Raw genomic sequence first — 122,558 nt, 5'->3', positions numbered from 1 at the left:
TGTATGATTCTTCAAATCAATGAATTATTAAGGCTATTACTGATATAATTACTATAAGATGCATAACTTGTATTAAAATATTTGTCAACAGCGGGATTTCCGATTTGACTGTAATCAGTGCATTCCATAGGCATAATCAAGACACATCACTCATTTGAATAGTTTCTATGTGGCCCCCTATGAGCCACAAATGGGGGTCTGTAGTTGATCATCAACGCATTTATATTTTATAAATATTCGAAATGAATTCAAATATACATTTTAAAATGTTTTTTTTGTTTCTTTTTATACCACATATGTGCTGAATGTGAATAAAAACACAATTATAAATATTTATAATTCATTTTCAAAGATTATGAATTATAATTTTTTTTTTTTTCAAGAAGCTGCTTGATGAGATTCTGGGATCAATAAGCTACTAACAACCAAACGCGCAAGATGGGCGGAATGGCCTCCTCTCGTTTGTAAACTTTCTTATGTTCTTATTACTTATGATAGCTGATTTACTAATATTACTAATATTCAAATATTCCAAAACCGGTCAAATTAGACATATTAATAAACAAATGATATGAAATACTTATTTGGGTGCCTTTTTGGCACCCAGTATAGTCTATATGCTCAGTGCGCAGGCTAGGCAATGTTAAAAAAAATGTATGAAAGCAGACTGGGTTAGTTTCGCAGTAAATGTACTTCTCTTTCAACTCGAAGACGACCAACAATAATACTTTTGGGATATACCTGCCACAGGGACGTCCTCGGTCCCGCATACCGAGGGAATTAGTCATTCCGCGGAGACCACGTTCCCTTTTGCTTCTCACATCAGATGAGTAAGGTAGGTATAACTAACCTTCCCCAGTGGCTGTGATTGGGTCTGTGTAAAAGAGCTCTCACTCGAGTTTTGTGCAGTTCCCCTGCAATTTTATTGCCTGCAATTAATTGCTGTAAGTTGACTTTGCCACTTCCCTGGAATCAGAAACTCAGCTTCTGTGAACTGAGCTAAAAACACTGCGCAACTCCGGTGCTCCACTCCTTTGCAAGCTACGCGCCCGGTTGTGTGACTGCGCACAGTCCAGGCGAGACACCCTTGACCAGTACCCTCGGTGCTCAGTGCCTCGGCGCCCGCGCTGCTTAGACACTCCGTGCTTTGGTGCTTCAGCGCCCACCCACGTTAACGCTAGACACCTGTCCCCAGTACCCTTGGTGTTTACACCCTCGCACAGCCTCAGTGCCTCGGTGCTTCGGCCCAGCACGTTAATACTCATAAAAGCAGTATACTTTTTCCTTCCTGCCTAGCATGCCTACCTTGAGCCTGTGCTCCACTCCGGTGTACGCTACACGCTGTCCCATTGTGTGACTGCACGCGGTTCAGGCCAGGCTACCGCCCGTACTGTACCCTGGTGCAGCACCGTGCGCTTCACTGTACTGCTCTCCTGCTTGCCTACCGATATATTTTCACATCGGATGAGTAGTTATGTTATAATTTCATACCCATTTTAAAGCAATTTCTGTCAATTTCCTACCACAAGATCAACTCCGCATTTAAATCTTTAAAAATAATACAGTAATTATTTAAATTATATATATATATATATATATATATATATATATATATATATATATATATATATATATATATATATATAACTTATAAAGCTTTTTGCTCCAGTGCAAAATTTGCTTCACTTTTCTAAATGCCAATAAACTCCAGCTAATTTTCCTAAACTGTATTAATTGTATTTCTCTTTTCCATACCTATGTTGTCTATTGCTAGATTTGCACCTTTAAACCTTTACAATTACTTTCAGAAAATCTGGAGCAAAATGCTTTGAAAACGTTCCTGTCCGGTTTGTCTTCCCTTAATATTAAGCTCAATATTTTTTGCATTTAAATGTGTCGCATGTGTTTTAACATATTTAACAATCATAGCTAAATATTAAATTAGACGTATTAAATAACTCTTTTTTAGTAACACAGTGCTGTGTTTATGGTGCAGTTCCAAACATGTACATTACACGGCCATATGTTCAATTACACATACAGCATACATTAGATAGAAAATGGGGTGCTTGGTCACCAATGATTACGCAAATGTGATTTCCAAGACCATTCAAAATACATCCCTTTTGTTCCGTGGTTCGTGTATTTTTTCAGACATGGGGTACAATTTGCTAGCCTACCTGTTGTATTGAAACACCACACCAACTATATTCGACTCGAATCTAGAAACAGGTGATAACTGGTCGAAATAGCAGGTGACATGGTCGAAAGATCTATTTGAACTTAGCTCACAATATAGTACCCGTCGTTTTTTTTTGTTTTTTTTTTCATATTAATAATCACTGATATCCCGACGGGCACAGCCTATTAATCAAATTGAACCCCTAGTGCTGAAATAGTAAAAAGAACGAACGAAAATCCATTAACTGTGTAACAACTATTCTGTAACCCACAAAGAAAACTAGCAAAAGAAAACGAGATTTTATCCAACGTCTGAACAAAGGTCCTTACCTGAAACCACCAAACACCAAATGTTTTCTGTGGGGAGCTCGCGCACAAAAACAACACGTATTTCAATAGAGGCTATACGGAAACAACAAGACCAATAAGCTACCGGTACAGCCTGTCCCGAAGGTGCAAAGGTGAAAATGATACACATAATACAACTAAGTGGGAACAATATAAATAACACTGTTGAAAAAAAACCACCGAACCGACCTTTCATTTCCCATTCCGTGCAATAAACAGATTGATTAATAAAGCTGCCTAGAAGCTCCACAGGGGACGAAAAAGATATAGCTGACACATAATACAGTGAGTAACATACTTACAAAACTGTACGAAGGGTTAACTGACTTTTAATTGTCCATTTCCTGCATGAAATGGGTTAATATGAATTGAACTACTGGAAATTCAAGAATGGGTATTCATCAGAGGGGATGTTGGTTAATTTTTACTGTCTAGCAGACTTTACACATTACACTTTTCAGCCTTGATAGAAACACCTGCAAAGAGGCACTGATCACTACCTTAATACTGTACTGGATCGGAACACTACATTTGCCTACAAATTCAGTGACAACAGAGAATATCATGCTATTGACCAGACCTTGTTTTTACTGATTAGCACTTGAAACAAATTTCAACTATGTGTTGTACTCTTAGGTAAACAAAATTGAGCAAAAAAGGTTCTATGCTATTTGTGGAATATATTATCTGCTGCTGTTTGCAACCACGTGTAAGATTCTGTATTTTTACTTTCTAATAATCAGTTTAATAGTTAATGTGGTATGCTGAGAACTCTGTACTCATTTCTCCAAAATGTCATGACTTCCAAAACTGCTGAATGTGCTTGGCGTTGACAACCATTCAAGCTTGTGTTGGTAAGTTTGTGGTACACTGGATGTTGTTGTAGACTGAATTATGAGAATATCGGGGTTAGAGAACATCAGCTTGCTCCTGGGTTACCATGCGCTTCTTCTTGGCCCATGCATCACAAATAGATATATAAGAATGCTGAGGTACTGGCTAATGACGTGAGCGAGCAAGAGTTGAAAGTGAATTAGCTTGGTATTCGATTAACCTTGGGTAACAGGAGGTTTGGTGGTCCAGCGCTTAAAGAAGCGGGCTTCATACCAAGTGGTTCCTGGTTCAAACCCCGACACAATATGTGACTTGGAGCAATTCACCAATATAAAGTGTTGTCAGTGATATCCCGCGCAGGAATTACACTGGAATAACCCAGTTCCAAGCATGCTACTTTTTCTGCAAAAAACGTTAACTTTTTATTTGTGCATTTATTTAATTAATTATTTAACTGATCGCTTTACACTACCTGTAAGGAAGGTGTAGTCACTACACTACACACTGCTTGTTTTATAAAATACATACATTCTGCCTAGAGAAGCACATAACAAATGCAGAAATAGCAAGAAACAATAGGGGGATTCATTAGGTGTTTGAATTAAAAAGGGCTCAATATAAATCTGGTGATATAGAGCAGATATGAACCTGCTAGCAGGGGTCTCCAATCCTGGTCATGGAAGGCTGGTGTCCATCCTGGTTTTTGTTCCAACTGTACCTTAAATTACTTAATTGGACCAATTAAGTGCTTATTGGAAGCGATCAGATCTCTCTCTCTCCGTCTCCAATCACAGTGCATCCAAGCTTTCTCACTCATGTTGACATCATATTCCTGTGACAGACAAGGCCCAATCAAAACGCGATGCGGTTCCATCCCAAAATCCGGTCCTGTGTCATACCTCAAAACAAATGTCTATTTTGTTTTTGTCCACCTTTACTACCTTTCAATCCCACCGGTCCATTGATTGAAATCCTGAAATTACATAAAAACTGTAATTTGTGTCATTAACATATAGGTTTCTCATTTAAATACTGAATAGTTATTCCGCCACCCTTATGTAAATTGCGTCCATTCCACCTGTCGTAAAACAGCAGAAAAGTGTTTCATTTTATGGTGGAAAACAAGCATTTGGGATAAGAGTCGGATTAAAACAGACAGAGACAGCGAGTTTCGGACTGTCGGAAGACACATTTGAGATTCAGGGCCAGTATTTCCAAAGGTAATTACTGCCCCCTTGTGATAAACTTGAGCATCAGTCTGTATGCTGATCTTTCTGGTAACTGGGCCCCCTATTCACAAAGCTTTAACCTACTAATGCATTAATATCTCCTGCAGGGGAAGAAGTCCCTGACAACATAGATATAGTGAGGGTATGTCATACTTCACATTGTTCCATGTATCTGGAAAGCCGATTATCCAATAGCAATGACATTGGTAATACAATGATTTAGCACAAGTTATTGAGTATTCGATTCTGGGGATCTATGAGTTATAGCATGTATCTTGAGAACACAAGGAATTGTTTCACATACTGTAAATCAGTCATTTTATTATACTTTACCATGATACTGAGAACTCATTTCCTTACTTAATGATGTCTAGGTCTTAAATATCAACCATGTATCGATTGTCTATCTAACTGTTCATTGCCATTAGTATTACATCCGGGGTCTCCAACCCAGGCCCTGGAGACCTACAGGCTCTGCTGGTTTTTCATTTCAACCAAGTTTTCAGTTACTTAATTGCACTAATTATTGGCTTAATTAGTCAAGATTAACAGGTGTTCCAGATCTTTAGCCACTGATAACAGGTGTTCCAGATCTTTAGCCACTGAACAATAACAAAGCAAAGGTAAGGCAGTCCTTTTATTTCCATATTCAGATTAATCCTGCTCCCATAAAGCTTTCACAATTTCAAAAACAGACAAGGGAGGTACACCCTCTTACAACAGGCTTTATGTGATCTTAGTTCTTCAGTATAATCATGTCTGACATGGTTCATAGTTTTGTTTTTCCTTTTTTACAACCAGCCATAATTTTATAAAATATCCATGCCTTGAATTCTAGATTCACACATAGAAGAAAAGAAGAATGGTTAATCCTATTACTGGAACAGAATTTCAGTACCTGATTTCAGTTAAATTCAGTATTCTATATAATTTAAATGTGACGGAAATGTATGGTTTAATATATTAACTCTAACAATATGTTAAATGAGTCCTTAATTTGTAAGAGAAGAACAGAGAAGTATTAATACAAATAAAAATAAATTGCCACTATAACTAGAAACCTAGGAATCCAGTTCTGTTTTGATTGAAACACATCTGCTGCCTTATTTTTTGTTTGCTTGCTAATAACTGCTTTGCCAAAAGGTGCACTGGTTATTGTAAAGCTTAGTGAATTTTTTTCTCACGCACACATAAAGTAAATCTAGATTGTCTTTTTACATTGGTCTCAGAGATAATATGAACAAATAACAGTGAACTACCAACATACGTTATATACGTCAGCCTAGTAATCTAATAGGAAATGAATGTTAATGTCACTCTGGATGAAAAAACAAACCTGTAATGATGCAATAGAGGTAGTAGTTTTGGTTATATATTCTCCCAGAATGCGGTATGTATTACCAAATGTGATGTTTGTATTGCTGAATTTCAGAAAATGTGAGGGGGAAAAAAAAACATATGGATTTAAGGAAAACATAATAAAACACATTCAAAGCTTTACTACTTGCCATTACTGTATTGTTTAGTATTTCATTTTCAGCCTTTTGTGACATGACAATGCAATCGGTTCGCATTGTTAAATCAGAACAAATGAAAGATTTTAATTGCACTTAATAAACTACCAGTGTGTTATAGTTGTGTTAAGTACTTATCAAATGTTATAGCTAACTTGAAATATGCAACTGTTCAAGAGCTGAAAACAAGTAAAAATGTAAAAAATAATTATTGGGAAATAACCCAATAGTATCTCTTAACAATGCAATAATTACTGAGAAATAACGCAATATCTGGTAATATCATTTATTATCTGCTGTGAGCTTTTGTACTTCCTTACAAAGGACTAAATACTTTTTTTACTTTTTTTTTTAAGTATAAAAAGATAAGTGCCCAGGAAGAAAGATCAGAATAATCCAAGCAACTGTAACAAAAATGGGGTATCGGTACGGTTAGAAACACAAACTGTGTGCACACGCAGTCCCCAGAAATAAAAGTGAGCTTTCGTCACTTTCCTCTTCAGTTGTGCATTGGTATATTGACATCATTGTCAACTTTAATCGTATAATTAACATAATATTTAGTGGTTTGCAATAAAATCCTCCTATGTCTTCTGGAGTGTCTCCCAATGACGTTTCATGGCTACAGGATCCACCCAATGGGCTGCAATCAAATGTTGAATTTTATCTTCAAGTTCAATTCTTTGGATGAAGAAGAGGTTGTCATCAGGCATATGTACCTGACCTCCCAATAATCTTAAACAAACTCCTACATAGGCATCTTCATTCGTGAATGGCATGACATGGCACATCATCATGTAAATCCGCAGGGCTAGATTCCCTGAAATAACATAACCCAGCCCACTGCAATAGGGGGGAAATACATCAAGAGGGTACTCTTCAGAGGAGACATAGTATTTAAGTCTTTTGTTTCTGATGGGAGCACCTTGCAACCAATAGCCTGTGAACAATGTCTGTGAAGATTCTTCCTTCAAGTTGAGCAGATAATTGACCAAATTGCCAGGATTAACAAATACATCCGAATCAGTTTTCATAATGTACTGAGCCTTTGGGCAGAAATCATGCAGCCACTGAAAAGCCATTCTCGTTTTATGTGTTAGATTTTTATGGGTATCTAGAAAGTCTTGCATTATCATATCTCTGTATTTTTCATGTTCTAAATATAATTTTCCTGTTTGCTCTCTGCTTTCGTTGCCTATTAAAAACAAGGTGAGAACAGATTTTCCATACCATTGCTTCTTACTAGCCCAAGAAGCTCTAATTGCCAGTCTCGCTTGGACTTCACTTGGATGAGATGCAATGAAAATGACCACAAAAGGCATAACATCCCTGCATTTGGAATGTTCCGAGATCAAGTAGGTGAAGTTGGGTCTGTGCTTTGGTTCACGCTCATATAACTGCAGCCATTTAGGGTCGTCCTTCGAAATCTTCTGCAGGGCATCCTCGTTGAAACCAGGAGTAGGCACAGCCGTGTCAGTCAAGTTTGGGGTTGACCGAATCTGTTCTATCAACCCCTTCTCGTTTTGCTTCACAATATAACCACACCAGAAACATAGTGTGAATACGAAAATTGAAAGTAAAACAAACTGGTAAGTATTCATGGTAGTCTGCCTTTCTTCAATTCAACATAAATCCTTGTACTACAGGTGCTGCAAGAGACATGAAACGTATTATTATTATTATTATTATTATTATTATTATTATTATTATTATTATTATTATTATTATTATTATTATTATTATTGCTTTTGAAATAATGTCATTAGTTAATATCTTACCACCTTGACTTGCGTTATAAAAACACCTTATAACCCTAAATTCAATATCTTGGCATTTCCCCCCACGGTGCTTGATTGGGTGGTTTAATACGGGTTTGATTTGACTGGGGGAATGGGGGGGTTTCCCTGGCTCTACACTTTCCATTTTCATCTGAGGTTTATTTATGTATTTGTACTGCGTAAGTTAATTTGATTTTTGGTTACTCACCATTGTGACCATCAGAATCGCTACACTGTAATATGAATCAAACTTCATATAAAATGTGTCTGGCAAAAGATGTATGATTCTTCAAATCAATGAATTATTAAGGCTATTACTGATATAATTACTATAAGATGCATAACTTGTATTAAAATATTTGTCAACAGCGGGATTTCCGATTTGACTGTAATCAGTGCATTCCATAGGCATAATCAAGACACATCACTCATTTGAATAGTTTCTATGTGGCCCCCTATGAGCCACAAATGGGGGTCTGTAGTTGATCATCAACGCATTTATATTTTATAAATATTCGAAATGAATTCAAATATACATTTTAAAATGTTTTTTTTGTTTCTTTTTATACCACATATGTGCTGAATGTGAATAAAAACACAATTATAAATATTTATAATTCATTTTCAAAGATTATGAATTATAATTTTTTTTTTTTTCAAGAAGCTGCTTGATGAGATTCTGGGATCAATAAGCTACTAACAACCAAACGCGCAAGATGGGCGGAATGGCCTCCTCTCGTTTGTAAACTTTCTTATGTTCTTATTACTTATGATAGCTGATTTACTAATATTACTAATATTCAAATATTCCAAAACCGGTCAAATTAGACATATTAATAAACAAATGATATGAAATACTTATTTGGGTGCCTTTTTGGCACCCAGTATAGTCTATATGCTCAGTGCGCAGGCTAGGCAATGTTAAAAAAAATGTATGAAAGCAGACTGGGTTAGTTTCGCAGTAAATGTACTTCTCTTTCAACTCGAAGACGACCAACAATAATACTTTTGGGATATACCTGCCACAGGGACGTCCTCGGTCCCGCATACCGAGGGAATTAGTCATTCCGCGGAGACCACGTTCCCTTTTGCTTCTCACATCAGATGAGTAAGGTAGGTATAACTAACCTTCCCCAGTGGCTGTGATTGGGTCTGTGTAAAAGAGCTCTCACTCGAGTTTTGTGCAGTTCCCCTGCAATTTTATTGCCTGCAATTAATTGCTGTAAGTTGACTTTGCCACTTCCCTGGAATCAGAAACTCAGCTTCTGTGAACTGAGCTAAAAACACTGCGCAACTCCGGTGCTCCACTCCTTTGCAAGCTACGCGCCCGGTTGTGTGACTGCGCACAGTCCAGGCGAGACACCCTTGACCAGTACCCTCGGTGCTCAGTGCCTCGGCGCCCGCGGTGCTTAGACACTCCGTGCTTTGGTGCTTCAGCGCCCACCCACGTTAACGCTAGACACCTGTCCCCAGTACCCTTGGTGTTTACACCCTCGCACAGCCTCAGTGCCTCGGTGCTTCGGCCCAGCACGTTAATACTCATAAAAGCAGTATACTTTTTCCTTCCTGCCTAGCATGCCTACCTTGAGCCTGTGCTCCACTCCGGTGTACGCTACACGCTGTCCCATTGTGTGACTGCACGCGGTTCAGGCCAGGCTACCGCCCGTACTGTACCCTGGTGCAGCACCGTGCGCTTCACTGTACTGCTCTCCTGCTTGCCTACCGATATATTTTCACATCGGATGAGTAGTTATGTTATAATTTCATACCCATTTTAAAGCAATTTCTGTCAATTTCCTACCACAAGATCAACTCCGCATTTAAATCTTTAAAAATAATACAGTAATTATTTAAATTATATATATATATATATATATATATATATATATATATATATATATATATATATATATATAACTTATAAAGCTTTTTGCTCCAGTGCAAAATTTGCTTCACTTTTCTAAATGCCAATAAACTCCAGCTAATTTTCCTAAACTGTATTAATTGTATTTCTCTTTTCCATACCTATGTTGTCTATTGCTAGATTTGCACCTTTAAACCTTTACAATTACTTTCAGAAAATCTGGAGCAAAATGCTTTGAAAACGTTCCTGTCCGGTTTGTCTTCCCTTAATATTAAGCTCAATATTTTTTGCATTTAAATGTGTCGCATGTGTTTTAACATATTTAACAATCATAGCTAAATATTAAATTAGACGTATTAAATAACTCTTTTTTAGTAACACAGTGCTGTGTTTATGGTGCAGTTCCAAACATGTACATTACACGGCCATGTGTTCAATTACACAAACAGCATACATATTAGATAGAAAATGGGGTGCTTGGTCACCAATGATTACGCAAATGTGATTTCCAAGACCATTCAAAATACATCCCTTTTGTTGCGTGGTTCGTGTATTTTTTCAGACATGGGGTACAATTTGCTAGCCTACCTGTTGTATTGAAACACCACACCAACTATATTCGACTCGAATCTAGAAACAGGTGATAACTGGTCGAAATAGCAGGTGACATGGTCGAAAGACCTATTTGAACTTACGAGCTCACAATATAGTACCCGTCGTTTTTTTTTTCTTCATATTAATAATCACTGATATCCCGACGGGCAGAGCCTATTAATCAAATTGAACCCCTAGTGCTGAAATAGTAAAAAGAAAGAACGAAAATCCATTAACTGTGTAACAACTATTCTGTAACCCACAAAGAAAACTAGCAAAACAAAACGAGATTTTATCCAACGTCTGAACAAAGGTTCTTACCTGAAACCACCAAACACCAAATGTTTTCTGTGGGGAGCTCGCGCACAAAAAACAACACGTATTTCAATAGAGGCTATACGGAAACAACAAGACCAATAAGCTACCGGTACAGCCTGTCCCGAAGGTGCAAAGGTGAAAATTATACACATAATACAACTAAGTGGGAACAATATAAATAACACTGTTGAAAAAAACCCACCGAACCGACCTTTCATTTCCCATTCCGTGCAATAAACAGATTGATTAATAAAGCTGCCTAGAAGCTCCACAGGGGACGAAAAAGATATAGCTGACACATAATACAGTGAGTAACATACTTACAAAACTGTACGAAGGGTTAACTGACTTTTAATTGCCCATTTCCTGCATGAAATGGGTTAATATGAATTGAACTACTGGAAATTCAAGAATGGGTATTCATCAGAGGGGATGTTGGTTAATTTTTACTGTCTAGCAGACTTTACACATTACACTTTTCAGCCTTGATAGAAACACCTGCAAAGAGGCACTGATCACTACCTTAATACTGTACTGGATCGGAACACTACATTTGCCTACAAATTCAGTGACAACAGAGAATATCATGCTATTGACCAGACCTTGTTTTTACTGATTAGCACTTGAAACAAATTTCAACTATGTGTTGTACTCTTAGGTAAACAAAATTGAGCAAAAAAGGTTCTATGCTATTTGTGGAATATATTATCTGCTGCTGTTTGCAACCACGTGTAAGATTCTGTATTTTTACTTTCTAATAATCAGTTTAATAGTTAATGTGGTATGCTGAGAACTCTGTACTCATTTCTCCAAAATGTCATGACTTCCAAAACTGCTGAATGTGCTTGGCGTTGACAACCATTCAAGCTTGTGTTGGTAAGTTTGTGGTACACTGGATGTTGTTGTAGACTGAATTATGAGAATATCGGGGTTAGAGAACATCAGCTTGCTCCTGGGTTACCATGCGCTTCTTCTTGGCCCATGCATCACAAATAGATATATAAGAATGCTGAGGTACTGGCTAATGACGTGAGCGAGCAAGAGTTGAAAGTGAATTAGCTTGGTATTCGATTAACCTTGGGTAACAGGAGGTTTGGTGGTCCAGCGCTTAAAGAAGCGGGCTTCATACCAAGTGGTTCCTGGTTCAAACCCCGACACAATATGTGACTTGGAGCAATTCACCAATATAAAGTGTTGTCAGTGATATCCCGCGCAGGAATTACACTGGAATAACCCAGTTCCAAGCATGCTACTTTTTCTGCAAAAAACGTTAACTTTTTATTTGTGCATTTATTTAATTAATTATTTAACTGATCGCTTTACACTACCTGTAAGGAAGGTGTAGTCACTACACTACACACTGCTTGTTTTATAAAATACATACATTCTGCCTAGAGAAGCACATAACAAATGCAGAAATAGCAAGAAACAATAGGGGGATTCATTAGGTGTTTGAATTAAAAAGGGCTCAATATAAATCTGGTGATATAGAGCAGATATGAACCTGCTAGCAGGGGTCTCCAATCCTGGTCATGGAAGGCTGGTGTCCATCCTGGTTTTTGTTCCAACTGTACCTTAAATTACTTAATTGGACCAATTAAGTGCTTATTGGAAGCGATCAGATCTCTCTCTCTCCGTCTCCAATCACAGTGCATCCAAGCTTTCTCACTCATGTTGACATCATATTCCTGTGACAGACAAGGCCCAATCAAAACGCGATGCGGTTCCATCCCAAAATCCGGTCCTGTGTCATACCTCAAAACAAATGTCTATTTTGTTTTTGTCCACCTTTACTACCTTTCAATCCCACCTGTCCATTGATTGAAATCCTGAAATTACATAAAAACTCATTAACATATAGGTTTCTCATTTAAATACTGAATAGTTATTCCGCCACCCTTATGTAAATTGCGTCCATTCCACCTGTCGTAAAACAGCAGAAAAGTGTTTCATTTTATGGTGGAAAACAAGCAGTTGGGATAAGAGTCGGATTAAAACAGACAGAGACAGCGAGTTTCGGACTGTCGGAAGACACATTTGAGATTCAGGGCCAGTATTTCCAAAGGTAATTACTGCCCCCTTGTGATAAACTTGAGCATCAGTCTGTATGCTGATCTTTCTGGTAAATGGGCCCCCTATTCACAGGAAGAAGTCCCTGACAACATAGATATAGTGAGGGTATGTCATACTTCACATTGTTCCATGTATCTGGAAAGCCGATTATCCAATAGCAATGACATTGGTAATACAATGATTTAGCACAAGTTATTGAGTATTCGATTCTGGGGATCTATGAGTTTTAGCATGTATCTTGAGAACACAAGGAATTGTTTCACATACTGTAAATCAGTCATTTTATTATACTTTACCATGATACTGAGAACTCATTTCCTTACTTAATGATGTCTAGGTCTTAAATATCAACCATGTATCGATTGTCTATCTAACTGTTCATTGCCATTAGTATTACATCCGGGGTCTCCAACCCAGGCCCTGGAGACCTACAGGGTCTGCTGGTTTTTCATTTCAACCAAGTTTTCAGTTACTTATTTGCACTAATTATTGGCTTAATTAGTCAAGATTAACAGGTGTTCCAGATCTTTAGCCACTGATGATGTAAAGACACCTATAAACCCTGCAGGATCGGGGGCTCTCCAGGACCAGGGTTAGAGATCCCTGGTGTACATACTGCTGTTGATATACGGCATAGTCATCAACTTCTTTGTCATGTGACCATACAAAAGGAGCTGCGAGCAGCCCACTCCTTTTCTAGTTAGTTTATGCAAAGGACTGGGAGCAGCAGGTTGCGCTCCGTGCAGCTGCACTGTGACAGCACTGCTTGGGTGTCAGTTTTTTATTTACATTTTGTATTTGTTATTTAATAAAAGAGTGCAGCCATCCTGACCTGCAGTTTTACGCCTCTGCTGTCCTGCCGCTGGCCAGCATTGGCCTCAATGCTACCACATGCATAGCCAGACTACTTTCATACACTACTTTCTGTCACAACCTGTGTATCTATAAAACAGGTATTACTTTGCAGTAGGTTTATCTGTGCTGTTGTAAAAATAGCATACACCTCCCATTATTAATTGGATTGCCTCCTAAAACAGCGTGACTGGGTTTGGCATGAAAACATGTTGTTTTAGAAAAGTGTTCAAGTTACTGTTTCGCTCCATAAATTAATTTGCCAATACATGCATTGTTTCAAGGCCTTTTGACCAAAATAATCAATCAATTAATTAATCAATCAATCAATCAATCAATCTATATATATTTTATATAACGCCTTTCATAGTGGACCACCATCACAAAGTGCTTTACAAGATAGTGAGGAACAATGCATAATACATTACATACACGGCATAACATTAAATACAGCAGTAAAAAAAAACCTATGCAAATACATTAAATATAGGCATAATACATTAAATACAAGGCTAGGATGTGAATTCTAAACATTGTAGATGCATGTGTCAGGCAGAATTAAACGAATAAGATGGAGTGTAAAACCTGGAATAGCAATTTAGACAACAGCTAAGAGATATCAGGCTTGAAGAGCACTGAAAGCAAGAGAGAACAAGTGGGTCTTGAGAGTTGATTTGAAGCGATCGACTGTGGGAGCTGCACTCACTAAAGCTGGGAGAGAGTTCCAGAGAGTCGGGGCCATGAAGCTAAAAGAGCGCTCTCTGAGTGTGGCGTGCTTTTGCTTGGGTATAACAAGCAGGCCTGAGTCAGAGGACCTCAGCTTGCGGGCAGGGACATAGCGGGTCAGCAGGTTGGAGAGATACTGGACCTGTGTGATGAAGGGTCTTGTAGGCAAGCAGAAGAATTTTGAAAGTAATCTTGAACTTAACAGGTAGCCAGTGCAGCTGGGCAAGACAGGGGGTAATGTGATCATGTTTGTTACATCTGGTAAGGATCCTAGCAGCGGCATTTTGAACCAGCTGCAGTCGGTTTAAGGTGCGTGACGGAAGACCACCGTAGAGAGAGTTGCAGTAGTCGAGTCAAGAGGAGATGAATACATGACAGAGTATCTCTGCATCCGGGAGGGAAAGGTAGGGACGGACCATTGAGGTGTTTTGGAGGTGGTAGAAGGAGGATTTGGCTATAGAGGAGATTTGGGCATTAAAGGAGAGGTTACTATCCAGAAGTACACCAAGGCTTCGTACAGTGGGGTAATGACAAGGCTTACTAAACAACAGAGAATATTGAAGTTTCACACATTCATTATTGACACTCAGAAATCAGAATAATCATGATGAAGTAGAACCAATAGTACTTCGTAGAACATTTTTATCTATTATTTTTTTTAAAATTATTTTTAGGAGTGCATTCCATTTATACATTTAGATAATTAGCACCCTCTGTCTGTAGTCATTAGTCTCTTTTTTCCATATCGTCTTAATTTATCATCTATAAAATTCCTGTTTTTCCTGTTTCCCTAATATATTCAGTAATTATCTTTTCTTTTTTTGTCCCCCTTCCTCTTTCCCTTTTCCCAACAAGCTATTAATTCTTAGGTCATATATCCCCATGTTTATCAACTTACACTTCAAGTTCTTTCGTTGTTCTTCAGATTTCTCACACTCTATTACATAATGCTCAACCATGCCTGGAATTGTACACTTCTCACATAAACCATTGATATGTTTATCTAATCTAAATAAATGACAATTAAAAGTAGTATGTCCAATCCTTAATCTATCCAAAGATCTTTCCTCTTTCCTGCCCAGTTCCTTTTTTAACCAACTATTATTAACCTCTTTCTGAATATTATAATAAAACCTCCCTTGTACACTTGTATCCCATCTCTCCTGCCATTCTTTTACTATTGCTTTTTTTTACAAAGACTCCCATTTCCTGAGATCCCAGAGGAATCACCACATCAGTCTTCTCCCGTTTCAACCCCTTGTTTGCTGCTAGATCTACCATTTCATTGCCCATTATACCAGAATACCCAGCAACCCATATTAACAAAACTTCAATCCCCTTTACTGTACAATCATTGCATCTTTGAATTATCTCAAAAAGGTAAATATGACTGCTTTCTTAGGATTTACTTCCGCTATTTTAATTATTGCAAATAAAATAGCTGCCATTTCTGTTATATAAAGTGAGAAATGGTCAGATAGCCTAGCTCTTTTACAGATATCCAGTTCTGGTATACTTTGCCACTCTTCATATTTTTGGATCATTGGACCCGTCTTGGACAAAAGCTGACTCTTCTTTTCAAGTCCATTTTTCCCCTCCTTTTTTCACTTGCTCATTCAAGTCTATACAGCAAATTGGTTTGTCCACCAACCATTCTGGTAACACATTCAAATTTACATTCTTTACTAAATTTATTTTCTCAGTTCTTATCTCCGTTATCCATTTCTGCATCCAAAAACCCAACATTCCCCCATTTGTCTAGCAAATCTCCTTTCTATAGTGATTTATCCATCTATCTTCCATGATTTTCCTAGGAGGAAATGTTATATGAAGAGTTAACCTTAATCCAATATTTATCTTAATAATTTCCTCCTTAATTCCAGTAGCATCTCATTGACCAAAACCTGCAGAGCATTAATCGGAGCGGATTTCATATATCCTACACACACCCTTCTTGCTTTAGGTTGAATATTATCCATTTTTTAAAATCTTGCTTTTACATGTTCCAACTAATATCTGACTGCCATAATCTACTACACTCCTAATTAATCCTCTGTATATAGTCATCATACTAGATTTATTCGCTCCCCAACTCGTCCCTGAAATATTTCTTAGAATATTAAGCCTTCCTTTACATTTATCTATTATGGTACTTATGTTTTTCCCAACTCAACTTTTTATCAAACCTCACTCCCAAGTATCTGACTTCGTCCACTTCTTTAAGTATCTTATCTCTCTCCTCCTATGTGAAAACTTTGTTATTGATATTTTAAAACCCCATTGATTAGACCACTTTTCCAAAATATTCAGCACCACCTGCAATTCTCTCCTATCTATTTCAATATGTTTATAAATAACCCCATCATCAGCAAACAAACCAGGTATTACATAAACAATTGACTAGAAAATCAAGATTAATGTTGAAATCACTATCATTTAAAATGGGATTACTAATTAAGTTTAGGTTTTATTTTTCTGGGGTAAATTAATAAATAAACATTTGATTTGTTTTATTTCAAAGGAGTTTAATCTTATAACACTTTGTTGTGTGGAAATATAGGACACTTTTACGTGTAAATATATTCTAAATGTGGTTACCATTTTTGAAGGTGTAAATAAACCCATTGTTTCTTTTTGAATTTTATATTTGCGACTTTTTCTAAAATATTTTAACTACATATCAATGCATCACACCATATTGCTCTGTTTGTGTTATTCCATTGTGCACAAAAGTAGATGAAAGTAGGCTGTCCCAAAATCTAAAATCTTATTGAGATGCAATTTCTGAAACTAGGAACTAGAAAAATCCACCCTGCGTTAATTCATACAAGTTTTTTGCTGGCAGCCCTTCATTTTTGTTGATCACAAATGTTTTGACTTGATTGGCTTTTTTTTTTTTTTTTTTTTTTTTTTAATTATACTTTTTATAAAGGACATTTTTTTGTTAAAGCTATTTGATGTTGCATTTCTATTGAGTTCTCTTTAACTGGAAAAGTGAGGGCTTTACATTAATTATAACCTTATTCTAAATTAAGGTGATTACATTAAAATGTAATTAACGGGGTGCAAGTCTGTAGAGGCAAATTTTAAGTTGTCCTTAATTTAATGGATTTTTGTTTCATAGTGTAGCCCTCCCCTTTATTCCCAATGTTGCTATTTTATATATTAAACCTCCTTTCCAAACCATATCATAAGCCTTCTCTATGTCGATAAATGAATACTGACCCACCACCTCATTCACACTTAATGTTTGGTACTCCTTTGTCTTCAGGGTGTCTTCTGAATAAAGCGCTATGAAGTGTATACAGCACTCCCTAGTGCCAGGATGACCAAATTTGCCGTATTTGAATTCCCTCCCATTAACGACCAATCAGAGAAAAGAACTGCCTCCCTCCCTTCCCCACCAGAACGAGGCTGGGCCTCTACCGGCATTCCCAGGGTTCTCTGCGAGCGAACCAGTAAAAAAGAGTCTGCTAACAGAAGGGGCTAAGATTAGAAAGAAAAAAACAAAAAACAAAGAGATTCTTTACCAAAAATAAATACATCTTATATATATAAATATTGAAATATGGCCGACAACGAGAAACTGGACAACCAGCGGCTGAAGAATTTCAAGAATAAGGGCCGCGATCTGGAGGTAATATTTGGGCTTTCTCGTTGTTTTGTTGTTTCAGGTTCCGCTGTGACGTCTTTAGTAATTTCCAGGATCTAGAAGTTTGCACCCATCCCAGGCCAGGCCCTGGCTCCTTGTGAGTGAACAGGCCTAACTCGACACCGAATTAAGTCATCTTAAAAGATACAATATGCAGTTGTTTTATGTAATAAATTCTGAACAGGACTGCGATCTTTCATTTTGTGTTCAGTTTTAAACTTCGTTGTCTTGTTCGATTTTGTAGCCAGATAAGAACTAAGATGAAGTACTTCGACGAGTGCTGGCAGATTGTTTACCAGTAAAGTATTTAAAATTCCCCCTAAGTACGGAACAAAACTCGACCCTAAGAAGAGCATATTCAAAATCATAACACCTTTATTTGAAAGAGTATTAAATATTATGACTGTATATCAAAGTGGATGCCAATCGTGAATACACAGTTTTATAATATTTAAGCAAACAAATAGCGGTAAGCTATAAACAACGCACTACCGAGAAGACGCTGCACGTTTTTTTTGTGTGTGTGTATTGGGGATGGGAGTGAATATTTAATGAATTGATGCTACTGGGCCCATGTACCACCAGCCGCACAATGCAAATTAATAAGGGTTCTGTGCTACACCAACAGGCGTTCAGTATAGTAACAGCACACAAGACTTGAACCTGATCATCATTATTATTATTATTATTATTATTATTTTACAATGTCATTTAATCCTTTGATACACTGTTTGTGTAAACGTTTCCTTTGTTTGTATGTTCAGCATACAGTGAACATAAAAAGATGAATACCCTCCTAAGTAAAACGAAACACTTTCCTCACCAGTTTATCAATATCAAACAAGGGTCCCATCCCATGTTCTATAGGCCGCCTCTTTTAACTTCTTGCTAAGACTGTTTGCTGAGGAATAACAAGGGATTTAGGACTTGTCTTTTCTAGGCTGCATAATATGTAATCGAGTGTTGTGGGATTTACTTTGTAACCTGGTTTAAATGATACATCTAAAATCACTTTTAATTGTTTTAACTAAAACCAATGATTAGTTCACGTGTATCGAATATCTGCACAATGAACCCAGTGCTTTGTAAGTACTAAAGAACTAGATATTGCTATTATTCTTATTATTATTATTATTGAAATGTTGAATACACTTGAATTGTCTTCTGACCATGGGACTCTTCAGGATGCTGCTGTTTGCTGTGTCTGTGTCACAAAGTAAGATCCCAGTTTTAAAAGTAAGCGAACCAACTCCATTCCTTGATTTACTTGTGGATTTGTATGTTATCAGGTTGGACCGACTGTTAACAGAGTCGTTTAGAAATACTGTTGTGTAATGGAGTGAATACAAAGTGTTGAAGGCCCTGGCAGTGTACTTGAAAAGGGCTGAGTTTAAATTCCACAAGCATGTGAAAGATTTCTAACTGGCATTCCCTTCCTCTTACATTAGTCACTGAGTGCGTCATTGCTGGCTTATTAGTTGTCTTTATGAGCTGCACTCTTGGTGCCTGTTGAGTTATGTGTACAGATGTGGTATGGCAGAAATATTGGACATAAAGGTGGTTAAACAGTTTTAATATAACCTGTTTACATTTTCCTTCCACCGGACCAGGCTAGGTAAACTGATGTTGGTGTGCTTTGTGATGGCTATTGGACTGCCTCCTCACCCATCTCCATCTGGTTACTGTTTAGAATGATTGTTTATCAGATGGTGTAGTAATTTGTCAGTGTTACAAGATTGTTCATGTGTAGAACAAGAAATACTTTTGCTTATTTCATTTGAGAACATTTCCCTTGATATCTGTTCAATTACTAAGTAGTCTAGATTTAAATAAATCTAGGCTGCTTGTTAGTTATTTTCATATTTCCCACTATCCACTACGTCTAATGTATTTTGCAACAAATTAAGTTGTGAATAATGTTTCCAGTAGTCTGCTAATACCAGTGATTCCACATTTACAAAACTCCATGTTTTATTCTGAAACATTCTGTACCATGAGTGGTATTTGTTCAGATTTATGTAGTTTAGACTTTAATTTTACAGAGAAACTTGACATGAACAGCTTGTATTTCAATGTTCAGAAGGGTTCATGGTGTCCTTTTCTTTTGGTTAAGACTATGAGAAGACAGCGGAATGAAGTTGTCGTGGAACTTCGAAAGGTAAGAATCACAGAGTTATGTTTATTTTACTTTCCTGTTCTGTGTAGTGTGGGAGCTTTGCTTGCTATGAATCCCTGCTAGCATTGCTGCAGTCTCCAGAAACATGCAACACACTTTACACAATCTAAATGTATGAAAGATCTAGACAATGTGTAGTTTTGTAATACTAATCACTTGTTTTAATAGACCAGTGACTTCCTTTTCATTTTTTTGCTTTCTGTATAAAGATTCTAGTATGGAACCAGTTTTTCCCCGCTTTTCTTTTGTAGAAATATTTATTTTCAGGATGACTAGGATTAAACCGTTTGTGCTGTTTTAAAGCTATATGCGGATAATTTTAATTGACTAATATCTGACTGTCTTACTGTATGTACTCGAGTGGATACTGAAATGTATTATGACAGACCCATAGGCCAAGTAAGTATCTGTTTGATAGTGTAAATGGCAAAATTTAAAGTTTATGAAACCGAAAATGCTTTCAATTGTGTTTTACAGAACAAAAGAGATGAACACCTGTTAAAAAGAAGAAATGTCCCAAATGAAGATATTTGCGAAGACTCTGATGTTGATGGTGATTTCAGAGTGGTAAGAGATGTAAAAAAAAATATATATATATGTATTACTTTATGTATGGTCTTGTCTGTATTGCGAAAGAGAATCTTTTTTTAAGCAGTCTTCTCATGTGGCTTATCTGTGTTAAAAAATATTTCCTTTTCATTGATGGAAAGCCTTTTGCAATTCCAGATAGTGGTTTGTCAGTTTAAAAAAAAAACAAAAAAAAACTAGTTTGTCTCAAGTCAAATAAGAATTGTCTTCTGTAGAAAGCTAACCATCTGATGGTTTAAATACCAGTGTAACAAAATAAGTTAATTTGCTTTCTTGTGTGTTTCAGCAAAATACTTCATTAGAAGCAATAGTACAAGTAAGTTTGTTTTCTGAATTGTCTAATTTGATTTTTATTGTCAATATACTATTTAATGCAGGCAGGAGTCAACTTTTTTTTTTATTTGCTTTTGATCTAGAATGCTACCAGTGACAACCAGAGTATTCAGTTAAGTGCGGTGCAGGCTGCAAGGTGAGCATATATTACCATAGATGGGGGGAGTGTTTTTTTCTATTGTACATCCTTAGCTACATTGAATACTTCACTCTTTACAGAATAAAGGTGTAAATTGAACTTGTGATTTAGCCTTGTAATGTGTCATTTAAAACTAACATTTGTTTGTGATGGACTCTGAAATTGTAGATGCACAGAAAATTCAGTAGTTTTACATACACAATAGACCCCAAACTGTAATTTGAATTTTGTATGTCCTTGTTGTACCTTGGTTTTTTTATATTTTTATTTTAAGTTTAGGTAACTTGGTTTTGTGTCCTTTTATTTCATTTTGCAGAAAGCTGTTATCAAGTGACCGTAATCCTCCAATTGATGATTTGATAAAATCTGGCATTTTGCCTATTTTGGTTCATTGTCTGGACAGAGATGACAAGTAAGTGTGTTCAATGTGACAAATAAAAACATTTTTTTAATTGCCTGGAATCAGTTGATGGTATTTCAGGTTGAAATGCATCTACCATCATTTTAATGTAGTATCCTGAGGATCAATATTTATTATCGTAAAGTAGAATTTCTTAGGACTTTGCAAATGCGCTCGTAAAATCTTCTAGATTTTATTCTTCCTTTGTGCTCTTTCTCTTCAATACAGAGTACTCGGTTATGTAATAGCATAATCATTAACCATATTTAGTAGGGAAATGTATACTTTAGCAACTTCCTCATTTAAGCACTACATAACTGACAGTCTTAAACCATTTTCACACAGAAATGCAGCTAAGTTGCCGTCTCTGAATCGTTTTAATGAATGTGTAAAATACCCTTTCACACAGCATGAAATTGCAAAACCTATGCCGGTGTAATACCGTCATAACCCTTTCACACTGCCAAAGAGATTGTGTGAGTACACCTTTCAAACCTGTCAATCAACAGATTGTTCTCATGCAATCTGAAACACTGACAAGACCTAACACATGCACGCAGTGCTTAATTTGTAAAGAAAGAGGTGCCAGGGCGCAAGCAATGACAATAATACCGACCCTAAGAAGAGCATATTCAAAATCATAACACGTTTATTTGAAAGAGTATTGTACGTATTTGTGTTAGATGTTTACAATCACGTATTCCACATCATATACAAAGTAGTAGTGCGTGCAGAGAAATTAATTAAAGGCAACCGCAGGACAAGTAATTAAAAATAAAAAAAGCCTATATACATGTTTTGTTATGGTTTCGCATTAAATGGTTTCAAAAACAAATTAAAAGGCATTCATAGGCACTCTAGAAAGACGACGTTTTTATTCTCTATTAATTAAATTATATTCATTAAAAAAGTCGAGAACCAGATTATTAATTTTATTGTCTTGGTTTAATGTAATATAGTAGGCTAATGTTCCTATTAAAGTAGGCTACAATATATATATATTTTTCATTAAAGTTGCCATTGTTCTTTGTTGAAATTAATGTTGAGCTTTCATATTTTGTTGTATACTACTAATTTAATCAAACCAAGTAGTGTAAGAAGTTGCTTGTATCGTTCATGACGTTTTTCAAATCAAGTAAGCTTATTTGTGTATATAAAACGACAATAGAGTTGCAGCCAGTGTCATCTTACTTAAAGACACTCAAGCTGAAATCATAATGTAAAGTAGACTACAAACGTGGCAGCGCACTATCTCTCTTTAGTGCATGCATGCAAGAGCTTGCAGACTTAATGCAACTTAATGAGATTTTAAAAAAAAAACATTTTGTGAGATTTTTAATTAGAGATACTGGCGCTATGACTCTACACACCCAGAGGTTCCAGGGCTGTGCCCCGGCACAAATTAAGCACTGCATGTACGACCCTTACTTACCTACGCTGAGTGACGTGGCATGTTGACTTTGAAACCACACCCACTATAACGCTTCAGTGGCGGTATAGCCTTTCACACAGGCAGTTATGACGGATCAGTGCCGTCTCGCGAGGTGGTTCAGAGACGGCATAACATAACGGTTCTGTGGCGGTATAGGCAATTAACACAGACTTATAAGCTGCTTCAGTGGTGGTTCTGAACAGTCATAAAGTTATGTCTTTCAGATTAACTGTACAATTCATTATGCTTAAACTGAACATGATTCCTTTTTTTTACAGCCCTTCATTACAATTTGAAGCAGCCTGGGCTTTAACAAACATTGCCTCCGGAACCTCTGAACAGACGCAAGCAGTTGTTCAGTCAAGTATGTATATCTGTATCTTAAGGTACCATTTGGGGTTGGTAGATACGCTTTCATTGCATAGTAACATTCTTGCTTGAGTGTTGTATTTTATGTTGATTATTTTGAGCCATGTGTTTTCGGGTATACTTCGTTGGGACCATTCCATGAAAGTGGTACTTTTTACACTGGTAAGTCATTAGTACCAGATTAATGGCATGCCCAAGTTTTTTTTGTGGTGATGGGTCTATCCTAATAGTTATAAAAAGTCTTGAGCTTGACTCGTCTGATACTGATGACTTATCAGCATTTTCACGTAATGTCCCATCTGTATTAAATGAATACCAGATGTCATCTTGTTCAGTTTAGTTAAGTGATCTGTGAATCTGAACGGTTCTGACCACTCAAACTGTGCCGCATAACACCAATTTAATAACCTATTATACATCTTTAAAATGCAAGTATATCTTTTAAATTTTTTAACTTTTCAGGAACGTTCAGCAATGGTATAAAATAATTACATTTACTTCGATAGTCAACATTTATACTAGGGGTTTTAATCTTGGCATTTTCTTTTAATCGATTAATCACCCCATCTGGACGATTAATTATTTGATTAATCACACCCGTTTGCTATAATATGCAATTGTAGTGAAAGACAACTAAAAGTAACACTTAGTATTAATGCTATTTTTTGCATGCATTTTATGAGTGACACCTAACATTTTACAGCAACTTTAATTTAACAATTTGACAATAAATGAAAATGTTTACTAGCATGTAATCTGAAGTTAGCCAAAGCAAGTCTTTTTAATATAATACATAAAATACTGTGCCATGTATTAGTGTAAATTGGCAGCTGCACTACAATGAATACTGTGTTGGATATGTTGGGCTGTAATTAAGATTTAGACTTGGGCTATAACTGTAAATGTAATGCCATGGTACAGATTTTAACTAATAGAGAATACATTGTTTAAAAGAAAAATCAACTCATAGTACTGCTGTGAAAGAAACCTTGAAGAGCAAATCTTGCAAGTTTTATACTGTGGTTTTTTTTTTTTATTTTACTTTTTTTATATATTTTATTTTGATATTCACACCCGCCACCACTACACTTTCAAATGGAGTGCTGGGCGATAGAGGCGCTGAGCTACAATAGGTCTGAAACAACACAAGCTCTGCGGATGGGAGTTGGTCAGGTTAAACATGATCCCTGCCTGGATAGTTGACAGTCAATCCTGGAGAATCACTGAGTCTGTCATTTACCGTGGAGCTTTTACAATCGGCAGGAAGTCAGAAAAATGTATTTTACCGCCAGGTCTTGGCACCCCCCTAATAACCCTGAAAAACACTGTTCTAAGACATGGCAAAATGTTGGGTGAATCTCCCTGTAACCTGTTTGCCACCGTCTTTTGAAGTACACTCTTTCTAGATTTCTCAGGCACTGCTTTTTGCTAGAGGGTTGACTAGGTTAATCAAACAATTATTTTTTTAATCGATAAACTCCCACAAGCATGATTAATCGATTAATCTTTAATAGATTAAAACCCCTAATTTGTACTATTTCCACACACTTCCATGTCATGCCTGATTTTTCAGAATGTATTTCTTACAGCATACTGATCCTAAAGTATTGTACTCATTCCTTTTCTTCTAGATGCTGTTCCACTCTTCTTAAGATTGCTGCATTCCCCTCATCAAAATGTTTGTGAACAGGCAGTGTGGGCCCTAGGAAACATCATTGGTGTGTTATTTATCCCTATGTCTTCACTAATGTCCTTTAACTTAATTCTGCAGTAGTAGTTATGTTGTATGTTAATCAACATTTTAAAAGCGCTGTGCACATGAAATTGCAAACTTTACATTTTATGATTCTGTATTCAAAATGTCCATGTACTTGCTAAAATTATTATTATTATTATTATTATTATTTATCCAGGACGACCTTACAATTGTTACAAGATATCACATTATTTTTTTACACACAATTACCCATTTATACAGTTGGGTTTTTACTGGAGCAATCTAGGTAAAGTAGCAGTGTCCCCACCTGGAATTGAACCCACGACCTGGTTAAGAGTCCAGAGCCCTAACCACTACTCCACACTGCTGCCCAAAATTGAGCTTGAACTACTTTGTATGTCTTGGAATATTTGCTCATTTTCCTCCCTCCCTTTCAAGGTGATGGACCTCAGTGCAGAGATTATGTCATCGGCCTTGGAGTAGTGAAACCACTACTTTCATTCATCAGCCCATCTATCCCCATCACTTTCCTACGAAATGTAACTTGGGTAATGGTTAATCTGTGCCGTCACAAGGATCCTCCGCCACCGATGGAAACCATTCAGGAGGTACTTTAACAACACATATTTACATTAACCCAGTCCACTACTGTGGGAGCTCAGTATATTCAAACTCTCGTCCATGTCCGGGTACCTTTTGCTTCTATATAGTAGTCAAAAATGCAAAACCCCCCATGAGCTCAACACTTTTCTGTAGAGGATTAGCTGTTTTAGACTTCTAAATATATTTCAATCCTGCTTTTTTATGTAATCTATTTATTTCTCTTGCAGATTCTTCCAGCACTATGTGTCCTGATTCACCACACAGATGTAAATGTAAGTAATAGAATTGTCTTGCTTTTTAGCCAGTTTCAGAGTGTATAGACTTGGCCAATTTGAAATTGAGAACCAGAAAATCATGCTATTAAAGCAGTAAAATTGCATATGTATAGAATATTTATGTAAAGGTTTGGGAAAATCATGTCTGGTTTCCCTTTAATTTTAAAGCAGTAGATTTCAGAGTTTTGCAGCTCCTGGCAATACAGTAAGTTGGTTCATATGCTGTTTAAGTACGGGGTAATCTTACAAGTTATTTTTCTTTTAGATTTTAGTGGACACAGTCTGGGCTCTGTCCTACCTAACAGATGCTGGCAATGAGCAGATTCAGATGGTTATAGATTCAGGAATAGTTCCACATTTGGTGCCTCTCCTCAGCCATCAGGAAGTCAAAGTCCAGGTATGTACCAATTAATTTACAATAGGAAATGCAGGAATGGATTACTTGTTGTGAGTGTTTTGTAGCCAAGCAGCCCTTGTTTTGTTTGGCAGTTAAAGCTACATTTAGAGATTTTTCAATTTTTATTTAAACAAAAAAGCAGACATATTCTTTACCTGGTGCTTGGGTTTGCTAGCCCCTGCTAGATAATCGTATGAAATGGCAGGTAACTATCTTTGCATTGGGTAATTAAGCAATCTAGCCTGACAGGGTACGTGTCGTTGTGGGATATCGCCACGCTTCGGGTGTGTTGTGCAGCACAAGTGTTTATAACCAACCAACCAATAAGTGGCGATATACCACCACGAAACATACCCTGGTGTGGCATATTGTGATTATACAATGGATTAGGTTTAGAAAGAGCCATGGAAATGTCTGGGAGTATTGCCATGGCACTGACGTAGCCATTGAAATATCCTTATCCTTTTTCTCCCTTGTATCCTATGGAAGCTTAACACCTTTTTTTTTTTCGTTTCAGACAGCAGCTCTGAGAGCAGTGGGGAATATCGTGACTGGTACAGATGAGCAGACGCAGGTGGTTCTCAACTGTGATGCTCTCTCCCACTTCCCAGCTCTTCTCACACATCCAAAAGAGAAGATCAATAAGGTAAGCAGCAAGAAAGTGAGCTCTACAGATTGACCTGCATTCATTGACTTTTTTTCAAACATTACATTTGTTTTTAAACTCTGTTCATTCACATTGAACCTTTTTTTTTTTTTAATACAAATATTTATAGTTGGAAGTGATGAAATAGAGATCAGTTTGGTGCCAGCATGCATGTTGTGAATGAAGTGTTTATTTTGATATATTTTGTATTTAATTTTTGTGTGTGTAAAATACTTCTTGCTGTAGTAAGCATTAGGGATAGTGTTCTGGTGGGATGGAACAGGTGAGAGTGTATGTGTGATTCAAATAGGCTGGGAAAAAGGGGGCACTGAAGATTGAGTATCTCTGCTGACTTTGGAGTGCATCTGAGGCCAATTCTGTGTAATCTAGAGGCTTTCATTGTGAATTGGCTGATGATTGGAGCCTCATAGCAGCTCACCTTATCAGCCTTGGCATCCTGCAATCTCTAGGACATGCATTTTTGCAGTGTTCCTGTAATCTGATCCAACATGCTTAAGTACCTATTTATTATCAAGGTCGTTCAGAAACATGTAGCTATCTCCCAGATTAAGTACAATATATTGTAAGTGAATACCATCCACATCAATCCTGCAGGAGGCGGTATGGTTCTTGTCAAACATCACTGCAGGAAATCAGCAGCAAGTTCAAGCTGTCATTGATGCTAACCTCGTTCCAATGATCATACATCTTTTGGACAAGGTAAGGTTTTTTATTATGGTTTAAACATAGTTGAGCTAAAAAGCAATGTACCATGGAAGCAAAGTAGTACATGTTAGTGTTGCTACACCAGTTTTTTGTTTTTGGTCAACATGCATTCATTCTGCTCATTTTAATTATAATTTTTAGTAGCATTGCATCTAACAGTAAGATATCTTCATATTTTCTTGTTCAAGGGTGATTTTGGTACTCAGAAGGAAGCTGCGTGGGCTATAAGTAACCTTACTATCAGTGGAAGAAAGGATCAGGTAAATACAAATATGCACCTTTTTTAATGTTTCTAACTGCAGTAGTTTGATTCCATTTGGCCTGTCGTAGTACTGAAGATATTTAGAATTTCATTAGGTTACTTGCCAAATTTAATTTAAATGAGTGCTTCTATCTCTGTATAGGAAACTAGTAAAAATGTCTGCATGTACTACATTATCATTTTAATTTGTTTCCACTAGGTGGCGTACCTTATCCAGCAGAATGTTATTCCACCGTTTTGCAACCTGCTTATAGTGAAGGATGCACAGGTCGTACAAGTGGTCTTGGATGGGCTCAGCAATATTTTGAAAATGGCAGATGAGGAGGCAGAGGCAATTGCTAACCTGATTGAAGAATGTGGAGGTATTTAGCTTATTTAGTTTTGTGCGGCAAGTTTATTCATGGATTATTGAGTTCAATTTTTTGAACTTGCTGATTTCGTATATAATGGAAAATTTAAGATTTCTAATTCCCAGTCTGGTGACTTCTTTGTAATAAAAATGCTGATTTTACTTTTTCATTCCAGTAACTTGGACCCAATTTTTCCCCTTGTAAACTTTATATAAATGTAACTTTCTGGGTTAGTCCAGTTTATATATATATACACACATACATATATACATACAATATTCTTTTATCCCAGGTTTGGAGAAGATTGAACAGTTGCAGAATCATGAAAATGAGGACATCTATAAACTGGCATATGAAATTATTGATCAGTTCTTCTCCTCTGATGACGTAAGTATAGTACTGTCAGTAGGCTCCAAAAGGCAAAAAAAAAATATATATATATATATATGATAGAAAATCCGGAACCGGGCACACGCCGTGAAATACCTGGATACCCGGGTCTTTTTTGGGTAATTAAAAAAAATAAAAAAGTTGCATATTAATGTTTAAGTGCATGGTACATATTTAAATACTTTATAGTATACACATATATAGGCCCTTAGAATCTGGAAATGTCTATTTATAATCATAATAATCATCTCAGTTTGAATAGAGTTATTAATGTTAAATACGCTTAATGCTGCGGGATTCTTCGCAACATCTAGTGGCCATATTCCACTGTTTTTAAAACCTGGCATCCAAGCAAAGGAGCTTATTTTCATACTTTAGGCTACGTTAAAGTGTTGATTTTTATGTGTCATTTTAAAGCATGGTTCTTAATTTTTTTTTTCTCTTGTCACATCAGTTTAGCTTGTACTGTAGTGTGTTTTATCTACATGATTGAGAGACATTACTAGCACTTTGTGTTCCACAAATATTTATTTAACCCAAAATAAAATAGATCAACGTTGCGTAAATGTGAGTAATGTTTGTCATACAGATTTCATTTTGTACTTTGCACCTTACACATTTTGGTGTGTGTATGCTTTTTTTTCTTTGTTAATCTACTTCATTAGTATGTTTACGGTTTTGTCTGTTTTTTCTGGGGTACACTGCTCCCAATACTTTTATTTCTGTATGTTTATTTTTTAAATTAAGGCTACGTATTTCATATTATGGTAAACTATCTGCACGAAACTATATTTTTATTATATATATATATATATATATAAAAATATAAAATAAAAAATCACACACACACTGGGGGAGTTCAGTAGCAATATAAATTGATATAAATCCTGTAAAGAATTGTTATACAACACTGTTTTTTATATCCCGATGTTTATTGAACTTGGTCTCTACTCCCTTGCTCCCTCCCCTCCCAGTCATTCGTATTCCCTGCAATTTCTGTTTCTACTTTTCAGATTGATGAAGATCCCAGCCTGGTTCCAGAGGCAATCCAGGGTGGAACCTTTGGTTTTAACTCATCGGCTAACGTACCAACAGAAGGGTTCCAGTTCTAGAAAGTACCCGAAGCGGAGTTGACTACATTATGCAGCCCTGTAAAATGAAATTTGATCCATTGTGCTTGGCTCATGGGAACCACTGCTGCATTAAAACGGAGAGAAAATGTGTGGATTTCGTTTGGCATCTGAGGAAAGCCCAAATGAAGTTGTGTTGGCGAGTGGGTGCGAGTGAGAGTGAGTGGCAAAATGTTGCAAAATCTACACTGAATGCTTTGAGGATGTTTCAAGAAACTGCAAGTTATTGAAAGTCAACGACAAAGAAGGATCTGAAAACCAAGAAATAAATTCGAAAATTGGACAAAAGTACCATATCATAGCTTGTGGACTTGTAGCCGAAAAAGCAGAAAATTTTGGTCAACTTTTGTCAGTCCAGAGAGCCAGAACCAAGGCCTTGCTATGAAGCACTGTGTGAATGGATCTATGTATGAATGTCTGGACTCAATGCTCTGGAGCCAGGGCTCTTCGTTCGCGAAGCAGGCTCGCAAGTCCAGGAGTGTAGCGTGTGTACGAGAGTATGGGTGTGATGTTGTATGTGAACGCATGCAAAACTTGATTCGCCTGTGAGGGGCACATTTAATAAATCCCAGAAGGTAAACGAATAAAATTAACAGAAAAACATCAGTTTTGTTATATATTAATTTACACTGGACAATAAAATTGACTGGTTGGGCAGCAGGGCATTGTATGATATACATTCAACAGATTTGGTTGACTCTCTTGCTTCCAGTGTGTGTGTATTATTTAGGATTTGTTTTCTTTTTTTCTTTACAGCTTTTATTTTAGATGCTTGTATAAAACAGAAAATTGTTGGAAGGCTCCCCTGTGCATTTGTACCACATATTGATTTGATGCTGTGAATATCTTTCCATATCATCCATCGCCTATTTAAAAATCACATAATGTACGTGTGTAAATTAGATTCCTGCATGGATAAGGGTAAAGTTTCCCTTGAAGCAAAAGTAACTGCTTGGCAGTGAAGATTTGCCATAACAATGTGCTGAAACATTAAACGATAGTAATAAACTGGGCAATTTACTTGTGACATGATGAGTAACCTTTGCATGTACTAAACTACAGCATAGTTTTTTTTTTAGCTAAGTTTTGTTAGGCTGTGAATACAGTGTAATTATTTTTTTAGAATACTGTGCTGTTTTAAAGGGGGTTTTTTTTCTGACAATTTTTAAATTTAAGATATGGACATTTCTAAACAATTTGCACATGTTCTGCTAAATAAGGACTGATTTGAAAAGGAGTGTGTAGATGTATAAATTGGTTGTTTTAACACCTTTAACAACATTATCTGTTTAGTATTTTCTTTCTTTTTTTAATAGATAGACAGCCATGAACAATCTATCTTGAGCCACTTTAGGAAAGTGTTTTGTATTTTTTAAGACTTGCATCACAAACATGCAGGAAGTGTAACTTTTTTAGCAATTGGAAATTAAGTGATTAAAGGTGAAGTCAAGCCTGTTCTCTTTAAGGTGGCTCATTGTAGGAAATGCTGTGCCTTCCCCCTTGAGCACAAGTGATGCATGAACAAGTTTGCTGTATTTAAGTTCATCAGAGGTTAGCCACCATTAGCTTGTGTCAATTTGTGTAAAGTAACTTCAGAAAACTAGAATGGATTCCATTTTGTGGTCTTAACCTTTTGTTGAACTCAGATATTTTTTGCAGCATTCCTTGCCAGCAAAGCTGTGGTTTCAAAAATTAAAGCAAAAGATAACTTCTCTGCTTAACCTGTTATCATAATACTATGCTACAGAGGCGATGTTGCCTGAGAAAAATAAAGATTGAAACCCAGATGTGTGGTCTGATCATTTCTCAACAAATAGGTTAATTTTCTATGAACGTATTTAAATCCTTAGGTTCCGTAATAAATAATCCTTTTGGGATATGGGATCTTGTTGGAGCAATCTGCAAATAAATCAAATTTCTGGATTGGCCTTGGTACTGTATTCAGACATGTCTGACCCATTGTATTGGCAATTGCTGCGTTCCAGGTGCAGATGTATGGTTTGTATACCAAACTACCCTGTACGTGATAAGTTGCTTTTTTGCTAGTGCTGTATAAACGAAATTGAGATCACATTATGGTGAACTGAAGATGAATATTTATGATCTTTGCACCCTTATCCAGGATCATAATATTGCTGCTAATCTAATCGCTCATTCAAGTTGGTAGCAGTTTGATATATGCAGTACATCGATGTTCTAGTACTGTGTGTACTCCGCATTGACCTTGACAATACGTGGAGATCAGGTAAGAATGGGATTAATGTTTTGTTTCAAATTTCCTTCATACTTTGAAGTCCATAGCGTCACGTGATCTAAAGAAATTTCATTAAAATCCTAAGTAATTTAGCCGACTCAAAACACGTTTTATGTTGCTCTATTTTTTTCCAATCCGTCATGACTGTTTCGATTTGAAAATTCAGAGAAGTGTTCTCTGATTGGTAGAATACAGTGCAACATGAGTACGCATGCGTTTAAGGATTGTTAACCAGTTTAAAAAAAAACATGTAACTGGTTGCTGGTTTGTGTCAGGACTGTACGCACTGCAATTGAATTTGGTGAGTGATTTAAAACAAACCAAAACATAATATGCATTCATTGTAGGACGAAGAAAGTAATACACGAGTGTTTGAGAGAGTTATAGCAGAACTTGAATAGAAAGTAAGAACATATCTGACCACAGGATTGATTTCAAAGTAAATGTCCTGTGGATTAGAAAACGCTTCTTCGCTATAGAGCTCAATAAAACAAGTTTGATTGAATGCCTTGCAAAATCAGGTAATACCACACGTTTCTGCACCGCGTAGACTAAACAAAAGTAACTAGCAACGAGACAAATAAACACAAAAGAGTAGACACAATTCTACACTTTAATGCGCATCGATGGTCTATTTATCAAAGTGGCGTAACTAAATAATGCGGTGCTAAATTAATTTGAAATTACGTCAGTAACTACTAAAACCCTTTCAACTACTGTACCGCGAAAGAGACTAAGAGAGGTGGCAAGATATGGGCAGCATTTTGACAATGTATATGCCGAAGGAAACAAAGTGGGGATATGTACAAGTAAGCGAGCTACGAGAAAATGTGTGTCCTTGACCAGTTGTTACATGTTTTCCAGCTTCAACACTTGAAATTATTTTTTAACACTGTTTTTTACTAGCCCACGGAGACAGCATCAAACTAAAAGTTATGTGTGTGTGTCTACATTTCAAACAATTGTGGGTTTATTGTTATTGTTATTATTTATTTCTTAGCAGACGCCCTTATCCACTTGCTACATTCCAATTGTAACGTTTTTGATAAAGCTTCACTGTTACCACCGATTCCCTGAACTTTAACTATTATGGAATTTCATTTGTATTGCTATTATCTTGGAATAATAATAATAATAATTAATAATGAATAATAATTAAAAATAATAATAAAAATAATTAATAATAATCTCTCTAACTCATTTTACTGAATGCATATTATTATATATTTTGTTTTACATTCGGATAGCGTCAATATATGAATTGATTTTAATTAATTAATTAATTAATTAATATTTTATTTTTTTACAGTGGGATGTATAATAATACCAATATGTGCACCAGATAAACACGGTGCTATTAGAATGATGCCTCTAATTGCATTTCTGCATCGTTTTTCTTTGTCATTCTTCTTTCATTCGTTGCATTGTAGTGTAGAATACTTGATTATCATTTCTAACCCTGCAAGGAGCTAATTTTAAGATCCACGTATTTATCTACATTAATAACACACTTATCAGTAGCGGAGGAAGAGAAAGATAGGTCCCGGTGCAGGACCTTATTGTGGGCCCTGGCCTTTATATAATACGTTTATAAACATAAATCATGCCAAGTCAAGTGTTCAGTATTTTATTCTCAGAATGTTTGCATGTATGAAACAGTGTACGACAACTAGTAAACCGTTTTTCTACTCGCCTACTTGAATTGCATTTTGCGTGCATATTTACTTCCAATACTACACTCTTTTTAATCACCAGTCCTCCAGGATTCCGCAGAAATGCACAGAAATATATATATATATATATATATATATATATATATATATATATATATATTATTCCCCAATCAGACATACTTTAAGGCATGTTGGTTTGCTTTCGTTTATCTTGGTACCCAGCAGCACTCGTTAACAGTTTCTGCCTAAACTACAGGATAAATCGTGCCGCACACGGAATATAACTGCAAAAGACTGCTGAACAGCACCCCAAAACCTTCCATGAAGACAGTAGGAAACGTTTGCAACATTGAGAGACCACCCGGCTAAAGTACAAGTGGTCGCGGAGTTAAAAAAAAATAGAGAGGCCAATAAAACATACCAGTGTCTCATGCCAACCTACTACATGCACAGAGTTACGAGTGAAAGAAACAAAAATAAGTTAAAAACTTGATCTGCTTTCATGAAAGCCATACAAACGTTGTCAGGTGTTTCATGCACTTAGATGCGGTTTAGTATTTAGCACCTGTCTGTTTATTTTGAAGCACACTGCTGTTGAGATTTATAGTTAGTGCTGTGACAGTTATTCAGTAACCTTGCAGCCAAAATACTGTTGGGAAGGCTCTGTGCAAATATCTTACATTTGTATCAATAAGATATCTTGATATTAAGTTATAACTCGGGTATGGATGGGTTATTTTAAGGATTGGTTTCTTAGAACCCATTTCTATACCTTACTGTTGTGTGGTGTATTGTGTAAGGCTGAGCCTGAATTGCGATTTTAAAAAGTATATTATTATTATTATTATTATTATTATTATTATTATTATTATTATTATTATTATTATTATTTATTTCTTAGCAGACGAGACTTACAATCGTAAGCAAATACATTTCAAGTGTTACAATACAAGTAATACAATAAGTGCAAGATACTGGATTTCATTGAATGTGTGGCCGTTTATGCAGATCAATCTGAATACAGTACTATAAAGCTGACAAAGGGAAGAGAGTGACATGTTCTTGCCTGTTCTGTTTTTTTTATTGCTGTTTATGCAGCTCAGCTGAAACTTCTAGACCAGGGCTACTCAACCCTGGTCCTGGAGGGCCGCTGTCCCTCCTGATTTTTGTTCCAACTGTACTTTAAATTACTTAATTGGACTAATGAATTGCTTATTAGAAGCTTAATTGGTCCAATTAATCAATTTAGTGTACAATTAGAACAAAAACCAGGAGGGACAGAAGCCCTCCAGACCAGTGTTGAGTAGCCCTGTTCTAAAGGATATCTTTGTGGCTGTGATGCAGAGGGTATTCAAAGGGAATTGGGAGTATTATGCTATGATTCGGATCGTAGCTTACTTGCATGAATGCTTTCTAAACAATATGTCAGTGACCATGGCTGGCAAATGCAAAATCAGATCAGTAATGACCATCACCCACATATACATTTCAACAGGGACAGATGGACAGGATGCCTCCATGTGCCCCCAGGGTCTGATAAATTGCAGTAATCAAATCCAGAGGACACCCAAACAATTAGCATTTCCATAGTAGAATAGTTCTTTATTACTGATAGACAGCCTCGGTCTCCCCAAACAATGGCTTGTGCTATAGCGTCCTTAGCAACTTTCATAACAATTACCAGATTAATACAGGTATTGTTTTTAAATCTATTTTGAGAAAAAAAAAAAAATTGGTTTAAAGTGTCACATTTGAAGGAATATGGTAATTGTTACTACTTGTTTAAATTGTTTATAAAACCAAGACACTTTTTTTTTTTTGTTTATAAACTTGTAAGTGAAAGACATGAACTGTCTTAACCTGGCAATAGAACTCTTGTCACCAAGTTTCTGATAAAACTCCATGACAAATATAGTTGTAACAAAGTACTGTGAATTATCCAATTCAATTTACAGAGCTCGATTTATATAGCTACCTAATGTTCTACAGCACATAGACCGCACCTTACCAGGGCTCACACTGTGATGCCAGTTAACAGTTTCATAGCGAAACTAATTAAACTATAAGATAGCTGTAAGTGGCTTTGGATACATTTAGTATCATTTGAATGAAACTTTATAATATTTTTGAACAGGAAGTTTAGTCTGAAATGAAACTATATCTGTCAGATAAGTAATTTTGAGTGACAAAGGCAATAAAATATGAAAATATTACATACCACAGCAATTTTTCTGTTTTATAACGGAAAAAGACCTTGGGTTTGATCTTAACATTTTAGTTATTAGGTGCAGCTCAGTAGTCTGTCTGCATGGACTGATCGACAATTAAAATACTGTACTGTTAGTAAATGTTTTTTGGTTTGTTTGAAGTTTCACTAATTTATAGTGTTTGTTTTCCAGGCAAATATGAATAACCTGGAAGAAGATCTTACATGTTCAGTGTGCTACTCGCTGTTCGATGACCCCCGCGTGCTGCCGTGTTCCCACACTTTCTGCAAAGGTTGCTTGGAAAATGTTCTTCATGTATCTGTCAACTTCTCAATATGGAGGCCCCTAAGAATTCCACTCAAGTGTCCGAACTGCAGAAACATTGTGGAGCTCCCTCCAACAGGAATTGATTCCTTGCCAGTAAATGTGTCCCTGAGGGCCATCGTAGAAAAATATCAAAGAAACGATCAACCAAAATCGGCTTTGTGTCTGGAACACCAAGGACAGCCATTGAACGTCTATTGTCTGCGGGATCGTCAACTGATTTGTGGATTGTGCTTGACTGTAGGCCAGCACCAGGGGCACCCTATAGATGACCTGCATACTGCCTATATCAAAGAAAGGGAGACTCCAGGGAAGCTTGTGGAGCAGTTGACTGATAAACGCTGGGCTGAAGTGTGCCTTCTGGTGGAAAGGCTGGAGGAACAAAAAGTCAAATGTGAGAACACAATAAAGCATGACAAGGAAGCTGTTGTGCAGTACTTTGAAAAGATTCATCAGATTCTGGAAAGCAAGAAACAGGCTTTCCTAGCTGTACTGGAGGAAGCCAGCGCTGAAGTTTTGAGTGAGTATGACCCAGTTATTGAAAAGCTCAAAGATATCAGGGAAGAACAGCTGGATCTCATTTCATATAGCACAGCTGTTGAAGAAGAGGAGTCCCCTCTGGTGTTTCTTGAGAAGATTCATACCTTTCGAGGAAGAGTTGCTGCCCTGACAAAATCATGTCTGCCTAATGTGGTACCTTTGGAGATCTATCCAAGGGCAGAGGACTTTCTAAAACAGACGTGGTCAGGAATTACCATTGGGAAGCTTGACAAAGTGCCAATACCCAATATCAACTGCTGTTCTGTGTGGTGCACAAGAAGAATTGTTGATAAGAATTTAAACAGACTGTGGGGTTCCTTTATTAATTTGTGGAATCCATTTGTGCTCTTAATATTTTTTCTGCTACTAAGCCTATTCTCATTTGAAGTGTTATTTAGCGAAGATTTTTTTGTTATTCAGTTCAACAACTTTTCAGTCCTTCCTCAAATTAATCTGATGGTTAAAAGTTGTGTATACGAAACGACTGCTGCTGCTGTATACCCTGTGCAAGAGGGAGCCGTTTACCTGTGCTCGCTTACGGTGGACTTTCTCATTTACCTTGAGGAAACAGTAAAACTTCATATTGCCTCTATCTGTAAGATTTTTTCTAATTAATTGAACACAATCAATACTATGTAAAATGTTCTATTAACATTTGTATGCAAATAATTCCACAAAGATAACCCTTCTTCATTTAGGAAATTAGCATATTGAGTTTCGCTCAAAGGCATTAGGTAGAAGTCCATACTATTATATTGGGTTATGCTTATGACAAGCTTGAAAAACAAAACTGGAGGCACAACAGATCATTTCAAATGTATTAAAATTGTAAATATCCCATTTGTATTAGACAAACTGTTAAAGCATTGTAATTGATAATTGCTTTATGTCCCACCTTACTGTTTTTAAAATGTGCATCAATCCTATCTGGTTTTGTAGCATTTATACCAATGTATGTTTTGATTTTTAGAAATGTGAATTAAGTCACAAGGAAATACTGTTAAATCTTTACATTTTACATACTCCATATATGATTAATAGCATTTTTTTTTGTAAACCACCTAAATAAAGTTTCAATTTCTACAATACCAAATGTTAAAGTTATAGGTATGTCCATTTTTAACAGCCAATTATACCAGCATTATTTATTTTATTTTTTAAATGTATTTATTTTTTTTAAAACCTTTCTGCTGCAGTGCTGATTAAATTAAGTTCTCAAATAGTGGCTGAAAAAGCATGAAACCTCAGTGCAATTATCTAGGCTACCAGGTCATGTACCCAAGTGTTTTTATTTTTGTGCCAGGTTCCCGTTTCTAAACCCATTTCTAGTATTTATAAATTATGCATAGGGAAGTACTCTGACTGATAACGCGATCATTGTTGAAAATGAGACCAAGACATAAAATGATAAATTAGATTTCATTATTCCTGTTGATGTATTATAAAACAGCTTATTTGACAGGTGCACATAATTATATACTTCCTGGTAATCTATTATTGTAAAATTAATTGATGAAAATAAACTGGAAGTTCACAAACGCCATGCATTTCTCTTCCATGTAAACATTGAAGGACATACCTATGCAAGCTCAAAATGCCCAAAACCAAACTGTACATTAAATGGGACAGTTTCTGTTTACATGTTAATAAAATATGTTAGTCATCCATTCTGTAAACCAGAAAACATAGTGATCTTGGCGAGGTTAACTGCTGGCCTTTTGATCGAATGAGATGTTCTGTGGATACACAGCAATTGCTGTGAATAACATTAGCAGAAAAAGTTAAATTCTATACACTGGGTGTCACACAAATTATGTAAATTGAAGATTAAAAAAGTTAATATTTTTATTGCTGAAACATAAAAAAAGATTTGTAGATGGAAAGGAAAAGCAGCATTGCCAGAAAAAAATACAGGTTTGAGGAATACAAACATTAACAGACAACATATACAATACAAATACAAAAGGGTAAGTGGCAGTCAAACAAAATCCCTTCCAAATTCTAACATACATTACTGTTCTGAGAAATCCAACATTTTTATATTTCTTCCAGTATTGGCTTCTTCATTCAGATGGCAATTCTGTAAGTTCTTTTGAAGCAATAATTTTTGGATTTATTCCAACGCTCTTTGTTGTATTGTGAGTTTTGTATATCCCAATAAGTCTGTCAGCAATCTCAAACATGTTGTTTCGCAAAGAAATAATGATGAATTGGGCATTCTTTGTTTGTTCCTGCAATTGAAAAGCAAAACACTCAAATGTATTACTTTCACAGATAAAATATTTTAAATCCAGGAATACAGAACAGAATAAATGAAATATGCATCATATCTTAAACATTAACCAGGGCAGTATACTACTGATTTCGCATTGTACTCTACCTGGCTAACTTTAGGGTATAAAGTATATTTAAATAACAGTACAGTAGAGTCAAGTATCTGAACTAATTGGGACCAATACTAGTTCGCATAATTGATATGTATGGATAATTGACTAGGTATTAACAATTACTGTACCTTTAATAAATGTATAGAATAAAGTACACACACACACACACACACGTACTTAGTACACAAGTACCTACTGATGATGATATATAAGAGAGTAACCTATTCTAACACATTAAGCATACAAAATTACAAAGCTTTACAAATCATTATGCAAATTAATGCAATTCAGTAAAACTAACACCTATAGTTAGGGTAATGAAATACTGTAATTAAACCGTACCACATACCAAACTTTGACACATTACAGAACTTTAGGAACCATTAAACTTCAAAAATTCAGTAAAATGTTTCTATACTTTGATACTTGCTGTTAAGGCATTAATACATGCAATTGAAATTAATAAAATAAAAGTTCTTAGCTGCTCAATAACAGACATGATCGGCAGCCCTTACTGACGAAATAGAAGAAAAATCAAGAACGAGGCAACTGTTTTAAATTTGCTTAACTGCAACAATTTAAAGCCCGGCATGCTAATGTGTGAAAAAATAAAATGAAAATGCGCGGACAGATGAGATACTGGTAAAACTTTTAGCATTTACAAAAACAGCATTGTTTAAAACTGTTTTGTTACCTTTAACACCTGAATTAAGTTTTTTTTTTTTCCCCGTTAGTCACCATCACACGGCAGGCAAATGAACATAAAACAACTGAAAACGATGCTTCCGTCTATTCAGTTTTCATAAAACAAACACATTCCAGAGCTAAAGGTATATACTGAATGTCTCCTTTGTCAGTCATTAAGTGTCTTTTTTTCATTTGTCTCTGCCATGTTGAGCCGAGTAGCTGCAGACAGTGGTTTTTATTAAAGCGAATTTTAAATCTCGTAATTTAAAAATTTAGCGCAGGGGTTGGTTGCCTAGTTACTAAGTGCAGCAGAGTAGCACACATAACAAAACAATGAAAAATCATGAGTAAAAACAGAAATCAGAGTTTAATACAATACCAAAATCAGGATTAGGGAGCTGAATTTACTATACGGGATTCCAACCACTAAATACACCACACGTATTTCATCACGTGATTATAGGTGCGTTCAGTTGATTAAACAGTACGGTTGATCAAAGATCGGACAATTGACTCTCTACTGTATTAACTTACAATGTAAACTCCTGACAATGTCTCTGCTATGAATCTTCAGTTACTGGATTCATTTTCTTAGAACAAAACAAACCAAATAAAACTGTATTTTTTGATAATGCACTATTTAAGTGGCAAGAATTGTAAAACTATACTTACATAAATGTAAAATGCAACAATGGAAACATTTTTGAAGTCCAGTGCAGCATCAATCTCATCCATAAAGTACAAAGGAGTTGGTTTAAAATGATGAAGTGCAAAAACCAAAGCGAGAGAGCTAAGAGTTTTCTCACCACCTGAAAGATTGAAGATTTTCTTCCAACTTTTCTTGGGAGGTCTGACACTAAAACAATAGGAAAGGCTTGTGTTAAAAACATTTTCATCATGTGGTCAGTTTTTGAAATTAAAATTTAGTGTTAGCGTATATGTTGTATGGTTTCAAACATATTCAACCATAGCACTTCTCTTACACTGTCTTATACACTAGGTATTCAGTATATATTTTACTGAAGCACTACAACTGCTATAGGTACCCCCCTGTGCTTTGGCAAACTATACCCTGCTCCACACATGGCAGCGGCACCATATAGAGTTGCTGCGTATAACGATTTGGTAGTGGATTTTAATATAACAACTTGTGTTCAAGTAAAATGCATTATACAAAATCAAAAGATCAAATTTTGCTTGTGAGTGACATTTAATGTGTGATTTATAATATTCACACGTTGTCAAATACTTTTAGGAAAATAAAAATAATAATAAAAAAAAAAAAGTGCGTGAATGCCACCTGATGACCCTTTGAAGTTTTAAAACTGCTTTCAAATTCCTGGCTAGCGAACAAACCTTCGAACACAGCCCTACCAAAATGTAATGTACAGGCAATTATATTATAGTTATAAGATTATACAAACAGGCAACACATGTCAGATAATAGTGTACATCACAATTGTTACTGTCAGACAGCCAGTAGCAAAAATGCCCTAGCATCCAATCTGTGCAAAGCTGTGGATACTTATTTTTAATTGGGTCTCCTAGCACCAAAAACAAAATGGTAAGCAGACATGAAAACTAGACATGAAAACAAGTCTTACCTAAACATTATTCCTTCCGAGAATGGGTCCAGGCTGTCTACCAATTCCAGCTCAGCATCCCCACCTAGTGTCAGCATCTGGTAATTTTCTTTAAGTTTATTTGTGATTACATTGAATCCAGCCATAAACTCATTCAGCCTCTGCTTTCTTAGATCTTCATAAGCCCTTCTGAAGTTGTCACGTTCATTGGTAATTTCATCCAGTTCAGCCACACGCTGCAGGTACAGTTCCTCCTAAAAGAACAATGCCAACAATTAAAAGCTCTTAATTCAATACAGAATCTTTAATGCAAATGGAAAATATTTACCTTCTTCTTATATTCGGCAATGGCACCTAGATTAGGTTTAATTTCCAAACACTTTGCTTCCAATAATGCTATCTGATTATTTAACAGACCAGGATCCTTTGTTGCTTCAAGATCCTCTTGTGTCAGTGTCTGTAGTTCTTCAGCAGTCTTATCATCAATTGCATGTAGGGAAATCCTAGAAATCTAGCAGAGGCACAAAAATCATACAAAGTCAAATTATATATATAATAAAAAAGGAATGGTTCATTGCATTTTAATTAATAAGTAACATTAAGCCAACGGTAATGATGCTACAATTGCCACCAAAATATTACCTGAAAAGAGGTATTTTTAAATTCTTACACATCCAGTAAATAATTAAAATCTTACCTCTTTTTGCCAATGTTTAATCTTCGACTGATGCTCTGCAATATGACTTTCAATTTGCTCAATCTTAAGACGTATATTCAGAGACTCTTTCTGGAGTGCATGATCTTCTTCTTGAATTGCTTTAATCTCTAGGAGCACAGCTCTATGTTCTTCCTGTACCTCAGGCAATGTCTCCTATACAAGACAAAAATAAAACACATGCTTACAAATATTAATCTCAAACAGAATGATATAGCATTTACATTTGTATGTCATGTAACACATACTAGACTAAGTACTGTTCTTGGTTTTCAGCAGGTTTCTATGTGTCACCATTCTTATTAAGTACTGTATCTGATTCTCTCTGGCATGTGAAGTAAACAAACCAAAAATAGTTTACAGTATTACCAATAGTCAGGACTGGAAGTTTTTACCAATATTGTAAGAGTGCCTCAAATATTTAAATATTTTATTTAGTTATATAAATGTGTAATCATTTTTATTTTCATATATTTATTCTGTTTTTCTTCATATTTGGTGTTGATTGTATCCCCCTGGGCTCTAAATGGTTGTGACCTTGTTTTGCTCATTGATTTGCAGAGTTTCTCCTGCCATGAACGCAGACTGCATCCAACTGCAAAGTTAACATGTAGTGAAAAATTAATTAAATATTGTAAAATGCCTCGTAAAAGTAAGATGGCAGAAGATTACACCCATGAATTCCCAGGCTTTTTAGCAGAGGAAATTTCGGGATCCAAGGTGCTGATGTGCATATATTGCAGACTTACAATCCACATTGTAAAAGGTAAGGCAGCCACACGCATCATGGAACATATAAACTCACTTCAAATATGAGTTTATTTCCTATACATATCTACCACATATTCTCTTATATTATTGTCTCTTCTATATGACATCAAGGGGGGAGTCTTGAAAATAGGTGCTGTAGATGGGTCTTGTAAAATTTAAGTTTCTTTGCACAATTGTCTGCATGTTTCTGTTGGTAGGGTTGTAAGTGAGGATCAGAAGGATTCTATCATCTGTGTGTTGTATATTGTTATTATATAAAGCATTTTTTCTATTTATATTTGAAATGCGGGAGTTAGCTTTAGTGATGATCTTGTCTGGAAAGCCACAATTTCCAAAAAACACACACATTTCCTCACTTTTGGCGAAGAAATCTTGATCGTCGCTGCAAATACGTCCGAGTCAAAAGGGAGGAACTGTGTGTTTTTTGGAAATTGTAGCTTGATTCCCCCCTTGATGTCATATAGAAGAGACAAGAATATAAGAGCATATATGGTACACAGTGCTAGTCGTCCTTCTGGGGAACCTTTGAAAGGCACATATTCATGTAATAGACCCCACACACGGGGCAATCTTTGTGGGCCGCGAATTATAACAGGCGACTTCTCGCATTCTATTCATCACCATACACGAGGCGATTTTTTCTTGACTTCATAATGGCCGATGAAGAGGTTTCAACTATGTTATGCGTTTCCGCAGCTGTTTTATTAATAAATAAAAGGACAAAAACATTGTAAAAGAAAAAGGAGGAACCGCAAAATATGGGTAAGGAAGTGGATTAACAAGAGGGATGAGATGGGAGCTTACAACAATTTACTATTGGAATTGCGTAATCAGGACGTGTCCAGTTACACAAATTTTGTAAGAACGGATCCTGACACTTTTGAGGAGTTATTGAACTTCTTGAAAACGAGATCCTCTGAACCTGCATAACAGATTTTTTTTATTTTTATCAACTTTACACGCATCACATTCTTTTACATATTTGCAGCTAATGCATGATCGCTTAACATAGCTACACATATTTGAACCGTGACATGTTTGGTGTCTGTATAGTAGCAAATGAACTAACTATATTTACAATTTTGTACTTTGTATTTTGATATTTAACAACACGTACAATGGTGCTACAAAAATAAATAAAGAACAATTTTATTTGGAATACAACATTACATTATTTTATTAAAGTAGGCTACTTCTAAGGAGACTTATCTATGTCTGTAGTCTAGGAAGATAAGGCAAAGGGTGGTCACACCAAATATGGATTTGATTTAGATTTTTCTTCTGTTCACTCACTTTGCATTTAGTTAATTGATAAATATAATCTATTAACATGTCTATTTTTGAAAGCATTCTTACTTTACAGCATTTTTTCACACCTGCTTAAAACTTTTGCACAGTACTGTGTATATATATATATATATATATATATATATATATATATATATATATATATATATATATATATATATATATATGCACACACACATATATAAAACTACTTATGGCTAATCATTGTGACTGGGGAAATAAAATCCTTTTTTCTGGAGCCATGTGTAAATATCAGCACTATTTTAAATGTAACCATGGAAGGGAGTTTGGATTACTGTATTTCATACTAGAGATTACAATCTTGCCTCAGCTTCTTTGCATTCCTTCATGACAACAGTAGCCTCCTCTTCAAGTTTTTTCAGCTCCCCTGTAAGATCTTCCACAGCCTTATCATTCTCCACAATTTCCTGCTCTGTACGAGTAACTGTATCTTCAGATTTCTTCAGATTTCTATAAAACAATTGGATAAAAAAAAAAAAAAAAACAGCCTCAGGAAACACTTGAATACCAAAAAGTAAACACTTAAATTAATTTATGAAATAAACCAGTTCCCTTTTACTCTCTTAAAATTAAATTATATTCAATAGAAAGGCAGCCAGTTTATGATTAGGCCACATTCACTTTTTAAAGCAATTTCATTGTTTCATTCTCTTCAAATATAGACCTTCAGAGGCCTCAACTAAAATGAATGCTCATTAATGTCTAAAATAAAGACACAGTAAAGGCAATTGTGTTCCAGAATTTTCTTCTAACATTTAGGAAAGAGTATTCCAATCAACCACTTTAACCTTAAATTGGGTTCAGGTTGGGGGTTGTGGAGGTGTATAAAATGGTTATTTGACTCTATAGAAAATGATTGTTCTGTATACCTTCCAGCAGTCTTGATGGCAACCTGAGCTTTAGTTATTGCAGAAGCACAATCATCGATTTCCTTGTTAATTTTATCCAGTTTATCTTGTTGAGCTTTTAGTTTGTGGTTATTAATGTCGATAATTAGATTATGCAGCCTTTTTACTTCTGCTTCAACTTTACCAGCTTTTCCAGCAGCACTTTCATATTCTGAAAAGAAAACAAACATTTAAATTCAAACTGAAGTATACTAATATGAACCCCCCTTTCCCCACACACACCAAAAATGCACGACAAGTAATATCCAAATGTTGACATAACAGGTCAATAATGGTATATCAATTTGCAGTACTAAACCCCCCTTTGTACAGTAGTTTGTTTGGAAACTGGTTGTCAATATTGCAGGCCAGAGAATATTACCTTTTTTGAATGTCTCCAATGTCTTTTCCAGTTGCTTCTGTTTAATCTTATCTGGAGCAGCTGCAACAACATTTGCCTGAAGCTCCTTCATCTGTACCTTGAGGTGAACTTCTTGCTCAGACAGACTCTGCACAGAAGAAATATACAGGAAGGTCATCCACATGCAATTAAAACTGTTAGATTGTAACAAACACAATTACCACCCTTTAAACTGTATAATAAATAATCTAGGAATTCACTATACCAATAGTAAACAAAACTCAAGTTGACAATTCTGGCTTGTATGGCTTGTATTCCTTGTACCAATTCCGATATTCAAACTTTTCTAACATTTGGATAAGAAACAGAAACCAAATCTTCTTAAACATTCTAAAATTATGCACACAATTATACTTATATTTAAAAAGCCTCCACCTTAATGCTAGCAATATACTTCTCCAAGGTGTTTTTCATTTCCCGGATAGTCTGTCGCATCGTATGCACTTTCTCTTCAAGCTTCCCTTTTCCTTCTTGGTAGGTTTGTGCCAAGACAACATCTTTTTTAAGTTTACTTTCCATTGCGTCTAACTATTTAGGAAAAAAGACAAACTCAAGCTATATTATCAAAACAAAACAAATATAAAAAAAAAAAAAAAAACAGATTAAGGAAAAGGTTCATAAAGTTTATTATATCTAACCTCTTCCTGAGAAACTTCCTGGGCCAAAGAAGATCCCATTCTTCCTTTCATGACCCTTCCACCACCACCAGTCATTGTGCCTGTAAAATATCAGATCAATATGTACCTTATAATTTACAAGCCTGTGTAGCATATCCCTAAAAGTAGTATTTATAAATAAATAAAACAGGCTCAGAATAAATCAATAACAACCAAATAAACTCAAAAGTCATTGGTGTTAGACACTTACCAGACTGTTCTATGATCTGTCCTTGCAGTGTCACCACTCTCCAACGCTTGTCCTTCTGAAAGGCTAATCGAGTAGCCTGTTCTAGATGGTCTGCTACAAGAGTATTACGCAAGGCAAAATAAAAAGCTGGAAGAATGGCCTCATCTTGAACCTTCACCATATCAAAGAGCCTCGGAATGTTCTCAGGAGTCTGAATCTTTGCCATTTTATTTTCCCAAACTTTCATCTAAAATCAAGAGGAAAAACAAAACAAAAACATAACTTAATAATCTGTTGCAGGTTTATTTGCACATTACATAAGTTAGTATTGCCGCCACCCGCTGGTAGAATGAATTACAAATTATGTGAAGACTGCAACAGGATCTAAGGAACATTTGATAAACACTACAGGAATTACAAAAATAAATAAATAAATAAACTAATTTAAACGTAATCTCCTTTAGCAAATACAATATGACACTCAGTGAAAATATTAGACCTACCTTATCTAGCCCAATGAAAGTTGCAACACCGACATTTTGTTTCTTAAGGAAATTAACACACTCTTGAGCTGTATCAATGGTATCTACAAGTATGTTGTCCAGAGATCCACAGCTGGAAGAAATGGCTACATCATACTTCTCATCAATTGCTCCAAGGTCTCCCTGTTTAAATAATTTTAAAAAAATTAAAACAGCATTTAGTAAGTCACAAATGAAATAAGAAAAAAAAAACACATCAGTTACAATTCCCAAACTTTGTGATAGCGTACCTCTTGTGGGTAAGGAGAAAAACCCTAACACACTTCATAATGGATTCAAAAGCAGGGGACTTCATGTAAATGTTATCTAAAATGCATGGCCATGCTGGATACATTGTTTTTTAGGGGGTTTCCTTTCTACAGATGAGAACAAAATCTCTTTCCACGCTGACAAATAGTAACAGTCAATTGAAAATGTACCAATCTCCCAAGGATTCCTGGTATTTTTCCAGACTTCTTTTGTTGCATTAGTGCATCCAGCACTTTTCCCCGACTACGATTTGATGAAAGGGAACTCTTTGCTTCTTCCACCTTCTGGCGGAGTCCTCTAACGACTTCTCTTATTTCCCCGTCAGCTTTTACAATTTTTATGAGTTGTTGTTCATCCTACTCCACAGAAAGAATAAGAAAACACTTAATGACCTTTAAAGTGGTACAAAATCAAAGTGAAGTTTCAATAGACCTTAGATTCAGGACATGTATGTACTTGAACAATTCTATCTTTGTAGGTTGGCAATTACATTTACATGCAAATCTAGGCTTAATTATTAATGAAAATAATCTTGCATGCCAGTACCTTTTGTAGTTCCTCCTCACATTTGGGAATTTTTGTCTCCAACTCTTTAATAGCTGTTTTTCTTTCCTTAAGAGTCTCAGTCGTAGTTTGTAAGGCCTCTTTTGCGTTGTTAAGTTGGGTTAATGCAGTATTATGGCAACTGAGATATATATCAATTTCCGATTGGGCAACATCCATTGTGGAACGAGTTGCATTTACTGCTTTACTCAGCTCCATTAGCTCCTTCTCCTTCACCTGTCAAAGGGAAGTAATTTTTAGTATTTATTTATTTTTTTGCGCAATTGTAGGAACAAAACATAATCTGTTTGTATACTGGAGGGAAAAAAAACAAACCTCCTTTTCTTGTTGTAGTCCCTGAGTTTCCAGCTTCAGGCTTTCCATAACTTTCTTTAATTTTTCTTCTTCAACTGCCTTTTGCTTCTCCTGCTCTTCTTTTTTTGCAGTTGCTTCGGAAATTGTTTTTTCACTGTTGGCAGGAACATTATTCAGTTCTTCTGCCTACATAAATTAAAATCACACTTTATACAAATAATTATTGAAGAGGATTAAATTGTGCATTCTGGAATCCTCTGGTAATTGGACAAAAATTGAGGAACTGTGTGGTTTCATAGAGTAACTTATCTATTTAAAGAAATGCAGGTCCTCTTGTGTAGGACATACACACTTCGATTGTCAAGGGATCAGTTTATAAACTGCTATACAGATCATTTTTATTTCTAGATTGAAAGTAAAGCCTGTGAACGCAAGACAACTTGTCAGCTAGCTGTAGGGGGATACTTTTCAACAATGTGTGTGAATTCAATAAAAGCAAACTTCCGAAAAACAAATGACAATCTCTTATTTAATTAGAGGCTTTGACAGTTTCCTGAATATTGCCTCTTGTTTTATGGCAAGTAACATTTGATCAATTTACATTTAAAAAGTCTCCACCTTAATGCTAGCAATATACCTATAATTTTACCTTTTCTTTATCCTTTTGCAGTTGTTTTTGGAGCTTCTTTACTTTGCTTTTGGAATGCTTCAACTTTTCTCTGACTTCAACATCTTGCAGGTCCAGTTGAGTGAATTTCTCCTTTCTTTCCTCAATAAACTTTGTGATTTTACCCAATTTCCTGTTAAAGGTTATAAAGCATAATCATAAACATCAAAGTACTCAATTCTCTCAAGAAAGAATGTACTTTATTAAAAGTTTTATTTTAAGTGCAAGTTGGAATGCTAAACATCTAAAACCCATTCGTATATATAGTTTCAAGCTCCAATTAAAATAGAAAGCCACATCTTTGTACCTGTCTTGTCTAAAAATCATAGGATGTTAAGTTTGAAACTATACCAAATTCAATTTCAGTTTGTGTTTATGTTGGTAAAGAAAATTGATTTATGAAAATGGGTGAGGATGAACAGAAAGTTACATAACATTGCAAGTACTGAACTAAAGAACTGTTTAACCAATGAAGATATTAAATATGTATTACTTTTCAACATCTTTTAAAGCCTTGTTCTTTACTTTCAACTGTTCAGAAAGGTTTCTACTTTTTTCGTTGACGTCTTTAGTGTCATCAAGGATTGTTTGCTTTTGTGCTTCCATACCGGTCACTCTCCTCTGCAGATCATGGCTAAATTGTAATGGAAAACAAATTAGATTACTGAAAAATACAATACTGCAAAAGTAATATCTTAACAAAATAGCTGTTATTCACCCAATAAAGGAATCAGAACAAAGTGGTATTTTAAAAAGGCAAGACAAACAAATCCTGCTAATTTTTTTTTTTTTTTTGTGTAAATTTTAATAAATATCAATTTTTCAAGTGCACTGCAAAATATTAATACAATAGCATCTTCTTAATAATCACTTCCTGTGTGGTTGGTCACATGAACGGACAGCAGCGATATCATTGGAATGAAAAGGAGCTACAACACAGGATGACTTAGCAGGAAGTAGCAGTAAATATTACTCTCTTTGAATGATCTTATATAAAAAAGATAAATAACTAAGATAATAAATTACCAATTAATTCTAGAAGAGTAGGGTCAGTAATAATAAATAAATAAAAAGTAACTTACATGTAATACTGACAAACATGATTCCTTTTTTTAAAGATCTCATTCTCCATAGTAAGAAATTCAATTGCACAATTCTTCTCTCCTTCCAGTGCATCTTTTTCTTTTTCCACCATCTTAACCCTGTTTAACTTGAATACAATTAATTTCAGATTTTTTAAAATCTAAAATTACATGACAACCCCTATAAAAATGAAATTAGTCTCAAATAGTTATCTTGTATTTAAAATAGTGTAATAAATATTACTATATGGGATACAACTGTGTAATTTATAACCCAATATATTCTCTATTTAGTACAGTGTACATGATCATACCTTTTCTCCTCTCTGTTCATTTAGAGATTCAACGCTGCGACAAAGAACCTGAATGGGCTCTTTAAGTCTTGCAGAGCCTATGATATCCTCAAGGTATTCCAACATCCCTTCATCATGTTCAGTTTGGCCTTTTGGTTTCATCATGGCAATTTGTTCTACTTCCCCCTGGACAAAAGCAAAAATCAGCTCAATCTGATAGAATAGACAACACACTTACATCAGACATGTTTGAACAAAGTTTCTTCCCTGGAAACTGTTGGTTAAAGAGATCTCTTCAACCATCAACATTATTTGAAGACTGGACTGACCTAAAACTGGGATATTCCCAAAGTTGTATATATTTCAGTATACCTATTTATATTAGTTGGGATAATTTTCCACATAGCATATTGCAAATTCTAAAACTTTTCCTAGCAGACCATATCATTCTCTTACCTGTTAGATTCAACATTATTGGAAATAAAAATCACCAGTGAAGTCCAAAATAGACAGACTTAAAAAATATTCAGTTGCAGTATAGGTCAGGACCCGTATTCATAAAAGTTCTTATTTTAAGTCCACTCAAGTACTTTAGTACCCCACTAAGATAAAATCTTAATTTTAAATTCATAAATGTTCTTAAGTGCCCCGCTTAACTTAGTGGAGAACTAAGAAGCCCGCCTTTGTTCATTGCGACACAAACTGCACTGTATTCTGATCCGTGTTTTTTTTTTTTTTTAAACCTGTTAACCGCTATGGAACCCGAGAAGAAAAAGAGAAAGTCAAATTTCTCAGAAATAGATCAAATAAAATTGAAGAATGCAAAAAAAGAAAACTACATACTTTGTCAGAAACTTTCAAATAAAGTGACTTTAAGGATGGAGCATAATGCTTGGGTGAAAATTAATACTTTTAAATAGTAAAAACCCAGCCGTGCACAGAAGTGTCGGAAATTCAAAAGAAGTGGCAGAATATGTGCAGCACCATGAAGGAGGAGTACTGCAATTATAAGGAGTCAACAAAAACAGGCAATTTAATAGTACTAAGCATTTAATAGTAAAACAATCACACACACACAACAACATACAGTAATTGAATTAACCTGTATATTAAAGTTAAGTCAGCCTCTGCTATTTTTACTTTCACAAATATCTATTAAAACGCAAACATTTACCTCTTCAAAGCACAGTAAATCTCACTATAAACTGTTTTATAAGTTTTTTCTGTCTTTCCATGGATCACTAGGGATTCCGCCCCTAATGTTGGTTTCTAGCAATCAGTCTCGGAATCAGACAGGCACTAGGCAACGAAAACAAATTCCACATGTATTGGATATATTGACTGCATATATTAATTTGCTTACACCTTACTTTTGTTTTGTAGGAGGGGGGTCCTCCACCAGGTGAGCTGTCACAGATCTAACAGAAACTATGTGATCTGTTTGGAGAGGATTCCCCTACAGTATGTGGCATTATCGGGGGAATCGACAGTTTGGATGGTCATACTAGTACAAGAAGTCATCATATCCTCCCACAAGTCAGCAGTAGAAGGTATGCTTACTGTATCTCCCCAGAACTAATTGTGTCAGCAATAAAGACATCATTTGAACTACTACATTATTTAAAATTTAACAAATCACAGAAACGTAATCAAAATGATGTACACTGTTTACAACAAAACATGCGATCAAAATGAAGAAATGTATTTTAAATAGATTTATATATATATATTTTTTAAAGTTACTGCTCTACTCCACTGATAGCTCCAGACACAGCAGGTGAAACTAGACGAAAAACACACTCAAGTGTAAAAGCAGGGAAGGAAACAAATGACATCGTCACCATGCAAAAGAAACTGCTGCTCTTGGAAAAAGAAAGATCAAAATCAGAAATAAAAAAATCCAAATGGAAAAACAAAAAATGTCATTAGAAATGGAAGTGCTTTTACTTCAAAAGAATACCCTACTATTATAGTACGCGCAACTTAAGGCACAAACAGGCCAATATGAAAAACTTTGAACTGGCAGAATTGTAGAAACAGTATTTGCAATACAACTCATAGCACACATTTCTCCATGTATTGCATTGTATGTTTCATTATTAAATTATATGATTATTATATTATTTCAAAAGTCATGTAGTGTTTCTCATGTTTTATTAGGCTACTCAATATAAAACTCACAGCACTTATTTATTAGGTGGACGCCTTTATCCAAGTGACATGTGTTATGGGGCAAATAAAGCATATAGACCAAATAATTGACAAAGATGATTAACATATATAACATTTATGATTTAAAAACAATAAAAATTACAAATGTTAGTGTTTAACACATATATAAATATATACACACACACACACAGAATTACTGGAAACACATCGGAACAATGCGGTTTCGAGTTAAGTCTCCACCAGTAGTGCGGTTTTCAGCTGTATCGTCATCTGGCTGTGGAGGAGTCTTGTACCGCCTCAAAATCTGGGAGTCCTCCGCTTTTGACAATGTTATTAATGTTACACATAGTAGTGATTTGACCACTACTATGAACATGAAACGGTACTTCAGTGTGGACGCTAAAGTTTGAGTTGGATTAATTAAAACGTTTATGAGTACGGTTCTCGAGATTGGTTATGTAGGAGTGGACAGGGTCTGAAAGTAAATATCCTTAATATTGCTGGCAAAGCGAAATATGAGGCTTATTGCTGCCATCTACAGGACTGGAGTGCACCTTAATCAATGCTGTTATATTGCAGAATTTTTTATTTTTATTTAAACAAGCAAGTATTTTACGGTCATTGCTGCAGTGTAATAGATTACCACGAATATGCATGTCTGCATTCCCTTTCCATTCTGTGCGTCCAGTGAATGCAAGAAAAAATATTTTTCAGTCCAATTTATTTATATTGCATCTAGGACGCAAAATTTTGCGTTCACGCGACCTCTGTTGACTTATGCCTCGCTCAACCACATTGCGTGTTTTCTTGTGAGCAATGTTGTACTTCTGCTGAGCATCACTTTGATTCAGGAAAAGGTGTCTTAAGCCAAGGTTTCAGCGGATACCCAGTCTCCAAGTAAACAGCCTGTGTACTGTCCGGCTTCAAACTTCCCCTGTAGGGAGCTTTCCCGTAAGATACGTGCATCAGGAGTACTCCCCGGGCCACCTAGCTACAATGTTTAAGATTTTACAATTAGCGGCCATGACAACTTGAGTATTGATCAAGTGGTAATTTTTTCAGTTTACATACTGTTCTTCGTGGTCATAGGGCGCTTGAATCCTGATGAGAGTTTCATCAACAGCACCGATTACACCTGGGAAAGAAGCGATTTCATAAAAATCTTCTTGTACAGCAGCAACACATTCCATAGTTGGAAACTTTATAACGTCTGTCAGTCTTCCTACAAGAGAAGATGACACCCAAGTAATTATTCTCGACACCGACGGCTGTGAAATATTAACTGTGTCACCTGTCACTTTCTGAAACGCTCCACAGGAACAAAACCTCAGCGCTACCATCACTTTCAGAGCAGGTAGGATGGCGTGATTTCTCTGTAGCAGATGAAAGGTCGCCATGTAAGAGATTGCTTTGTTTGTCTGCCAGTCGATATCTTTGATATATCTCGCTGTCATTGTAAAAATCAAGAGGATTAAAGCAATCGCGAAAAACTCTCTCTCCTTATAGCCCTCCTTTCCGTGTCCAAAATCATCTGCACACCTATCATTAACGAAGCCATGACAATGGATCTTCAGCTGTAAGCTACTTAAGATAATGTTAATACACCGAAAGAGGTAAGTGGAGAATTAAGAACTCTGCTTAAATTAATGAATTCCATATTATTTAAGTGCCTCACTTAAGTGTCCTAAATAAGTACCCCACTTAAATTGTTGTCAATTAAGAATTTTTGAATACGGGCCCAGATCTGCAAAATACTAAATGTTTCCATAAAAAGTTTGAATTAAATAAATGAACTAAAGTTAATAAAATCAACAAGTAACTTACATTAGGACAATATATCCACACAAAGTTCAAACTAGGGCTGCTATAATTAAATCAAACTGATTTTTCAATCGATTCCATTCCTCATTATATACATTGATATAAATACTGGATAATCGATTAAATAATTACATTTTTGTAACACTCAGTTAATAACATTATTTAAGTTCATCAACAAAACTGCAGTGAAAGCCCTGCCGTGCTATTTACAGTATTTCTGCCAAAAACAAGCAGTGGGCATGCTCTTCTTTTTCTGCTTAAGTGTTAACTAGCATCTGATTCGCTGGTCCCATCCCGACTACCAGCAAATCAGTTTTGAAAATGCTTTAAAGTACGCGGCCTCTGTGTATTCGATGTAAACAAAAAGAGCGTTGCCTTGGATCCACAGCAAGACAACAGGCTTGTATTCCTGGCAAACACCATGTAATTAAATTGTGCACATTGAAGAAAACTGACTGTATAGTTTGCGCTTTTTTTGGAGTTTCAAAATGAACTGTTAAACTTGGGAATAATACTGTTGAACAATATATTTTTCAAACTGGGCTGCATGCTCCATCTGTGTCTCCTGATTTATAACCACATCTAGTCTATGCAAGTACAATTAGTGCCGCCCACAGCTGATAGAACTAATGATGTGCATTTGAGGAGATTTTTTGTTCCCAAATTATTTAAAAAAACATGTCTGTATGTCAATGTGTGAGCAGAAGGGGGGGGGGGGGGGGTGGCATCTTATATACATAAGACTATAGGTTACAGTACATTATATACTACAGTTCTACATCAGCATAAAAAACATTAGAAAGACCTCAACAATCACAGAGCAAAAAATAAGTCAAACAAAACTCATCACAGCAGCGATCAGACAGTAGTCTAAAACGAGGACAACAAAAAAAGTATGCATGTATCCATGTGTCCATCAAATGTATTTGACAGAAATTAAATGTCTTACATCATTAAAAAAACATAAAACAATTAACGATCAGTTTTATTAAGACATAATAGTGCTCACTGGAACCGGATCCTTGATAGCTGTATCTGGTTCGTCGGTTCCAAAGGAGGAACTGGGTACCCGGTTTCAAAGGAACCAGTTCTAGATAACATTTTTATGCTGGGACTCCTACAATACCATGCGGAGAGCTACGTTACAGTCAATTCACTCTCATATTCTGTAGTTGTGCACAAGCTTTTACTGAACAGTAATGATATTAAAATAATCACGTCAGCGGGGGAGATGTATGTGGGTGGTACAATCGTTGATATTTATTCAAACGATTATATTTTATATTTTGTGTGTCCAATTAATCAATTGCTATTTGGAGGCTTGACTGACAACCCTAGTTCAAACCTAACACAAAACAATAATACATTTCACATGCTTAAAGGAAACAGTGTAAAAACTCCCAAGTTGCCCATTTAAACAAGTTATACATTTTCAACAAAATCCTACTAGTCACCAAAGAAGATCTAGATACAATTTTTTTTTTTTTTTTAACAGGACATCCGGTTACTCCACCGAAAGCAGTACAAAGCAAAAAGAAATTCCAGCCAAGGTAATATACTATACTACACTATATATATATATATATATATATATATATATATATATATATATATATATATATATATATATATATATATATATATATATATATATATAAAATGTATTAACAGTACTTTATTAAGTTAACAGCAGTTCTACTGTAAACACATTGTATGAAGCAGTAACTATTGTTTTCTAAATTATTTAGCAAATTGGTAATAATGTTTAAGACAAAGCAACTTCTATTTAAAAGAAACATTTACAGACAGTTTTGTTTAAATATATATTACACATTTTATTGAATACCCCCCCCCAAAAAAAAAAAAAACTACTTCTATTAATGCTTGGAAGAACACAGGATTTTCATGTTTGAATATTCGCTCATAACTTAAATATTCGTTTGGATATTCATTTGTTTCAAAAAGTAATAAAATCCATTATACTGCTCAGAACGCAAGCAGAGACAGCATAGCAGCAGGGGGGCGTGGCCCGTGTGTGTGCCTTTCTTTTACAGCAAGACATTAGAATCATTAGAATATGTATGCAACATGTTAAAGTAGAAAAATATCCCGGGAGTAAAGAATAATGTGTTGTGTAGGCCTTAATTTACCCCAGTGAATTAACTACAAAACAAAGGATGCCAAATAGCGGTTCAAGTGAAACGCTGTTTTGTTTATTCCCGAAATAGTACATTAAGTTGACACCACATTTTATTTATTTTTTTCCACTTTTGTTTCATTCCTTGCCATTTACTTGCAGTACAGTGGCCAGCCACGTTTTCATCAAGTAATAACATGGTTTACTTGTGCCTTTTTGTAGCTGAACAAGCAAACAAACTGAAATTTAACTTTAAACACATATATAAATTAATCTCACATATCACACTGAGTTATTTTTCATTTGCTATTTTTTAAACTGTCGTGAAACTTCTGGTGAGCTGGTAAATAAGTGCAGGTATTTTTGTCATTTCTAGCGAATACGAACTACTGATTTTTATATCTGAATACATATCAAAAAATATCTGTTTGAATATTCAGATATTTGTTCTAGCACTAATACACATATAAAAAGGAATTGTCTTTGTAGGCTGTTCTTGAAACATAAAATTTGCTGCTGGGGATGACCTCATAATCATCCTTCCTGTTAGTGGAGGAAATATACCAACACTAAATAAAACAAATGTTCAATACAGTAAAGTGACCTTTTTTCCTTAATTGCTTTACAAAATGTTTTAGATTAAAAAAAGTAGACAATGCACTGGGGACGGATAGTTTTAAAACTCACTTTTATCCATATACAATGCAATTTATCAACATGTGCAGAACCCGAATAACCATACCCATACTTCTCATTAAAAAGCACTGGAAAAATATCAAATGTCTTTCAAGTGTTATGGAAAAGTAGATTTGAAAGGAACAGGTGTCAACCCATACTCTTTAGAATAGCTGAATAAAAAAAGTAGCATTTTGATTTCATATTTTATGCAAGTAAAAAAAACAACAAAAAAAGCAGCTTTCGCTTTAAAAAAACAGACAGTGGCACACCCACCATGCAGGCCTATCACAAAGACAACCTAAAAAAATGTACTTCCACTGTTTTAGTCCAGTTAACAGTATACTCAGGAAAACATCATTCATATATATATATATAAAAATGCTATATGAAAGCACTGAGTACAGTAACCCCCCACCCCCACCATGTCCATGGACAGATGCACAACATGTAGGCCTACACCATGTTTTGTTTCTGGAATATATTAGGGCTAAAGAAAGCTTAGAAGTAACAGTTTATAGTAAGAGAATAAGTTAAATAAATAACATTTACACAAGCACAAAGTCTGAAATCAGTAAAATAAATAAATAAATAAACACAGATCCAAATCACTGAAAAAAAAAAAGTGGTGTTACATTAGCCATATCCTCTACTATCGAACTATTTTATCTGCAAAGACAACACCAAATTATTATATATATATATATATATATATATATATATATATATATATATATATATACATATACACACACACACACACACACACACATTATTCCAAACACAAGTAATATCTCATCACACAAGCTCTAATTTTAAGTCATAATTTTTTTTGTATTCATAACGCAGTTCAACCCTGCCACACTGAGGCAGCACAAGTAATATTGGGGTTTTGGCCTTATTCTCCCACACCAATATTTACGTGCTGCTAAAGCGGAGCAGGTATAAAAAGAAAAAACCTCATTCCATTATCGTACAATTACAAATGCTGCAGGCAGTGCTGCCCATTTAAAATACCAGTTTTTAGTCTGAATACTTCAAGAAACTTCTGCTTTTTCCTTAAAATTCTAAAGCAGCAAATAATGGTTCGCATCTTGACTATAGTGTTGCAAACCATGATGTGCTGCTACAGCACTTTAAGGCTTTCAATAGTCATTCTTGATATTTAAATACAAATATAATCCGCTGGCCTTTTCAACAACTAAAGCATGAAAAAAATCAAAACTAAAATTATTTAGCAAATCAATTATAAGAGTGAACATGTATTACCTGTAAAATCAAAAACCTGTTATGGTCCAGGTCTATTCCATGACTACGAAGCAAAGCTCCAACATCTTTGAAGGTTGCTTTCTTTCCATTGATATTGTATACTGAGGAATTGTCTTTGTAGGCTGTTCTTGAAACATAAAATTTGCTGCTGGGGATGACCTCATAATCATCGCCTTCCTGTTAGTGGAGAAAATATACCAACACTAAATAAAACAAATGTTCAATACAGTAAAGTGACCTTTTTCTTTAACTAATTTACAAAATGTGTTAGATTAAAAAAAGTAGACAAATCACTGGGAATGGGTCGGGTAGTGTTAAAACTCACACTTTTATCCATATACAAAGCAATTTATCAATATGCACAGAACCCAAATAACAGTACCCACATTTCTCATTAGAAAGCACTGTAAATATATAAAATGTCCTTACATCTACACTTCAAATGTTATAGAAACAGATTTGAAAGTGACAGGTGCCAATCCATAATCTTTAGAATAGCTTAATAAAAAAAGTAGCATTTTGATTTAATATTTTATGCAACTAAATTAAAAAAAAAAAAAAAAGAAAAAAAGCTTTAGATTTAAAAAACACAAATAGTGGCACACCCACCATGCAGGCCTATCAGAAAGACAACCTACAAAAAATTATTTCCACCTTTTCATAGTCCAGTTAACAGTATTCAGGAAATAAACATCGGAAACTAATATATATATATACACACACACACATTATATGAGAGAGAGGAGATAGGAAATAGAGATCCACCTATTTCCCTGGCCACACCAAGATATAATCATCTTACTTTCTCTGAGAAGTAGTTTGTATCTTAAGACTCAAATTGAAATAGGCACTTTAACCACTGAAGAAAGCACTCCACTGGACAGAATTTTCTCAAAAGGTTTTAAAAATGTACAAGAGAAGAATGAAAGAAACACCAATTTCAACAGTAAAGTTTAACTGAAGTAGCTTGTCCTTGAACAATGCATTCTGAAAATTTCCACAAAACACGACAGTTATGGAGTTTAGGTACAAAAAAACAAAACACACACAATCTAAAACGAGATTTAATCTAAAAGAAAACATTTGAATTGGTGATTCTCTCAAATTGTGTTCCTTATTAAGATGGCATTATTCATTTACATCTAGAGGTAAAGAACCTTGGGCCAGTTCCTGCCAAATTAAGCTTCAATTTCACTTTTTTTGTTTATGATCAACCTTACTATTATGTATTTTTTATAACAACAACAACAAAAAAAAAACACAACACACACAAAGAAGTTAAGTATCACTTGCTGGACAACATTTGCCAAATAAATAAATAACTATGAGGCTCTTGAGACCGCACAATGAATTAATTATAAATGGGCACACTAACAAGGAGAATGACAACTATTTATACAACAAATATTTTCTGTAAATTTGAGATTTTAAATGTCATAACCCATTTTGCAGTCCCGTATATTATACCGATTCTTTCAATGATACACAAACATGTAGTTCTAGAAAATGTACCTTGTCAATGATTTTTTGAAAGTGGACTTCCACAGTACAGCTCTGTACATCACTGTGCTCATCAGAACTGTGTATAAGGACAGACAGTTTTTTAGATCTTATCTTTTGGGCCCTGTATCCAAAGACAAAAAGCATTGAGTCTATCACGTTGGATTTCCCACTGCCATTTGGTCCAATAATGCAGGAAAAGCGCTGTAGGAAGAAAAAAAAAACACAAAGTAAACATGAAACACTCAGAATAATATCCCAATAATAATTTTGTAGATGAAAAGTAAAAAAAGGAAAATCAGATTTCTTAATATAAAAAAATTAAGTGTAAATAATTAAATTACAGTAAACATATAATTCAAGCAGATTCGTGTTGTGTATGCAATGTTTCCAATCTCAACCATTAAAGTAATAAAAAATGCACTACCATTTTAGAAATATATATATTTATATTTATATATATATATATATATATATATATATATATATATATATTTATTTATATATATATACACACACACACACACAGAGTTTAAGACCATACACAATTATATTTGAAAAGTATAAAAAGATGTTTGTATTGGGTAATGGAGTTAAATATACCATAGCAAGTAATGTAGAAATAAAGAAATATCAAAACTAAATAAATAAATAACCATGTTACATGCCTCAAAACAATTTTACTTTGCATAGGGACAAGCACACAAAATAATCACTGGTCTGTCATTCAACATTTACACAAGGTAAATGTACAAGTTTTAAAAAAAAAAAAATGTATACACATTTAGGAAAATGATATCATATTTCCACTTTACCTTGTGAAAGGGCCCCAAAACCTGTTCATCCGCATATGATTTGAAGTTCTGGTTTACAATATGAGTTATCATCAGACGAGGTGCACCCGGTTCATTGGTCATTGCTGGGGGTGGGGGAGGAGGGATGCTATTCAAAATCTCCTCTAAACTTCGATTATCTACAGCTTCGTCTGTCACATCTGGAGCAGCATCTAAGTTCAAAATGAAATGTGTTCACGTCATTAACAAAGAAAAAAAAGACATTTGGAGTTATGGGGGGGGGGGGGGGGGGGATTTGGAGGGGAGGGGTCAGACCTGTGCAAAAACTTTGGACAATAATGATGTTGACATGTTGAAAATAACCTAGACTGGATGTATAATAACGCTACAATATTTTACAACAGAAACCGTTTTGTAAAGTTGCTTCTTTACCACGGCACTGAACTTCGCAAACCCATAACGACTTCTCGATTCTCATTAGAAAAAAAAAATAAAAAATCCATGCGCAATAACTACGAACATCGGTTTATAACACAACACGTTTTATAAACGAACAGAAAAAAAATACCAGTGTCGGTTATGGTTTTAATAATAACTTAAATGATAATTAGATTGGTGAATTATTTCCAGTTTTCATCTTTTGTTATGTCTATTTATTTGAGGAATAAAACCAGAAAAAAAAATATTAGTTTCGCGATTAAAATTATTAACGGATTAAAACGAAATTTTGTTAAAAACATATAGCCTTCCATCAACTGTTTGCACTACAAGAATTACACAACATCAAGACAATGATTCATATTAGTCTGATTGAAAGCGGACGAACTTTACAACGAAGATGTGTTAATAAACCACCATTCACATTTGTCAGTAAAACATACCTTTACTTCGTCCTGCTTCTTTCCCATTTGCGTTGATTTTTTGATGGGGTATTTCCTCCTCATCTGAGGACTCATCCAGAGACTGAACTCCTTTTCGCTTTGGCTTCGCTGCAGTTGAGCTTTTAGTCGTTTTAGAAGGCATGATTTAATCTAAAACAAAAAGCAAGCAGCTCAACATAATGTCTAAATCCAAGGAAAAAAGGACTCGCAGTCTTGTAAATTTTCAATCAGGTCCAGTCAGTATCAAAGTGAACTTTTTTAAGTAAATCCAATTTTAAAAGATCAGAGAACCGTCATCATACGGCGAAAGTGACAAACGCTCATCCATCAGAATGTAATAATTTTAAATCTCAAACCGCTCAATTTAACAAATGCATTTTTCGCTTTCCCATTAATGTACATAAACTAAATTATGCGCACACACTGTGTTATCATATATGTTGCATGATTTAAATAAAGTACATCTAATGTATTTGTGAGATCGCATGTATTCAGCCACAGCGTCGTTACATTAAAACTCGGTGACATCTTTAAATAGTCTGTAAGTTACCGAATACTGAACAGTTAGAAAAGTTTATCTTTGCAAACAAAATGCAAGTCCCATAGGTTTCGAAGCAGCCAATCACAGGTTTTCTCAAGGACACATTGAAAAGTAAGTTTTGATTGGCTGATTTTAAACGTAGTATAAAAAAAAAAAAAAAAAAAAAAAAAAGTTTCCCCACTCAGTAACAAAAAATAAAGCAAAAGTAAACGTAGTATATTCATGGACTATTTCATGATTTAGATTACAATTACAAATCAAAAATCTGTAAAGACGTCACAGAAAGCCAGTCTAAACACACAGTGACAAATAAAATGACATTTATTAACATTAGAAAAAAAAAGTTCAATAAGCAATAATTATTAAACTGCGTATACAATTACATTTAAAAAAATGACACAATTGTACTACTTAGGTTTCAAAGTTAGTTCTATGGGTTTCTAAATACAAAACAACAATATAAATGTTATTACAAGCAGTACAAATTAAAAATAAATCATTCTTTAAAAACGAATTTATATAGATCAAACACAATGCTTTATATTCAATTGTGCACAAGCCTACGAAACGTGTAGGTTACCACTATTGTAGTCGCAGTAAAAACTCGGAAAACATAAAATGCTTAATAGATTATAAAAATACAAAAACTCAGAATTACGTACTTTTCTTTAAAAAAGAATAAAAATAAAAACTGAATTTCTCGATCATATAAATGTTATAAATATACAGCTTATTTATTTACCTTACAGTAATGAGACTTCTTTTAAAATCTGTTTACAAAATAACCCCGTCTGTCATGCCTCTCTAAAAATCCCCGTCCCGCTAAAAAAAACATGATCTATCTTATTTTTACCTTAAGAATTCGTCAGTTCCCAATTGTACTCCGACAGTTCAGTTGCTGATTTTTAATTGTATTTTTCGTGTGTACTGTAAGGCGCTCAGGGACAGTCTGTCCATATAGAAATGTAAAATGTTGTAAATTTTCGCTTCTGAATATCCCCACTCTGTCTCCTAGCTCGCCTACTTCACTCGAAAATGGCGCCGAAACACTAAAGTCGAACCGAAATTCGTTACAAACCAGCGAAAGGAATTCTGGGAAACATCAGCCAGAAAAAAGGACAAATTTGAAAAAGGGTCCGCTGCCAAGTTTCTTTTTAAAGATCAGCAGTTGTCTAAATCGCAAATGTGAGAATATATTTCCAATTAAATCCTGCTCCTAAATGATACACTATAAATTATTCTGATTTATTTGTGTTATTAATAATAATATTACGTTAGTGACTCGGTTGCCTAGAAACGATGTGCTACATGGGAGGAGTCATTTGAAGAATATACCGTTATGTTAAAAAATATTTGAGTTATTTTTTTTGTATGGAAGAAAGTATAGAACGTTGTATCGATAAAGAGTCACTTATAATTATATGTATTTATGTATTTATGTATTTTTCTTTTCTGTGGTCGTTGCTGGGTCTGGTGCAAAGAAACATCGGGTGAGGGGAGATCTCGCGAGACGGTCTGGGGAGAAGACACATCAACCTGCCCGAATATCGCCCGGTAAGTGTTCCATAAACAAAACAAATTAAACAGTCAGAAATACTGTACGGTTACTGGAATAAAAATGACCAGGATGTGACACACTTTTTGTTTCTCAGGTTAGAAAAACTATTGCCAGAAGAAAATATACAAGATTTGAGGCCGAGAGGTATGGGTTGCCATGCCTACTAGCCAAAGTACTATACTTTATGTTTATTATCACGTTTTATTTTTTATAAAACAGTAACTTTTTGGTTGGAAGCTATAATTGCTTAAACTGAGACTTCATAACTATTGTATTTTGAGTTTGTTTTATTTTCTCTTTAAATTTGCCAGAATGTTCACTGTCTCGATCAAACTGCCGTTATTTATTTCAATATACTTACTGTATACATCATGTACAGTCGATAAGTTTACACAAGCTGAATTTATTTGCTGGCCTGTATTATTTAGCTTATTTTTATTTTTCAAATGCAACTGCAAACCTAAAGTCATTAGAAAGAATGTTCACTAAACAAATAACTATATTGTCTTCTATCAATATGGTAATCATTTATAAGTTTTCTAACCAGCAGATGTCATACGCTAGGCCTGCCTCCAGATGTAAAAGTAGCAAGTCCCGTGAAATAACTGCTTCAATTTTTTTGCTTATTTGTTAGTTTATGTTTTCATATATATCAGTGCCTTGCAAAAGTATTCAGACCCCTGACCAATTCTATCATATTACTGAATTACAAATGGTACATTGAAATTTCGTTCTGTTTGATATTTTATTTTAAAACACTAAAACTCAAAATCAATTATTGTAAGGTGACATTGATTTTATGTTGGGAAATATTTTTAAGAAAAATAAAAAACTGAAATATCTTGCTTGCATAAGTATTCAACCCCCACACATTAATATTTGGTAGAGCCACCTTTCGCTGCAATAACAGCTTTAAGTCTTTTGGGGTAAGTATGTACCAGCTTTGCACACAGTGTCTGATTGATTTTGGCCCATTCTTCTTGGCAGATTTGCTCCAGGTTGTTCAGTGTTATGCAGAGCTCTTGATATGGTTGACTGGTGCACCATTACTTCACTCCCAGCCACTGAACTCTGTAGCTCCTTCAAAGTGATTGTTGGCCTCTCTGTGGCTTCTCTCACAAGTCTCCTTCTTGTTTGAGCGCTGAGTTTTGAGGGACGGCCTTTTCTTGGCAGTGCCTGGGTGGTGTGATGCAGCTTCCACTTCCTGATTATTGATCCAACTGTGCTCACTGGGATATCCAAACACTTGGATATTATTTTGTACCCTTTCCCTAATCTGTGCATTTGTATTACTTTATCTCTAACTTCTGTAGAATGCTCTTTGGTCTTCAGATTCACAGCCTGACCAGTGATCCTTCAACAGTGGGGTTTTTATCCAGAAAATGTGACAGCAACTTTAATGGTTCACAGGTGGAGGAGGCCAATGGTAAGGTAATTGTGTCCTCGTTAGGGCAATTTCTTTCATCGGTCTTTCATCGGTGTAAACTGGGGTCTTTCATCGGTGTAAACTGGGAGCTTCCACAGCACAGGAGTTGAATACTTATGCAAGCAAGATATTTCAGTTTTTTATTTTTCTTAAAAATATTTCCCAACATAAAACCAATGTCACCTTACAATAATTGATTTTGAGTTTCAGTGTTTTAAAATAAAATATCAAACAGAACGAAATTTCAGTGTACCATTTGTAATTCAGTAATATGAGAGAATTGGTCAGGGGTCTGAATACTTTTTGCAAGGCACAGTGTATATATATATATATATATATATATATATATATATATATATATATATATATATATATATGTATATATATATATATATGTGTGTGTATATATATATATATATATATGTATATGTGTGTGTGTTTTATTTCACCATTAGAGTTTAGAAATTAGGAGATTCATTGAACATGGGGCAAGTTGCTTTTTATATGCAGTGTCAAATGACAGAAATATACTTTCTTTTTTGGAAACTAAACGTAACTGTACAGACTGTAAGACAAACAACCAGAATACCCTGAAATGCACACACTTGTAAATGTCTGTTACTTGACTGAATAATTTATTGAATGATTGAAATTCCTGATATGTACTGCGCTACTTTTTAAAACTGCATCTCCCTGTTACAGGTAACAGTTTCAGTCACAATGAGTTGGACAGCAGATGTGATAAAATAGATTAGAAGAGGTGCTTGGTTGGCAGATGCTTCAGTATTCAAGGTTCTGAACTACTGAAGACTTGCACACTTATTGCTTCTAAAATGAAACTGGAGACGTCACTTTTGAAGGAACCAAAACATATCCTTTCTTTAAAGGCACAGTCACCATACAGTGTAAAAAAAACCCCTCCCATTTCACCATTTGAAAGGTGTCATTAGGGTTTTTTTTAAAATGTTTTATTGAGAGTTAGGCTAGCTCATAATCACTGTCTGTATACCCTGTTTTGTAACCCCAGCTGTGTGGGGTCTACATTTTAATATATTTTTGTGATTTTCTACCACAGAACATAGTCATATTGAGTAAATGTAACTTAGATCTTGGAAAATAGGTTTATTTTATTTAAAAACATATTGACCTACTTTTATAATTATGCATTTTGGATTAATTGCTTTTTTAGAAGTAGCAAGAAAGAGATAATCAGATAGAGTCATTCTTCTTGGCTCTCGTAACAATTTGGTTGAAATCTTTGGTTTGGCTTTTATCTAAGGACTAATCTGACTTTTTTTCAACTGTGAAGTCTACAAACATGCTTCAGTGACCAGAAATGAATTCAGTGACAGATTTTAAAGCCTAGTTGTGCAATGAAGTATACGTTGAACCTTACAGGTACAGTATTAATTAAGCAATAAGGCACAAGAGGGCATGGGTTGTGCTGGATGGTGGCACTTCATGATGCGTTGTTAGGCACGAGACGCAGCAAATGAAATACCAAAACAGTGTTTAAAATAGTAAACTGGTTTGTAGTGCATATTAATTTAAACTGGAAGATATGACAATACATCTTGATGTCTTCAGTATTTTCCATGACAGCAGGTATTTTGACAGGTGTGTTATTTGATTTTGGTGGCGCAGTGATTTGCCTTTGTTCCTAAGTAGTTCCTAATCGTGACATTGTGCTGGATATTGTAACGGCTTGGAGCACTGATGGACCAATCAGCATGCAGCATTCTAACAATCAGTTTTATATTTATATATTAAGACCACCCCCATTGTGCTCACAGGTGGTGTTAAGATGTAAAAGCTTAGAACTGTAAAGTATGTAACATTAATATGAAAAATTTACAGGCAAGGGGAAAAATTATACATTTTAAATCTACCACGGTGAAACAAAAATAATAATGTAATATAAAACCTAGTGATAATGTGGTGCTATTTAATTTGCAAAACCTTCAAACAGCAGTTTTAAAATGAGACAACTGAATAATGTAAAGGGCTATATATTGTAAATGACTAGCCCTCTCCGCGGTTCTAGCCCCTTTAAAAACACGACCCAACACACTGGAATGGATTTTAAGCGCTGGTGCGCTACATTTAATAAACATAAAAACAAACAAAATAAACACCTAGCTCTTCTACGAGCACTAACTAACACACAGGAACACCCTGACTACAAGTGGGACAGCTAGGCTGTTTCCCCACCAAACAGTAAACAAAACTACACAGGTTTAATACAACACACTTTACCTCATGACTGCTGGGAAGCAGAGTACCTCTTTCTGCCTCCTTCTACTCAGCAGCCCAGAGCAGCCTGACTGCTCTCCTTATAAACCCTGCACCTGGCTCTAATTTACAATCATAGCCAGGTGCAGGTGATAATTAACAATAAAACAATTAACAGAAAAACAATTAAACAATAAGCAAATTAACAAAATGTGCATACGCACATGTTTTCTGCAGGGAGGATATTAACCCCCTCCCTGCTGTTTTACACATCCTCCCCCTCAAGTGTGCAACACTGATCGGCCATTCCAAGGCCACCCCCTCCCCTAAAACACAACCACCCACCCTCGAGTATGCTTTTCGCCTCCTCCCCTCTGGGCTCCGGAAGCGGCGGCTCCTCCCCTCTGGGCTCCGGAAGCGGCGGCTCCTCCCCTCTGGGCTCCGGAAGCGGCGGCTCCTCCCCTCTGGGCTCCGGAAGCAGCGGCTCCTCCCCTCTGGGCTCCGGAAGCGGTGGCTCCTCCCCTCTGGGCTCCAGAAGCGGCGGCAGCTCCTCCCCCTCTGGCTCGGGTGGCGGCAGCTCCTCCCCCTCTGGCTCGCGGGACGGCAGCTCCTACTTTTGTAGCAGCTCCTGTGTCTGCCTCTCCATTTTCTTTGTCTGCTCCTCCTGACCAGCGATGTTCTTATTAATCATTTCTATTAATTCTTTAAAATCCATTTTTGGGTCTCTAGGGGCGCCCACACTCGCTGCCACCATATGTAAATGACTAGCCCTCACCGCGGTTCTAGCCCCTTTAAAAACATGACCCAACACACTGGAAAGGATTTTAAGCGCTGGTGCACTACGTTTAATAAACACAAAAACAATATATTGTGTTACAATATATATATATATATATATATATATATATATATATATATATATATATATATATATATATATATATATATATAAATTGTTCATGTGCTCAAATATATTTGTGAAAATAAAGATGTATTCTTAATAGTAATGAGTTTTAACAAATTGCATCCACATGTTGGTGCATGACATTGAACTGAAAGTGAACGGACTTGCCAAGGTTTCAACTAGCATTGCATGGTTTTCCTTTTTTTTATTTTTATTTTTTTTTATACCAAGTTTGAGTCACAGCTCATTATGACGTACCAAATATCAATTTCATTATAAATGTTAACAGAACATTTGTCACTTTATGAATGACACTGTCAATAACTATCTGCAGTGTTCACTTTTCAATGCTGCTTGTTAGTTAGTCTAGTTTCTTTTCCAATTAAATAATTCCGAACATGGACAAGTAACAAAGACAGTAATATTTATGTTACAGTTACTTGCTTGTTTACAAAAGTAAGATTTTCAGTAATAAATAAGCACAGTTCAGCAAATGTATGCTAACAAGACATTCGTTATGAAATGCTGTATCTCTCTTGACAATTTTTTTTCTAAAAGGTTTTTTTTTTTTTTTAAATACCTTAGTTTGGTTAGAGTTTTTTGGGGGGCAGCTTTTTATGTGTTTTCTTAAAAACATATTCTGCATGTTGCAAGTGTTATAATTATTCAGTAAGGAACAAGCCAAAGAACAGTGTCAAGAAAGTCTCTATTTTGATACTAAATTACTAGAAATGAACTAGGTCTCATTAATGCAATATTACGTTGAATGAAAATCTGTTACATTTTATTTTTCTCATAAGTATTTTTCTTGTGGTGTTTTCCTTAACCCCACTGCACATAAAGAGTTAGTCAGCTGTGTAGGCTGGACCACAGCAGATGAACTATACTTATGTAGTGAAGATCACCTGGTCCTGAAGTGGAATCTACAAGGTGACATTTACCCCATTGATCTACACTGGTTTTCTAAAACAGTAGGTGGCAAGAAGCAGACTCAGGCAGAAATCTTTGTACTTACCAGTACTGATGGTAAGATATTTTATTTGGTTTTGATTTGTCATGGCATGACAACATCTATATATAATTATTTTGTGCATGCTGGTCTAATAAAGCAAATTATTGTCTTTGCCCTAACAAAAACTGCCACAAGCTACAAATATAATCATTGTTCTACATTCTGCAACATGTATCCTTCTTGGTTTAAGTAGTTAAACTTGTTTACATTTAAATTAATAATAAAAAATAAATAGTAATAGGGGAGAGGGGTTCACGAAGCATGTTTGAAAAATGGGGGTGGAGTGAAGGATAAATAATTACTCATTTTTTATGCTATTTAAGTGTCTTTGTGAACAAGAAACAATTTGCAACAGTATAAAAGTAACAAAACACTACACAGATAATTTGTATGCTGAAAAATTGCACTGTTGAACCAACCCAAACATTTCAAAACAATTTATCAGAACCAGTCACATTCCTTTAAAATCTCCACAACCTGACCTGATACTGGTCGCTTTAACTGTATGTGACTCAAGCCTTAAACCAATTTAAAACTACAGTAATTGTCATTCAGAGAGCTAAGTGGTATCTCTGGAGGTTTAAATTCTATTTCACGACTGAAATAAGTTCATAAAAAGGATAAGTAAATATGTACAGAGTTAAGCTTATAAATACTTTATAAGAACCTGTTTGAAACTTAAAAAAAAAAAGTTAAACCTACCATATTCCTTCGAATTTAAGATGCCAAATTTACCAACCTCAATTTCAGAAAAAAATAAAACATCAAATAAATACACATTTACAATTGTGTGACCTTACCTCTGGGATGGTCGCTTGCTGATAGCGCTCCTGTCGCCACTTCGCTATTTCACTTATAATTGAACAACTTACGCTTTTTATTTTATTTTTGATTTTTTTTTTTTATATAAAAATAGTTTACTTACCATTTTTGGATGGCTGCTTCACTTAAGGGATCCGTTGCTTCCCCTCAATCCACACAGGTAGGAAAGTGTATGAAGAGGTCACTAGTCCCTGATGATTGGAACGTCCGCTTGGCAGTGAATCAGTTCAGGAAGCAATTGATGCAGTTTTGCGGCCTGTGATTCGAAACGTAACCGAAACAGCTACTATCCTCAACACTCCTAAACAGGAGGTTTTTAATATTGCTTCCTCTTTGAAACAGCTAACTTCCAGGCAGGACATCACCAAAGCTGATCTTCGACAACAGAAAGATGAGCTCAATCAGTACAACGCTCACATTGATGCTATGCAGGATAAGATGGCGGTCCTTGAGGACAGAAATCGTCGCTGTAACGTCGGACTGGTGGGGCTTTCCGAAGTGGCTGAAGGCAATGACCCCATCCACTTTCTTCACCAGAAAATTCCAAATTGGTATCCGACCCTGAAGTCCTCTGATGATCACCCTTTTCTGGAGTTAAACAGAGCGCATCGCATATACACAGGTGGCCCTCGGGATTCCAATAAACCACGCACCATGATATTTCAATGTCTTCATTACACTGATCGATAACGACTCCTCCAGGCAACTTTCATTCAGTTGGTTGTGGTATATACCTTCTTTTAATATTTTGGTTTTGGTGTATCTTGTTGTAATGTTCTTGTTTTTGTCTTGATATTATGTTGTATTTCTGTATTGTTATGATATCTTTTTTGATCTGTGTTGTCTCCACCATTTCCCTCTTCCCAGGGGGCAGGGAAAATTAATAAAAATAATTGTTCACAAGAAAATGCAGTTACAAAGATACAACCTCAATTACGCTGTTGTATCGTACGAAACTGATACGAAACAGTGTTGTTGTCGATTAACCACGGAGCTTGTTACGTACAGTATAATTTAAGATGGCGACTCTGTCGTACATATACCACTCACTCACTGATCAGCATTTCCGATCTCTCCAAGCTAGTACTGTTTGTTAGAAACGCTGAAATTGTAAAACTTCTCTTGGGATTCCTCAAGAAGCTAATGACGCTTCTTTGAAAATGGCTGCCTGTATGTCATGGATGATTCGAGATCAGGCAGTAACATTTTGGTTCATCTTTTCTCAGCAGATTGTCACATTGCTACTTGTATATTAGGGCAGACGTCTTGTATTTTATCAGCAGTCAGTCATGGTGCTGTTTTTGTACTCGGGTAGTCACATCTTTTGTTGGCAATTTTAATATACGCATCACTATACTGTACTCAAATTTAAGATGCAGGCTATTTTTGAGAAGCAAAAAATTGTTCACAATGTGCATCTTAAATTCGAAGGAATACGGTAATAAAGATTTCTTGTATCAAAGTCTGTAGGAGGGTTAAGTGGGTGGGGGGAATTACATGTTAACTTTTTTGTGGGTTCATCAACCCTCATCTTTTCTACCTAATACTCAAAGCTATTAAATGTTATATTTTGCTCAAAATGACTGGTGGTATGTGTCTAAATACATTTGTGCACATTTTTATATTCATATATTTTCTATTTCACACTACCTGCACCCTGTTCCCTGGCACAGCATCTACTTTTATGGGAAGTACAAATATAGAAATGGAGCTAAACAGCATACTAATTTGCAGTTTTAGGCAACCAAAAATTACATAGAACACTCTGAATTTAATATACACAACCACAAAGTATATAGTAACTTAGTGTCTTTGATAACTGTCTCCATGCCTGATTGCTTTCTGTCTCTCACAGGCGATAGAAGAAAGTTTTTTATTTAAACCAGCAAAGATTTTGCATTAACTGTTCCATGTAAAAAATAATATATAAATTAACATTATATGTGCCAATAATGATTATCCCTCTTTGGACACGAGCTTAACAATGAGAAATCTGTATTTTGACATTGGGGAAGCGTTATGTGTCCATTGATATAAGCATTACACATTGGAAGGTTTGTTGTTTGCTGTTGTTTATTGCACATGTGTACGTAATGGGTGTTTCGTAATTTAGCTGCAAATGTTATGTTATGTAATTGTATGACTAAAATGAACATGAAAAACCAAGAGGTCGGAAAGATTATCACAATTTAAAAAAAGGGCTTGTTGCAGGCAAGTTTCGCCTGATTACAAAGAATGGATGAATAGAGAAGAGCGTGAAGGCACACTGTGGAGCAGTGCTGGCTGCAAGATGGAATTATGTGTGGAGTAGTGGTTAGGGCTCTGGACTCTTGACCGGAGGGTCGTGGGTTCAATCCCTGGTAGGGGACACTGCTGCTGTACCCTTGAGCAAGGTACTTTACCTAGATTGCTCCAGTAAAAACCCAACTGTATAAATGGGTAATTGTATGTAAAAAATAATGTGATATCTTGTAACAATTGTAAGTCAGCCTGGATAAGGGTGTCTGCTAAGAAATAAATAATAATAATAATTATGACATAACTGCCTTCAGTTAAGGTGAGGTTTAAGTAATGTTTGACATCCAGAATAGAAATTATACAAGTGGTACATCACACTAACATTTTTAGCTTAATCTTCAGAAATGCCCATCCATTTCTATTTTTTTTAATTTCCAAGTAACCGATTTAATTGAATAATTGATCTCTTCGATCCCCCCCCCCCCCTCCCCCTCCCCCCTTACTGGTTTTGTGTTGAAATGTTACATATTGGACTCACTTTTTAATTTTTTTATTTATTTTTTCAGCTGGTGAAGACGGGCAGATTAAAATATGGTCAAAAAGTGGAATGTTGCGATCCACTCTGGCCCAACACGGTAGGTATCCTTTATATTATGATAATTAATTAAAAAGCAAAATTTAACACATGCACCTAAAAAATAAAGCATGTACAATTTTGCAAAATTGTTTTTTTCTATGTCAAATAATTACTTTATGCTTAATAAATTTATGATCAACCAGTTAAAACACATATGCCATTTGGCTTCTGACTCCATCCCTGTAAATGCTTGTAGCCAGGTGAGTTACAATTAAAAAATGTAGTTTATTAATTACATTTTTAAATATTTTATAACATGTCTTTGTTATACCCCCCCCCCCCCACATACACTTCTCCCCACCATCCAGATGAGTATCTGCCTGTTTCCTGCCTTTAAGACTTACTGTTAGACAGTGTTGTGTGTGACTACCAAAAGACCACAAAATACAGTTAATTGTTGTTTGGTTGAAAAGACCTTTTTAAAATCTATGCCAACCAGATGCTTTTATATAAAAATATCCAACAACAAATTTCCCTTCTGGCATTAGCAAAAAGTGCAACATTTGTATTTCATTCTATTACAGATGGATCTAAAACAACTTTTTAGGGAACAGTAACTTGCCGAAGCACGTTATACTAAAATTGTTATACACTTTCTAAGGATTAATGGTTACATTTTTATGAAAGCTATAAAAAGTATAGCAGAAAATAATGTGACTAAGCCTGTGTGTTAGTTCTAAAAATAAGAGTATATAAACAAAAAAGGCATATTATGTTAGTTTTGTTGAATAATTAAATAGATTGACATTGTTGTAACATTTAGATACAATTTCAGCATGTTCAAAGTCATGGTTACAGTAAACGAAAAAAACAGCTCTGCTCTAAAAAAAAGCATGAAAACATTTCTAAGTGAGTATTAAGAACACATTTTACTTGATAAATGATCCTGATTCCATTGTAATAAACATATCTTATTGGTCTATGATCCATACATTACGTACATAATATTAAACATTCTAATAAGTACAGCAAAATGATGTTCTAGTGTTTAGTGAAAAATATTATGCATGATGATAATATAGCCCCACACTCCGCCTGTTAACTAGCATTTTGGGTTTTTTTCAGGTATGTAAAATAAATAAAATGCTACCATGTATAATTCAATAGAGTCCAGGGTTTACTTATTTTTTGACTACTTAAAAAACTAAAAATGTAATTTCTCAGTTAGGCTAGCTTAGTGAATTTTGTAGTGATTTAAAAAAAAAAAAATGTTTTAATCTTTTAGAAGAACTGAGTTGCTCTAAAGATATTTTTCTTGACTTTCTTTCAAAGAGGATGTGTAAATGTGACTTATTTAAATCCGTAGTAAAGGAAAGAGCGTTTAGACGACTTAGCCCTGTTTTGTTCTCTCTTTGTTAGCTCTGTCATGTGACCTTTGACATTTCTGAAAACCACAAGCACCTGGAGCTGGGTTAAATGTCAAACCCTTATCTGTGTCTGAAGCAAACCTTCTGTGCTGAGGCATACACTTTTTCAGCCTTTTGTAACCACAATATTGTTTATATTTTCAAGACACTTCTGATTTTTTTTTTTTGACAATATGTTGTGAGATACAGTAGTTTTAGTGTGTACTCCTAAAGTGTTTCACAAAAGTTGAATCAGATTATTTTCACCCATTTGTTCTGTAGTGTGCGGTACAATTATTTTATTTGCAGTGCATCATCTGCCTACAACGAGATAAATGTTTGACCCTGGAGTTATATCAGGTGAATTACAGTACACTGATGCAGCTGCAAGAACAAAAGTATTGTTGTCCATTCTGTAAAATGAAAAGGGAATTCACCTTAAATTACTGTACTGCATAACTCAATCAATAAACGGAACACATTTGGATCAGTTTCTATTTTGATTGAATAAATACAAAATCAGTGATGTAGTGAAATGAAAACCGATCCACACTCACTCTGTATTTTTCAAGAATATGTATTATCCTAAAACCCCTATTTTCCAAGCTAAATGTTAATTGATTTGGGTCCTTTGTTATGCTATTTTCATAGGCACACTTAAACCCCCTTTTTTTATGACCCAGATGCATCTAAATGGGCCCTTCCTAATTTTATAAATATCATCATGAGAAATAGCAAGTGCAATGGGAAAATCCCATACTAAATTTGAATATACAAACCCTTTTAATCATACTAAAATAATGAGTAAACTGAGTAATCTTACCACTGTTAAAGGTAAACCTCACTGGTTTTGAAAAATATCTTTATTCCTGTACTTTATGTCCAGATTTATTTTTAATATTTTTCTTTTTTTTTTTACTGGATTTTAAGGTTTGGGACAGTTATGGACGTATTTACAGTTCCCCCTCACATGACTATCCGATTACTTCTGTGGCTTGGGAACCTGATGGAGAATTATTTGCAGTGGGGTCTTCCAACACTTTGTGTCTGTGTGACAGAACCGAGTAAGTAAGTGTGTTTTACTGAAAATAAAATGCATTATGTTTGAAATCATTACCACCTCCAAATGTGGATCAGTTTGCAAATTGTAGTTGGTCTTTAGCACCTTTTAAGATCTACTAGACTACATTTGCCATTTTTAAAGTCTTTAAAAAATGAAATTATAAAACAAATCTGTGTAATTGCTAGGTTTAAAAGATGTGCCTGCACTTTTAAAGATTTAACAAATTATTTTAGAGTATGTACTACTGAACATTTTGTGGTTGCCTGTATCCTGGCTGGAAAGAGATCTTGACCCTGATTTCAACTAGGATAAAAATCTGATTCCCCTTATGCTTTTTCATAACCTTGAGCTGCAGTACAATACTGTATTTTTCATTTAGGTTCAATTACGATAAAATGTTATTTTTTCAAGTTCTAATAAGTGAGCCAATGCAGATGTCTTAGACAGCTAAAGTAAAAAATTATGGAGTTGAATTATTTTTTTTTGGAAAATATAAAACCCTTGTACTTAATCAGGCTCAATATAACACATTATAATCGGTTTCTTACTGGGTTTTTCCCCCTTCCATCACATGAGCCATTATCATTGCACACATTTTGGGCCTGATTTATCAAGCTGTTTGAGTCCTTTTGAAGTTGTTACTAAGAGCATTGATGCTCTTTTATGGATATTTGCAATTTATCAAAACTAATTTAATTTTGTCTTCGCTGCAATTTGTCTGCTGCGCTGCCTGTCATACTCTTTAGAGGACTGTAGCATGCATAACACATGGAAGACACATTTTTATTAAAATATGTCCGTAGCAACAAGTGGCAATTATACTGTATTTTCCAGACTTTATATGTGAAAATGATGTAATATTATTTGGTAAAGAAAGATGACTAGTACTTTTGTTGTACTCTTCACAAACTGTAGATGACTTTGGCTGTTATGCATAACAAAAACCTTAGAGAGAAAAGTGTTCCCCTTAACTTTTCACCCTTCCTTACTTTGGTCAGGGGATATTTATATAAAAGTAGCACATTTTCCTCATGGCTTTAATCATACATGTTGCTCGACGGCATCAATTTACATATCCAGATGTGCACTTGACATTTACAGAAATGAAGCAAGCTACTTATGTTGCAACTCTCTAAATGAAAACCTTGTGTATGCTTACTAATGAATGTTAAAAACCTAACCCATGAACTCTGCGTAGTTCCCTTGCCAATTGCCACCAACCCTGACCTCTCTAATAAACATCTTGTTACACCTGTGCCATATAGTCATATATTTATTTTCCTTTTTCCATGCACTGTGTATGGTTCCTGTCATGTCTGTTTTATATTTGATTTCTGAATGCAACACTGAAAAGCATTACTAACACTTATTTTTTTATTAATAATTTTTTTTTTTTTATATATATATATATGATTTTTGCACCTCAGTAGCCCTCAGGAGGATCATCAAACCCCTGTTTGAGACAGTGTCTCTGAAATGCCTGTCAGTTACATGAGCCTAATATTATAATTTAATATGCCATGTGAAGGGTTTCTCTTATCGTGTAAGAGATATCATCTCGCGCAGTTTGGCTGTGTTTTCAGGCTAGTTAAGCATGACAAAACTATTATTAAAAACAAATGTACATCCAGTAAAGTGTGCACCATTAGCATGTAAGTGTCCTGAAGCGTCGTTAGTACCTGAAGAGTTGAAACAGTTTCTGTGATTTGCTGTAATAAAGGTATTACAAGGCATTGTTGTCGCAGCAGGGGGGACTTGTTCCTAAAGACTTGCATGAAGAAATGTATTTATTTCCTTTTTTTGCATTTCATCCATGTTTGTCGCGTAAAGCTTGAGACTGAGTTTGCTCTTGTGTGCAGAAACTGAAATAATATGCCTGTCTTCAACTCCAGCATCACTTAAAACTTGGCAACAAGTGGAACGAACACAGTGGTTGGTGTATATTGTAGAGAGAGCAGCTTCTACGGAGATTTTTTCATCAAACTGGCAATAAAACGTTCACCGAGGGAATGCTTCCCGTACCAGGTGTCATCCGATTATTTTTATTTATTTTTTTCCCAGTTGAATTTGAAAAAGCCTTGGCTGTTCTGGGTGAAGTTTGGAAACGTACAATGTAAAGCTTTTTTCAGGACAATTTTCAAAATCTGTGAGGACATTCGTATATCAGTGATCTGGTCTGTAATGCTGATGTGTGAGTGACATATTCACATTCAGTGCCATCGGTAAGTAATATGTCCCAATTACTTATCCAAATTAAAACAAAGGTCGAAGTTAATAACAGTATTTTCCATTTTGCTATGTTTTTATTTAGAGCGTTTTATTTTTAAAATACCGATCATTCTATGCACGCGATGACATTTATACACAAGATAAGAGGTATTGGAATGTTTGGAAATGCTGCTCTGTGATTGGCCCATGTGATTTATAATAATCTTACCAGTGTTAAGAGATAGGAAGCTCTAGGCTCTCTAACAAACTGTGCCTTTTTAAAACATGTACCATGGTTCAAATGAGCAGGTCCCCCGTCCCCCCCCCAGCACATAGCATTTGATGGACAGTCCTGTTGGCTGCTTCTGGTACACCTGACTCGTCAGAAAAGACATTCCACCTACAGCTGGTCATGAACTTGCTATGAGGTGTTTTCCCTTGTGATCCCTGTAGCTTGGTTTAGCTACATCTCTTTTTTACACTGAAGAAACTGCGTGCACAGCCTTTGGCTACTAACAGATGTGCATGATATGGAGTATGAAAGTAAGGCAGGCTCAATAACATGCATAAGGGGATAAACACAAGTTGTGAATTCAGTTTCAATGGGTAATACATACTAAGGAACATAACCCAATAATTGCATACCTGTGCATTGGTGCATATATATATATATATATATATATATATATATATATATATATATATATATATATATATATATATATATATATATATATATATATATATATATATATATATAATTATTATATATATATATATATAGGTAATGGCACAGCCACTGCATTTTTAACACCTTAAAAAATATATTTGAGTTATAGGTCCCTTTATCTAAAATATACAATATATCTATATCTCAAATCCTAGAGTCATGTTGAACTGCCATTGATTGCACCATTCTCCTGTGTTCTTTATGTGGTGATGGTTTGAATTAAATTACTTAATCACACAAAACTATAGTGTGATTTAATATAGATATTGGATGCATACCAAATATTGACTTTTTGCACAGTAAAGGGCCAGGAAGTGTCTAGATGACAACATGTAAAACACTATATTTAAGAACACCCATGAATCATAGTACATCAGTCAGAACATACAGTGTAAATGTACAGCATGGCTGAAAAAAAATCTTTCATAAACTTGGATGTTGTTCCGTTGTATTCTGAGTGTCCCAAGAGAGTTTGTCTTGCGTACGTCATGACTTCCTTTTTGACACATAAAGTAAATAATCAAATGCAAGATGAAGTCAGATATACGAAGAATGCAACTATCACAATATTAGGTTAACTGGGTCAAAATACATGTTTTTCGGTTCTTATTATGGAAGTAGCTTTGACCGCTTTCAAGTTTATTAAAGTGAACCAGCTTTCCCCAAATGTAATATATTCCTTAAATATTTAGTAAAGTGAATACAAATGCTTTTAGATAACACCATTTGATTATGAATACATTATTAAATAATATTACAAATTACAAATACTAGTTTGTGTCCTTTTTTGCTTGTAAGTAAACTGTATTATTTTCTAAGATTATCAATTGATTTAATCTACTTGTTGTCAGTTAGTGTTTAATGGTTCTGCAGGTTGAACACCTGGAAAGAAACATTTGTTTTCAGCCTATTTTCCTAACTTTGAATGACTTCTACATAAACAATAGTATTCAGTATTTATAATTAATATTATTAATGTAATTTTATAAGGTGTTTATCTTAAGTCCTGAAACAAAGAGGTGTAACACCTGAATCGTGCTATTATCAAATAAGTGACTAAAAGGCAAGCATCAGGTTTTGCTTCAAACTTGCGTTAATGCCACAACACATGGATGCAGTCACAAATACAAAGCAGCAGGTCACAGAAAGTCCTTCACTGAACTAGATGGGTTCCAGATGAGAACAGTCTGAAATCTAATCAGTGATGAAGGTTTTTGATAATGTTTTGACTTTCTAACTCTGTGTGTGTGTGTGTGTGTGTGTGTGTTTACTTAATTAACCAATGGTTATATTATTATATGGTGGCAAATCTGGCAGTCAAATGGTCTGTAACGTATGAGACTAAGAAACAATGGTGTTAAAGTGACTGATTTCTCCAACTTCTAAATAAAATGTAACACATTTTAACTCGCAATGAAACGCTCTATATACTGCTCGTTCAAAAGTTGAAAAAACAGCACAGTTTGATTTATAAACACTCGGTTCTAGGAAGTATTCAGTAAAACTGGCAAGCTTGCAGCGTTAAAATAAAAAACTACACCAGTGCCTCTTGTACCCATCAGTAAAAGACTTGGTGTGGTTCTTTATGCTGTGTGTGTAATATTTTGTTTTATATACACTGACTTTTTTTTCCATCAGTCAGCATTCCCACATTCCAGAGTCTTCAGTAAGAAGCATTGGAAAATTATTTTACACAGAAAAAAATTAGCCTTTTGGAACGGACACGAAATTGGCTTTACATAGAAAATGTTCTTAGTATTTTAGAAACTATCTTTGAACTAAAGAAGCACATAAGGAGTTAATGACTTTAAGGCATCTGGGGATTACTACCGTGACTAATCTCCAGGAGTTTCATTCTGTATCTTGTACAATGAAACCTTGCACTTTAGAGACTGCTTGCTCAGCAGGAAAACCAAGAACTAATTTAACCCTTAACCTACCCCAGGACTGTAAGACCCTGTTCACACTACTGGGCTGGCCCAGGGCTGCCTCAGATTTAGGTGTGCAACCCCATTCACATTTGCGTTTAAGGCGCCTTTGCGCATTCACATATGTGACTGAAAAGCAAGCCTAAAATGTGGCGAACTACTTGTTTTTTGTTTTTTTTAATGGAACGATAGCCTGCACTCAGAATGGAAGAGCTACCGGAATATACAGTAATCCTTGATTTGTAGCCGATTTTTCTTATTAATATATATTTTCTCAATGAAGCACAGTAGCAATTGTATAGTATATTTACCCCCCCCCCCCCCCCCCCAAAAAAAAAACATATATTGACTTTTTTGACTTAATGTTATGATGTGTAATAACAAGAACATGGAGGTATTTAGAACGCAGGGAACAGGTATAAATATTTATTTTCGTAATGGATACTTCATTCAGATTGCAAATGACTATCAGGTTGTACATACAACTGACATTCACAAGACAAGCTCACGACTGACCACCTAATAATACTACTAAGGAAAGACATGGCATTAAATACATTACACATGTTTCTTCTCATTTATATGTATTTGTTTAACCTGCGCGAATACCGTCCTGTTTACAAACACGATGGTTAAACTATTCTATAGTTTACTCATTATTATCATTGTCATTATTATTCTTTAGGCCCTAACCATTACCACTTTATTAAGGAAAACGCCCTAATCTAAATACAGCAATATAGAGTCCTGCAGCGGGTCGGGTGCCCGCGGGTGACCCGCAAAAGCGGGTCGGGTTCGGGTCAGAATGTGAACTTTTGGTTTGCAGTTCAGGTGCGTGTCAAAAGAATGTAATTTACTGAATTTGAATTGCCAAAAATGTTTTCTGTTGATATAAAAAATGTTTGTGAACGAGGTGAAACAAAAGATAGTGCAGTGTTTATATCATGTAGTGGATAATAGTTCAAGAGGTAAATCAGTGTGGAATTCTTATGTAATCGTAGCGAGTGAAAATAATGAACATGTGACTGGATTCGTTGCTTGTAAATGGTAGAGATATCTGTGTGTGAATGCGAGAGTGTCAGTTGATGCAGGCAGTAGGTAAAGGACAAACACTTGCAGGTTTGGTTCAGGTTGCAGATCTTATTAAAACTGGTCGGTTCGGGTTGCGGGTAAGAAGACGGTGTTGCAGTGGGTTGTGGGTTCGGATCAGGCCCTGTCGTAGTAGGGCCGCGTCTGAAGCGTGTCGTAAAAATCGGACCCGCGCTGGACTCTACAGCAATACACCGTAATATATCAAATACACTTTGCTCAACAACATGCACACTCTATAATAAACCACTGCTCTATAGCCAGTAGAATAACATTAACAAAAATAACCACAATAACAGGCATTGAAATATTACAGTGAGTGTCTCCCCCTCACATGGTGCATCAACAATCTTAATATTTGTGGATGAGAACAGTATTTTTTTTTGTGTGTGTAAAAACAAGCAGCTAAAGAAATGATCAGCATTTTAATGTAAAGACACACATTTCTGTAGCCATGTATATCGTTGTGTGCAAAATAAACAATGGTAGCTGAATATGCCAAGTCGCCACATTATTAATCATTATTGAGATCCACAATCCTGCAGTTTTTATATTTATCATGTAGTTACTAAATAACGGGAAGAAAAGGTAATTGTGACAAGTTAAGCTTAATTATGAATGCACTGCAGATCGTATATTATGTGAAAGAAACAACCTGAACGTCAACCTGTTAGATTTTTATTTAATATTTTTATAATTTAAGTTGTGTGATTTAGAAATAATTACCATCCAATATTGACCCACTGCCGTGTTGGCTAGCAAAGCATTCAGCTTTCTATTTACCTTTCACGTGCGTGGGAGTATCTACTGAGCTATGCAACTACGTTGGTCATGTGATACAAAAAGGCCAGTCCTAAATCTGCTTTGCATTCATACATTTGGTGTCATTCGCAAGTTGAAGTTTAAAAAAAAAAAAATTATATTATGTTTGTAGTAGTTTGGCAAGATAAACCATTTTTATTGCTGTATTTTTTTAAATATATAGTTTTAAAAGTGATTAATATTAGTTGGCAGTATGTTATATTTGTATTTTAAAGTGTCATTTAAAATATGAACATGGGCAGCTACACTGATTTTAGCACACTATCAGAGAAGTACAGTTGAAATACATTCACTACTTTTTGTATTATTATTTTTTTATGTAAGTCCCAGCTGTATTGGTTACATTGGATATATTTTTCACATGTTTAAGCTTTGTACAAGAGAAGAAAAGATAAGTCATTTATTTAGTAAGAATAAGATACTAATTCATTCCATTCTTGATATTAGAAAGGTTTACTTACATACAAATACTTGGAATATTTTAATAGGGATTTTTGAAAACAAATGTATTTTCTAATTTTAATTTTAAAGTACATAAAGTAATCAAGTGTATTAGCTGAAAGAACTAACAATATGTATACAGATTTGGCAGAAAACTATAATGAGGTTGTTGATATGTTGACATTTTATTTTAACTTGATGCATATTTTTGCATATATTATTGGATATATTTTGCATGACTTCTCTAAAAATGTAAGTAACTCATAAATAGACAATACATAAATATGTAGTAGCTCAGTAATAGATAGATAGATAGATAGATAGATATAAAAAATCGAATGACTTCTTACATTTCTGCCCTCCTCTGGTCAACAGTCTTATTTACACAAGTAGTTTTTATAAGCCTGCTTGGTTCTGTATGAATATTTAATGTTCTCCTAGATAGTCTTAGACAAGCTTATTGTGTGGAGAGACCAAACAACTTGAGCTCTTATCTGTAAGTTAAGCAACACCATATATATATATATCTATATATATATATATATATATATATATATATATATATATATATATATATATATATATATATATATATATATATATATGGTGTTGCTATATATATATATATAACTCTGATAATCTGTTTTTCGATAATCCGATAATCCGTGGGGTTTAATACAGTACATTATCAAAATCTATTAGTGCAGAAGTCATCTGATCTATGCGGAAGCGGGTATTCGCTTGCGTTATTAGTGTGGAAATCAGTGTATCTGTGCGGAAGTGGACGGTCATCATTTAATTTAATTTGATTAAATTGAGTACAGTATAGTGCAAGCCAACGGACAGTACTGTATTGTAGTTACTGAAACCAGCGACAAGCGAGCAGAAAGCAGATTTAAGACTCTTAGCTTGGCAGTCTGAATATGAAGAGCAGTTCTGACAATTAAACACTCGGGGAAGATCAGTGACTTTTGTAAACCAGCTCTCTCTACCTCTGAACAATGCTGATTATGCACAGTATGTATTTTGACCGTTGTTGGGACATTATATTTGTATTATTGCATTCATTTTCAATTAATAGCACAGGGATTTACCAAACAGTAAACTCAATTTCGGCTAATCCGTGTTTTTCACTGATTCGAGCTCAAGACGGTCCCAATCTGCATGGATTAACAGGGGTCTAACATTACACACCTTTCTTTTTATTAAAAAATAAATAAAATAAATAGTTTTAAGTGTATAGTGTAAAATATACAAAGAGCTAGTGTTTCTTTTTTAATTATTTTATTTAAAAAATAATAGAATCGATATTAAACATGATCCATCTTATTACAAAGTTTGTTTTGAAAACAAACAGTCTTTAGTTTTAAAACCACCTGGAACATAACAAGTTAAAGATTGTTGGATGAAAATGTCACTGGTGTAAGTTTTGACTAGAAAAATTAAATGTGTGGAAAAATAGCAGATGTGGAGGGGGCTGGACAGGACTGCAGTGAAACAAAGAGAGCCCTGAGTCAGCAGTAGCAGTTAAGTTTACTCCCCAGGCATTAGGGCTGGGTTTTCTTTGCAATAGTGCTTTAAGATTAGATCTTGGGTTGCTAGAGTTCTTGAAGTACTTAGAAGTGCTAACTTATAGTTTACTTTTAATACTGATGCACATTTGTATACTTCATTTTATTAGTTATGTGTTTATTTACTGGTTATTATTTTCAAGTTGTTTAAATCAATTTTACAAAGCATGCTTTTAATTTAGCTTTCTGTCCTGGCTTACACAACCTTTTTTTCTTCTTCCCTAAGAATCAATTTCTATTGGTGACCGAGTGTGCCTTTTACAAATTATGCAGTAAAAACTGCTATGTAAAGTAAAGCATGTCATATAAAACAATATAACAAAAAGAATACATACAAATCTATTTTAAAGTTCAATGGAGTGAAACATGTTTTTCCTAATGTTTGTCTGTATTTGTATTACCCATAGTGTTATGCATTTACTTGTATGCTTTGTTGCTGCTTTATACAAGTATAACAAAAAAAAAAATTTAAAATCCAGAAAACAATTAGCTTTTTCCCAGGTTAGAATGTAACTTGCAGTACATAAAGGGCTCCTACATTACTAAAGTACATATTTGTGCGGTAATAAGAAAAGTAATTTTGTGGATCCTTGAAACCAGTTTGTTTTTTGCACATATGTCTTCCGGTAACAATCTGGACAATAATTAAAGAACCTTGGTTACTGTGCAAAGCGCTTTGGCAGAGTCTTTGGAAAAAGTTTGTTGTATGCAAAAATATGCTTTTAAAATTCAGTTTAGTCAGCATATTGAACATATTTTAGCTCAAAATGAACAATACTTGTTGATGTGATGATATTTTACACCTCTCCCAAGCTTGGTTTCTGTTTTGTCATGTTTAAAGAAAAAGTCCAATATTCCACATAACTTGGCTTTAGAAATAGCCTGGGTGGATTTCTTTTACTATAAATACCTGTGGTTTCCCTTCCCCCACTATTCCCTAGCCACCAAGAACATGGAGAAGAGATAAATGACAGCCTCAGACACAACGGGGCCCAGCCAGGCCCTCTGGCAGAGTCATTAGTTTCTAGGCCATTAAATCATTACCTTCACAGACAAGGCAAACATGCTTCTGAGAGTACAGCCCATCTTCTGTGCCAGATTCCTTGTCTGACAGCAGATATTCTGCCTGATAATGCCAGCCACATGTGACACAGAAAAGCACTGCCAGACATTAACCCGTAGTTATTGTACAAGAGTGTGTAATATATACTGCCACTTTACGTAGCCTGGTTCATTTTTGGATTTGTCTTTGCATCACTGATGCATTGTCTTTGCATCACTGATGCATTGCAAATTAAATTGTACTAAAACATACCTTTGCAAATGCTACAACCATAACTATTGTTCATTGTCTTGTAATGTGTAAAATATGTAGCGAGTGTGTGGATCTTGTAATGTAGTAGGTAGTTAATCCATAACTTTAAAGACTCAATAAGATATATGGTGAATGTGATACTAAGAATAACAGTAATCTTGACAAACTTTTCCACCAGAAAAAAAACTCTAATTATGAAGCATTCCTTAAAAACTGGTTTATGAAGCAGAGTTCCATGCATTGTTAAATGTAAGCCTGCAATGCAGTAGGTGGCTAGATCTTATTTTGTTTTAGTTTGCATAACCACAAAAGTTCTGTAATGTGATATAGGCATAACACTTCTGCCTATTTATTATTTAAATAGATATTGATTTTTATTAATGCACCTAACATTGGTATTAATGTTTTGTTGACAAACAAAAGTTGCATTTTATTTTATTTTGGGAGCATTACTAAGCTAAGTAGCTATTCTGATTTTAATTTGTTCCTACAGCACATTTCAAATCTGGTCCCTGGGCCTTAACATGATCCAGTTTAGATCAATGTTTCATAATTCAACATCTTCCCTCCAGATATTGAAAAGACAGCACATTGCATCTTGGCTTTCTTTCATCTGCTTACTTCCAGCTGATATACATCCCTTGCATGTTAAATTCACCCTCTTCCTCCAATAATTATTCATTGTTTTTTATTTTAGTCCAGTCGGTCCAAAATCATGTGAAGCCAAAACGATGTTGCATGCAGAATTCCAATACAAGCTTTCATCTGGTGGAGTTGTGCCATAATGAAGCTTTGCCTTGGCGAGGCCATCTGGTGATAGTGCTGCACTAAGTCTCTAAGCAACTGACATTTCACAAATATCATGCATATATATAATGTATTTTTATCAGCACTTTAGGCTATTTAAAATATATATATAGGGCAGTTGGCTCTTTGAGCTAATATATATATATATATATATATATATATATATATATATATATATATATATATATATATATATATATATATATATATATGATTTTTCACTCAAGAAAAAGCAATGATAGCTTCATTTTAAAAGTTGTTGAAAAATTTTGAGCCATAAGCTTTTTTAAAAAAATTTCATTTTGGTGTTTCTATTTACTTTTGAACTGTTGATCTTTAATGTCAACATGCACATCACAAGGTTGGTGTAGAAATCTAGAAGACTCATCAACTCATCCTAGTAAAATTGCCCGTTCTTGTTGGTACAGTAATTTTGCCTTCTCCATGATCAGCACGCTGCTTAAAGGAGTGCCTATCTGGTTGCATTGCACTCATGGTTGAGTGATTGCATACTTCCGGTTGAAAGTGGGGAGTTCAGTTGACCGGTCAATTCTTTGTTTGGTGTTCGTACCTCTGGGGTTCTACTGTACTCCGTTTTAAGCCGTTAAGACTGTTTGTTTTAATCAAACTTATGCAGTCTTAGTGGCCTGGTGTGAGGTTTCTGTTGCGCATTGTAGATCTTATTTTGTGTGGTATTCCTGCAGGCCTGAGAGTAAGTCCTTCTGTACCCTGTTATATTTTGCTCATAAAAGTAAAAAAAATGTAACACTCGGCTCCTCGCACTCTTTAAAAAGTGTTTTTGTTATAGTAGTGGAAAAATTAAATCAACTAATGCACGTTCATTTTAAGAAATTTTAATTTCTTACTAAATAAAATAATGGCAAATTAATTACCTTGCAGACAACATTAATGTATTTTCCTTTCACACCACTCAATAAATAACAAATATTTATATTGGTTCTTGGATAAAGACACTGCTCATTTTATTTTTCCTTTTTTAGCAAAAGTATTCATTGTTCCAATTCCACAGATCAGATCACAGCTGCATCAGCTGTTGAGTCCAGAAAAGGCCAAACATGTGTCTATATGGTTATTCTGCTGAGCTGGTATGACTCAGGTTTTTCGAAGGCCATAGTTTAACACTTGAGCGTGTAGATTGGATGGATCACTAATGGGAGAAAGGTGCATATTAGCCCATTCCTTTGTTCCAAAAGTTTGCCTGTGCCATCCGAGAGAAAGCAATGTGGTTGTTTTTAAGGTAGCACATTTATTTTTGTTTTGAGAATTTCAGGGTATCATGCTTCATAATAAGAGTTAAACAACTACTGCAAACCCCATTAGCAGTTTTTAATGCCATTTGATTAAAGGGATTGAAATAAAGACCAAGAACACCATAAAATGCAAACTAAATTCTCCAACCTTCTTTAAACATTGCAGTTATTGAACTTCGGTGACGTTACATTATTTTTTAAAGTAAGTGAGAAATATGAATGAAACTTGATAACATTTGTTCAAGACAAGATGTCAAAGAAAAACTTGAGAACTAACTGTCCCTGGAGGTTGGAGCAACCTTTTTGCCCTAAATTTATAATAAAGGGCTGAGTATTGTCCCTGAACAGTTCAGTTGTTGTTGATTTTAGCTTAGCTCCAAACCAATCTGATGTGCAGATGTGTACTCTTAACTTTGTCTAACCTGCCAAATGTAGTGCTGTTATTGCTATTATTCAATGGATGGAAATCCTTACTCCACTCATCCAGTTCCAGCCTTAACTGGGGTTACAGCAAAGTGCCTTTTACAACAAGTCTTAGTTTACTGGTTAGATTAATAGCCTGTGAGAACAAGCTGCTTGTTTTTGCTCATATTCCTTTCTTGGATGCATTTCAGTTTCTGCAGAACATTTCAAGGAAGTTAACCTTTTGTATCATTTAAAATTATCTGGAAAAATGTAAAGATGGCATAAATGGTTTATAAATGATGGTGTTAAATTATGATTTTTATTATGTGTGTGTGTGAGTGTGTGTGTGTGTGTGAGTGTGTGTGAGTGTGTGTGTGTAGATCGGCCGGGCATGGGTAGAAAATCCGGAATCGGGTACTCATCGTGAAAAGTACCCAGATCTTTTTTGGGTAATGGTAAAAAAAAAATATATCATCTATATTAATGTTTTAAGTGCATGATACATATTTAAATACTATTTAGTACACATACATTTAGTTATTTCAGAGCTGTAGACTTGTCTAACCTTTTTCAGTACTGGAAACATCGAAATAATAATATTAATAATCATTTAAAAAAAAAAATCTCCCGTTTTTAAATACAGTTATTTATGTTAAATGCGCATCATGTTGTGGGGTTCTTTGCGACATGTATTAGCCATATTCTGTTGTTGTTGTTGTTGTTGTTGTTGTTGTTGTTGTTGTTGTTGTTGTTGTTGTTAACATGACCGGTATGTTCAGTTTTAAAACTAATGCAGTTGTACAGCACCGCTATTACATTATGGACTGTCGCAATAGCTACCATAAATTGAGCAGTCGCAAAAGAGTTAGCGGGACATGTGTGTGTTTGGTTGTAACAATAAAGTGTCGTTCCTGTCAGTAAATTCTGTCTTGTGAATACATAAGAATGGCATCCGAGCAAACCATTGGGTGGAATTTCTTTACCAAGCAGGAGAAAGTGGAATTTGCAAACTCTGCCAAGGAAATACTTCATTCAAAGGAGGAAGTACGAGCACACTTATTTAATGTGCTCCACATTATTTTATTTTTATTTATTTGCTTATTTATTTTTAAATAAAGGCTACTTATTTTATCTTTTTGGTAAGAAACTATATCTGTGCAATAACTAGATAAAGCATTCCATATTGGTAGCCACACGGTTATTATTAATGGATCACAGAGTTATCACTGACATAACGCTGCAGTTATTATTATTGAGGTGTACTTGCTGCTCGCTGTGTTATTGTTTTCTGTAAAACATTGATATCCTGTCAGTTTAGAAAAGGCTTAATGCAAAAGCTTGTTTTAACGTTATCTATATTACGCTGGCCAGAGACCCGCACTTACAACTGTATTGTCATATTTTCTAAATTCTTTAAATTCTCAAATTAATAAATCGATACCCGGGTAGCGTTGGGTAAGGTAATTGAAAATAATATCCATTGTTACTGTACGAGGAGTATCAGAATCTGGGTATTTATGAGGAACCTGTTCTTCTCTATGCCCATATATGTACACATAGTAGATGGTGATTTTAATTTTGTATTCATACAGTGAAGGAGAGGACATCCAGTACCTGTTTTTTTAAATGGCCTAAACCGTATTTTACTTATATTTAACATTTACTCAAAACTACTACTAAATAAATACATACAGACGTGCTCAAATTTGTTGGTACCCCTCCACAAAAAACGAAGAATGCACAATTTTCTCTGAAATAACTTGAAACTGACAAAAGTAATTGGCATCCGCCATTGTTTATTCCATATTTAATAGCAATCAGACTTTGCTTTTGATTTTTTATTCAACATAATATTGTAAATAAGAAAACAAATGAAAATGACATGGACAAAAATGATGGGACCACTAACCTAATATTTTGTTGCACAACCTTTAGAGGCAATCACTGCAATCAAACGTTTTCTGTAGCTCTCAATGAGACTTCTGCACCTGTTAACAGGTAGTTTGGCCCACTCTTCTTGAGCAAACTGCTCCAGCTGTCTCAGGTTTGATGGGTGCCTTGTCCAGACTGCAAGTTTCAGCTCTTTCCATAGATGTTCGATAGGCTTCAGATCAGGACTCATAGAAGGCCAACTTCAGAATAGTCCAATGTTTTGTTCTTATCCATTCTTGGGTGCTTTTAGCTGTGTGTTTTGGGTCATTATCCTGTTGGAGGACCCATGACCTGCGACTGAGACAGAGCTTTCTGACACTGGGCAGTACATTCCGCTCCAGAATGCCTTGATAGTCTTGAGATTTCGTTGTGCCCTGCACAGATTCAAGGCACCCTGTGCCAGCCGCAGCAAAGCAGCCCCAAAACATAACCGAGCCTCCTACATGTTTCACTGTAGGTATGGTGTTCTTTTCTTTGAAAGCTTCATTTTTTCGTCTGTGAACATAGAGCTGATGTGACTTGCCAAAAAGCTCCAGTTTTGACTCATCTGTCTAGAGGACATTCTCCCAGAAGGATTGTGGCTTGTCAATATGCATTTTAGCAAATTCCAGTCTGGCTTTTTTATGTTTTTCTGTCAAAAGTGGAGTCCTCCTGAGTCTTCTTCCATGGAGCCCACTTTCGCTCAAAAAGCGACGGATGGTGCGATCAGAAACTGACGTACCTTCACCTTGGAGTTCAGCTTGTATCTCTTTGGCAGTTATCCTTGGTTCTTTTTCTACCATTCGCACTATCCTTCTGTTCACTCTGGGGTCGATTTTCCTCTTGCGGCCGCGCCCAGGGAGGTTGGCTACAGTTCCATGGACCTTAACCTTCTTAATAATATTTGCAACTGTTGTCACAGGAACATCAAGCTGCTTGGAGATGGTCTTGTAGCCTTTACCTTTACCATGCTCATCTATTATTTTCTTTCTGATCTCCTCAGACAACTCTCTCCTTTGCTTTCTCTGGTCCATGTTCAGTGTGGTGCACACAATGGTACCAAATAGCACAGTGACTACTTTTCACCATTTAAATAGGCTGAATGACTGATTACAAGATTGGAGACATGTGTGATACTAATTAAAGAAACTAATTAGTTTGAAATATCACTATAATCCAATTATTTATTATCTTTTCTAAGGGGTACCAACAAATGTGTCCAGGCCATTTTAGAATATCTTTGTAGAATAAGCAATAATTCATCTCTTTTCACAGCTTCTTTGCTTTATTCTATGACATACCAAAGGCATGCAAGTATACATGATAAAATAGCTTTTAATTTCATCACTTTTCAGGAGGAATGAAGCATTATTTCAATGAGCTGTAAGGGTACCAACAAATTTGAGCACGTCTGTACATACATAAAATCATCTTTGATGCCAGGTAGGAGTGCTGGCACAAAAGTATTTGATAATATGTTTTCTTTTATTGCTAAATAAGGTAAATAAATGTACATTATGGCTTACAGAGCATAATAATTTCCATTGTGTCTACCTTAATAAACTTAATATGCTTGATTGAATGAAACAAATAAAATGGATGCTTTAAAAATAATACTCTGTTGGCCAGCCTTACTGCTTGCAAGAAGAAATGTCCCCTAATCATTTTTTATGCATGTTTTTATTAAGTTTTGCTCGAAAAACTGGAAGATGATGACGACCCAGGAAAGTGCCAAGAAAACCCAGTATTAAACAGGTTGATGTTCTCACAGGGGAAAACAAATCTTTTCAAAATCATTCATCACATTTCCCTTGCCAGTGATCACTGTGTGTTTATGGCTTTGAAAAGTTCGGCAATAGTGTGTGTGGAGACATCAGTACTTTATTACCCTTTATACTGCAGTAAGAGAATTCTCGCTTTGTTTTTCTGATGTAGCCAGTGGATAATGGCATTTTTAATTGTTCTGTGCAGTTTGTATATTGTTATGAATGACTCAGAACTGCTATCAGTTTTAAAAAAATCTACATGTTGCCCATATATTTTAAAAACTGAATTGTAGTTTGGTAGTCTCCGGCTAAGAGAACACCCCTCGGGAAGCAAGCAAAGATGTTCTCTTAGCCGAAGTGTTCTCTAAGACGGAGTTGACCACCAGACACAATATCAATCAATAAATTAAATAAATATGTATTACTTGTCATGACGCACATGCATCAAAATATGAAATGAACAGAATAAGTAAGAGAAAAGCAATAGACAATTGTATGTTAATAAACTATAATAAAGTGACAAACTAATAAACTAACTGTCAAACTAAATTAACACACTACCCCTACACACATAAAAAAATGCAGCAGCAGCTCTAGATAAATTATGAATACATGTACAGGAGCAATATTCAAGACATGCACAACATTATTTAACAGAATGGTGAAGCAGCTCACTAGAATGAGAAACACCAAATTGCTCAGCGACTTGTGTTTGATTCAGGTTTTTTTCAAGCGCTCGAACAATTTCAAACTTTGTAGCAAGAGAAACAGTGACACGCTTCGCCGTTTGTTTGTAATGATAAATGAAGGCAGTTCTGGAAAGATTGAATAAGCCAGTCACGATGGCAAGTCACGTTTGAAAAGATTGAATAAACCATTTGAATTTAAGTTTGATGATGATGAGTTATCGGGCTACAAAACAGTTTTGAACGAGTTGCTATTGGTGCCAAAAAGGTGTTATTGTAAGTGAAGTTCCTGTTCCTTTAGGCGGAGCATTATCAATGAGAAAAATCTGTCTCACCACAAGGTTGTTCTCTTAGCCGAAGTGTTCTCTTAAGAGGTGTTCCTATACACGGAGACTACTGTAGTTAAATTTTAAAAAGTGCTGAGGAAATTGTAGTTTAAACTCCACTAATTAACATATGATCGAGCCTGACATTGGTTTGTTTTCATTCAATTCCCATTCCAGTATCAAAGTGCACAATATTTAAACCAGAATAAATGTATGCTGCTAAACTATTACTGCCATAAGAAGAAAGGAGTTAATGTGTCTGTTTTTTTTTTCTTTTGGCTGTTTACACTTCAGTGTATTGAATTTGGCTTTTATTCAAGACACAATGAAATGAACTAGCCAGTTTTAAAATGAAAATTTTAGAATTAAATCTACTTTGCAAAAACCTTGGTTTTACTTTTCTACTCAAATCTTCAAATAGGACGTGTGAAACAAAGAGCATTACACTTCTCAAGCTGCACTGGAAGTAGTCGACAATAACTGTCATTATTAAAAATAAATATTTTAAAGTTAATAGTTCTTTGCCTGCATTTTCTGACCTCAATTCTGTGTCAACATGGTAACACATTTTAGTCTTGTGATGCTGAGGATTTACACTGTACCTGGTTTGCCAGGCAGTTCAGTCTAAGGAATAAAGAAGCTAACTGGAGCCAGCTGGTGTCCTTTGTGCAGCAGCCAGCAGCTCTGATTTATAAGGTTAGTCTGCACAAGCCTCACTTCATCCCTTGAGCCTTCTTTCCTGACACTGTATGTAAACAGTGACTGAAGGAATAGGCACACTAGGACTTGAAGGGAGGAGGATCTGGAGTGAGCAAAAGTGAGTCACATGCCACCAGAGTGATTAGTGTTTGAAGAGAACCAGACCTGGCTTACCGGTCAGCACAGACATTTTTAATGTGTCTGATGTAATAGGGCTGAATCAGCAGATTGTTCCACTGGGAGCCATTAGCTGATACACGTATCATTAACCCTTTCCCACCACATGCATCTTGTTAAGTGGCTTAATGTAATCTTGGTCTTTTTATTGTTTGTTTTTAATAAAAAAATAAGTTTTACTTGAGATAAGATAACGCAGATTACACATATTGAACATTTGTTGTTATTCACATCAAAGTTGTGGTTATTGTTTTGTTTGACTGTATTCCATTTCTTTATTTATTTGTATTTATTTACAAAAAGTACAATTCAAATAGTACAAGTCTGTTTGGTGCAGTTCACTGGTCATCTTATGCCCCTCTCTGTCACCTTGGAATATGCAGATGGAATGAAGTGGTTTTAATATTCCATAAACTAAGCACATAAATAAACTATGAACATAAATTCATGTTGACATTTTCTTTCTTCAAGCTTTAACATAACATGGAAGATAATATGGGTTTCTCCATTTTGATTTCCATATTCCCTAGCTATCCAAAATGAAAATACTAAATATTTGAATATTCTAAAATGGCTTGGATAAATTAAGTGCTGTGATTGGCTGAAAAGGATCACATGATCGTGCGGTAATAATTGCCTTGCCGCATGGCTATGACATCACAGACCAACTCACTTACCTGATCTATTAATATTATGCCTTAATAATAATAATTAAAATTAGTGACTTTCCACAAGTTAACAATTTCTTAATGAGTGTAGCAGAACAAAATGTCTCTCAACCTCCACAGAAAAAAATAAAATACTGAGTCTGTAAGTAGACACCTTAATATTTGTAACAGACAACTAGATGAAATTGAGGCGAGCAAAACTGAAAAGAACACTAGGAAAAACAACTTCTTGGGCAATAAATGTTTTTAATGACTGGTTGAAACAAAAAAACATCAGCTTGGACTGTAAAACTGTATCAAGTGTTCAACTGAACAACGTCCCAAGGCAATTTTATGCAACAGTTAGAAACGCTGAAGGAATACAGCATCTGAAGTTTTCTGGATCCAAGAGCTGGCATAAATCGCTATCTAAACAGTGTTTCTGTAGGTAGAAATGTCAACATAATAACTGAAACGGAGTTCAAATCATCCAACAATGTTTTCATCTCTGTCACTAAGAATTACAGAAATCTGGCACATCGTGTATTAACATTTTATATAGTTACTTACATTTTGATTTATGCGAGAAGAATAAAAAAATATGGAGTATTGGTTAGGTTATCTTTCTAATCCCACCATGAACACGTTTCATTACAGTTGAAAGTCAATTTCATAATTTTGAATGAAGTGCTTGTACGTTTATTGGAGACAATGGCATTGAGTAAACCCTCCACGAGTAATAAACTCATGTATGAGGACGACAACTGAGGCTTTAAGTCAGAATGGGAGGAAGAGTTTGCTTTCACTGAAAACAGTGTCTCATCTGCAACAAATCGCTTACACATTACAAGGCGATGTGATGTAACGACACAAGCGAGTTTTGTATGGCATGGAATATCGCTCGTGGCAAATGGCCTTATAAGATGAATTCATCTTTTTATAAAATTGAAGTGTTGGCGCTAGGCTAGAGAATGCATGTTTAAATGTTTTATCGTAGGTCTAAAATTAATGTTCTATTTACATATCTACTGTCTCAACCCTTTAAAAATAAATGCAGTGCATTTGTCATCCACAAAGCTCTCAAAAGTACTTGATACACAGAGCAGTCATACAAAAAAAAAGTTTTTTTTTTTTTTTTTAAACAAGCATTCCAATCTTTAAGGGAAGAGCTTGTCAAAAATAATCATTACAAAAATGTTTTTTTTTTTTTATGTGGTGTTTTTGGTGAAATCTGGGCAGTTGGCGTGTAACTGAATATGTTTTATTTAAAGTACGTAATACATACAGTATACACAGAAATAATGGAAAAACACCATAGAGTTACATTTAAAGTTTAATACACTGTAAAGTACTCTACACTCTACAGTCTACAGTACAATAAAAAAATTACACAGAAACAGTAAGGCTCTGCAATGTTCTATCCCTTGTTCTTGTGTATTTTGCTGCCATCAAGAGATAACAACTACTGCACAGAGTAAGTGCAAGATTCCGTTATAATGTTGGAGAGAATTAAAAAAAGTTTAAAACAATGCTAGTATTTAAAATACTAGCATTGTTTGTGTCTTTGTCTTGCGCTCTTGGCCAAATGAAAATATTGGTATGTGGCTCCTAGGGTCAGGAAGTTTGGCCACCCCTGCACTATTGCAACAGCATTTCTCAGCACAGGATCATGTATCTAGGTTCATTTGAATCCGGTGTGTAGTATACATTTAACTTTAGGCAGATTTTTTTTTTCTGACTCCTTCAGTTTGAAAATAGAGGTTGAAAATAGACTTGGTTTAAGTTTTTTCAGAAGAATAGTATTTTAAATGGATATGTTTTAAAACAGTGGAACCAATCCAAGTATAGATATGAAATATAGGTCATGGTTGTATACTGATTATTTACTTATTGCCATGTGGTATACACTATAGCCTCAGTCAAACAAGGACTTACATAGTGCAAAACCTGTCCCTCTAAGTTACACATCAATAAGTAAAGTTAAACAAGGTTTTAAAGAAAACTAGGGCTGCACTGTTTTAAGTTTTTAGATTAAAGATACTATATAAACAGGACAACATTCAGTTAGTAAGCATCACAGAAATAAATGGTGCTGACAACTTTAGTTTTAAAAAATAACAGAATACAGTTTGTTTCTGTTTTTTTTCCCTCTACATGATTGGTTCCTTTTATGCCATAAATGTTATTTATATACTGTACAAAGCAACGAAAAAGTTAACTGTGGAAGGGCAGGACAATTGAGGTTTTCTTACAAATTATAGAACAAGCTTTGTGGCAACAATACAGTTAAATTTGCAATCTTTTAGACAGCTTAGTAACTGCCAGCCACCTGCACTTATAAAAGCGCTGATTCCATGGGTCAGAGGTCATCAGATAGATGTCAGCTGTATTTGTGGTGAGGGAACACATGGGGGAATGCTGCAATCCAGACAACAGAAAGTGATTGTTTCAGTTCCTCGGAGCGTATTGCAAATCAGCCTTAAGGAGCTCCATTTGTTCCAGTTATCCCGCCTCTCAGTTTGGAAACATTGAGTTTGCCCATTATAAGGGTCAAAGATGACTATTGATTGCTAGGACACACTGTAAAAATACAATGGTCCTTTGTTAAAGGGTGCAAGGCAATGCTACAGACAGTGAATTAGGTATTTTTTCTAGTTAAAGTTACTGACTTAATTAGACATGGTGAATGTTGTGAATCGGTCTGCTGAGGAGATTTTACAGCAGGGGGTAGGGCACTTTTGAATTACTTGTGTGGCTAATCCCTTTTCTTTCTGTTTGTCCTACAAGATTGATTAAAAAGAGTGAATTTTAAAAACTGGAATGATTTTTTTTATATGTAATGGTGCCCACTAATACTACTCTTAAATAACATGAAAGTAGTGTCTGAAGATCCTTTAATTTATTTTTGCAACTGCTTTAAAAAAATTCTTATTGCCTCGTTCTCTGTACATTTTACACAGAAAATGTTTAAATGTTTTGATAATGATTGTTTATCGTTGGTTCTAATAGAATAAAAATACATTATTAACAGTGATTTAATTGTGAAATTGAGTCATTAAAAAATTCAGTAGTTTGGCAAGATATACTGTATTTTACAGATTTGTGGCCATTATTGCAGCTTGCAAGAGTCCCACATTTCTAAAACCGTTGTAACAAACATCTGGCTTTGTATTCTACTAAAGATCTCAATTTCTTTCCCTAAAATTGGAATACAGCTCTGAATCAGACCAAATATTAGACTTCTTAATTCAGCCTTGGCAGGCTCTCAGCTATCTTTCATGATAACATTCTGGCAAACCAAACTGATCAAATTCGAGTTATCACAGGTCTGGTTGCCTGCCTGCTTAACTCTGCATGAAACATGACATATTTAAAAGGAACATTAAAACATTTGGCACTATAAGTTAAACTAAACATGTTTTTTTACCTTGTGTTTATTTAGAGGTCATATGCATTGGAGAACTGCGATGGACTGGCATCCCGTCCAGGGTGTGGTCTCGCCTTGCGCCCTGTGTGTGCCTGGTTAGGCTCCGGCTCACCGCGACCCTGTAAAGGAGTAAGCGGTTAATGGTAATGGATGGATGGATGGATACATTGGAAAAGCAAAACCACTGGATTTTCAACATCAGGTGGTCTCTGGATGGAACTCCAGTAGTCGGTGCCTGTGGAAATGGACAAGTGGTGTCTGATGGTTGAGTTGGGAGTGGAAAAACTTAGAGATAACACTGGCCAAAAGAAGGACCAGGCTGGTATAGTTTTATTAAGATTAGTTGGAAACGTAATATTTGTTTTTGTATTAATTTCAAGTTACACAGTGGTGCCCATAGGTATTTATAAATTATAAATAGGTATTTATAAATAGGTATTTATTTTTTTGACTGGACATGCAAGCAAAACTATTTGTCCACATTCAAGGTTTCGTCCTGTGAAGAGTATATTTAGTTCCTTTTTTATTTTTATTTTTATTACAGTATTTACGTCAAACAAATACCTAATCTTTCTTTCAAATTCATGATTATAAACATACAGAATGTTAACAAAAAACTTATTTACAGATTTAGTAATTAACAATAATAAAATATGTACATTTTAAGCTAATTTATTTTGATGCTCAATTAAAATCCATTGTAAAAAAACAAAACAAAAAAAGTGAATGTAGTAGCGAAGTGATAAACTATTTACAGGTAGAAAATTCCCAAGACATCAGCACTTCTAACTATACATTATATTATACGGCTTCTACTGTACCTACATGACAATAGCCTTCTTGTCTTCAAACCTCAGCAGCACTACATGTTTAAATTAGTAAAACCACAAGGTACAGTTTACATGGTGTAAGCTGGTGTACAAGGTCAGCTGAGACATTTTACAGAATACTGTTTGCACAAACTAAACAAGCCAATGTCTTAACCTATTTATTTTTAGCTGAGTTAGATTTTTTTGTGTGCACATCTGCCAATGGTTTGTGATTTAGGCAGCTAAATTTATTGCTTTGTGGTTATATGTTGATTTCTTTCATTTCTAACAATATGATGTTGGAAAGCTTTCAGTGTCCTAAAATACCCCTTAATCTTTAGTTGCATTTTTCTTCTGTGATATATGTAGTGTATTATTTGCAGTATGTGTGTTGTCCATTTAAGATGTACAATATTCATAGTTGTAATATGTAATCTGGGAATACACATGTAATCCAAGATGGGCATGAATGGAAGGAAATGTTTTTAAACATCAATGTCTGATCATGTTGATTCAGTGGAAATCCTAGAATGATAATAAAAAATACAAGTTTCTTTCTTTTTTTTTTTTTTTTTTTTTAAATTAAACATGTTCCATACAGTATGTGGTCCCATTAATTAGAGGACCAATTTGTTGTATTTTGTGAGTTTAATATATATATATATATATATATATATATATATATATATATATATATATATATATATATATATACAGACGTGCTCAGATTTGTTGGTACCCTTACAGCTCATTGAAATAATGCTTCATTCCTCCTGAAAAGTGATGAAATTAAAAGCTATTTTATCATGTATACTTGCATGCCTTTGGTATGTCATAGAATAAAGCAAAGAAGCTGTGAAAAGAGATGAATTATTGCTTATTCTACAAAGATATTCTAAAATGGCCTGGACACATTTGTTGGTACCCCTTAGAAAAGATAATAAATAATTGGATTATAGTGATATTTCAAACTAATTTGTTTCTTTAATTAGTATCACACATGTCTCCAATCTTGTAATCAGTCATTCAGCCTATTTAAATGGAGAAAAGTAGTCACTGTGCTGTTTGGTATCATTGTGTGCACCACACTGAACATGGACCAGAGAAAGCAAAGGAGAGAGTTGTCTGAGGAGATCAGAAAGAAAATAATAGACAGGCATGGTAAAGGTAAAGGCTACAAGACCATCTCCAAGCAGCTTGATGTTCCTGTGACAACAGTTGCAAATATTATTAAGAAGGTTAAGGTCCATGGAACTGTAGCCAACCTCCCTGGGCGCGGCCGCAAGAGGAAAATCGACCCCAGAGTGAAGAGAAGGATAGTGCGAATGGTAGAAAAAGAACCAAGGATAACTGCCAAAGAGATACAAGCTGAACTCCAAGGTGAAGGTACGTCAGTTTCTGATCGCACCATTCGTCGCTTTTTGAGCGAAAGTGGGCTCCATGGAAGAAGACCCAGGAGGACTCCACTTTTGACAGAAAAACATAAAAAAGCCAGACTGGAATTTGCTAAAATGCATATTGACAAACCACAATCCTTCTGGGAGAATGTCCTTTGGACAGATGAGTCAAAACTGGAGTTTTTTGGCAAGTCACATCAGCTCTATGTTCACAGACGAAAAAATGAAGCTTTCAAAGAAAAGAACACCATACCTACAGTAAAACATGGAGGAGGCTCGGTTATGTTTTGGGGCTGCTTTGCTGCGCCTGGCACAGGGTGCTTTGAATCTGTGCAGGGCACAATGAAATCTCAAGACTATCAAGGTATTCTGGAGCGAAACGTACTGCCCAGTGTCAGAAAGCTCTATTTCAGTTGCAGGTCATGGGTCCTCCAACAGGATAATGACCCAAAACACACAGCTAAAAGCACCCAAGAATGGATAAGAACAAAACACTGGACTATTCTGAAGTGGCCTTCTATGAGTCCTGATCTGAATCCTATCGAACATCTATGGAAAGAGCTGAAACTTGCAGTCTGGACAAGGCACCCATCAAACCTGAGACAGCTGGAGCAGTTTGCTCAGGAAGAGTGGGCCAAACTACCTGTTAACAGGTGCAGAAGTCTCATTGAGAGCTACAGAAAATGTTTGATTGCAGTGATTGCCTCTAAAGGCTGTGCAACAAAATATTAGGTTAGCGGTCCCATCATTTTTGTCCATGTCATTTTCATTTGTTTTATTATTTACAATATTATGTTGAATAAAAAATCAAAAGCAAAGTCTGATTTCTATTAAATATGGAATAAACAATGGCGGATGCTAATTACTTTTGTCAGTTTCAAGTTATTTCAGAGAAAATTGTGCATTCTTCGTTTTTTGTGGAGGGGTACCAACAAATTTGAGCAAGGCACTGTATATGTGTATATGTGTATATATATATATATATACAGTACTGTGCAAAAGTTTTAGGCAGGTGTGAAAAAATGCTGTAAAGTAAGAATGCTTTCAAAAATAGACATGTTAATAGATTATATTTATCAATTAACTAAATGCAAAGTGAGTGAACAGAAGAAAAATCTAAATCAAATCCATATTTGGTGTGACCACCCTTTGCCTTCAAAACAGCATCAATTCTTCTAGGTACACTTGCACAAAGTCAGGGATTTTGTAGGCATATTGTCAGGTGTATGATTAAACAATTATACCAAACAGGTGCTAATGATCATCAATTCAATATGTAGGTTGAAACACAATCATTAACTGAAACAGAAACAGCTTTGTAGGAGGAATAAAACTGGGTGAGGAACAGCCAAACTCAGCTAACAAGGTGAGGTTGCTGAAGACAGTTTACTGTCAAAAGTCATACACCATGGCAAGACTGAGCACAGCAACAAGACACAAGGTATTTATACTGCATCAGCAAGGTCTCTCCCAGGCAGAAATTTCAAGGCAGACGGGTTTCCAGATGTGCTGTCCAAGCTCTTTTGAAGAAGCACAAAGAAACGGGCAACGTTGAGGACCGTAGACGCAGTGGTCGGCCAAGGAAACTTACTGCAGCAGATGAAAGACACATCATGCTTACTTCCCTTCGCAATCGGAAGATTTCCAGCAGTGCCATCAGCTCAGAATTGGCAGAAAACAGTGGGACCCTGGTACACCCATCTACTGTCCGGAGAAGTCTGGTCAGAAGTGGCCTTCATGGAAGACTTGCAGCCAAAAAGCCATACCTCCGACGTGGAAACAAGGCCAAGCGACTCAACTATGCACGAAAACACAGGAACTGGGGTGCAGAAAAATGGCAGCAGGTGCTCTGGACTGATGAGTCAAAATTTGAAATATTTGGCTGTAGCAGAAGGCAGTTTGTTCGCCGAAGGGCTGGAGAGCAGTACACGAATGAGTGTCTGCAGGCAACAGTGAAGCATGGTGGAGGTTCCTTGCAAGTTTGGGGCTGCATTTCTGCAAATGGAGTTGGGGATTTGGTCAGAATTAATGGTCTCCTCAATGCTGAGAAGTACAGGCAGATACTTATCCATCATGCAATACCATCAGGGAGGCATGTGATTGGCCCCAAATTTATTCTGCAGCATGACAACGACCCCAAACATACAGCGAAAGTCATTAAGAACTATCTTCAGCATAAAGAAGAACAAGGAATCCTGGAAGTGATGGTATGGCTCCCACAGAGCCCTGATCTCAACATCATCGAGTCTGTCTGGGATTACATGAAGAGAGAGAAGCAACTGAGGCTGCCTAAATCCACAGAAGAACTGTGGTTAGTTCTCCAAGATGTTTGGGCCAACCTACCTGCTGAGTTCCTTCAAAAACTGTGTGCAAGTGTACCTAGAAGAATTGATACTGTTTTGAAGGCAAAGGGTGGTCACACCAAATATTGATTTGATGTAGATTTTTCTTCTGTTCACTCACTTTGCATTTTGTTAATTGATAAATATAAACTATTAACATGTCTATTTTTGAAAGCATTCTTACTTTACAGCATTTTTTCACACCTGCCTAAAACTTTTGCACAGTACTGTATGTATGTGTATAAATATATATATATATATATATATATATATATATATATATATACAGTGCCTTGCAAAAGTATTCAGACCCCTGACCAATTCTCTCATATTACTGAATTACAAATGGTACATTGAAATTTTGTTCTGTTTGATATTTTATTTTAAAACACTGAAACTCAAAATCAATTATTGTAAGGTGACATTGGTGTTATGTTGGGAAATATTTGTAAGAAAAATTAAAAACTGAAATATCTTGCTTGCATAAATATTCAACCCCCACACATTAATATTTGGTAGAGCCACCTTTCGCTGCAATAACAGCTTTAAGTCTTTTGGGGTAAGTATGTACCAGCTTTGCACACAGTGTTGGAGTGATTTTGGCCCATTCTTCTTGGCAGATTTGCTCCAGGTTGTTCAGGTTGGTTGGACCTCAATTTTCAAATAGTGCCACAGATTCTCAATGGGATTGAGATCAGGACTTTGACTGGGCCACTGTAGGACATTCACCTTTTTGTTATTGAGCCACTCCAATGTTGCTTTGGCCTTGAGCTTGGGATCATTGTCCTGCTGAAAGGTGAATTTCCTCCCAAGCTTCAGTTTTTTTAGCGGACTGAAGCAGGTTCTCTTGCAGTATTTCCCTGTATTTTGCTCCATCCATTCTTCCTTCAATTTTAACAAGGTGCCCAGTCCTTGCTGATGAGAAGCATCCCCACAGTATGATGCTGCCACCACCATACTTCACTGTAGGGATGGTGTGTCTTGAGGCATGGGCAGTGTTAGGTTTGCGCCACACATAGCGCTTTGAGTTTTGGCCAAAAAGCTCTATCTTGGTCTCATCTGACCACAAAACCTTTTCCCACATCGCAGCTGGGTCACTCTCATGCTTTCTGGCAAACTCCAGACGTGCTTTCAGATGGTACTTTTTGAGTAACGGCTTCTTTCGTGCCACCCTCCCATACAGACCAGTGTTATGCAGAGCTCTTGATATGGTTGACTGGTGCACCATTACTCCACTCCCAGCCACTGAACTCTGTAGCTCCTTCAAAGTGATTGTTGGCCTCTCTGTGGCTTCTCTCACAAGTCTCCTTCTTGTTTGAGCGCTGAGTTTTGAGGGACGACCTTTTTCTTGGCAGTGCCTGGGTGGTGTGATGCAGCTTCCACTTCCTGATTATTGATCCAACTGTGCTCACTGGGATATCCAAACACTTGGATATTATTTTGTACCCTTTCCCTAATCTGTGCATTTGTATTACTTTATCTCTAACTTCTGTAGAATGCTCTTTGGTCTTCATTTTCCTTCAGATTCACAGCCTGACCAATGATCCTTCAACAGTGGGGTTTTTATTTTTCTATCCAGAAAATGTGACAGCAACTTTAATGGTTCACAGGTGGAGGCCAATGGTAAGGTAATTGTGTCCTCGTTAGGGCAATTTCTTTCATCAGTGTAAACTGGGAGCTTCCACAGCACAGGGGTTGAATACTTATGCAAGCAAGATATTTCATTTTTTAATTTTCTTAAAAATATTTCCCAACATAACACCAATGTCACCTTACAATAATTGATTTTGAGTTTCAGTGTTTTAAAATAAAATACCAAACAGAACAAAATTTCAATGTACCATTTGTAATTCAGTAATATGAGAGAATTGGTCAGGTGTCTGAATACTTTTGCAAGGCACTGTGTGTATAAATATATATATAAATTGTGTGCATGTGTACGTAAATGTCACTGTTTTCATTGTATATTGTTGGAGGGTAGTGTTTATTTAATAGTTTTTATTTTTTATTTGGCCCTATTAGGTGCGGAATGTGATTTAAGGCTTCGTTGTCCCACAGCCATCTGGTAGTTGCAGCCTCACTGCAATGCTATTGTATACAGGTAAGAAAATTATACATTACACAGCTAATACAAGAAATGTATTATACCATACTTTTTATTATTATTTTTCTATTTATGTTTGACGTTAGTTATTACATTATAAAGAGTTTTCCTTCACATTTGTTTGTATCATTTCTTATTTTTAGTGATGATATTTTGAATGTCTATTCACACATTCTGTGGCTTATCTAGCCTACATAGAGTCCTGAATTTTACTTGTGGCACAAGCCATGGGAAACACAATGACCCAATTAAACAAAATTGCCTATACCACATGGTTAATAAACTGTGATTGTTGACATCTTGAGTGAATGATCTGAGACCTCAAACACTTAACTATGTTATATGTATATATGGGCTTTGTATTCTTACTTCTTATTAGCTTGACCAAATTTGGTTTTAAATATTGATATACATCTTTACTTTTTTCAGAAACACTACAGTATTTTGTACTTTAAAACTTTCTTTATTACAGTGCTAAGAACTGGAACAATCCAATGATTTTTGATCTGAAAGAGGGAACTGTTAGCTTGATCCTGCAAGCAGAAAGGTAAAATAAGCTCATTGTGCCAGTTTTCATATACTATTTAGCCTTGCCTGTCTAGAGTGACTTTTTTTCTCCTACATGGCCAAGTTTTGTGACACTTCCTGTAATAAGCAGCAAAATCTTTGGACGCCTGATTAACATATGGAAAAGTGATCATATCTAGGTTTCTTTCCTATTCAGCAAATATCATAAGTTTATAGTGTTGAAAGATTTAAAGATCTAGAGTTGGATATCTTTTTCTTATGCAAAGCTAGAGTGAGTACCCTTTTTTCCATTATTTTTTTTTTTTAAAACTGGATCTCATTTGCAAATCCAATGGCGTAATGACTGGACGGATTATACTTTTTCAAATTGTGCTTTGTTGCTGAACAAATGCAGTGCTTTGCATAAGGAAAGTAACTCCTTGATTCAGACGTGTAATTTACACCTTTACAATTCAATTCAATGCCCGTTTTTGGACTATAAATAATTCACGCAGAGCACATTGCATGCTATATATTAGAAAATCAATTGAACAGAATTGTATGTTTTTATTGTAAATGAGGTGATAAACCTCAGATTAATCCCTAGTCCTTGTGGGCCTTTATGGGTTGTGTTCACGGTATCCAGTGTTCATCTGTGTGCGCTTGATCATATAATATAGCCATAATACTTTTCTCGGTATGAAAGTCCAAATTGCTAATTTGCTTGTGATTTCTAATTTTCCCAGACACTTTCTGCTAGTAGACTGAGCAGGCATCTATTTGTTTTCATGTGAAGGACGCCTCATTTCCACTCCCAAGTTTCCAGGAATGAGAACCGATATTATGAATGCCCAGACTGTCTCTCTTAGCAATGATACTGTTGCAATTCGAGATAAAGCTGATGAGAAAGGTAATTTGAAAATCATGATCTGGCATTTCTCTGTCTGTTTTTGGTTGATAGTAATACAATTCAATTCCAGTGTCAGTTTACACATCATTTTATAAGGTAGACATACTCATTTGGAATCTGTATTTTTCAACAGGAAGCTGAACAAGGAGGGGAGGGCATCTTTGTACTGGTGCTGTTTTTAAACAGACAGTATTATAAGAAAATAGGAAACATAAAGACTGTTTTCTTTAAAATGTTTACTTCAAACCCAAAGCGTTGAGCAGAAACCCTTGTCTATGAAACATCCACAGCTCTTGGTTTAGATAGTCTCTGAATTCGTTTTACTTTTTATTTGAGAATTCTACTTAAAAAAAAAGAAAAAACACCAGCACACTGGAAATACAAACGTGTACTGCTTCTGTGAGTTGCATATTTTTCTTCATTGAAGTATATGGCTGTGGTATTTTGCCAGATTTTTGCTCTCTGTTCTATTTTATGTAAGTTTTTTTCCACATTAAATACAGCATGGTGCAAAATAAACTAAAACTAAAGATTAAACATACCCTTTTGTGTAAGCTGCACTTAAGCCTTTTCTGTAATTTGACCCCAAACTTTGTTTGCAGCCTGCCTGCTCACTCCTGTTCTGACAATAACAGCCTCTTAAGCTGGTAAACCAGACTAATAAGAATATTGAGTAACTTGACTAGCTGCTGCAGACACACTTCTTTAACTCTGTCATTTTGAATTGCAAGAGAAGCAAGCCATAGCTGTTTGGTAATCAAAGTGCTCATTGACTTAACCTTTAAAAACATTTCATTCACGCTAAATAAACAATAAGGTCGTCAAATCACTGTTGGAAGCATAATTAACAGTTTTTAACCTAGACTAAATTGAATAACAGCTTTTCGTGTTATTCTGCACGTTTAATGAAGGTTATTCGAGGAAAAAAAAAAGATTGTGTATAGGCTTGTTGTATTGATTAAGTATATTTCTACTGCAGTGGTAAATTTCTTAACTGTTTTCCCCATGATTAGCATTCTGTGCAATAGTGTAAACATATGCTAAGAAAGCATCATTCTTTTTAATGTACATGACATTCTTGTGTATTACTCATCCATCCTTTTCCTAATACACAATTTAATAATAAAATAACTGTGACTTGTACTTCCATCCATTACAATACACTCTGTCCCTTTACTCTGGATGGTAATGTGTTTCAACTGAAGACTCTTTTAAAGGTTGGTTTTAACACCTATATTCAAATCTGGTTTTTATACACACTGGGGATGCATGACCCCAGTAACAGGCATATATTCAAGACAGTCAAATTCATAGCACCTGGTTATTTCAATTGTATACATAAACAAGGGGAGTTCTGAACTCTGAAAACCAGGACTCCTCTTAAAACATTCTATGAGCATAACCAATCACATGTATGCATTGTTGTAATGGGAGAAGTCCTATGAATGTCTTCACTAAATACTTGTATCATTGTAGATGGAGTAAATGGAAGTTGCTTTGGACCAATCATTGATAAAAATCGAGACTGTACATCACCTCAGTAAGATTATTTGGAAAGGAGCCAAAGATCATCAAAATTGGTAAGATTATTTAGCTCATTTTATTTTAATTTCTGAAATATTATTGTATGTATTATGTCGGTTAAGCATTAAGAAAAGGCGGGGGGGGGGGGGGGGGGGAGCTCTCAGCCTTTATAATCTGCATGGGGTTTATTTCCAAAGTGCTTTAATATGTGGGAAATGCCAGCTTTTCTTTCCAAGAATATTGTTTTTTTCCTAAATTACCTTGAATCTCATGGGGCAACAAAATAAGACTTTAATTGTGTGATAAATGTAATTCTATTGCTGCTGGGTTTCTCTTGTGTTTGAAAAGGATTCGCTTTTTATCCAATGCTTATATATAATTAGTTTCATTTTGGAAAACAGGTAAAAAGTAGATCACTTTTTAGAACCTAAAAGGGGCAACCTACAAGTCAGTTTTATCTAGGTCTTTACACCAAAATGTGTGAGGTTATTTAAAATTGCCTTTAGAATATTGTGGCAAAGTGGTTCGCAGGGTACAGGTGTAGGAGTGATGCGGTGCGCAAGGAGGAGACTGACAGTGATAATCCAATCAGAAAATAGATTTAATTTATAATCCAGGTCTGGTGACCAAAACAATAATCCCAGGCAATACACAGCAATTTTGCTCGTGGGGCAAATACAGTTTATCGTGATACAGGTGCAGTGATGTCCAGGTTAGTGCTGGCCTCTGGCAACAGCTCCGGAACGTGTTAGCCATCTACTAATAATAACAAATAGCAACAATTAGTGACACAATACGGGTCCTTCCGGGTCATTTCTTAACCATAAACAAAGGAACAAATTACTTCGCTTTGTCCCCTATTTGTACCGCGGATTGGAGGAGCAGCTGCAATAGTTTACCAAGGGGTCATGCATGTAAAATGAAAGCAGGCTCCACATAGGCAGCAGCTTTGTGCTTGAATTCAGCAGTTTATTAGCACAGGTCAAATAAACAATTAAGAATCACGCCAAAGCAAAACAAAATAATAAAAACCTCTCTGTCCTAAATTCCAGTCTACCTCTCGCTCTCACCGAGACAGCCTCTGTCACTCACTCGCTCTCTAACTGCGCTCAAGCATGCCCTCCTGTTTATCTCTTTGCATTAAACCATGCCCTCCATCTGCCTTCACCAATTCCGGGCATGCCATTGAGACTCCAGTCTCCCAGCAGCATTTAGGGCTACAAATGCATGTCCAAGATTGGTGAACACGGACAGACTGGCAACCAACACAACCCCCCTGCTAGCTAGTGGTGGGACACAGCAAAACATTATGAAATACAGAAACATAAAAGTTATTCAATTCCACATTTAAGTGGGAAAGTAAGGACATGGATGATTTAAAAGCCAATTTAATTGTTTCACAGCCAACCCTTGTAAATTAAACTGATTGTACTATTATTATTACACTATTGTTATTACAGTATACCTTTTTTGTTTATGTCACGGTCTGGTTTTACTAGTAGTAGTGCCCTTAGTGCTTTTAATCTATGGTCATTGAAATTTCTATTTGGTTTTGTTTGCAAAATAAAAGGTATACTCCGCGTCGTAACCCGAGCTGACATTCTACCAAGGTCAAACTTAGGTTTCAAGCTATAGCTGGCAGTATTTATATGACTGCTTGGTTTTTACTATTCAACCTCCAAATCTATGTTACACGGCAAACCAATAGAGAAAATTGAGTCTTTTGTGCTTCACCAGAATTTTTACTTGAGCATCAGCATTGATAATGCAAAAAAACAACCGAGGAGGACACGACCTCGGTGACCTCGGTGTCCTCATAGCTAGTTACGGCCATGGGTATACTGTTAACAATACTACAATAATAATAGTAATAAAATAATTTTAATTTACTGTGAAACAACTAAATGAGCTTTTAAATCCCCAAAGTCCTTACTTTCACATTTAAAAGTGGAATAAAGAACGAGAGAACGAGGGCGCAACATTTTAATAAGTGACTAGTCCTTATTAATGTTAATGCAATTACGAATAGTAATCTTTTCATAAAAGATTGAAATGTTGTACCCTCGTTTGTGTTTTCTACATTCTACACAAAGCAAACCCCGTAAATTAAACAAAAAGCTAAGACCCCCTTCAATTATAAACTGCAGGTGTATTTAAATCCTAGTTATTTTTTTTTATTTGATTTTATTTGTGAACAAAATGTATTTGATATTAAAACACGCCGCCGCTGCACTTTCAAATGGAGGGCTGGGCGATAGTCGCTGAGCTACGGTAGGTCTGAAACGACACAACCTCTGTGGGTGGGGATTGGTCAGATTAAACATGATCCCTGCTTGGGTAGTTTATTGAGTCAATCACCCTGGGAGGCCCACCAAGTCTGCCATTTACCGCAGAGCTTTTACAATCGCCAGGAAGTCGGAAAAATGTGTTTTCCAGTCAGGTATTGGCGCCCCCCTAATAACCTTGTTGCTCAACAGTTTGAAAACCTCTGCTCTAGGGGCAGAGTGTTGCAGGGGGATGGATTCATGGTTGCAAACTGTCGTTTCAGATGTATTTAGAGATTAGACATGTTTCAAAGAGCGCTGTTGAGACCGCAGGGGTGATTTTGAAACTTCTGAGTTTTAAAAAGTCAACCGGATGTGATGAACTAAAATAGAAAAGTGTGTGTGTGTAGTCGTTATATATATATATGTGTGTGTATATATCTATATATATATATATATATATATATATATATATATATATATATATATATGTGTGTGTGTGTGTGTGTGTGTGTGTGTGTGTGTGTGTGTGTGTGTATATATATATATATATATATATATATATATATATATATATATATATATATATATATACAGACGTGCTAAAATTTGTTGGTACCCCTCCACAAAAAACGAAGAATGCACAATTTTCTCTGAAATAACTTGAACTGACAAAAGTAATTGGCATCCACCATTGTTTATTCCATATTTAATAGAAATCAGACTTTGCTTTTGATTTTTTATTCAACATAATATTGTAAATAATAAAACAAATGAAAATGGCATGGACAAAAATGATGGGACCGCAAACCTAATATTTTGTTGCACAACCTTTAGAGGCAATCACTGCAATCAAACGTTTTCTGTAGCTCTCAATGAGACTTCTGCACCTGTTAACAGGTAGTTTGGCCCACTCTTCCTGAGCAAACTGCTCCAGCTGTCTCAGGTTTGATGGGTGCCTTGTCCAGCTGCTTGGAGATGGTCTTGTAGCCTTTACCTTTACCATGCTTGTCTATTATTTTATTCTGATCTCCTCAGACAACTCTCTCCTTTGCTTTCTCTGGTCCATGTTCAGTGTGGTGCACACAATGATACCAAACAGCACAGTGACTACTTTTCTCCATTTAAATAGGCTGAATGACTGATTACAAGATTGGAGACATGTGTGATACTAATTAAAGAAACTAATTAGTTTGAAATATCACTATAATCCAATTATTTATTATCTTTTCTAAGGGGTACCAACAAATGTGTCCAGGCCATTTTAGAATATATTTGTAGAATAAGCAATTCACAGCTTCTTTGCTTTATTCTATGACATACCAAAGGCATGCAAGTATACATGATAAAATAGCTTTTAATTTAATCACTTTTCAGTAGGAATGAAGCATTATTTCAATGAGCTGTAAGGGTACCAACAAATTTGAGCACGTCTGTGTATATATATATATATATATATATATATATATATATATATATATATATATATATATATATATATATAAAATAAAAGACTATGGATTATGGAAATAATGGGGTAGAAACTGGAAGAAATTATGACATTTTTACATTTGTCTTTAAACGATGTGTCACTTGCAACAATGTGTTTTTACATTCAGCAATAAACCTAAAGGAATTTAGGTTAATATTATACCATATTCCCCTTAATTTAGGGTTTACAACTTATGATATAAAAAGTAAAACAAGGAAGCTTCAGTTTGAATCCAGCTTGGGTCATATGTGAAGTATGGACAGAAGTACATAACACTAAACCACATAGAAGCCAGGCATTATTGGTAAAGGACTCCTTCTGCAGACAGGTCCTGGATGTCCTGGATATTAAAGTCCTCTGTCCACTAAAGGTTTGAGACATAGCTGTTGACAATCACAATTCATTTGAGCTTGCTAAGAATTTAAATCATATGATTTTAGTATATTTTTTATACAGACTAAAAAATTGAAAAACAACATTTTAAGAATGCCTAAATGTGTAAAATGTCACAAATGGATAAATCAACATTTAATATGTATATAAGACCACACTGGCAATGCTTTAATAGAAGAAAAATAAAAACTGTTCACCCAACACTTCATATACAAATTCTGCAATAAAAAGGCCAAGTCATTTCAGAGGCTGTGCTAAAATGTATTTTAACTTTTGAAAAAAAAAGTTTCTGTTGAGGTTTAATAAATCATTAACGAGAAATCTGTATCAGTCACCATTTTCCGTAAATGACCCCTCTATTTCTGGTAAATGCCCTGCCCATGTCTAAACATACAGGAACATAAATTTATGTGTGGTGACTAAGCCAGTTTTAAATGTGTGTCATGAGAAAATTATGACAAACCTGTTTATTGCAAAAATCTGTCAGTAATTACTGTAGCATGTACACAAGAGTTGTGTGACTAAATGTTGAAGCATGTTACCTTTTACAGTGTGCCAGAGGTCATGACTCGCATTGTATTTACTGATTACATCAATATTTTGGTTGTATGTGTCATTTGGGGTTAAAAATAAATCACTGTTTATGTAAAATGATGAAACCTTGAGCAGGCACATTTATTTATTTATTTATTTATTTATTTGTTTATTTATTTATGCATGCCAAGGGTCATAGTCTGCTCTTAATTAATGTACTGTTTAATACAAGTTCCCGTCTCCTTCAATCACACTTTGTTTTGTGGATTTGTAATAAGGAATCCAAGATGCTCCAGCTGTTTTGCATATGTTAGAGCATCATTGCTTCTAATTTGGAGCACTGTGTGCCCTTAAGTGAGACACTAATAATTCCAAACTACAACATTCAGACGGAGTAATAGACCCCCATCTGACAGACGCCAGTGTAATGATGGTCTTGTCCCTTTTAATAATGTTTTTATGAGTGTAAATGTTAATGGTATCTATATTACTTGGGCATAGCTGCTGGACTGGATGTGTCGTGTAAATGGATTTTATGTAACAATAAGTACCAGTAGTTTGTAAAGAAGTTTGTGTGACAGACTATTAAAATTCTTCTCCTCCTCAGCTGTTGCGAATATAAGTACATAATGGTTTGTTTATGTAATCAAGATTTCCATTACACGAGAGTAGATGTTAAAACTTCATGCTGATTTGAACTCGGCTCTCGCCAGGGATCAGTTTATTTTGCCTCCCTAGCGCATCAGCACACACAGCGGCTGTGATGCTGGCTCCGGGGATCAACCACAGTGCAGTCTCCCCAGCGCATCAGCATGACAACCGCCTGGATTGAGCTATATGATTCTGCAGTGAAGTTTCCTGTTGGAATATATAGAGCTATATATTTTTTATAGTTGTGTGTTTTTAGAATTCCTCCATGTTTTTTTTATTGTGGTAGAATGTAAACAAAACAGTGGCATTTGTCCAATTTTCCACTGAGTTACAAACAATATTGATAAAACAAACCATTAAATGAAATGCCTAATGACAACATAAACGCAAACATGTAAGTCACTCATGCCGTTATTGTATTTTATTTAATCTCCTCCTTAATAAAACAACTCCTTTAGATTTGTTTTTTAAACATGATATGTTTTTGTGGGTTGTTTTGAATTGTTGGTCACATGTCCTATTAACAGAGGAGCTTCTTATAGAGTAAAACTGTTCAGTCAATATGGATTAGTTTGTTTTTTGTAACTGGTAATTGATTGATTTTTTTGTATTCTGTTTCTTTCTTTGCAGGAACAAACATTGTGGGCCCGCCTTTCTGCAATGGCAATAGCCAATAAAGAACTGACAACTGCAGAGGTTGCTTATACAGTAATTGGAGAGGTATGAAAACACTTTTAATTATTGATCTTCTGATTTGTGTTCTTTGCTGCCCCTAGTGTTAATATTGCAGTGCAGTGGTTTGTGTCACAGGTTGATAATTGTGTTTCTCTAACAAATCACGATTCAATGCACCCTGTACAAGGGCCTAAATGCAACATGGTGTTCTTTTAATGTGTTTCCACTTTCAGGATGTACAGTACGCATGGGTGTAAAAGTCAAAATGGCCTCACCCAGTTCCATTCCTATGATTCGTGTAGAAATGCCAAAAAATAAAAATGGGGGCAAGTACACATTGAACATTTTATGCTGAAACACCTGCCCAGTTTTGTAGGTTTGCAATTTACTAAAACTGTTTGCTTGGTTTCTTAGAGCTTCTTATTTTGTAAAAGATAAATAAATAAATAAATAAATAAATAAATGCATTTGCCTCACTATGCTCGGCAGTTAGTCCTTCCGTTTGCCGCCCACTTTTTAACAAAGTTAGGCACCTATGATTGAGACACAAAATTCTTGGACAATTGCTTCTGACATTGATTAAAACGCTGAACTGTTGTACTGCTTTTAGAATGAAACAGGTATAGGTACCAAAACTGACTCAGTGTTCTTGAATAAGAAAGTTTATTAGTCTACATTCAAAGTGAGTAGAATTTTTAGATTTTTGTTATTATATCGTTAAATAAAATAATTCAAAAGCTTTATTTTTACAATTGGTTATTAATTATCAACATTGAAAATTGTCTCCTTTTATTATTTATTTCTTAGCAGACGCCCTTACCCAGGGCGACCTTACAGTTGTATATAAAATAAAATACATATCAAGAATTGCAGTACAATTAAGAGCAAGATACAAAATACAATGACTTCAGTCCTAATAAGAGCAAATACAAAACACAGTACGATTTAGCATCGGGGCAATTCAAGAGCAATAACAGTGTTGATAGTTATGTCAGGGTTAGATACTAGTGCAAGTGAAATACAAAATACTACAGATTTGATTAAGTGCAGGATTAAATACAGGAAAATATGGAGCAGATAAGTGCAAGTGCATTAAACGCAGAGTGCTATATTGTCCAGAAGAGAAGAGTTGAGTTTTACAGGTGTTGTTTGTAGAGGCATGTCCTTGAGGAGGTGCCGGAAGGTGGTCAGTGACTGGGCAGTCCTGACATCCGTAGGAAGGTCGTTCCACCACTGCGGGGCAAGGGCGGAGAAGGAGTGGGCTCTGGAGGCAGGGGAGCGTAGAGGAGGTACAGCTAATCTTCTACTGCAGGCAGAGCGGAGAGGTCGGGTGGGGGTGTAGGGAGAGATGAGGGTCTGGAGGTAGCTGGGTGCAGTCTGGTCATCAGTAGGCGAGTACAAGAGTCTTGAACTGGATGCGAGCGGTGATCGGGAGCCAGTGGAGTGAGCGGAGCAGTGGAGTAGCATGGGAGAAGCAAGGCAGAGAGAACACCAGGCGAGCAGTGGAGTTCAGGATGAGCTGGAGAGGACAGGTGGCGGACGCAAGGAGGCGAGCCAGGAGGGAGTTGCAGTAGTCTAGGCAGGAGAGTACCAGGGCCTGGACGAGGAGTTGCGTGGAGTAGTTGGTGAGGAAGTGTCAGATTCTTCGTATGTTGCTCAGGAAGAATCGGCAGGTGCGTGCTAGCATTAGAACCACTGTATTTTCAAATAACATAGAACCGCCACGTGGATCACTTTGACCCATACATTTTTAAACTCCTTCGTTATGAAAATGAAAGACATACTATCAGATACAACTGAAAAGTTTTATTCATGAACATCATATCTAACATTTGCATCGCAGAAACACCGTATTGAGCGCATATGCAGCACGACTACAAACAGTGAAAAAATATAATAAACATTTCCAAAGAAACGGGTATGTACATATACCCATGTACAGGTGTAAATGTGTACATATACCCGTGTACCTAAATCATTGTTTCTAATACTACATAAAAAGAAAATGTTACACTACTTCCGGTATGACGGCTGCATTGTACTCTGTGGAGGAGCGTACGCGTCTGCCAGCTGACTGTGCCTGCATCCAGGAGCTGGGTTGTAAACATAGACGCAGTTCGATTGAACATTATTGTGTAAACTGGTACATACAAACCTGTAAAACCGAAATGTTTTTTTTTTGTTTCTAAAAGTAACATAAAAAAAGAATATATAACATACGTTTCATATTAGGCACATAAGTTGTTATCCTATCTGTCATTTCAGTTTGCTGTATGCATCTTAGTGCAGCTTGCCATATTCCAATCAAAATGACTACTTTCAAGATTAAATATTTCCTTCTGATATATTCCCAGTTGCATTAGTGGAACTAAACTGAGGATTGTTGTCTCCCAGGTACATTGAAAAATAAAGCAACTAGGCTTTCACTGAGTTGGCATCTTGACAAATCCACAATCATAGCAATCTCTGTCTCGTAGTCAGTCTACAAACAAAGAAAGGCTTGAAATAAAGAAAAAACCGTGTGCTAGGAGGAGGAGGCGTGTCTTACGTTATATTAAAAAAAAAAGACACATTGACCCACGTGGCGGTTCTAGGTAGAACTGTTTATAACTTAATCATTTTTGTGATTCTGGCTGTCAAACGCCATCAGGATATTTAATTCATAAATTTAGGAAAAGTCAAAAACGGACATACACATATGATTTACAGTGGAAGAGTAATTAACATTTTAAATCCAAAATGGGTCAAACTGACACGCATGGCGGTTCTAGTACTAGAGTGGAGATGTGCTGGTAGTAGGAGAGGCAGGGGTCCAGGGTTACTCCAAGGTACTTGGCTGAGGAGGAGGGAGAGAGCGTGGTAGATTCCAGAGGAATGGAGATAGAGAGATCAGAGGAGGGGGAAGAAAAGGAGGTCAGATTTAGAGAGGTTGAGTTTGAGGTGATGCGAGTGCATCCAGGAGGAGATGGCGTCTGCTAAGAAATAAAAAAAAAAAAAAAGATAGCAGACAGACAGGTAGAGATACGGGAGGGGATGGTGAGGTCAGAAGGGGGGGAGGAGAGGAAGATCTGTGCATCATCGGCATAGAAATGGTATGAAAAACCATAGGATGCGATGAGGAGGCACAGGAGAGGACCCAAGACAGATCCTTGGGAGCCTTCTGTTGAGAGAGGATGAGGTGTGGAGGTTGAGCCGCGCCAGGTTACCTGGTAGGTGTGGTCGGAGAGGTAGGAGGAGAACCAGGTCAGAGCAGTGCCAGAGATTCCCAGGTCAGCAAGAGAGGATAGGAGAATAGAGTGATCGACAGTGTCAATGGCAGCAGAGAGATCAAGGAGAATTAGGACAGAGAAGAGAGAGGCAGCACGGGCAGAGTTTAGCAAGTTAGTGTCAGACAGGAGAGCAGTTTCAGTGGATTGAGCAGAACGGAAACCAGATTGGAGAGGGTCGAGCAGAGAGTGGTTAGACAGGAAAGCAGAGAGCTGGCGGTGTACTGCCTGCTTGAGGGTTTTAGAGAGGAATGCTAAGAGGGAGACAGGACGGTAGTTCTGGAGGGAGGTGGGGTCGAGGTTAGGTTTTTTGAGGAGGGGGGAGAGATAGGCTTGTTTGAAGCCAGAGGGAAAGAGGCCATAGAGGAGAGAGGCGTTGAGAAGGGAGGAGATGAAGGGGAGTAGAGCAGGAGCAGCAGCTTGAAAGTGTGAGTTGGGAGGGGGTCCAGAGCGCAAATGATGGGTTTGTGGCCCTGGAGGAGAGAGAAGAGGTCAGAGTCTGGGAGGGGAGAGAAGGAGGAGAAGGAAGGTGAGTTAGTAGGGGAGACAGAGGGTGTTGGTGTTGGGGTTGGAGCGGGAGGGGGTGGGAGGGAGGAAGAGGTATTAAAGAGTATCAGAGATACTAAATATCAGAGATTTTAGAGAAGAAGAGGCAAATTCGTCGGAGGAGATAGAGGAGGGAGGAGAAGGTAGAAGAAGGTAGAGAATAGTTTCCGGGGGTTATTAGTGGAGGATTGGAAATAGGAGCGTTTTGCAGAGGAGAGAGTATAGACAATGTCAACCCAGGAGACTTTTTCGACCTGAAAAAAGAAACAATGACCAGGGGTCATAAATGGAGATTAGATAAAGGGGCATTCAGAACAGAAAATAGGAGGCACTTTTTTACACAGAGAATTGTGAGGGTCTGGAACCAACTCCCAAGTCATGTTGTTGAAGCTGACACCCTGGGATCCTTCAAGAAGCTGCTTGATGAGATTCTGGGATCAACAACCAAACGAGCAAGATGGGCCGAATGGCCTCCTCTCGTTTGTAAACTTTCTTATGTTCTTATATTCTTATGTTCTTAAGAGAAGGGAGAGAGGAGGGAGTGGTAGAGGTCTAGGGCAGCAGGGAGTTTGGTTCTCTTCCATTTCTTTTCAGCAGAGCGCTGTTTGGTTCTTGCCGAGTGGAGCACAGAGGAGAGCCAGGGTTGGGGGACAGAGAGAGTCGAGGGAGGAGAAGAGAGTGGAGGTAGCAGAGTCTACAGAGAGTTGGGAGAAGGAGTCGATAGGGGGGAGGTGAGAGAGAGCAGTGGAGGCAAGGAAAGAGGGGGGGAGAGAGCGGAGGTTACAGCAAGAGGTGACAGTGGTGATGGGTGGAGTAAGGAGCAAGGGGAGAGACAGAAAAAGATGAAATAGTGATCAGAGGGGTGACAGAGAGGGTGGAGGGGCAGCAGGCTCTGGAGAAGGTGAGGTCCAGTTGATGGCCAGCTTTGTGGGTAGGAGGGGCTGGTGAGAGACAGAAGTTGGAGTGAATGAGAGGAAGGAATCCGACAGAGTGGGTGAGGTTGGAGAAATGGATATTGAAATCACCTAACAGGACAGTTGGGTTAGACAGAGAGGGGAGGAAGGAGAGGAGATAGTCGAGTTCATCGAGAAAGTGAGCGAGAGGTCCAGGGGGACTGTACAGTACAATTAGGGAGAGGTTAGTTGGACAGTGTGAAATTCAAAGGTGTTCACAGAGAGTGAGGAGAGGTCAGAGGTGACAGAAAAGAGTAAGGAGGGAGAGAGGCGAAGACCTGTCCCATCTCCCTGTCCAGTGAGATGCGAAGTATTTGACAGGACTTGGAGAGAGGACAGGGCATCAGGAGTTACAGTGTTATCAGGAGAGAGTCAGGTTTCAGTGAGAGCAAGGAAATCGAGAGAGGTGGGAGGCAAAGGCAGAGATAAAATCAGCTTTGTTAGCAGAAGAGTGGCAGTTCCAGAGGGCACTAGAGAGAGTGCGGGAGGGGAGAGAGCGGGAGGGGGGGGAGAGGCAGAGGGATGAGGTTAGAGGGGTTAGGAGAGCAGCGGGGGAGAGAGGACAGAGGACGGGAGCAAGAGGATAGAACAGGGATGTGAGAGTCAGTCGTAGCCGGACATGTGAGACAGAGAGGTGCAGTAGTAGTGGGAGGGTACAGATCGGTCTAGTAGTTGGCGTCTTCCAGAGCGTTGCTAGGTTTGGATTTTCTCCAACAGCCTCTCCTTGCACCCTCACTTTGCAAGGGAACTGGTTAACAGCTGCTAAACTGCGCTAAGACAATACTTCAGCAATACAATAGTTTCAATGCACTTCAATGGGAGCACACAACTACAAAAGCTGTGTGGAAACCAATCAAATTGCAAACCTCTGTTCAATTTAACCACACTCACCTGGTACTAATCACAACAGTGGATCACCCAGTTAAAACACCACCTTAATAATATTACTTAAACATAGATAATGTAAAGAGTTGGAATGAGGCCTCCAGTAGCCACTGGGAGGGATTTGGTAGAACAGCTGGCGTTCTAAGACATTGATTCATTTTCTTTATTCATCCATTATTTATGTTATTACATGCCACTCATTTTTAAAACTTTTAAAAATGAGTGGCATGTAACAACATAGGTGTGAAAAACTAAATGATTAAATAACGGATGAATAAAGAAAAACAAATTATTAAGGACTACTGTAGCTGTTAAACATCTCATTACAAAAATGCAAAAAACAAAGTTTTGAAAGCTTTGAGCCATGCTTAAGATACAGTATTTGAAAGTATATATTAATGCTATTGCAACCAGTATTGTTTATAGTGGTGTATAAAATAAATGTGGCATTCAACCTTTTTAAAATGAGTGGAATTTCATGGAATTAAATTCTATTTCCTTTCATTCCAATTCTGTATCCTGAAGATCTTTTCAATTCAATTCAAATTCAAATTCTTGAATTGAATTGGAGTTTACCAACATATTCAGAATTGACCCCAACCCTGGTATGTTTAGAATCGTTTTTTATATACCACACAAGCCCTGCAATAAAGTGTCCTTTAGTTTTGAGAAAAGAAATGGGCAACAAAATTGTGTAAATGAGTAATGATCAGTGTTTTACTAATTGCAGAAATGCAATTTTCTTCCTCAGATTGACAAAGTTCAGTACATCAATTCTGTAAAGGATCTCCCATCCAAAGAATCATCAATGGCTCATATGATGCTGTTTAGTGGAAATGTACAAGGGGTTCTGCAAGCAGGTCTTGTATACCAAGCAATCCAGGTTCATATAAACCTTTACAACTGCGACAGGTAATAATATTTGTTTTATTTATGCTATGTGTCCACATGCAATGTTGTACTATGCAGAGGGATGGCCAGATATCAAACAGGTAGTAAAACAGTAGTCTTTCTTTTTTCTTTTACAGTTCTATTTGTTCAATACTGAATGAGCTATTTCAAAATGTTTGATACTTTTAAAAGGCTAAGAATTAAGGAATTGTGCAATGCACACATTCATTAGTACTATATGTTGTTAATAAACCACAAAGTAGCTTTTTTATTCATTTTTAATTCAGTAATGTTTTTTTTTTGGTCTTGTACATTTTTTAATAATTAGGGAAAGTAAATATTTTTGTGGCAAGGAAGTGGTGTGTTTGATTGAAACTATTTGCAGGCCTAGTTATAGCTTACATCTTTTCCTCTCCTAGGGCGCTGGAACTGGCAGTAAAACACAAGACACATGTTGACACTGTTCTAGTTCACAGGCAGAAATATTTAGAGGATTTCAGCAAAAAAGAAACCAACAGAAGATTCTTGCAGTACTCGGGGGAAGTAAGTAACTCAATTTAAAAACAGGTTTAATCCATTAATACATATCCAACTGCAATGAATGTCCTGCATTTTAAACTGTTATTAACTGGTCAAATACATATTGTTTCGGAATTAGGATAATCTTTTTATTCATTCATTTATTTGTTTGTTTATTTATTTATTTATTTATTTAATTTTGTTTTGTTTTTGTCTGACAGGAACACCATAATATAATTCTGACGTCACATGAGTTATAAAAGTGAATGATTTGTTTCAGCTATTTGGAATCAGAATCTTAACACTCCTGTAGATCATCTGGTTTTCAGAAATATCGTCTTGATTTGAAATCCATTCATTAGCAGCAGAAATATTTATTTTTTAGTATTATGTATTAACAACCAATGCAATGCAATAATTAAGTTCATTGAATTACCGTAGTAATTCTTAATTCATCTGTATTCAGCATGTATTAAAGTATATCAAGGTTCTGTTTTTTTTTTTTTTTTTTTTTTTTTTTTTTAATGTTTTAATGTGTTTTACTGTATTACAGAATATTCACGCTTTGCCTTGTTGTTCCTTTAGGTGGAAGTAGACCACTCCAGCAGCTTCAACAGTGAGAAGCAGCATATTCAGAAGATGTTAACCTGTGATGGAGTTACTCCTCGTTTCATGATATAGTGCACTTCTTCATTTCACACACTACTTGGAATTACACTTCCATTCAATTTAAAATGCCAGTATAACAATCTTAATACCAGTGTGGTCTATATTTCCCCTGTGGGCAAATCACAGACAATTTGCAATAGAATGCCAATTTCCCCACAGTGGAAAACCAAACCTATGTATACATGTGTATGTATTTCAGATTAGAACTAATTGAGGTTGAGAACACTATGTTAAAATGTTGCAATCTTACATATATATATATATATATATATATATATATATATATATATATATATATATATATATATATATATATATATATATATATATAATTTCCAAGATGTAAATTATTTAATTTGCAGTTATGTAGGATTATACTATGTATCTTTTTTATATAATATGTATTTGTATTATTGTGTATAAAACCCCATTTTGCTGTGTTACAATACATTAAATATCTTAATACAAATTTAATGCAAGTTTCTACAATAATCGGTTTTTATTTGCTCTAAAATGCATTGTGGGTGAAAAAAAAAACCCGTAATCACAAGCAGTAGTTCCACGTCTGCACATTTCAAGGTCAAAATCATTACAGAATGCCCATTTCTGTCTACTTATGCAAGCGGTACGGATGAAAGGTGAGGCAAACTCCTCCCTTTTCATTTTCTACCTGTTGGACCACAGATGTTCAAAAATGGCTAAAATCAGGTTGTTTGTTTTGGTGGCTCAAGCCAGAATATTCAGAGGTAATTTTATTTTTTTCAACTTTTTTTTAAAATAAATAAATAAAATAAACAACCTTCTTTTAAAAACGATGTTTACACTTTGATAGTAACAACAAAAACTTCTGAAGCAGAAACTTCTTCATCAGGACACTTCTGGAAATTTCTAAAACTGACAGTAAGTAGCCTACATGGCAACATGCTTTTATTAAAGAAAAAAACAAGATATTGGCACTGGTGTTTTCACTACAACTTTTCCATTCAGCTGGCAAAGGTAATAATGCAAGTTCAAGGCCCTTTTCAATTGATCTAATGGTTTAAAACAACCATGGTTATAAAAACAGTATCTACAACAGTAATATGTGATTTAGTGACTGGTATTTTTGACTGAAAAATACGGTTGAATGCAATAGATGGTCGTATTTAAATGGTGGCTGTATATAAAAACAGAAGTTTCAATCTGTTGAATAATTCCCAGAATAGTATTTATCACATTGCATTTCTGGGGTAGGACACAATCTTGGTATGCAGTTATGTCAATGATCAGCGCTTGTGTTTACACAGTGTAAAACAATATCAATTATTACAATTAGTTTTTAGTGTTAAACCTATTTTAACTGTAAGCTGTAATTGATTTTGATAACCTTCTTAACCATGCTCATTCTGAGGCAATGTTGTTTCTGGAGCATTTAGCCTTTGCTAGCAAAATGTTTAAAAAATAAAAATCGAATTCTAAATGGACTAATATTAGAGTAAGCTGTAGCATTTAAATAGTGAAATATGTTTCCAGCTTATTGTGAGAGGACTGGCAGGAATGCCATCTTCTTTAAATATTCCCAGACCTATGTCACTTACTGTACAATAATTTATCTTTAGGTTATACTAATACTATAGGCTATGCATTTAAGTTAGCAGATTTCTATTTTTATTCAGTGGATATAAATCTACAGTAAGCCAAGCTTTTAGCAGATCTTAAATTATGTGTTTGATTGTTTTGTTTTTTAAATATGTTCATATGCAATTGATGCCTAAAAATTCTA

General features: G+C 35.7%; 6 protein-coding genes and 1 non-coding gene across 7 annotated transcripts; 5 read left to right on the top strand and 2 right to left on the bottom strand.

Annotated features, from left to right (window-relative positions):
* Window positions 1–5,177: 5,177 nt before the first annotated feature.
* Window positions 5,178–7,752, bottom strand: LOC131740037 (UDP-GalNAc:beta-1,3-N-acetylgalactosaminyltransferase 1-like). Its single transcript, XM_059034373.1, has one exon. The coding sequence runs from the start codon at window positions 7,705–7,707 to the stop codon at window positions 6,691–6,693; it is 1,017 nt and encodes a 338-aa protein (XP_058890356.1). The 5' UTR covers window positions 7,708–7,752; the 3' UTR covers window positions 5,178–6,690.
* Window positions 7,753–17,701: 9,949 nt separating this feature from the next.
* On the top strand, window positions 17,702–31,681 carry LOC117417236 (importin subunit alpha-3). The gene is made up of 17 exons (XM_034029221.3): window positions 17,702–17,948; window positions 20,077–20,121; window positions 20,617–20,706; window positions 21,014–21,043; window positions 21,144–21,196; window positions 21,516–21,611; window positions 23,310–23,395; window positions 25,032–25,118; window positions 25,556–25,725; window positions 25,948–25,992; window positions 26,261–26,392; window positions 26,910–27,038; window positions 27,654–27,758; window positions 27,953–28,024; window positions 28,226–28,388; window positions 28,669–28,763; window positions 29,780–31,681. Exons 1-17 carry the CDS (start codon window positions 17,880–17,882, stop codon window positions 29,876–29,878), a joined length of 1,566 nt encoding a protein of 521 aa, XP_033885112.1. The 5' UTR covers window positions 17,702–17,879; the 3' UTR covers window positions 29,879–31,681.
* Window positions 27,170–27,546, top strand: LOC117417517 (small Cajal body-specific RNA 7). Its single transcript, XR_004546739.1, has one exon. It is a non-coding gene; the product is annotated as a small Cajal body-specific RNA 7 (non-coding RNA).
* Window positions 31,682–32,351: 670 nt separating the features above from the next.
* LOC117416989 (tripartite motif-containing protein 59-like) lies at window positions 32,352–37,987 on the top strand. Its single transcript, XM_034028525.3, has 2 exons — window positions 32,352–32,451; window positions 36,223–37,987. Exons 1-2 carry the CDS (start codon window positions 32,362–32,364, stop codon window positions 37,507–37,509), a joined length of 1,377 nt encoding a protein of 458 aa, XP_033884416.3. The 5' UTR covers window positions 32,352–32,361; the 3' UTR covers window positions 37,510–37,987.
* A 727-nt stretch (window positions 37,988–38,714) lies between these two features.
* Window positions 38,715–63,022, bottom strand: LOC117416720 (structural maintenance of chromosomes protein 4-like). Its single transcript, XM_034028095.3, has 24 exons — window positions 62,855–63,022; window positions 61,461–61,610; window positions 60,601–60,791; window positions 59,798–59,989; window positions 58,286–58,462; window positions 50,233–50,397; window positions 49,919–50,046; window positions 49,330–49,470; window positions 48,819–48,969; window positions 48,191–48,355; window positions 47,858–48,091; window positions 47,482–47,667; window positions 47,024–47,185; window positions 46,542–46,767; window positions 46,313–46,392; window positions 46,050–46,202; window positions 45,636–45,762; window positions 45,236–45,425; window positions 44,672–44,816; window positions 42,249–42,422; window positions 41,880–42,062; window positions 41,573–41,805; window positions 40,641–40,824; window positions 38,715–39,125 (listed from the first exon to the last, which is right to left on the bottom strand). Exons 2-24 carry the CDS (start codon window positions 61,600–61,602, stop codon window positions 38,958–38,960), a joined length of 3,897 nt encoding a protein of 1,298 aa, XP_033883986.1. The 5' UTR covers window positions 61,603–61,610; window positions 62,855–63,022; the 3' UTR covers window positions 38,715–38,957.
* A 183-nt stretch (window positions 63,023–63,205) lies between these two features.
* LOC117416680 (intraflagellar transport protein 80 homolog) lies at window positions 63,206–98,838 on the top strand. The gene is made up of 5 exons (XM_059034372.1): window positions 63,206–63,555; window positions 65,688–65,858; window positions 68,962–69,147; window positions 72,760–72,828; window positions 97,481–98,838. Exons 2-5 carry the CDS (start codon window positions 65,819–65,821, stop codon window positions 97,588–97,590), a joined length of 405 nt encoding a protein of 134 aa, XP_058890355.1. The 5' UTR covers window positions 63,206–63,555; window positions 65,688–65,818; the 3' UTR covers window positions 97,591–98,838.
* A 3,585-nt stretch (window positions 98,839–102,423) lies between these two features.
* On the top strand, window positions 102,424–121,065 carry LOC117416679 (intraflagellar transport protein 80 homolog). Its single transcript, XM_034028013.3, has 8 exons — window positions 102,424–104,114; window positions 104,590–104,664; window positions 105,371–105,534; window positions 107,011–107,114; window positions 113,023–113,112; window positions 119,448–119,629; window positions 120,028–120,151; window positions 120,713–121,065. Exons 5-8 carry the CDS (start codon window positions 113,053–113,055, stop codon window positions 120,806–120,808), a joined length of 462 nt encoding a protein of 153 aa, XP_033883904.1. The 5' UTR covers window positions 102,424–104,114; window positions 104,590–104,664; window positions 105,371–105,534; window positions 107,011–107,114; window positions 113,023–113,052; the 3' UTR covers window positions 120,809–121,065.
* The last annotated feature ends 1,493 nt before the right edge of the window (window positions 121,066–122,558 follow it).

The sequence above is a fragment of the Acipenser ruthenus genome, chromosome 12 (genome assembly GCF_902713425.1).
Source record: "Acipenser ruthenus chromosome 12, fAciRut3.2 maternal haplotype, whole genome shotgun sequence".
Lineage (NCBI taxonomy): Eukaryota > Metazoa > Chordata > Actinopteri > Acipenseriformes > Acipenseridae > Acipenser > Acipenser ruthenus.
This window is presented reverse-complemented; position numbering and strand designations above follow the sequence as displayed.

Excerpts from the sequence above, each read along its gene's own strand:
- LOC131740037 (XM_059034373.1), bottom strand. The coding sequence starts at position 7,707 with ATGAATACTTACCAGTTTGTTTTACTTTCAATTTTCGTATTCACACTA.
- LOC117417236 (XM_034029221.3), top strand. The coding sequence starts at position 17,880 with ATGGCCGACAACGAGAAACTGGACAACCAGCGGCTGAAGAATTTCAAG. Across the intron at positions 20,122-20,616 it reads TTGTCGTGGAACTTCGAAAG|AACAAAAGAGATGAACACCT; the intron begins GTAAGAATCACA and ends TGTGTTTTACAG. Across the intron at positions 28,764-29,779 it reads AGTTCTTCTCCTCTGATGAC|ATTGATGAAGATCCCAGCCT; the intron begins GTAAGTATAGTA and ends TCTACTTTTCAG.
- LOC117416989 (XM_034028525.3), top strand. The coding sequence starts at position 32,362 with ATGCGTTTAAGGATTGTTAACCAGTTTAAAAAAAAACATGTAACTGGT. Across the intron at positions 32,452-36,222 it reads ACGCACTGCAATTGAATTTG|GCAAATATGAATAACCTGGA; the intron begins GTGAGTGATTTA and ends TTTGTTTTCCAG.
- LOC117416720 (XM_034028095.3), bottom strand. The coding sequence starts at position 61,602 with ATGCCTTCTAAAACGACTAAAAGCTCAACTGCAGCGAAGCCAAAGCGA. Across the intron at positions 60,792-61,460 it reads AGAAGCAGGACGAAGTAAAG|ATGCTGCTCCAGATGTGACA; the intron begins GTATGTTTTACT and ends TTTTGAACTTAG. Across the intron at positions 47,186-47,481 it reads CAGGAATCCTTGGGAGATTG|GGAGACCTTGGAGCAATTGA; the intron begins GTACATTTTCAA and ends TTATTTAAACAG.
- LOC117416680 (XM_059034372.1), top strand. The coding sequence starts at position 65,819 with ATGAAACTGGAGACGTCACTTTTGAAGGAACCAAAACATA. Across the intron at positions 65,859-68,961 it reads TTTGAAGGAACCAAAACATA|AAGAGTTAGTCAGCTGTGTA; the intron begins TCCTTTCTTTAA and ends CCACTGCACATA. Across the intron at positions 69,148-72,759 it reads TGTACTTACCAGTACTGATG|CTGGTGAAGACGGGCAGATT; the intron begins GTAAGATATTTT and ends TTATTTTTTCAG.
- LOC117416679 (XM_034028013.3), top strand. The coding sequence starts at position 113,053 with ATGGCAATAGCCAATAAAGAACTGACAACTGCAGAGGTTGCTTATACA. Across the intron at positions 119,630-120,027 it reads AACCTTTACAACTGCGACAG|GGCGCTGGAACTGGCAGTAA; the intron begins GTAATAATATTT and ends TTCCTCTCCTAG. Across the intron at positions 120,152-120,712 it reads TCTTGCAGTACTCGGGGGAA|GTGGAAGTAGACCACTCCAG; the intron begins GTAAGTAACTCA and ends TTGTTCCTTTAG.